This window comes from Lytechinus variegatus, chromosome 11, assembly GCF_018143015.1.
Source record: "Lytechinus variegatus isolate NC3 chromosome 11, Lvar_3.0, whole genome shotgun sequence".
NCBI classification, from domain to species: Eukaryota; Metazoa; Echinodermata; class Echinoidea; order Temnopleuroida; family Toxopneustidae; genus Lytechinus; species Lytechinus variegatus.
Genome location: NC_054750.1, coordinates 14,721,740 through 14,865,918, shown reverse-complemented (window position 1 = coordinate 14,865,918; position 144,179 = coordinate 14,721,740). Strand labels below are relative to the sequence as shown.

Sequence of the window (144,179 nt, the reverse complement as noted above, 5' to 3'; positions counted from 1 at the left end):
CAGAAATCTGCTCGGATTTTTAAAAACTTATTTTCATTTTTTTATTGAAATACCCTAAAGTTTTAGCTTGTGATTCACGCTCGCAACACCTCGCAATAATGCCATTTAAAGAATAATTGACCCCAAAAAACGTTTTACAACTTCACCTTTGAATTTGTTTTACCGAGCCGCTCGCTCATTATACTCTCTCCCGAAAAATAAAGCCTAAATATACGTTTTGCCATAATAAGAAGTCACTTCAAAAAAGGTTTTTCTCTACTTAATCACTATCAAACACACAATGACTTCAAGCAGATGATAATCTTAAGGTGAAAATATCACCAAAGTGTCCATTTTGACGTATAAGTTTCATTTTTTGGCTTTACCCCCAAACAAAAATTCGTTCGGCTGCCCTTGCCTTCCCATCCTCATAACAATTGAACGGCAACAATGTCCCCCGCCCCTCCCCCTTGCCTCTGCCTCTGCTTTCCCGGTTTTCATTTTTCGGATTAACGAACCCCTATTTTGTTTTCGGATTAACGAACCTTATTTCGTTTTCGGATTAACGAACCTTCGGAAAAACGAACCTTATTTCGTTTTCGGATTAACGAACCTTCGGAACAACGAACCTTGTTTCGTTTTCGGATTAACGAACCTTCGGAACAACGAACCTTATTTCGTTTTCGGATTAACGAACCTTCGGAACAACGAACCTTATTTCGTTTTCGGATTATCGAACCTTCGGAACAACGAACCTTATTTCGTTTTCGGATTATCGAACCTTCGGAATAACGAACCGTCGGAATAACGCCACAAATGCTCGGATTAACGAACCCTTTTTCGTTTTCGGATTAACGAACATCGAGGTATAGGCAATTTACGTGTTTCGGAATTACGAACCTTCGGAATAAAGAACCTTCGGAATTACGAAGCTTCGGAATTACGAAGTGTAACCTGTTAAGACTACCCTTTCAAAGAAACAAACAAAAATCAACTTTGAGCTGCCGATCGGGGAAAATATGGGGAAGGTTTTTCCCCATTATTATTCGGGTTTTTATTTTATTATTAAGGTTGTTTTAATTTTTTTTATTAAGGTTGTTTTTTGTTTTATTATTAAGGTTTTTTCGCCCCGGGCCCCTAGCTATTTGCGAAAGCTGGATCCGCCCTGGTAAAGAATCAAATGAAATTGAAAGTACTATCGAAAGGTTTATTCCACAAATGCGAGATGGAATTAATTTTTGTAATAATAATACCTGTTCTTGAGCATTAGTCAAAATTAGCTATTTACCATGTTACAAATACATCAGTCCCATGTGTACTTACCTTTGCAATAAATAAGAAATGTATATGACTAGAACATTATTTCCCCAACGGCAATAATTTGAATACAGTTTACGAGTCCACAATACGATTAATCTAATTATCATCAAACCCACAAGCACCCCACACACACCCATCCTCACACACACTTCCACACAAATATATATATTGGCCCGAAATTAGTTGAACAAATATTTTTACGTCCCGCAGCCCTTTCCTTGATCTATTATTATATTATCAATATGGAAGTTGCATATTTTCTTTTAGCAGTATAATGTTGTTTAAATATTCGATTTAATTTAAACATTAAATTCAGGAGGAAATTTCACGGCTTTCGACTAGCTAGTTGAATATTGAACCCCCCCCCGAAAAATCAACTAACTTAAACCTGAATGATGATGACGACATACCCTGTAAGATTTTATGATTTTTCTGATATCAGATTGAAGGATGTTCTCAGGAGCAGCAAAGCTCGTCTTCGTGATCATTTTTGGTTTCGTGATCATCGATTTCACATTGACCTCGTCCGAACTTCAGTCAGTCTGTGGAGAAACAAATGTTACGTGAGTATATATATTATTACCATGAAAAATTGAGGGAAAATATAGAAAAGGAAGAGATGAGACAGAAGAGCCTAAAATCGTGGTATAGGTCGTGTAACGTTATATCACCCATGTAATTCAATTGAAAAGATACAGGTGGTCTTTCCTCCCATTACAAGTACCCCGGTGCCTTTGCTCGGTTGGTAGAGCGTCCGTTTCTCAACCGGGAGGTTGGGAGTTCAAACCCCGGCCGCGTCAGACCAAAAGACGTTAAAAGATGGGAGTTGCTGCTATCCTCTTAGGCGTTCAACGATTAAAGGGTTAGAGCCTCGTCGATCTGGGTGCCTGGTCCATGATCAAATGGGCACAGCAAATGCTCGGAGTATTTCATTTCATGTCTATTTCAAACAATAATGGCACGGAGGGAAGGTGCCCTTTATTTTACTCAAATTTGTGTAAGAGAATTGCCCTGTGGTACGTAGTGCTCGGCACCTCTAGATTTGGAGAAGTAGGAAGGAAACACTTTTTTTTGGGGGGGGGTATTTTTTCTGGGTGAGGGGGGATTACGGAGATAATAATTCCTTTGGATTTGTCTTTGACTTGTCTATAAAAAAATAAATTGCTTAATTGTCAAACGAAAAATCTGCTCCTCACCATTCCAAAATCATGGACCCGCCCTACATGTACAGCCAAAAGCAAAGAAAATATGTTTTCTTTATTCATAATGGCCCGTATTCTGAAGTCGGGTTCAACTTAAAGGAAAATGAAACCATTGGAACAAGATAGCTTGTGTGAAAACAGAAAAATCAAAGAAACAGATCAACAAAAGTTTCAGAAAAGTCGGACAAATAATGAGAAAGTTATGAGCATTTGAATATTGCGATCACTATTGCTATGGAGATAGCAAATTGGCAATGCGACAAAGATGTGTGATGTCACTTGTGAACAACTCTCCCCATTACTTTAGTATATATTTCACTTGAATTGCCTCTTTTATCACATCTATCCCTAGATCATGTGTTCTTTCTACATGAGGGCATGTAATACATATTTTTTAAGAATACATCATGGATAAAGAATTTGTATCATCATAAGAAAAAGCAAAAAGAGACATTTTGAGGGTATTTTATAGTCCACCAAAGGGAAAGTTGTTCATCAGTGACATCACACATCCTTGTCGCATTGCCAATGGGAGAATCTCCATAGCATTAGTGATTGCAATATTCAAATGCTCATAACTTTCTCATTATTTGTCCGATTTTTCTCAAACTTTCTTTATTCTTATTCTTTGATTTTTCTGTTTCTACACAAGCCTATTTGTTCCAAAGGTTTCATTCCCCTTTAAACTCATGTGGATAGTCAGTTGTTACATAAATCACTAACGGTAGCGATATCATATTGCAGCTCACTTGGCTCTCGAATCATTGATAATTGTCTAGGAAGTATAAACAGATGATTGTCTTCACCATTGATGAATCAGGAAAGAGCACAGTAAACGTAAGAAACATACAAATTAATAACAATTTTGACACTTTTGGCTTCCCATGATTTTAGCACAGAGTTAGACCATGGTCTAAGTTAAACCTGACTTCAAAATACGGGCCTTTGTGTTTGTATATTATTTTGCAGAACCTGGTATACAGGGGCCGCGGAAGCGGGGGGGGGGGGGGGGGGGCTTCAGCCCCCCACTTTTTTTTCCTAAACAGTGTACAGAAACGTAATTATTTTTCGCATGGTCAGCCCCCCCTCCACTTTAAAAACCGTTCCGCCGCCCATGGTATAATGTGTTTAGGACCATCAGAGTGATATATTGAAGAGAAAGATGGTATGACGGGGTAATGCATTGACGTATTGCAAGAATTCTCGTAATACTATGCCCGCTGCCCTTGGTAACCACCTATTTTTCTTGTTCTGCGGGCATGGTCAAATACATGAATCCATTTTTGACCAATCAGATCATAGATGTCAGATGATCATGTTAGATATGAGCTAAACTCGTGACCATATAGTAACCAACTGGTAAATAAAACAAGTGGAATGCTTCTGGCGGTCTCACCTACATCATGCGATTGAATATAGTAGCAGTGCTGACTTTGAAATCTACTATAACATAATTATTCACAAAAAAGAACACCATTCATAAAATGATACTACATTCATTGACATTTGACCTTGATCATGTGACCTAAAACTTGTCAGTGATATTTGATTACCCCTATATCCACATTTTACACATTTTATACACTATGTCTATAAACTCTGAAAGCTATGACAGCAATCTAATGATTACCTCTAAAATGGCCAAAGTTCAATGACTTTAAGTTGACATTGGTCATGTGACCTGAAACTTTGACGGGATTTTCAAAGATACTTGATTACTCTTAAGTTTAAGTTTCATGAATCAGATCCATAAACTTTCAAAGTTATTATGTTAATTCAACCCCCCCCCCCCACATTGCCAAAGTTCATTGACCTTTGACGTTGGTCATGTGACCTGAAATGCGTACACGATGTTCAGTGATACTTGATTACTCTTATGTCCAAGTTTTATGAACTAGACCATTTTCAAAGTTATGATGGTAATTCAATAGATACCCCCAAGGTTTTGATGCTGAATCCCCCAACATGGTCTAAGTTTATTAACCCTAAATAACATTTGACCTTGGTCATGTGACCTGAAACTCAGGCAACATGTTTAGTAATATTTGATTAACCTTATGGCCAAGTTTCATGAACTAGGTCCATATACTTTCTAAGTTATATGATGACGAAGCCGCCGTCGCCACCGCCGTCGGAAAAGCGGCGCCTATATTCTCGCTCTGCTATGCAGGTGAGACAAAAATGGTTGCCCTTATTTTTTTTTAAACCGAGAACAGAGGTTTACGGCGGGTTTGGGTTGTGACCTAGGTGTAATAAAGACACATGAACTTTTCACTCTGCATTAATATGCTGAATCAATTTAATTGTCCTATTTTGGGCGGGTTACTATAGGCTTAGGGCGAGAAACGAGACACATTTCTTCTTCGAGAACAGGACAGAACTCCAAGATGTCTGCTGCCCTGGTTTCATAAAACATGGAAATGCATGTTTGAGTAAGTTTGAAAGTGAAATATTTCTATTGATTTTTATACATATTTTGCACGGTATTGTTTATAACATGTTATCACTATTCTCTAACAGTTCAGTTCAGATAACGTTCAGGATAAAACCGCTACTGTACACTTTGTTGTTTATTTTTTTTAATATATGTAGCCCAATTAAGAGATCGGTTTTGAAGAGCAACTTAGTATTAAAAATACCCTAACAGAGAACACTTAATAAAAACATAAATGAATGCATGAATGAATGAAGAAATGAATAAATAGATAAATAAGTCACCCTTTATGTATATTTTTCAACTAAGCGACAGCTGAAGAAGTGACCATTTTCACCGAGGGGAAAAATCCTCTCAGATAAACAACACAGAATTAAATAGCTTTCATGGCTTTTTCAAAATAAATTTAAAAAAAGCATGGTTAACAACTTAATTCTTTATAGAAAGACATGACCTGACGATATATACCCGGCAAATTAACGATTCCACCAGCGGTAAAAGTGTACCGCTTTCTATTTTGATCTTCTTTCGTTTAAAAAACCGGTATACAGCAATATAGCGATTATTATTATTCAGTGAAACATGTTCCGATGATCCTTCTGTCAGGGACCGGAAGATTTTGAAAGTTGAAATGATGTTCTTAGCATCATTCTAAATTGTTATCATTTTATTATGTTCTATGTAAGATGATTTTTCTCATTTAAGCACTTCTTGTTTTATTGTTACACCCAGGAATGGGCAAAAATCCCAGGGGGACAGGGGGGGGGGGGGACGCATCCCCCTACCCAAAAGTAGGGGGACACAATATAAAATGTCCACTTCTATTTTTGGTCTTTTACGATGGGAAGAAATACATCATTCGATATCCAAATATTACATGTATTTTGGAGAAGATGACTTTGATTTTGGGTGATAACCTTTTTTTATTATTTCTTTTTTTGCTTGCTAAATTTTCTAGCTGTGGTCTCCCTACCATTGGGGAGAGATTTCCGCCCTTGTTCCCAGGCTAATCATATCAATAATTAAATTTCTGAACTGTAACTCCTTTATGTTTAGTTGTGAATTGTTCCATCCCCGATGTCTTCCCGTCACGTCTGAGTGCAGTGGACACCCAATGTTCTTCTGGGGCTATTGTAGAATATAATACATCATGCACCTATGAGTGTGAAAAGGGATACATGACAACGGGTCCTTCCTCATTATCATGTTCAGAAAGTGGGGAGCTGACGATGGACCTTCCTAACTGCACAGGTGATTAATTACTCTATGGTTGCTTTTTTATTCGAACTTTCAAAGTAATTTGATAGAAGATTGATCGTGGAATCAATTACCGATAAAGTACCCTTAAACTATGTAGATATACACACACTAAATAAAAAACCTCAGATCATTCGACTAGATTCAAGAAGTTGTTTAGGTCTAGCTCTAGAAATACTTTTGAAGGTATAAACCAGTTGAGCAAGGAGGGTGACATACTGTCCATTTATTTCGTTTACTAATGAATTGAATGTCTAATTCATATACAATATATTTGTTTCCTTTTTCCCCTTTATGATTGATAGCTGTGACATGCTCTATACCCGATGACTTCCCGCCACATGTCATTGCAATAGTGGATGACTGTACATCTGGATCTATCATAGAATATAGTACATCGTGTGCTTATAAATGTGAGACTGGATACCAAACTACAGATCTAACAAAGTTGAAATGTCTAGAAAGTGGCATGCTGTCGATGGGTCTTCCTAACTGTACAGGTACTTCTTCAATCAAAGTTACTACCCAATGAGCGAAGAGAAAGCGCAAAGTTGAAGTGTGATGGCTGGCCTTCAGTTCTTCGGCGGGTCTCAGAATTATTCGTACGATCTTAAAATCATTCAAGAAAACTAAATTACAGTTGGTCAAAAATGAAATGTAACATAATGTAGGGGCGAGGATGAAATGCTGTTGAAGCATGGTAAACAATTGGATTATAAATGATTTAACTATCTTATGGGAAGTTTTAATGCACCACCACCCTCGATTTCGCAATTCTTTCTTTGAAAGTAGTAAAATGGTTGGTATCCAATGTCTTGAGTGACTCAAGGTACAAGAATCTTACTGTCAAACTAGATTTTGAATACTTGCTTTTGGCAGCAATGAAAATTGCTTACTCTTTTAATTTGTTAATATTAGATGATTTCCCTCATGTCGTGTTATTGCTACATCCGGCATGTCCGGGCTCAGGCAAATCATGATGTATCCATAACCAGATTCTTGACACTTCAAAGTTGTTAACTGTTCCATCGCCGGAGATTTCCTAATTTCAGTTGACTTCTCCCCAGTGTATGCGTGTTGTGAGCGTCACTTTGAGCAAGGAGAGTGACATACTGTCCATTTATTTCGTTTACTAATGAATTGAATGTCTAATTCATATACAATATATTTGTTTCCTTCTTCCCCTTTATGATTGATAGCTGTGACCTGCTCTATACCCGATGACTTCCCGCCACATGTCATTGCAATAGTGGATGACTGTACATCTGGATCTATCATAGAATATAGTTCATCGTGTGCTTATAAATGTGAGACTGGATACCAAACTACAGATCTTACAAAGTTGAAATGTCTAGAAAGTGGAACACTGTCGATGGGTCTTCCTACCTGCACAGGTATTTCTTTTTAATCAAAGTTACTAGCCAATGACCGGAAAGAAAGCGCCAAGTTGACGTGCAGTGGCTGGCCTTAAGTACTTTGACGGGTCTCCGAAATATTTGTACATTCTTCAAATTATTCAAGAAAAGTATAGTGATTGTGAATGAAGCATCGATTGAAGCATTGTCATTCATCCAATTGTTCCCAGGCGAAATAAGCTGACCATTACCAACGGAAGGACATTACTTTCTATTTTTCTCTTTTTTTCTTGATGTAACAAAATAGCGTATTTTGTCGACATATGATCTTAGTATATGTAGAGGACGACTGCCCAGAATGATTTTGAAAATGGACATGTTATTCTTAAAAGCAAAAAAGAAAAGGTGGCAATTTCAAAACGTCTTTTTTATTGTTGTTTTATTGCCACACGCGGGACAATTAATATCTCGATAACTAAATTCTGACCGTATTAAATCCCTTTTCGTCTAGTTGTGAATTGTTCCATCCCCGATGTCTTCCCGTCACGTCTGAGTGCAGTGGACACCCAATGTTCTTCTGGGGCTATTGTAGAATATAATACATCATGCACCTATGAGTGTGAAAAGGGATACATGACAACGGGTCCTTCCTCATTATCATGTTCAGAAAGTGGGGAGCTGACGATGGACCTTCCTAACTGCACAGGTGATTAATTACTCTATGGTTGCTTTTTTATTCGAACTTTCAAAGTAATTTGATAGAAGATTGATCGTGGAATCAATTACCGATAAAGTACCCTTAAACTATGTAGATATACACACACTAAATAAAAAACCTCAGATCATTCGACTAGATTCAAGAAGTTGTTTAGGTCTAGCTCTAGAAATACTTTTGAAGGTATAAACCAGTTAAGCAAGGAGGGTGACATACTGTCCATTTATTTCGTTTACTAATGAATTGAATGTCTAATTCATATACAATATATTTGTTTCCTTTTTCCCCTTTATGATTGATAGCTGTGACATGCTCTATACCCGATGACTTCCCGCCACATGTCATTGCAATAGTGGATGACTGTACATCTGGATCTATCATAGAATATAGTACATCGTGTGCTTATAAATGTGAGACTGGATACCAAACTACAGATCTTACAAAGTTGAAATGTCTAGAAAGTGGCATGCTGTCGATGGGTCTTCCTAACTGTACAGGTACTTCTTCAATCAAAGTTACTACCCAATGAGCGAAGAGAAAGCGCAAAGTTGAAGTGTGATGGCTGGCCTTCAGTTCTTCGGCGGGTCTCAGAATTATTCGTACGATCTTAAAATCATTCAAGAAAACTAAATTACAGTTGGTCAAAAATGAAATGTAACATAATGTAGGGGCGAGGATGAAATGCTGTTGAAGCATGGTAAACAATTGGATGATAAATAATTTAACTATCTTATGGGAAGTTTTAATGCACCACCACCCTCGATTTCGCAATTCTTTCTTTGAAAGTAGTAAAATGGTTGGTATCCAATGTCTTGAGTGACTCAAGGTACAAGAATCTTACTGTCAAACTAGATTTTGAATACTTGCTTTTGGCAGCAATGAAAATTGCTTACTCTTTTAATTTGTTAATATTAGATGATTTCCCTCATGTCGTGTTATTGCTACATCCGGCATGTCCGGGCTCAGGCAAATCATGATGTATCCATAACCAGATTCTTGACACTTCAAAGTTGTTAACTGTTCCATCGCCGGAGATTTCCTAATTTCAGTTGACTTCTCCCCAGTGTATGCTTGTTGTGAGCGTCACTTTGAGCAAGGAGAGTGACATACTGTCCATTTATTTCGTTTATTAATGAATTGAATGTCTAATTCATATACAATATATTTGTTTCCTTCTTCCCCTTTATGATTGATAGCTGTGACCTGCTCTATACCCGATGACTTCCCGCCACATGTCATTGCAATAGTGGATGACTGTACATCTGGATCTATCATAGAATATAGTTCATCGTGTGCTTATAAATGTGAGACTGGATACCAAACTACAGATCTTACAAAGTTGAAATGTCTAGAAAGTGGAACACTGTCGATGGGTCTTCCTACCTGCACAGGTATTTCTTTTTAATCAAAGTTACTAGCCAATGACCGGAAAGAAAGCGCCAAGTTGACGTGCAGTGGCTGGCCTTAAGTACTTTGACGGGTCTCCGAAATATTTGTACATTCTTCAAATTATTCAAGAAAAGTATAGTGATTGTGAATGAAGCATCGATTGAAGCATTGTCATTCATCCAATTGTTCCCAGGCGACATAAGCTGACCATTACCAACGGAAGGACATTACTTTCTATTTTTCTCTTTTTTTCTTGATGTAACAAAATAGCGTATTTTGTCGACATATGATCTTAGTATATGTAGAGGACGACTGCCCAGAATGATTTTGAAAATGGACATGTTATTCTTAAAAGCGAAAAAGAAAAGGTGGCAATTTCAAAACGTCTTTTTTATTGTTGTTTTATTGCCACACGCGGGACAATTAATATCTCGATAACTAAATTCTGACCGTATTAAATCCCTTTTCGTCTAGTTGTGAATTGTTCCATCCCCGATGTCTTCCCGTCACGTCTGAGTGCAGTGGACACCCAATGTTCTTCTGGGGCTATTGTAGAATATAATACATCATGCACCTATGAGTGTGAAAAGGGATACATGACAACGGGTCCTTCCTCATTATCATGTTCAGAAAGTGGGGAGCTGACGATGGACCTTCCTAACTGCACAGGTGATTAATTACTCTATGGTTGCTTTTTTATTCGAACTTTCAAAGTAATTTGATAGAAGATTGATCGTGGAATCAATTACCGATAAAGTACCCTTAAACTATGTAGATATACACACACTAAATAAAAAACCTCAGATCATTCGACTAGATTCAAGAAGTTGTTTAGGTCTAGCTCTAGAAATACTTTTGAAGGTATAAACCAGTTGAGCAAGGAGGGTGACATACTGTCCATTTATTTCGTTTACTAATGAATTGAATGTCTAATTCATATACAATATATTTGTTTCCTTTTTCCCCTTTATGATTGATAGCTGTGACATGCTCTATACCCGATGACTTCCCGCCACATGTCATTGCAATAGTGGATGACTGTACATCTGGATCTATCATAGAATATAGTACATCGTGTGCTTATAAATGTGAGACTGGATACCAAACTACAGATCTTACAAAGTTGAAATGTCTAGAAAGTGGCATGCTGTCGATGGGTCTTCCTAACTGTACAGGTACTTCTTCAATCAAAGTTACTACCCAATGAGCGAAGAGAAAGCGCAAAGTTGAAGTGTGATGGCTGGCCTTCAGTTCTTCGGCGGGTCTCAGAATTATTCGTACGATCTTAAAATCATTCAAGAAAACTAAATTACAGTTGGTCAAAAATGAAATGTAACATAATGTAGGGGCGAGGATGAAATGCTGTTGAAGCATGGTAAACAATTGGATTATAAATGATTTAACTATCTTATGGGAAGTTTTAATGCACCACCACCCTCGATTTCGCAATTCTTTCTTTGAAAGTAGTAAAATGGTTGGTATCCAATGTCTTGAGTGACTCAAGGTACAAGAATCTTACTGTCAAACTAGATTTTGAATACTTGCTTTTGGCAGCAATGAAAATTGCTTACTCTTTTAATTTGTTAATATTAGATGATTTCCCTCATGTCGTGTTATTGCTACATCCGGCATGTCCGGGCTCAGGCAAATCATGATGTATCCATAACCAGATTCTTGACACTTCAAAGTTGTTAACTGTTCCATCGCCGGAGATTTCCTAATTTCAGTTGACTTCTCCCCAGTGTATGCGTGTTGTGAGCGTCACTTTGAGCAAGGAGAGTGACATACTGTCCATTTATTTCGTTTACTAATGAATTGAATGTCTAATTCATATACAATATATTTGTTTCCTTCTTCCCCTTTATGATTGATAGCTGTGACCTGCTCTATACCCGATGACTTCCCGCCACATGTCATTGCAATAGGGGATGACTGTACATCTGGATCTATCATAGAATATAGTTCATCGTGTGCTTATAAATGTGAGACTGGATACCAAACTACAGATCTTACAAAGTTGAAATGTCTAGAAAGTGGAACACTGTCGATGGGTCTTCCTACCTGCACAGGTATTTCTTTTTAATCAAAGTTACTAGCCAATGACCGGAAAGAAAGCGCCAAGTTGACGTGCAGTGGCTGGCCTTAAGTACTTTGACGGGTCTCCGAAATATTTGTACATTCTTCAAATTATTCAAGAAAAGTATAGTGATTGTGAATGAAGCATCGATTGAAGCATTGTCATTCATCCAATTGTTCCCAGGCGAAATAAGCTGACCATTACCAACGGAAGGACATTACTTTCTATTTTTCTCTTTTTTTCTTGATGTAACAAAATAGCGTATTTTGTCGACATATGATCTTAGTATATGTAGAGGACGACTGCCCAGAATGATTTTGAAAATGGACATGTTATTCTTAAAAGCGAAAAAGAAAAGGTGGCAATTTCAAAACGTCTTTTTTATTGTTGTTTTATTGCCACACGCGGGACAATTAATATCTCGATAACTAAATTCTGACCGTATTAAATCCCTTTTCGTCTAGTTGTGAATTGTTCCATCCCCGATGTCTTCCCGTCACGTCTGAGTGCAGTGGACACCCAATGTTCTTCTGGGGCTATTGTAGAATATAATACATCATGCACCTATGAGTGTGAAAAGGGATACATGACAACGGGTCCTTCCTCATTATCATGTTCAGAAAGTGGGGAGCTGACGATGGACCTTCCTAACTGCACAGGTGATTAATTACTCTATGGTTGCTTTTTTATTCGAACTTTCAAAGTAATTTGATAGAAGATTGATCGTGGAATCAATTACCGATAAAGTACCCTTAAACTATGTAGATATACACACACTAAATAAAAAACCTCAGATCATTCGACTAGATTCAAGAAGTTGTTTAGGTCTAGCTCTAGAAATACTTTTGAAGGTATAAACCAGTTGAGCAAGGAGGGTGACATACTGTCCATTTATTTCGTTTACTAATGAATTGAATGTCTAATTCATATACAATATATTTGTTTCCTTTTTCCCCTTTATGATTGATAGCTGTGACATGCTCTATACCCGATGACTTCCCGCCACATGTCATTGCAATAGTGGATGACTGTACATCTGGATCTATCATAGAATATAGTACATCGTGTGCTTATAAATGTGAGACTGGATACCAAACTACAGATCTAACAAAGTTGAAATGTCTAGAAAGTGGCATGCTGTCGATGGGTCTTCCTAACTGTACAGGTACTTCTTCAATCAAAGTTACTACCCAATGAGCGAAGAGAAAGCGCAAAGTTGAAGTGTGATGGCTGGCCTTCAGTTCTTCGGCGGGTCTCAGAATTATTCGTACGATCTTAAAATCATTCAAGAAAACTAAATTACAGTTGGTCAAAAATGAAATGTAACATAATGTAGGGGCGAGGATGAAATGCTGTTGAAGCATGGTAAACAATTGGATTATAAATGATTTAACTATCTTATGGGAAGTTTTAATGCACCACCACCCTCGATTTCGCAATTCTTTCTTTGAAAGTAGTAAAATGGTTGGTATCCAATGTCTTGAGTGACTCAAGGTACAAGAATCTTACTGTCAAACTAGATTTTGAATACTTGCTTTTGGCAGCAATGAAAATTGCTTACTCTTTTAATTTGTTAATATTAGATGATTTCCCTCATGTCGTGTTATTGCTACATCCGGCATGTCCGGGCTCAGGCAAATCATGATGTATCCATAACCAGATTCTTGACACTTCAAAGTTGTTAACTGTTCCATCGCCGGAGATTTCCTAATTTCAGTTGACTTCTCCCCAGTGTATGCGTGTTGTGAGCGTCACTTTGAGCAAGGAGAGTGACATACTGTCCATTTATTTCGTTTACTAATGAATTGAATGTCTAATTCATATACAATATATTTGTTTCCTTCTTCCCCTTTATGATTGATAGCTGTGACCTGCTCTATACCCGATGACTTCCCGCCACATGTCATTGCAATAGTGGATGACTGTACATCTGGATCTATCATAGAATATAGTTCATCGTGTGCTTATAAATGTGAGACTGGATACCAAACTACAGATCTTACAAAGTTGAAATGTCTAGAAAGTGGAACACTGTCGATGGGTCTTCCTACCTGCACAGGTATTTCTTTTTAATCAAAGTTACTAGCCAATGACCGGAAAGAAAGCGCCAAGTTGACGTGCAGTGGCTGGCCTTAAGTACTTTGACGGGTCTCCGAAATATTTGTACATTCTTCAAATTATTCAAGAAAAGTATAGTGATTGTGAATGAAGCATCGATTGAAGCATTGTCATTCATCCAATTGTTCCCAGGCGAAATAAGCTGACCATTACCAACGGAAGGACATTACTTTCTATTTTTCTCTTTTTTTCTTGATGTAACAAAATAGCGTATTTTGTCGACATATGATCTTAGTATATGTAGAGGACGACTGCCCAGAATGATTTTGAAAATGGACATGTTATTCTTAAAAGCAAAAAAGAAAAGGTGGCAATTTCAAAACGTCTTTTTTATTGTTGTTTTATTGCCACACGCGGGACAATTAATATCTCGATAACTAAATTCTGACCGTATTAAATCCCTTTTCGTCTAGTTGTGAATTGTTCCATCCCCGATGTCTTCCCGTCACGTCTGAGTGCAGTGGACACCCAATGTTCTTCTGGGGCTATTGTAGAATATAATACATCATGCACCTATGAGTGTGATAAGGGATACATGACAACGGGTCCTTCCTCATTATCATGTTCAGAAAGTGGGGAGCTGACGATGGACCTTCCTAACTGCACAGGTGATTAATTACTCTATGGTTGCTTTTTTATTCGAACTTTCAAAGTAATTTGATAGAAGATTGATCGTGGAATCAATTACCGATAAAGTACCCTTAAACTATGTAGATATACACACACTAAATAAAAAACCTCAGATCATTCGACTAGATTCAAGAAGTTGTTTAGGTCTAGCTCTAGAAATACTTTTGAAGGTATAAACCAGTTGAGCAAGGAGGGTGACATACTGTCCATTTATTTCGTTTACTAATGAATTGAATGTCTAATTCATATACAATATATTTGTTTCCTTTTTCCCCTTTATGATTGATAGCTGCGACATGCTCTATACCCGATGACTTCCCGCCACATGTCATTGCAATAGTGGATGACTGTACATCTGGATCTATCATAGAATATAGTACATCGTGTGCTTATAAATGTGAGACTGGATACCAAACTACAGATCTTACAAAGTTGAAATGTCTAGAAAGTGGCATGCTGTCGATGGGTCTTCCTAACTGTACAGGTACTTCTTCAATCAAAGTTACTACCCAATGAGCGAAGAGAAAGCGCAAAGTTGAAGTGTGATGGCTGGCCTTCAGTTCTTCGGCGGGTCTCAGAATTATTCGTACGATCTTAAAATCATTCAAGAAAACTAAATTACAGTTGGTCAAAAATGAAATGTAACATAATGTAGGGGCGAGGATGAAATGCTGTTGAAGCATGGAAAACAATTGGATTATAAATGATTTAACTATCTTATGGGAAGTTTTAATGCACCACCACCCTCGATTTCGCAATTCTTTCTTTGAAAGTAGTAAAATGGTTGGTATCCAATGTCTTGAGTGACTCAAGGTACAAGAATCTTACTGTCAAACTAGATTTTGAATACTTGCTTTTGGCAGCAATGAAAATTGCTTACTCTTTTAATTTGTTAATATTAGATGATTTCCCTCATGTCGTGTTATTGCTACATCCGGCATGTCCGGGCTCAGGCAAATCATGATGTATCCATAACCAGATTCTTGACACTTCAAAGTTGTTAACTGTTCCATCGCCGGAGATTTCCTAATTTCAGTTGACTTCTCCCCAGTGTATGCGTGTTGTGAGCGTCACTTTGAGCAAGGAGAGTGACATACTGTCCATTTATTTCGTTTACTAATGAATTGAATGTCTAATTCATATACAATATATTTGTTTCCTTCTTCCCCTTTATGATTGATAGCTGTGACCTGCTCTATACCCGATGACTTCCCGCCACATGTCATTGCAATAGGGGATGACTGTACATCTGGATCTATCATAGAATATAGTTCATCGTGTGCTTATAAATGTGAGACTGGATACCAAACTACAGATCTTACAAAGTTGAAATGTCTAGAAAGTGGAACACTGTCGATGGGTCTTCCTACCTGCACAGGTATTTCTTTTTAATCAAAGTTACTAGCCAATGACCGGAAAGAAAGCGCCAAGTTGACGTGCAGTGGCTGGCCTTAAGTACTTTGACGGGTCTCCGAAATATTTGTACATTCTTCAAATTATTCAAGAAAAGTATAGTGATTGTGAATGAAGCATCGATTGAAGCATTGTCATTCATCCAATTGTTCCCAGGCGAAATAAGCTGACCATTACCAACGGAAGGACATTACTTTCTATTTTTCTCTTTTTTTCTTGATGTAACAAAATAGCGTATTTTGTCGACATATGATCTTAGTATATGTAGAGGACGACTGCCCAGAATGATTTTGAAAATGGACATGTTATTCTTAAAAGCGAAAAAGAAAAGGTGGCAATTTCAAAACGTCTTTTTTATTGTTGTTTTATTGCCACACGCGGGACAATTAATATCTCGATAACTAAATTCTGACCGTATTAAATCCCTTTTCGTCTAGTTGTGAATTGTTCCATCCCCGATGTCTTCCCGTCACGTCTGAGTGCAGTGGACACCCAATGTTCTTCTGGGGCTATTGTAGAATATAATACATCATGCACCTATGAGTGTGAAAAGGGATACATGACAACGGGTCCTTCCTCATTATCATGTTCAGAAAGTGGGGAGCTGACAATGGACCTTCCTAACTGCACAGGTGATTAATTACTCAATGGTTGCTTTTTTATTCGAACTTTCAAAGTAATTTGAAAGAAGATTGATCGTGGGATCAATTACCGATAAGGAACTATGTAGATATACACACACTAAATAAAAAACCTCAGATCATTCGACTAGATTCAAGAAGTTGTTTAGGTCTAGCTCTAGAAATACTTTTGAAGGTACAAACCAGTTCCTTGATATTTTGCGCTTCTCACCGTCTAACCAAATGGTTAAAGCGTGGGCTAGAAAAGCCAGAAATCGCAAATCTACGGAAGTTAAGCATGCTAGAGCTGACAATCACAAGACGTGTAAGAATATCCTAGTGCAGAAAGCTGGCTAGCAGAACATTGCAGTCATTGTAATAAAGACGAGAAAGATTGGAAAGCCAAAGCAAGATATCCTTATTTCAAATTTACTTTCCTCCTCGGTGTACGTTCATTCAGCATGCAAGAGAAGTAGCACGCCAATCGGATTTCATCACCAAGGAAAATATTGCCGTCAGTTTGATAATTCAGTGAAAAGAAAGATTGGAAAAGCCATGCCAGACCACATTTTTTTTAATTTCTATTTTGCTTTCATCCTGAGCGTAGGCATGTCGTGATTAACACTTTTGTTCAACAAGAAACGTAACGTGTCAATATCAAATTGAACGTCTTCATTCAGAATATTTCTGTTTCCTTCTTCCCCTTCATGATTTATAGTTGTGACATGTTCTATACCTGATGAGTTGCCGCCACATGTCATTGCAGTAGTGGGTGACTGTACATCTGGATCTATCCTTGGAATTGATGCATCTTGTGCTTATACATGTGAGACTGGATACCAAACTACAGATCTTACAAAGTTGAAATGTCTAGAAAGTGGCATGCTGTCGATGGGTCTTCCTAACTGTACAGGTACTTCTTCAATCAAAGTTACTACCCAATGAGCGAAGAGAAAGCGCAAAGTTGATGTGTGATGGCTGGCCTTCAGTGCTTCGGCGGGTCTGAGAATTATTCGTACGATCTTAAAATCATTCAAGAAAACTAAATTACAGTTGGTCAAAAATGAAATGTAACATAATGTAGGGGCGAGGATGAAATGCTGTTGAAGCATGGTAAACAACTGGATTATAAATGATTTAACTATTTTATGGGAAGTGGAAATGCACCACCACCCTCGATTTCGCAATTCTTTCTTTGAAAGTAGTAAAATGGTTGGTATCCAATGTCTTGAATGACTCAAGGTCCAAGAATCTTACTGTCAAACTAGATTTTGAATACTTGCTTTTGGCAGCAATGAAAATTGCTTACTCTTTAGATTTGTTAATATTAGATGATTTCCCTCATGTCGTGTTATTGCTACATCCGGCATGTCCGGGCTCAGGCAAATCATGATGTATCCATAACCAGATTCTTGACACTTCATTGACATGATATTGTATTTCGACAAGTTGTTAACTGTTCCATCGCCGGAGATTTCCTAATTTCAGTTGACTTCTCCCCAGTGTATGCGTGTTGTGAGCGTCACTTTGAGCAAGGAGAGTGACATACTGTCCATTTATTTCGTTTACTAATGAATTGAATGTCTAATTCATATACAATATATTTGTTTCCTTCTTCCCCTTTATGATTGATAGCTGTGACCTGCTCTATACCCGATGACTTCCCGCCACATGTCATTGCAATAGGGGATGACTGTACATCTGGATCTATCATAGAATATAGTTCATCGTGTGCTTATAAATGCGAGACTGGATACCAAACTACGGATCTTACAAAGTTGAAATGTCTAGAAAGTGGAACACTGTCGATGGGTCTTCCTACCTGCACAGGTATTTCTTTTTAATCAAAGTTACTAGCCAATGACCGGAAAGAAAGCGCCAAGTTGACGTGCAGTGGCTGGCCTTTAGTACTTTGACGGGTCTCCGAAATATTTGTACATTCTTCAAATTATTCAAGAAAAGTATAGTGATTGTGAATGAAGCATCGATTGAAGCATTGTCATTCATCCAATTGTTCCCAGGCGACATAAGCTGACCATTACCAACGGAAGGACATTACTTTCTATTTTTCTCTTTTTTTCTTGATGTAACAAAATAGCGTATTTTGTCGACATATGATCTTAGAATATGTAGAGGACGACTGCCCAGAATGATTTTGAAAATGGACATGTTATTCTTAAAAGCGAAAAAGAAAAGGTGGCAATTTCAAAACGTCTTTTTTATTGTTGTTTTATTGCCACACGCGGGACAATTAATATCTCGATAACTAAATTCTGACCGTATTAAATCCCTTTTCGTCTAGTTGTGAATTGTTCCATCCCCGATGTCTTCCCGTCACGTCTGAGTGCAGTGGACACCCAATGTTCTTCTGGGGCTATTGTAGAATATAATACATCATGCACCTATGAGTGTGAAAAGGGATACATGACAACGGGTCCTTCCACAATATCATGTTCAGAAAGTGGGGAGCTGACAATGGACCTTCCTAACTGCACAGGTGATTAATTAATCAATGGTTGCTACTTTATTCGAAATTTCAAAGTAATTTGAAAGATTAATCATGGAATCAATTACCGATAAGGAACCCTTAAACTGTAGATACACACACACTAAATAAAAAAACCTCAGATCATTCGACTAGATTCAAGAAGTTGCTTAGGTCTAGTTCTAGAAATAATTTTGAAAGTATAGACCAGTTCCTTGATCTTTTGCGCTTCTCACCATCTAACCAAATGGTTAAAGCATGGGCTAGAAAAGCCAGAAATCGCAAATCTACGGAAGTTAAGCATGCTAGAGCTGTTATTCACGAGACGTGTAAGATTATCCTAGTGCAGAAAGCTGGCTAGCAGAACATTGCAGTCATTGTAATAAAGACGAGACAGATTGGAAAGCCAAAGCAAGATATCCTTATTTCAAATTTACTTTCCTCCTTGGTGTACGTTTATTCAGCATGCAAGAAAAGTTAACACTCATAAATTTTTGTCTCAAAAGTTGCGCGAGACCTGAAAGTAAAAATTCAGCAAGCGACGACTTAAATAAAAAAAATGCGCTGCTTGCGGATTTATCCCGAAATATACATATATATATTTACATGTGTGAAGTTATACAAGTACAACAGCTTTTACAACTCTTTTATTTAAATATTTTGTGAAAGAAATGAACGAAGAGAACAATGCTAGGCGTAGCTTAAATCATGGTTCCTCAGAGCTATCTACCCTTTGGAAAAATTGGTGATGCAGAAAAATTGTCTCTGCTGGGAATCGAACCCGGGCCTCCAGCTTTGAACGCAGGTGTCTTAACCACTAGACCACAGAAACGGGTTGGTAGCTAGGGTGACCCTGATCCAGTTGACCGTCAGATACACAGATTTTCGACACTACCAATTATAATTTTCTTTGTCGGGTGTAGGTGGGTTTTGAACAATAAAAAGCCGCCATGCCTCAGCTGGATCAACGCTATATTGCTTTGATACAGTACATGTATAGGAGAAAGTATACAAATGTGTGAAATTATACACGAACAACAGCTTTGGCAACTCTTATTTTAATATTTCGTGAAAGAAATGGATGAAGAGAACAATGGTTTGATATTTTTAATATGATTATTTTAATATTTCGTGAAAGAAATGGATGAAGAGAACAATGGTTTGATACCTTGATTCCTGAATATTACGTCAAAGTCTATTACAAAATTTGATATTTATAATAAAATATCAATATTTTTCCTCGCTCGCTTCGCTCCCTCGCAATAAAAAAAACTAAGTGATACAGCATATGTAGCCCCCTCGAATTTTTTGGCTCATTACGCCACTGCTTTTCACCTCGTGATATGATTGGGAAATTTTTGGCTCTTGCCGTCCCCCCCTGTCCACCGGCCCCTGCATTTGATACTCTATTTTATATTTTCTTTACGCATTAGTTGTGACTTGTTCGATTCCTGACGCCTTCCCGCCATATGTTAGTGCAACAGAAAGTCAATGTTCGTCAGGAGTCGTGATAGAATATAATACATCCTGTACCTATGAATGCGATACTGGATACAGGATAACTGGTGCTGAAACATTGTCATGTACAGAAGGTGGGCAGCTATCTGGAAACCTCCCAAACTGCACAGGTGATTATATGATATTTCAAAATCAAGTCGCCTGATCTCCATGGCAGGTTAATCGTCAAAACCTTTCTTTTTGTTACACTTTGTGTTATTTATTTACCAAACATTATGATGTATAGTGCTTTGTAAAATATATGTATGATTTGAGAAGTAATGCAGAAATTTAAGCAGTTTTATAGCCATTTGAATGTAAATGACAAAACTCCAAAGTGATAAGTGTAGTAATATGCTTTATTTCAGACGTTACGTGTATCATTCCCGATGACTTTCCATCACATCTTAGTTCAGTCAATGGCAACTGTTCACCAAGATCTTCCATCGGCTACAACACCACTTGTACTTTTGCATGTGATACTGGGTATAATCTGGTAGGATCCAATTTGGTGTCCTGCACTGGAAGTGGAGCTTTATCGGCCGAATTGCCAAGATGTGCAGGTAAGTTTTATTAATGATAATATTTTTGAATTTGCTTCTCACACTGCCCTTTGTAAATATTTCCATTGTACTTTTTATACAATGCTGTCTTTTTATTTTGTGTATTCATTTTTAATTTCTAGTATCATTTTAGAGTGATTATCCTATACCAGTAATTGCCATTGCGCCTTTTGAAACAATGGCCGAGGGGATTCGAATTCACCATCTCACGATCACAAGTACTATGTTGTAACCATTATTTAACCCTAAAAAGACTGGGGGGCTGATTCAGGCCCCCCCTCGACATTTTTCGCGATAAATCCGCCGCGCGAATTTTTTTGACCGCGTCACTCGCTGACTTTTTACTTTCAAGTCTCGCGCAACTTTTGAGACCAAAATTGTGACCCCGGGTACGCGGTTCCAAAATCACGCAACATTTCGTAAGTGCATGCAGACCCCAAATTACTCAAAAATGTGAATTTGTGTACAAATCCAATGCAAATAGTGTTCTTAGCCAAAATTCATAAATGTAACATTATTTTTCCCTTTACTGCTTAAAATCAATTAATTTTATCTTTTTTATGGTAGAAATAAAGTCCCCGACAATTTCCATTGAAAAAACAATTAAAAAAAGTCGAAAAACAAAGAAATACATAATAAATTTAGAAAACAATAGAATACATAAGAAAATAAATGTGATTTTGATTTTTTTTTCTTCGATCAGATGCCTATCTAGAGTATATGAAACAAAAATTAGCATTTCAGGGACATTATTTTATTAATTAGAGCAAACTTATGATTTTACGCATAAATTAGCATAATGAATGAGACATGAGATTTTTTGCAGAATTTGATGTTATAGTTTTGTAGATAATGCCATGGGTAACGCACGTGCCAACTTTCGTCGCGATCGCGCGAACGACGGCCGAGATCATAAGGGGGGGGGGGGGCGTCTTCTTAGGCGTCGTAATAGCCCAGTCTATTTAGAGTTAATGTCTGGCTTCACCTTTGTCTAATATAAATAAGATATAATCGAGGCTATCAAATATGATAGGGTAATAATGAAATTCAGTAGGGGAAGGCGGGGTAAGTTGTGACACTTTTTGCATTTTGCATGTTAGAATTGATATGACTAGTACTATTGTAGAAATAAGTACCTTGCCTTTAAATTTGATTCTCGTGAAATGCTTTTCACCTACATATAACTTTCTACCCCCACACTGAAAGTCATCGTGACCTTTGAAAAAAACCGATGTCAAATGGCTCAACTTGCCCCATATATGGGGTAAGTTGTGCCACCATCTGGGGTAAGTTGAGCCACAAAAACTACGTACAAATGTATGGGGGAGAACCAGCGTGTCAATTTTTTGTTTAAAGTCTTTTCACTTGCTAATTCTCTATAAATACTAACATCATTTAAAAGGAAAAGAGCAGTCATGTAAATTTGCTCCTTTCAACCTGCATTTCAATCTATTTTTATGGTTTGTTTTTTAAGATACATTACCATGAGAATTACCATGACTCAACTTGCCCCATGCTGTTTGGCTCAACTTACCCCAGTCCGAACTTAGTGCGATAATTTTGTATCCACACATTTATTATGCATCTATCATATAAAAGACTATGACAAGAATGAAGATCCATACCTGGACTTACAATGCTGTTATCATGTCTTTACTATATTTAAAGACGTGTGTGTGAATAAAGTACTTATCTATTTCACACTCTTTTTTACTTTTTTGGCTGAAATTCATACTTTTCCCTCTAAAAAACTACTTTTTGTTTCAAAGTGGAAAACAATGTTGTGGGGTTAGGGGTTATGCTATGGGTCATCAATACATGACACCACCACAATGTCTGACTCGTTCATCATTGGCCTAGGGCTGGTGGCTCAACTTGCCCCTATGCTCAACTTACCCCGCCTTCCCCTATATGCCACTGCATAGTAAGACAGCAACATCCCTACCTTGTAAGATATATTTCAGATAATATATAAAATGCGTAAAAAGTGGTAGATGTCCTAAAACAAAAATATATAAACTCCTCCAAAAAAGTTTGTAAATCTGACTTTGATCGATAATCCTTCTGCGATTTTAGTAAATGTCAATGTGCAATTAATATTAATGAATAGAACATTTAATTTTCTTTAAAAATTGGGGCAAGGTCAGAATTCAAAAGCTGCAAAATGACACAATATTGAAAGTCACTGTTCTTTTTTCCGTGGTGATGAAATTCTCAGCGGTTTCTTTTTTATTTGATCGATGATTTCACCTCAGTTGTAAATATCAATGTTTAATTAATATCAATGAACAGATCATTTAATTTTCTTTAAAATGATACCCTACATGATGTGATTATGATTCAAATGGAGGTGCAGTGCCTTGAAATGCGGGGCAAGGTCAAAATTTAAAAGTTGCAAAATTACACAATATTGAATGTCATTGTTCTTTTTTCATTTCGTAATGAGTGAGTTTCTCAGCGGTTTCTTTTAATTATTCTCATGCACCTTAACATCAACATTAACATGGAATCAAACACACCTCTGCACAAGCAAACACATAACAAACAAACAAACATACAGGGGTATTTCAAACCACGACTCAAACCATGTTATCTCACAGAACCATCACTACAGAAGCAGGGGCTTGGTTTGAATGGATTTTCATCCGTATTGACACAGACAAAAGAATCATGTTCTGTATTGACCGTTAATGCCAATTTCTGCTCGTTTTGCAGCTTTTCAGTTCTGACCTCATCATACACTTTCGAATCTTGCTCTTTTCGTGATGGCATGATCTTAACAAGCATGGTATCATTTTAAAGAGAATTAAATGATCTTTTGAATGTTATAAATTATGCATTGTGTAAAATTGGGAGTTGGGAGAAATTAATGGCCAAAGTCAGATTTCCAAACTGTTTTTACTCGTTTTGCAGCTTTTCAATTCAGACCTCATCCAACACTTTTGAATCCTACTCTTTTTGTGATGGCATGATCATAACAAGAATGGTATCAATTTAAAGAAAATTAAATGATCTTTTGAATGATGTCAAATATGCATTGTTCGGAGAAATTAATGGCCTAAGTCAGATTTCCAATCTTTTTTAGGGGTTTATATATAAAGAGTAATGTGGCAATGTTAACAACTTATCTGTGGTATTATAATAATAAAACCCCACTTTCATTCATTTTGTAGGTGTCTTGTGTAACGTGCCATCGACCTTTGACTCGGTAACGTCAACATGCGATGTAGGGTCAACGGTGACATATAGTACTTCCTGTGAATTTTCATGTACTTCCGGTGTCATTGAGAGTGGAAACGCAGAACGGTTCTGTCGCGCAGATGGCACATTTTCTGGCAAGGACCTCACTTGCGCAGGTATTACAGTTGTTTGTTTTCTACTACTACTACTACTACTAACACTACCCCTACTACTACTACTACTACCACCACCATCATCATCATCATCATCACCACCGCCACCACTACTGCTATTTCTTCTTCTGCTACTCTTACTGATAGTACTTCTTCTTTTTTTTTTATTTATTTCACATCTTTATCCAGAGTAGCCTGTTCAGCTTTATACAAACAAATATGCAAAATTACACAATATATACAATTTAAATAGTCATTAACAAATCGCTGGTCTTCCACAGGGCTCTGCATAAATACCAAAAAACATATAATTCATAACATAAAGAAAACATAAGTAAAGAAAATATATATACATGTATATATCTGATATTGCTCCTGCTATTATTACTACTACTAGTTGTAGTAGTAGTATACTTAGTAGTAGTAGTAGTAGTAGTAGTAATAGTAGTATACTTAGTAGAAGTTGTAGTATAAGTTTAAAAAAAACATGAAAATTATCATCAATAACGATCATGTGAATATATATTTATAACATTTAATTGGATTACACGTATTTTAACATCCTTCCTATTGCATTTTCTTGTTTAAAATCTATTAGTACTATTAATCTATCAATATGTCAAATCTAATTTTTATAGTTCAAATGTCTACATTTTGCTATGTTCCACGACAGAGGTTATGTGCAACATTCCAGTCTATTCTACTCCGCTTTCGTCTTCTCAGTGCCATTCCGGAGGCCGTGTAGCTGTCGGGACACTTTGCCAATTTAATTGTGAAAGTGGTGACGTCACTCAACCCGCGAACATCATCTGTTCTAATACAGGTCAACTGCAGAATGACGTTCCACAATGTCTAGGTGAGAAAATTGTCAATATTGGCGTCCCCATCTCAACTTCGATGTGGTGTGTTGAGGTGTATTCCCCGACCATAGTGAGAATGATGCAGAACTATAGTGGTGCATGTATTTCGTAATCGTTTATACTCGTCCGACCCGGTGTCAACAATGCTCCCGTCAAATTTCTTAAAGTCCCAGTTGGATCCCTGGAATGGAGGGCAGTGGGCGGGTAGCTATAGAGTAGAACTCATACCGTGCTATCAGCATTAGATATGAAAACATTGGCACGCACATTCAGCCCTTTTGACCTGCTCAGTGTTTGCGATGGTCGGATCACCACCTTTGTGAATTCACGTGCAATTGGAAACTCTGATTACAGTATAGTTACATTAGGGGGGCGATCGCCCCACCAATGAAAATATTAGAGGGGCAAACATATCATTTTGCCCCCCCAATAATTCCGCATGTGCAAAAAATAAAATAAGATTGTAATGTTACACAGTAATCAGCAAGCGAGATTGAGATACACAACTCGTTTTTATCTAAAATCGTGTTCAAAATCTCCGCTTTTCAGATTGGAATACAAAATATTTTCAGCTCGCGCTCGCATCATTTCTTTAGCAAAAACCCATATTTCTCCTGATTAAATAGGTGAATAGAATGTCTCGGTTTCGGTTCTAATTTTCTAAACCTCAAAAGAACTCCCACTTTGATTTGCAATAATCTTATGTAGGATATATATCTTTTTTTTTTATTAAAAATGTCCATTAAACTCAATTTTTTTTCAGATCGTAATATCAAAATTTTCAGCTCGTGCTTCGTGTTCGCATTAATTTGTTGATAAGATATGTTTATATACAATGTATATAGGCATATGTGTGTGTATTTGTGTGTATGTGTGAGTTTGTTTGTTTTGTGTGATCGAGCGCCTTTGGAAAGTTGATTCATGATTTATGATTTTGCCCCCCCCCCATCTGAAAAATTGATCGACGCCCCTGGCCGGTACTAATGTGTGCACATGTTGAAGAAAATGAGTAAAAACTCTACAAAACAATCGGTTTATGACCCGACATAGCCACACTAGTTTCATTCAGTTATGTTATGTTGTATTTATTTTTTTTCTAGAGACGTGTGGTTCGGCAGTGTGTAGCGAAGGCCAGTACTGTGGATCCAATGACACATGCCGCTGTGTAAGGGGTTCTTTGACAGCACAAGCGGTGTGTTCAGGTATGTTGTGTAGTAGACTAGTAATATTGACTGATAATATTGAATCATTTTAATGCACCAATTCTAATTTGGAAGATATGATTGCTTGAGGAGAATTTTATAGATTTTGCTATTCGTGCTTTTTTATTTGAGTTAAAAGGATTCATAGAGTATTTAAAATATGACGATAAAAAAGAATATTCATCTAAATTTGAACGAAAATGTGCATAATACAGGCCGTATGCATGGTATGGAAAGAAATATTCAGAAGTTTCTATCAGAAGCGCTATTCATATATAGGAATACTGATTACTATCTAAAAAGGATACACGATTAAGGCGTATGATATCTTACATATTTTGCGAGGTATTATTTACTTTAATCTTGATACACATAGAATCATAGAAAGTAAAGAAACATAAAATACGGAATGGCATCACACTCCGATTCGAAGACGGGAGTTTATACATTGTGACATCAAAATAATGTTTTGGAAGGGGGGTGAGAGGGTCACGTCGACGTCGTAATAGAATATCATTAATTGTAATTTTCTATTGGCAAGTGTCAACTCATAAAACACATTTTTTTTTAACGAAATATTCGGAAATAATACAATACTCTGGACAGCTTAATGTCTATCTTATTTTCTTTTGAATTTGTATAATATGCAAGGAATACCTATATGTTGTCCTAGATTCATGCAGAGGTGCCTGTTCCATCAATGAAATATGTACTACTAACAGTGTGACCGAGGTATCTGCTTGTGACTGCGCCCCAGGAAAAGTTCGAGAAATGGACAACAATCAGTGTCTTGGTAGGTATATGAGGGCGCCATAACACAAATGCATTAACATTTAACATTAAATGCTAAATGAAATGACCTATCAAGATCATCGTTGCATGCGCATTTTGCTTAGTAGACTGAATACGAATCAATCAGAATTGTTCTTTCAAATTAGCGATCGATCGCCAACCTTCAGGGTACGTGACCGTGGTGAAAGACTATGTATCCCTGAGGAAATATCCATTGTATTGAAAGAAGAAGCTATCCAATTGCATCGTGAGGACATCGTAGATTGTATGGGTATCCTACGATCAGTGCAAGGGCATCTTATGATGTCTTTACAATCTCCGTACGACATGTGTTGGGTTATGCCTTTTGCCGTCTACGATGCCCAACTCATGCCATTCATGCAATAGTATGATAATGATACTGGTAATCCTAAACAGGATTGTCAGATGTCAATTTCATCTCGGGAACAGACATGCCTTTGGTTGAATCAGTTTGTGCTTAATCATTTCCATTTGATTGTCATTTCTTGATAAGATGCCATTAATCTGGAGGGAACCATTACGGTGCTGGAGATCAACGGCTCGGAAGCCATATTCTCTGAAGAACTGGGAAACAAAAGTAGCTCAGAGTTCCAGCAAATTGAGTCGACATTTTCACAACAGGTAATGCTACGTTGAGATCCAGTTTTCAAAACGCGCGTAACTACTGAAAGCAGCAATGCATTTATTATTGATTCGAGTACATTGGATCGATATGAGCCAAGTAATTTGACGTCGTATATCCTCGTTGGAAAGCTATGTTTAATGATGTCAAAATTAATTTATACCTAAGCTTTGCCAATGTGAGTATTGCATATATATTCCCGCAACACAAATTGATGAGATCAATTAAGAATATGAAATAACACATCCGACTTGTAACAGGTCAGGCTTTTAAAGTCAAACTAGAGCATAAAAAAATGTTGATTAGCTTTGAATGTTTCTATTAATCATTATTTTAATGACATGGAGCCATGGAAATAAAAAGCACAGTGTTCAATACGTATGCATTCGGGAACGGGGAAGGAGGAGAGTATTAATAAGATCAAAGAGTTCTTATCTTATTCCTATTGTTACCATTCCCAGATGATGTCGAACATTGGGTCAGTCAATAACAGCATCGATGACGTCACTATTATCAGTATCACGAGCGGCAGTTTGGTAATCACCTACAGACTCAGCTTAGCGACGGCACCCGAATCTAACCCGGAAGTACTTGCTGACGAGCTGAGTATGACACTATGGCAGCACCTAGACAGTAATAACGGAATGCTTGACTCTACTACAAGTACTCTCTTCCGGGTGGTTCGTGATGTTCCTTCACTACAAGGCATGCTATATATATTCCTACAATTGATGTTACGCATACGAATCAAGGTCAACCCCAGGGTATTGTTGAATGGGGTTTCAAATCCTGTTTATCAATGGAAACAGAGGTAATACAGAGTTCTACCCGGAAACCGCCTTCTATCTTTAATAGATTCACATCTTACCCAGATCAACACTTATTACCGTATTTTTTTAAATTTGGTCCCCCTACTTTTTATCCAATCATTGTGGCAATTACTATTTTTATGATTCATTCATTGATTGATAATTATTACCTTCGTTACTATGACTACCAACAGTACTACTACTTTTGTTTTGTGAAGATTACAACCATCAAAAATTTGTATGCAGTGAAAGGCATTATCATCATGGTCAGCATAATCACCCTCATTACAATCCTAACGATTTATTTCAAGAATTTAGTTACATAAAATTACAAAGTGTATGGTACAGTATTAATTTAGTTGTTTAAGATAAGGTGTGAAGGTACAAGTACTGATACTTACACTGTTGGTTGATCAGATAAGTCAATGAGATCGGTATCATTTTTTGGTTACTATTTACATGCTAATCGAGTTGGGGTTTTGCCTTTTTGATGAAAAAAAATTGTTTGATTTCTACCAGATACTTTTTAAATCTTATATAATTAAATTCTTCAAACTTTCTTGATATGCAAAGTGTATAAATACTAATGATTTCTCATTATGTCACAGTTTTGACAATGGACGAATGTTCAGATCCCATTTCAAATGATTGTTCTTCAAACGCAATTTGCATCAACCACGACATGGCCGGTGGGTTTACATGCAAATGTTTACCCGGATACCGTGACTTCTACCCTGAAGTACTTCCTGGTCGTTTCTGTTTTCAGAGTAAGTAAAAAAAAAGTCATCACAATCTTTTGTTGGGAATAAAAAAAACTCTTTGATACAAAACTGGGCCTCAGATTATTATTATTTTATTTAGTCTATTGTCATTATATTTTATGCAAATGGGTTCAAACACTGGCAACTGCCAAAACTTACCCCCAAAAGGCAGAGAATCTAATTAGTTATGGGGCTAATAGCAACATATAATGCTTCAATGCATTCAGTATCCAAGTAATTATGATCAAACTCTCTAGAATGGTACGGGTAAAGGGATGGTCCAGGCTGGAGATATTAATATCTCAATGAATATAGTAAAATATACAAAGCAATATAATGAAAAATTAATCTAAATCGGATAATAAATAACGAAGTTATTAAATTTTAAAGATGTGCATTATAACGGTGAAACAGTTCTAGGCATGCATTCATGAATATTCATTAGTTGGTCTGATGATGTCCTATCCCCACTTGTACTTTTGTATTTTATTATGTGAAATTAGGTTTATTCAAAACATTTCTACCAAGAACTTAAACAATTGGATTGTTAATAAGTGCATTAGTTACTTTTTGCTGCAACTTATTTCATCATAATGGCAACACATCATTTTGCACATGTATGAACAAATTAAATATTTATGATTTCATGTAATAACAAGAAAAAAGGGAAATAAAAAATGTGACATCATCAGCCCACCTAATGAATATTCATGACGATGTATATATATAAAATTGTTTCACAAAATATTAATAAACTTAAAAAATCAATAATTTCGTTATTTGTTCTAAATTTTGGTGAAATTCTAAGCATTTTGCTCTGTGAATTTTACTCTATTTAGATATAAATATATTCAGCCCGGACCATCCCTTTAATTAAGTATTCTAAAGAAGATTAAAAAAATTCAGGAAGTAAACTCGTTAATCGGTTTCACGTTCTAGTTGCGCAGTGAAAATGCTGTATTGATCAGATCAACTCAGACGTACGTACCGCTGATGAACTGGCCAGTGATTGTGACGTATGATATATGTAAGTACGTGGTATATTCATATGCGCAGTCAGGATACACACAACGACTGTCAAACGTGCTTGGAAAATGAGGTCTCTTTTACAGAAATGTACTTTAATTCAAATAAATCAAAAGTTCTTACTAAACAAACAGTTTCTATTGTTTTTCTTATTTCCCTAGATCATTCTGAGAATTCTGATCCTGGTAAGTAACTATTTTGACAATCTATTTTTATCAAATTTACAAAATCGGGGTTTGCTTTGTAGTTTTAGCTTTTCATTCTCAATAATGGTTGTTTTGAGGGTTTATTAGTTCTAATACATGCACATGTACACATGTTTCATCTTGGTTTGAGAATTTTTTAAATCGGCTGCTCACAAAGTTAAACAATCCCTTTAAGTCATCTTACAATGACAGTAATGAAAATTAAAAGAAGGTTTGGATATTTTGTTTTCACCAAAGTGCAAAATATGCATGCAGGAATATCCATCTCTAAGATGACCCGTTTGAAAAAAGAGGAAAAATCAACTGTAAATCGATCCGTGTTGGCAAGGGATGGTTTGTTCTTAAAGTACACAAGACGTAACGTACAACTGGTGAAGCTTCCTTGGATCATTGCTATCAGATAATCAGTCATTTTAATTTCCAATCAACGACGGTTTAAATCAAGTATATGAATACGTGTTTATCATTTGTCAGATCTTGATTCTGAATTTCGAAAATTCAGCCATAGATGTTCACACCAGACATGCCAGAGAGAATATGGTTTCTGGAAATAGTATCTCCTAAGGAAAAGAATCAGTTTTGCATTAGATGGGTAAAGTTGTTTGTAACATACTAGACTTCATTCTCAGGGAAAATCGGCACAAAAAATGCGAGAACGTTTTACTTTATACCAAGGCTAAATATTTTGATCATGATGCCTCTCGGAATACCTGCCCTGCAAGAATGAAACATTTGATCATCACCCTCTACAGAGACTCCAACTCTCCTGCTTTCAGCGGGAGATCTCCGAAAGCCCATTTTCGAAAAATCTTCCGCTCGAGATTTAATATCTCCCGCCCAGGCCCTGTGTCTCCCGCTTAAGTTGTGTTATCTCCTGCTTGAAATTATTCTTCTCCCGCCCAAACACCTTTTTAAACTAACTGGAATCAAATTTACATATCCAAGCCGATATTCAAGTTAACCCTATTTAGGCCGGGGTATTTTGGGAGTTCATATGGCCGGGGGGGGGGGGCTCCCAGCCCCCCCCTTCAGATCTCGGCCGTCGACCGCGCGATCGTGCCGAAAATTGGCACGCGGGTTGCCTTGGACATAATTTACAAGATTGTATAGTAATTTATTTCATGCGAAGAGCTATTAAGTGATTATGCTAATTTATGCGTAATTAGTATGCAAAATCATACTTTTTCCTCTAACTCCCTAAATAAAGTTCCAAATGTACTATTTTTTGGTATAGAAACTCTTTATGGTGTTCTTAGCAAGTGTACACAAAAAAATTGCGATATCAAATCATTTTCTTATGTATTATATTGTTATTTGCAATTTTTGTCTCACCTGCGAAGCAGAGTGAGACTATAGGCGCCGCTTTTCCGACGGCGGCGGCATCAACATCAAATCTTAACCTGAGGTTAAGTTTTTGAAATGACATCATAACTTAGGAAGTATATGGACCTAGTTCATGAAACTTAGCCATAAGGTTAATCAAGTATTACTAAAGATCCTATTATAGTTTCATGTCACATGACCAAGGTCAAATGTCGTTTAGGGTCAATGAACTTAGACCATGTTGGAGGAATCAACATCGAAATCTTAACCTGAGGTTAAGTTTTTGAAATGTCATCATAACTTAGAAAATATATGGACCTAGTTCATGAAACTTAGACATTAGCTTAATCAATTATCACTGAACATCCTGCGTTAGTTTTATGTCACATGACCAAGGTCAAAGGTCATTTAGGGTCAATGAACTTTGGCCGAATCGGGGGTATCTGTTGAATTCCCATCATAACTTTGAAAGTTTATGGATCTGATTCATGAAACATGGACATAATAGTAATCAAGCAACACTGAACATTTTGTGCAAGTTTCAGGTCTCATGATTAAGGTCAAAGGTCATTTAGGGTCAATGAACTTTGGCCGATTAGGGGGTATCTGTTGAATTACCATCATAACTTTGAAAATTTATTGGTCTAGTTCGTTAAACTTGGACATTAGAGTAATCAAGTATCACTGAACACCCTGTGCGCATTTCACGTCACATGACCAAGGTCAAAGGTCAATGAATTTTTGGCCGAATTGGGTGTAATTGTTGAATTACCATCATAACTTTGAAAGTTTGTGGATCTGATTCATGAAACTTGTACATAAGAGTAATCAAGTATCATTGAACATCCTGTGCGAGTTTCAGGTCACATGATCAAGGTCAAAGGTCATGTAAGGTCAACGAACTTTGGCCATGTTAGGGGTTTTTGTTTTATAACCATCATATCTCTGTAAGTGTATTGGTCTAGTTCATAAAAAAGTGGACATACGAGTAACCATGTATCACTGAACATCTTGTGCGAGTTAGTAGTATTCAAAGTCAGCACTGCTGCTATATTGAACCGCGTGATGCAGGTGAGACGGCCAGAGGCATTCCACTTGTTTATGTATTTCTTTGTTTTTTACCTTTTGTTTTTTCAACGAAATTAGTTGGGGACTCTTCTGTGATCATAAAAAGCATAAAATAAATACATTTAGACCAGCAAAACTAAAAAAATTCATACATTTATGAATTTTGGTTGAAAACAAAATTTGCATTGACTTTGTACACAAAATCACGTTCTTGAGCAATTTTCGGTCTGACATGCACTTACATAATGTTGCGTAATTTCGGAACCACGTACCCGGGTGACGCAAAATTGGTCTCAAAAGTTGCGCAAGACTTGAAAGTAAAAAGTCAGCGAGCGGTGCGGTCAAAAAAATTCGCGCGGCGAAAATATCGCCCGATTCGTTGAGGGGGGGGGGGGCCTCCGAGGCTCCCCCCGGCCTAGATAGGGTTAAGACTTACATGTGAATAGAGCGTCAACACTCCGCGCGATCTCGTACTCGTAAATTTAGCGGGCGCGAGCTAGCTAGCATCATCCCTCTTTTATAGGCCCTCCTATGGCCTAGGTGTGTGATCTTATTCATTGAATTGTTAAGTTCTATTGTTAAAGGTCAAGTCCACCTCAGAAAAATGTTGATTTAAATCAACAGAAAAAAAAATCAGACAAGCACAATGCTGAAAATTTCATCAAAATCGGATGTAAAATAAAAAAGTTATGACATTTCAAAGTTTCGCTTATTTTTAACAAAATAGTTATATGAACGAGCCAGTTACATCCAAATGAGAGAGTCGATGACGTCACTCACTCACTATTTCTTTTGTTTTTTTATTGTTTGAATTATACAATATTTCAATTTTTACGAATTTGATGATTAGGACCTCATTGCATGAAGCACAAAATGTTAAAATAATGAAATTCCACGTGTTCAGGGAGGAAAGAAACTTCATTTCACATGACAATGACGAGAAAATAAAAATATTTCATGTAATAAAATACAAAAGAAATAGTGAGTGAGTGATGTCATCAACTCTCTCATTTGGATGTAACTGGCTCGTTCATATAACTATTTTGTTGAAAATAAGCGAAACTTTAAAATGCCATAACTTTTTTATTTTACATCCGATTTTGATGAAATTTTCAGTGTTATGCTTGTTGATTTTTTTCTCTTTTTATTCAAATCAAGGTTTGGTGGACTTGTCCTTTAAGTACTATCCTAAGGCGTACAACCCCCCCAAAAATAATAAGAAGAAAAAAAACAACTAAGTACAAAAGAGCAAGGAAAGAGAGAAGGGTAAAATATATGATTTCTTTATAGTATGATGTCAAAATCTATCACAAAGTTTGATTTTTATTAAAAGGAAAAGTATCCAATTTTTTGCTTGCTTGCTCGCAACTTTTCATTAATTTTACGCGATATGCCATATCGAGCCCCCTAATTTTTTTTGGCTCATTACGCCACTGTGTATTGAAAATTAGCCTGAGATAAAATGAGAGAGCATCTAGAATCCTAGAGCTTCCTGGGCCCTTTTAACGAGACCTGGACCCCGGCCGCAAGGGACTTCGCGCTCGTGATGTGCGCTTCGGGCATCAAATTGGAGTCTCCAGTTTGCTAGGGGATCCAGGCGGAAGAATCTCCAGATCAGCAGGTTTTTGGGGTTGGACTGCAACTACTTCCAATTTAAATACTATAAGCCCTTATTTCCATGGCAAGATCAAGCCCCAATAAAAAAAATGTATTTGATATTTATATAGATAATCCGGTAAATGGACAAACAATGTACCTGGCTATCGGGATAGTCTCTGGTGTTTTCATCGTGACCGTAGTCATTGTCCTTCTCGGCAGTCGGGCCTACGTGAACTCAAGGTGGAGAAAGTATTACGAGGAAAGCGTGTATAATCCCACGACATCCGAGACTTACAGTGTTAGTTTTACCTTTTACAGTTAAAAGTGACAATTAGATTATTAGATTCTTATATAATCAAGTTTTCTATATGAGTTAGCTGCATTTAGAAGTCGTACAGTATTCCTTTCTCATGAAGAATGATGTTTTTGTGTCAAAACACGAGAAGAATGGCCTATTGTTTACATACTTGCCAGATTATGTTTTAAATAGCACCCAGAGTGCTCTTACAGACAGTCTGATCAAATAAGGCCCATTTATTTTGTTTGACTATTCTTATTGCTCAACTGGTCTCGTTTGAAATATTGTCACCAAGGGCAAGAAGAGGGCGCCATACCAAATACTCTATAGATTGGATTGATAATGGTATAGCTCTCGATTTTATTTCCTCTGGATGTAACATGTTAATGTTACATCGCTACGAGGTATATGGCATGACTATTCTGAATAACTGTACAAAGAACAATGTTAAACTTTGTTTTAAAAAAGTATTCGTACGAGCTATACATTTTTAGAAGGTAATATCTCAATCATTTTCTTCAAAATATTATCCTTGTAGAGGAGATATCCATACCTTGATAGCTACCAAATCGAACGCAATGAAGGCTTGTTTGACAAAGCAGAGAGCACACAGCTGCGAGATCACCCATTGTATGTTAACTACACACGAACAAACGCTGGAGCTGGTGAAAGGACACCCTCTGACGATCCGACTCATTCTTCAGCTGGAACGAACCCCAATCTTGATTATTCAAAAGCAATATCAACCAATGGTTATCATGGGTGTGGCGGACAACATTTACATTACCCTTACGGTAATGGGATAGTGATCAAGGACCATTTGCCGCAGACGAAAAGACTAAAGACGAACGGAGGAGTAGGGAGGTATTCATCAACAAAACCCAGAGGCAACATTGGACAAGGAGACCATCTACCTTTAGATGCACCACATAGAGCTACGTAAGTTTCTTAATATTCACAATGCAATGTATGTGACGTGGTAAGGCAATACCTGAATTGCATGGATACTAGGATAGCATACCACAAATAATTTTGAATAGATAATAACTGTTTTCTCGTGAAGATTCGGACTGTGCCATGACTATTGATGAATTGACCAGAAAATACAATTTGCATGATTTTTCACGAATTGAAGAAAAGGAAAAAAATACATAAATTATTATCTGATTGATTTTCTAAAAAACATATCATTTATTCTCGCTGTGCTATCTGTATGTTATTTATCTTGCATGGTCATTTTTGAAGTCTTTGGGGGTGTTTTTTTTGTAGACTCTGAAGGCATATTATTTTTCAATGCATTCACCAAATCTTCTTTTGCAGATACGTCACACGATTTTGATGCAGCAACTGGACATCATGGCTCGACGACTGACGCCAAGTCAGGTTTTCATCATTGATCATTATGGTCATCGATGGTCAGAGTCATTCTTGTCAAGGAACAAAAAAAACGCCAAATGCAATGGAGGGACTTGGAACACAGTGACGCAATGGCAAACATGAACGAAAACAACTCTTGTATTGTACTCTACACCGGTCACCTGCAGTTGACTTCTTGTAAATTTAATCAAGTCCTTCGGAACGAGATTATTACGTGGTTGTTGTTTTCTTTTCCTCGGAATGGGACCAGAATGCAAAAGCAGACGGGTAGACATTAATGATGATGACCAATACTTATGCTCTAACTTCCACTGAGCGGGATCGTGCAAAAAGCGTCTGACTTTGATATTACAATGATAATGCTTAATATGAATTCATTAGCTTTCATTACTTTTTCTGATTTATTCTGATTAAAGCATCAGGAGAATTCAATTCAATCTTTATTGCAACCGTATACAAGGTTGGATTATGTACAAATAAAAATGGTTGACAATTATAAATTTCATATCTTACAAAGATTGATTTTTTATATATTAAAATTGAATTAACATCATATTAAAGAGTATCTTGAAATATCTAAAGTAAAAAAATAATTATTATACATTTAAAATGAGAAACACGTACACAGACATACATAAAATCAAGAAATACTGTATTAAATTGCACGCCCATAATAATGTCATTAACTCAGTCCAGACAAAAACAAGAATCTGAAACAAAACATAAATGATCATTGCAAATCATATATGAACCAGGGAATAAAACTATTTTTTAAATACCTGTTGGCAGTAGCGGACCGTGACCCGGAGGAGACAAAGTATTAGGGGGGAGGGGCACTGCATTGTTTGTGAACAATGCCGTGCCCCCCCCCCATGCTTCGTCTCCTCGGGGTCACGGTCCGCCACTGCCTATTGGTTTTACACTTTAAAGTCAAGATCATTGTTTTTTCTCAGGGAAGAGACAGTTATATTTTTACCATTATTTTTTTTTAGTGTAATACTCTTTTCGCCGAACTTCAATTATTCTAACGCCAAGACGGTCAAAATTCCACTTCGTCTACTTATTGTTTTTTTTCACTTTGTCAAATTAAAATTTTGATTATGAACAGTTCAATCTAATCATACATGTATAGACTATAAATGATGTCAGATCAAGGCGTATTAGACGACACGGTTTTAGCCTACCTGGAAATTAGACAGAATGGTAAATGGGCTATTAAAGTGGTAATAAGATCAAAAGGTTAACAAAAATAGTTGTAGGCAAACTAGAATCAAACGGGAAATAGACATGACTCTGGGAAGCGAGCAATTTGACCTCCATTTTGTAGCAAAAACCTTTCTCTTTTTTTTTCTTTTCATTTTACATCATCACAACCAGTAAAATTAAAATCGTTCCCAGGCATTGGCGGCGGAAGCCAAAAAAAAAATAGGGGGGGGGTGTCTACCTGAAATTTTGTGATGGACTGTATGTAACAGAATTTGACTAGCAAAAAAAAAGTCATCAACCTAAATTTTAGGGGGGGGACAAGAAACATTTTAAGGGGGGTTCACCAGAATTTAGGGGGGGGGGACGCAGGAAACAAAATTGACAAGCAGAAAAAAAGGTTATCAACTAAAATTTTAGAGGGGGACCATCCCCCACCTCAAATTTAGGGGATCTGTCCCCCATCCCCCCGCTTCCGCCGCCTATGGGAAAAATCTTTCTCTTTTTTTTTCATTTTACATCATCACAACCAGTGAAAATAAAATCGTTGCCAGGGACATGGAAGTAGACAAAAATTGCGTGTAGACCAAAGAGATCTCTAAGATGTAAATCGAGAACCATTATGCCGAATGCTTGTCTTAATAATTCTCAGCATTTGCGGATTTTCTAACAATACTATTTGGCACATGATTTTTATTTCTTCATTAGAACATATTGTAGATCTTATTTTCCACCTCATTTTGAGATCGTTATCACAGATTGAATATATTTTTATTTTCAAGCACATTTCAGTTTATTCAAGTACTCGACACAAAACTCATTTCATCATTATTAAAAGTGGTTGATGAAATGGGATTAGGCGAGATGAGAGCAAATAATTATGTTTGAAACAAAATGGGGTTTGATAAATGAAATATTATTAAGATACGAAAAGTATGGAAAATGATAATATGGAAATAGTCACTCCTTGGGGGTATTTCATCAACATTATTGTCCGATAAGTTTTCGGATCTGACAACTTTCCTTCCTTTTCTTTGGCTGAGAAGCACTGTTACTATGGTAACTGCTGGATAAACACACTTGTTGGACAAGTCATTCGACAAGTCCTCCAATGAAACGCTCCCATGATGACCATTTCAAAGTCATTATGCATCTTTGTCGTGTTCGGTATGATTTTGTAAAAGTATATGACGTATGATAGTAATACAAATAAGATTGAAATATATACATTCTACCTATTACTTCTACATCAACTATTACTACTTCTTCTTCTTCTACTACTACTACTATTAATTACTACTACTACTACTAATACTACTACTACTACTACTAATTACTACTACTACTACTACTACTACTACTACTACAACCAACACCACCTCAGCGACCTCTTTTGATAGAGATTTAGTCCCTGCAAACGTGATAACTAGTTCAACTTCATTTAGGCTCATTTGGTGTGTATGACACTAGCATGGATCTCAGGAATTGAATTTGAGTTCAAAGGTCAAGGTCACGGTAACATGTTTTCATCTTACCCTTCTGAAGTCCTTGTAAACGCGACAACTTCAGTGTAATTAACCAAGGTCCATATAATGTGGTATATATGATATTAGCATAGATCTCAGCAAGCCTTTCGATTTTGAAGTCAAGGTGACATGTTTTTATATTACCTTTCTGAAGTCCTTGCTGTAAACGCGATAACTTTAGCTTAACTTAACCGAGGCTCATATAATTTGGTTTGTATGATACTATCATGGATCCCAGGAAGCCTATTGATTTTGGGGTCAAAAGATTAAAGGTCAAGTTCACAGTGACATGCTTTCATCTTAACCTTCTGAAGTCCTTGCAAACGCAATAAGTTAAGTTTAACTTAAGCTAGGCTCATATAATTTGGGTTGTATGATACTAGCAAGGATCCCACAAAGCTAATTGATTTTGAGGGGTCAAAAGGTCAAAGTTCAAGTTGCCACCATCCACTTTTCTTGCTTTACCAATAATTTTCCGCGTTACAGGCAGGCGTATTATGTGTTCGCCCCAGCGACACTCTTGTTCATACATTAATTTGTAAGTGATATGTCTCCTGGTCTGTCTGACATGTCTGACTTTTCTTCATCTGTTCAAATGTTTTATTTTTAGCCTCGAGTACTCCTTTAAGCACTCGATAACAGTGGAATATGATTATTGTTATTACTGTTAATAATTGTATAAATAAGTAATAGAAATTAATGCGAGACTTAGTTGGATATCATAATTCAACGTGAAAATTATTAATAGGCAATACTTGCAATAGTGCAGTATTCAAGTATTACATGATTATAATTTGAAACTTAATGAATCATATTGTTTGAATTTTATAATCGTAAACTAGCATTTATTTTATACCACTGCCTTATATTTCATGCGTTATAGTCCATTGTAAACTCATCATACTATATCTATACTCAGCGGGAAACCTCTGAATCCAAGTTTTGTTGTTACTTTGAATAAAGTATGGACGTATACAGTCCAATGATTGTCTCCATTCACTGTGATTTTATTTACTTTTTGACATTTCGTGTCCACAACCTGCGGGTCCATATTTTAATCTCAAAATGAAGGTTGTAAGAAACTTGATAGCTTTTTTTTTATCAAACGTCACTTACCAATAACTAAAAGGAGATAATTTTTTTTTTAAATCTAGGATCTCATATCGAAAATTTTCGTATTTTTTCCGATTTCACTGTCTTCATGTGTATATTTACATCCGTACCCAACAGAAAAACCCACGATGTAGAATCTATAAAGCCCCCATCACACTTATTCGGAATCAGCAGGAATCAAGCAGAAGCTCGAACGAAAAAAATATTTAAAAAATCTAGAAATTTTTGGGAGGAACTTATGACTTCACCAAACTGGAGTAAATTCAGTAAATTGACCAGGTGAATCATCACACACTAGTCAAAATGAACCGCAATGGAGTCAGATTGATAATTCGTGCTACATTCTTGGACATTCTAGGCGCATTCTAAATATTCTGACTGCATTCTGAGTGCATATTTCTGTCATTTCTTTTGGCCGTCCCGAAGGTTTTGGTCATGTTCTAAACATTCGAGGGGTATTTACGAACGGTGTTCGAAGTAGATTGAAATGACCAACTGGTGGTCGAACAATAGTAATTTCATTCTGGCCAATTCTGCTTGATTTGGAATAAGTGTGAAGGGGCCTTTAACGAGATTTAAAAGAGTTTAATTATGATTCTACGAAGTAAAGCCTAATCTGAGGAATCATGTCCCACCCAACTTGTACCTTCCGAATGTAATAGCTCTTATTCCCTCCCGTAAGCTCGCGATTTGGACGAGCTTTAGTTTTTTGGTCACTTTGAAAACTGGTGAATGAGCCTTGATGTATGTATGTGTGTGTGTGTAAGTGAGGGGGGTGTGTGTGTACATGTATATAAATATTCTCTTGCAATGAGAAAAAAAATATGGAAATTCAGAACAATAGGGAGAAACATATTTTTCTGTCGATGATACCCTGGGGCCGATTGCACGAAAGGGTCTTTGCAAGAATCGTCTTTCGTGTCGCCCATTTATTATGATGCGCCATGTGAAACGCATTTTAAATAAATTACCTGCAGACGTATTTTATTCATCCGTTGAAGTAAACAAAATCTTTGTTTAGAAAATGATGTGATATATCATTAAATTGTATATATTGATTTAAATGGTCGCTAACGAATTTCATTTGTTTATCATACATTTCAGAAATATCCCGCATACAGCTTTCCATAAAAGACGGGCCTTGGAAAGACCCTTTCGTGCAATCGGCCCCTTGTCTTTTGAAAGGAGTTTTAAAACATGGAGAACGATCCAACTCTTTCTCTTTATAATCACTTTGATGCCGCAATTATAAAAAATTGTTACACCTGTGTTTCATTGCCTATTTCTTGCAGATCCTAGACAAAAGATTCCTGTCTAACTACAGACTTACAGGCGAATTACAAAAGGAACCTGTTTTTGTAATGATAATTACTTTACGCTGCTTCTGGTTGGATCATATGAGCAGACACATTGCTCAGTTTTGCATGGGACAGCAAACGATAGATGTTGCAATATTTCTTGAAATAGGATTTGAAATTACTCGACTGGCCGCATTTGTCCGCAGTTCTGACACATAGCATCACAACTTGATACACTCCAACAGGGGCGTCGATCCATTTTTCAGATTGGGGGGGGCAAAATCATTAACGTTCCAAAGGTGCTGGATCATACAAGACACCCACCCATACACACCCACACACACGCACACACACATATATATATATATATAATATATGACTCATGAGACACAGACACGTATCTCACCAACAAATTCATGCGAGCGCGAAGCGCGAGCTGATTTTTTTTAAGTATAGGCCTACTGACAGGAAAAGCGTGCGTGTTTAGAACTGTTTGTAGTAACTCATGAGGAGGATACATATCTCACTACACAGATAGTACGAGTGCCGAGAGTGAGCTAAAATTTCTTTATATTCTGACCTGAAAGCTTGATATTCTAAGCATTTTTGTTACCAATGATTAAGATTGGTATCGAAAAGAAGAATAGATGCGAGCGCGAAGCGCGAGCTGAAAATTTTGATTTTCTTTTTTTATCTGAAAAAAATGACAGTTTAATGGACGTTTTTGATAAAGAAAAAGATATATATCCAAGAAAAGATGACTGCAAATTGAAGCAGGAGTTCTTTTGAGGCTTTAAATTGAAAACGGGACATTTGCATTCACCTATTTAATCATGAAAAGTATGTGTTTTTGTTACAGAAATGATGCGAGCGCGAAGCGCGAGCTGAAATTTTTTATATTCCAGTCAGAAAAGCAGGCATTTTGAGCACGATTTTAAATAAAGAACGAGTTGTGTATCTCATTCTCGCTTGCTGACCATTACATTCTTGGTTTTTTGGCCATATCCGGAATTATTGGGGGGGCAAAATGATATGTTTGCCCCCCAATATTTTCATTGGTGGGGCGATCGCCCCCCCTGCCCCCCCAGGATCGACGCCTCTGCTGACTCCAACAAACTAGGCCTACTCATGTAATTTTTATAGTGTGGGACTTTGTAAAATGATGATTTCAAAAACGTCAAATTATTCGGTTTTAGCACATTTTGAAACTGTTATCATTCAATATTTCGCCCAAATATCAGGACACAATACGCCTTTGATATATATTTCGTCATGTGTCCAATATCTCTGTGTTAAAATTGGAAACATCCAAGACATCTTTTTTCGCCACAAATCATTTTTCAGTTTTTTCATGAAACTGGCGGCATCACAGGTCGCCACCAAAGGCTACATTGCACCTGTTTATTCCTTTTGTACTTCTTTAGAGATTGGAAGCTATTTGCATATCGTCATGATCGTTGTCACTCCATTCTTTTTACCTCCATGGTTGAATGTGTATGTGGAAGAGCCGTGATGTAGTAGTTCTGACTCTCGCCTTGTAAACAGAGGGACGTGTGTTCGAATCCCACCACGGCCTAGTGTCCTTTGGCAATGCGTTAATCCACACTTTACCACTCTCGACCCAGGTGCTAAGTGGGTACCCGGCAGGATGCGAAAGATATTGTATGTTTGATTTTGCCAGCGCCATAATGTGGCTCCAAGGAATGCTCCCCAGGGAGTGAAAATTTTGCACTTTTCGTGCTTGACTGAAATGAGCCTACTCATTGGGCAATTCTGGGAATTTTATAAAAAGTTGGCTATTATTATTATTATTATTATGCACATTTATTTTTCCAAGTAGGATAAACGTGTTGATAATGTAATAACCAGTTACCTTTTAGATGCACTCCAACAAATTCAATCCAATTACAGTTAATTTTCTTTACGTTGGCAATGCAGCACATGCAATGAGAGAATGATAAATTCGGTTAGAATTTACCCGGTAAGATCCATTTCCCGATTTCCCTTTTAAGGAGATCCTTAACAAACCCATGCTTCATTCTCGCTGACCTTGGCCTAGACCTCAATGTGTCTGTCTACATGCAATTTGTTTTGAAAATGCAATTCAATAGCATATCAACAATTATTGAAGGCCTAATTATTGTAGCGAAAAGCTGAAAGAGAAACAGTGTCATTTCATGACATTGATGACGTCGATACAGAATGAGGTGTATATATATTTTTTTAATTTTCATTTGATTGCTTCAATGATTGTGGGTTCCAGAAGAGCGACCATAACCTTGAAAGCGACAATAGTTCAAAACTCTCAAATTCTTTTCTCGACAACAGGCTTTCCATCCATTATCTCATGATCACCTCCACTTGACATCATTTCTTTGATCCAACCGCTAGCTAGTGTTACCTAACTTCCACACAGTATTTCATATTTGTTTTGGGCATTTATGCAATGAATTGAAAAGCTTAGCAATTAACACCATTGAAAGATATTGATTTATCCAAAGCCTTCACAAAAGAAAAAAAAAGGTGTGGAAATAAGGTCCCCTATTAGCAATGTCTGAACATTGTCAGCAATTTTGAACTCGAGTGTGGTTTTATTGATATTAGATCTCACTCTCTTAATCCATGTAGCTAATTTGCACTCTTTATTATGCCTTTTTTTTTTTATTTTTATTTGTTGGTTTTGTGCATTATGATAGTCCCCAGGGATCGTAGTCCACCAACTTACAACACTGATTATGTTTAGGTAAATCTGGGGTGAAAATGCATATTTTGTAATATTGCTCATAATGTATTATGATTATTTCATTACATTCTTTGAAGGAAAAAACAAACACACTATTGTGTACAATTTCGGGTTAAACTGTAACGGCACCAATCATGAACCAAATTAGGGTCCACCAACTTACAACACTGATATGTTTAGATAAATCTGGGGTGAAAATGCATATTTTGTAAAATTGCTCATAATGTATTATGATTATTTCATTACATTCTTTGAAGGAAAAAACAAACACACTATTGTGTACAATTTCGGGTTAAACTGTAACGGCACCAATCATGAACCAAATTAGGGTCCACCAACTTACAACACTGATATGTTTAGATAAATATGGGGTGAAAATGCATATTTTGTAAAATTGCTCATAATGTATTATGATTATTTCATTACATTCTTTGAAGGAAAAAACAAACACACTATTGTGTACAATTTCGGGTTAAACTGTAACGGCACCAATCATGAACCAGATCAGGGGATGGGGGTGTTCATGAAAGACTTACAACCGCTGTAACTTAACATTATTGCAACTCAGCAGCCAATCACAAACGACCATGCGTTCGAGTTGGGCCCATTTCCGTTACGACTCAAAATTGCCTCCAAAATCACACTGTTTCATATAATTGTATTTTTTTCATATGTTTGATATCCTATACAGTTAAAAGATAATGATTATATATACATATATATATATATATATATATATATTTGAAAGGAAATTGTCTGAGCAATTCAAAAATGCAATCAGAAAAGGCATAGGATAACGTCATAAAAAGTTAAAGGTCAAAATATGTGGAAAACTGTGAAAAATATACTTCTTAATAAATCTTAGAATCAGAAAAACTTTACACCCATCAAAATAACATGCATATTTCAACTCTTTAGATTGAGACCTTTCCAATAGTATATAACTTGTTAGGGATAACTCTTACCAGAATAACTTTGCGCGATCATCATTTTTTTTGGGTAAATATGTAACAATGCTTGATTTACCCCCAAATATTATGTAGTCTTGCTTTTAGTTTCATAAATACACTTTGTATATTATGATATATTATGATATATTAACTGTGGTTATTATGAATGAAAAAATGAGTTCATTTGACTCAAATCGTTGGGTTTGTCATCTCTTGGCTCGAAGACCGGTGGACCAAAGGTTTACAACCAAGAGTCAGGTTCTACATAATATAGGAAAAATATGAATGCACAATGAAAACTTCTCATAACTGCTTTAGCTTAAACTTCGTGTGAACATAAACAACTAAAATGCTATAAATAAATCCTCTTATATTACACCTGGCAAAAATACTTTGTTATTTCAAAGTGTTATATTTTAATAGTGTATATCCTCTTGCTCGACATTCTGCAGCGCATGGTCTCTTGGTACTGGGTTGAATGTCAATGCCAATACAAAACAATTCTATGGGTACAATTGCCTCTGTTTAGTGTAATCTTTGTACCAATGTCGTTCTTATGTAGTTTTTGATAATTGGGAAAAATATTCTCTGAACACTTTTGTGCCAGCCAAATATGTGTCATCTACTGATTCATAGATGCAGTGTGATATAACATTAAGAAAAAAGGGGCATCAGATGCCGGGCTTTATAGCTATAAACAGGTTTTCAGGAATCAAAATTGCATAAAAGGTGTGCTGGCTATCTGTTATTTTACCAAAATAATCTGAAGATTCAGACACATTCGATTCATCACTGTCAGTCTACTACAGTGTCGAAATTGAAACCATGAGGTCATAATTAACAATAGAATGATTTCGCTTTGAAGTCTTTAGTTAGTTTGTGCTTTTCCTTTTGGAATTTTTGCAGCTTCTAGATTTTATTGAATATGTATCCCCAGAACTATATTTTAGCTTTCCTCATTTCCTTTACACCACTCAGCCGCAATGTCAATCGCGTTAATGATTTACAATCATTTTTTACTAAATGGCTTAATTAGGTATCCTTTAAACCTAAAAGTTCAAATTTGACCCACTTATGATTAAAGAATAAGCCAGTGAGCCCCAAACCTATTACATATTTAGGTACTGTGATGTTACACTTTTAGTTTCTTAATGAACTAAAAATTTATGTCCTCGTCATGCTCCCCTCGTCTACCACAAAACCGCAAAAATAGCCAATTGATGTTACATGATTACTAATTACTGGTAAATGAAGTAATCTCAGGTATTTTTTTTCTTTAAAGTAATTGGTATAAAGATTCCCTTTAATATTATACCAAAATATACCCATGTAGCACATTTTCAAGTTTTATACCATTAATCATGTTTATGCTTGTCACGCAAATGTAACGATACCACCTATTTGTGGGCCCAATATAAAACGCATGGCCAAACAAGGTTTCCATGGTAATTACCATAATTGTATTAATGAAGTTACCATAGTTGTTACTTTTTATGAAATGGGCTCCTGACAACCTTATAGTAGAATGTAGAATAATCATTTTGTCACTTTTTATGACAGGAATTTCCTGCAGTTTAACAGAAAGGGTCTATTATTAAAAAAACAAGTTGGAAATGGTTTTTCTCACAGGAAATTTGTAAGGTTTTATGCACCGAATACCAACTTCATGTAATTTTACATAATGCATGTAAGATTTCATGGTACAGCAAGATTACAGGTGCTCTCGGGATTCTGCTGGCAGGCAGTGCTGCAGGAATCCTTTTTTTTCTTTTTTTTTACTTTAAGTAGGTTGTTTCTTCTTCTTTTTTTTACATGTGTAGAACCCTATTTGTTCAGATTCTCAAGCGCATGTCGAATACTACAATTATCTTTCTTTTTAGAGCAACTTCATCACCTCCCTTAAAACAAACATGAATCACTCTGGAACGTGAGCACTATTTTAAACAGCATGTCTTGTCCGAGCATTTTCTTCAATGAAAATAAACAAAGTTATAACAATTGCATGTATTCCCGGTAGATAATACAAAAATTGAATAATAGTATGCCATTTATGATGGCCTTTAATTTTTAATTAATATTTACAAAACGTGCACATCTGTTAGTGAAAATTGATAACTTTGGTATAACTCTTCCAAAAGATGTTTACTCAGATATACTCCGTTTTTATGCGTGTCGAATAATAAACTTATCTCGGTGGAACCGCACTTTGTCTACACGCCATCATTCAGTAAAGGAGTATAAAAACTTGAAAGATCAATAACAAATATCAATGATCAATATAGAATAGCATTGATCCATGCTGGTGAAATATCAATCTACTAAAGTAAACTTGAAATTCGTGTTAATCAGTTTCTTAAAGCATTTCCCAAAACCTCACACACAGTCACACACCCACGTATCACCAACCCCCGCCATTATTAAACATTGCCGGAATAGAATTTACAGAAGAATAGCCGAAATTTGAAACCTCTATTCATTTCGAGACACCGTCTGAGCCTCACCTAAAAGTTAACCATCAATATTTAATTGCTTAATCCATCATTCTCCCCCTTCAGATCATCACTTTTTCTGGTAAATAAATTATGATCAGATTATTACTAAGTTAAAATTACCAATCAACTAAACATGAAAAATAGACAGCATAAACTGTAGTTAAAGGAGACTGATACTCTTGGTAGAGGTATTGTGGCTCAGTGGATAATCCTTCGGACATTGAACCACAAGGTACGAGGTTCGAATCCAACCGCAGCACTCGCGTTCTTTGCCAAAGCGTTTATCTACATTTGCCACTCTCCACCCAGGTGTAGTAATTGGGAATTTACTACAAGGAAGAAATTCCTTGAATGTTCGATGCGCCCGATCAGAGTACCGTGCTAAAGCCGGGTAATAGTATTAAAAGCTTAGAAACATTGTATTAAGCGCTATATAAATGTTGCATATTATTATTATTAATTGGGAAAAGTTATCTTGTGTGAAATAAAGGAAAATGAAAGGAACACTCGACGAAAGTATGAAAAACATTGAATATATAGTACAAAAGTAATGAACATTTTAATGTTGAGATCGCTTATGATGTGGACATGCTATTCCTATATTGACAGTGAAACCAACACATGTATAACTTCCCAGTTTTTTTTTTAATTTTCACTTTTATCAGTGATTTCCTTAAATCAAGTTGTTCTGATAGGAAGACGTATAAAAGGGGCTTCAAACTATATCATGGAAAAGAAATTTCAGTACTATCAGAGGGAGGACAATCAGTGTGCTATTTGGGAAAGTTGCATTTGTTTGGCATGAATAGTTAGTGATCTCGAAATTAAAATATTCATAACTTTGTGATTGTTTGTTCAATTGTTCTCAATGTTTCATTGATTTTATTTTTATTTTTCTGTTTCATGCGAGCTAACTTTTTCCAAGGGTTTCATTGTCCTCGAGAGGTCAAGTCCACTCGGAGAAAATGGGTCAGTGATTTGGGTATAACAATTCAATTTATTTATTCAACCATCATCACTTACAAACAATTACATAAATACATACAAATATAGATAATCATACAAATACTAAATATAACAATACAATGATGGTTTGGTGACCTCGGAGAAGGCAGAGCTTATAAAAAGGGGCCACCGAGTTAAAATGTACACTGAAAATATACAAAATGATAAAATCAAATTAATTTGCCACTGAAAATGAATCGATATAGTAAGAAAGCAACCACAACATTATTAAAATTCAGTATGATTTGATGGAGATTGGCAATGTCATAGAAAGTGGGGGAGAGGATAAGAGCGGATTATTCTAAGATTTTTTTTATTTGAAATAATGGGGGAGGGTGAGTGCCCTTGTGCCCCCCCCTGGTGCTGCCATTGATCATGGGACCAATATGAAAATTTAAATCTTTTATATTAATCATGAGAATGAGAAAGAAATGAAAGCACTGAATTTATGACCAGGGTGGACATTTGTTATTTGAAAACGACCAAACTTAAAAAGAACGATAAACATATCCCCTTATTTTAGATCGGGTGATTTCAATAAACTTTATCAGTGCCATACTTGTCTGATTTTTCTCCAATTGTTCTAATCATTTTGTTGGAGGAGGAATCGGCCTTTAACAAAAAATGTTTAAGAAATGTCATCCCATACCCATTCCCCTACATCTCAGTAAAGCATGGCGACATATGTAATATGATGACAACCACAAGTCTGCATTAAAAAGATCAATCCGGAACCACCAATCCATAATATTCATTATCACTATTCTTTTTTTTTGCAAACAGCGGAAATAAAGATGAGAAAGAAAGATAATAGAATCTCGTTACATTTTCACAATAGAAACTAGGTTAGCTTTAGAAACATTACAAAACATTTTGAATCTTGTTTAATCTATGGGAACATTTTTCTCAACATTTTGGCTACACTGCCTGGTATTATTAAAAGACGATTAAATTGTGAATTCATTGCCTCCGGGTTAATCATAACGACAAAGGAGATGATGTTTCTCAATGGGGATGTCCCAGTTCGAATTCAAATTTGTATTTACTCATTCCCAACAAAAGAGTAAATAATTACATACAGTTACATTCAACAGCATAACCGACACAAAACGCAAAGATGAATAAAGTGTGCGAACATAGATTATTTTATTTAACGGACAATTTATAATATGCATTTTAAACTGTAAATATCTATATAATGGAAAACGGAGTCGCAGGAGTATGAAATGGAAACTTTGTTCACAAGCAGGCGCGCGGGAAGAGTTGTGGATGAGGTGGGGGCTGTGGGCCAAATTTTATGCATCATTTAGGAGCGTACTTAGAATTTTTCAGTGTTTGGGGACACACATATATGTATATATATTTCATTTTATCCCGACTGCAGTTTTTACATCTTTACGAAACTGAAGTATTCGGTGCACAATTTTAATGAATTTCAAAATTTTCGGCCAAAAATGTTGGTTAATTTTTTTCTCCGGATTTTTAAAATTTATATCATTTTTTTTATTTTTCATTGTATTGAATTCAGGTTATTTTTTATTGATTAATTAATTAATCAATTAATTGATTTACATATTCATTGAACTTCATTTTATCTATTTTTTTTTGGGGGGGGGGGTGGAGTGGTATGGTGAATTATGGAAAGAATTTCGAAACGTTGAGAATCAGAGCCAATGTCGACATTCGATCCTTACAACAGTCGTGTTGGATGTGGTCTCACTGTGAGAAACTATTCATAACCTTTAGCTTTGTAACACAGTCAAATGTATTTCACTCAATATTTTTTTCCGCTAATTCCTATTTTTGACCATTTATTTTGCTACCCATACGATAATCCCATACAAATATTTCATCTTGGCATGAATTTTGTATTATGCTCACTATATCCCTTCACGCTTTTTGTATTGGACCAATTACTTTTTCATCTCTTTCCACATAATGGTTGAAATATTTCGACTTCGAAAAGGTAAGGTTATCGGTCAACTCGAAATGCTTTGAAATTTGAATTGATTGTGACCAACAGATACTCATCTGTAATAACAAACAATTTGAAAGCCAGTATCAAGGACAGACACCTGTGTACATAATAATGAAAGAGATCGATAGACAGCCTAGATATACAGTCATTCAGACAGATGAACAGATATATATATTGTAAAAAAACAAAAATAAAAACAAAATTAAACAAACTTGTAAGAACTTCTTTCTTCTTTTAATCTCTTAAGAAGTTTTTTGATAAACGTTTATTTTTTATTCATGGTTTCATTTGAAATGTTACAAAATTAGTAGAAATGTGCATAAATTAAAGTAAAAAGTGTACAATTCTTTTCAGATTTAAAAACAATTTAAACAATACCGGCATAATCAGTTCACATCGTTGAACAGGTATTACTCTGAAAGCAGAAAGGGGGTATTTTTCTCGGAGAAACCATGATATATAATGACGGTTATGATATTTTAACGGTAGGCCAAATTTTTCCGTGTGATCTTAAACTATGACTCATTTCTATTTCACTGAAAGTCTAGGTGAATTCCATAGGTGCAGTGGTGTAGCTACGGGGGGGGGGCAGAGATTTGGTGTGCCCCACCCCCCAGGAACCCCCTTGAAAAAATTGGCGGAGCAAAAAAAGGGGGAGAAAGAAAAAAAAGGGGGAGATAGAAGGAAAAAGAAGAGCAAAATAAGAGGAGGTAGACTAGTGAATAAAATAAGGTGAGGGGAAGACTTTCAATGAAAAAAAAAAATTTCATGTCACTATATAAAATTTTTGCTCGCGCTTTGCGCTCGCATTGCCTGTTCGATATATAAAATATATTTCAGCTCAGATATCGAGCTTTCATTATTTTTTTTAATTTACAAATTGATTTTTGCGTAAGTATAAAATGTTCGTTTTCTGGCCTAAATAGTTATGTTCACATTGCGCGGTAGAATTATTTGGTTTGCCAAGTTCCTATTGTCTTCGTGTATTCCATAAAGTCATCAAGATATCCCTTTTCAGATGTGATTGTCAAAATGTAGGCCTATTAGTTAGCGCTGTGCGCTCGCATTTTTATCTTTTGAGTTATGTATACTTCTAAATCAATTCTATAACAAGCTACTTAAAATCTCATTTTCATTACAGTATAAAATAATTCTGCTCACGATTTGCGCTCGCGTTAATTTTAGAAATATAGGCCTATTAACCTATGCTTCCTATTCATAGCTACAAAATGCTTAAATGTCCAGTTTTCAAGCCTTAATGATCAATACATTCCACGCTCTCATTAAGCATATTAGATTGATAAATAAGAAAATAGAATTTTCATGAATTCCTAATAACTAAATTGGCCCCTTTTCAGAATCGAATATCGACAAGTTTCATCTCGCGCTTAGGAATAGTAGGAAGATAGTCTTAGTTTCATATAAAATGACAAAATGTCCTCAGAATGTCCCGGTACTAGGTCAAAATGATAATAAAAATATATCATCTAGCGCTTCGCGCTCGCATCATTTATTAAGTGTGATCCACATCCACCTTACAATTTTCCTTCACCGTGCTTGAAATAGTGCTAACATTTTCCTTTTTTCAGATCGGAATATATTTTTTTCAGCTCGCGCTTCGAGTTGGCATTATTGATCTTCATGAGTAAAAAAATGAATGTTCATGCCTAGATCTATCCACTCGCGTTGAGGATTGAACAGAGCCTCAACTCGCGTGAGGATAGATCGCCTAATGAATTCATGTGCATTTCCCGTTTTTTAAGTCTAACATCTGAATTTTCTTCCGCTCGCATCAATCGTTAACATACTTATCCCTTTCATGATTATGAAAAGTGCATAGAATGACTTTTCTTTTAGGTCGGAATGTCAAAGAAATTTCAGCTCGCGCTTCGCGCTCGTATTATTTAATTAAAAAAAAAACATGTATCATCTTCATGGGTAAATGCAAAAAGCCCTCATCAACAGGTCCTTTTTCGATCAGGCCAAAACGTGTATTAAAATTTCTGCTCGCGCTTGGCGGTCGCACTTTTTATATAGGGCTTATAAGATTATTTCATTTTGTTGTTGTTTTATAAGAATAAAGCTAAGAAGTGACTGTGAGGACTACCCCTTCAAACAAAGAAAAATCAACTTTGAGCGGCCGATCGGTCCCACCCCCTATTGGCGAAAGCTGGATCCGCCCCTGTGACACATACACACATAGAAATAAATTGTTGCCTCACCCCCCCCCCCTTTAAAGAGCAAGGACCCCCAGTGCCCCCGGAAAAATCCCAGCTACGCCACTGTATATGTGTATAAAGCCTCACTGATCAGTGACTTTTTAATATGGGACAACGCGACATGAAGCGGCCCCCTACTTTACGGAATCAATTATCCAAATGAGAAATAGGTCAATAGGATATTAAGAAATAGGGTTGGGTCCATTGATCTCATCTCGTCAACGAGGTATGCCATAAACGGGTAATATGGGTAATTCAAACGTCAAACTTTGAATGCAAAATATTCAAAAGAGAGAAAGAGAGAGAGAGAAAGGGAGATAAAAATCAAAACATTGGAGGCGGAGAATTTCAAAGGATTAACAAGACAATATTTCTACCCCAATAACAGTTGTCAATATGGATGAAATTCTGTGATTGCGGTTTGTGGGTCACACATGAAAAGTAATATTATTTAAAGGTGATTTGACACGTCTATCAAAACAGAAAAATTACGCAGGCATTAGCATTATTACTCAGTCAGATGCATTACACTCTATCTGACTTTACCTTGAGTGAATGCTACCTATTATAACCTCTGTAGATCAAAAATTACGGAAGGTTTGGTTTTATTTACTATCAAATAAGGTTTTACTTACTACTAAAAATCTCCTTAGAATACAAACGAAATATACATCACGTCATGATCAAATGATTAATTACAATAATTAGAATTAACAATGAATGTAGTGCAAAATTATATCGGGGATAAACCCGTTTCAGGTTGGCTATAAATAGCCAACCTGTTCTTCCCCGAGGTACTTTAGCTTCAATCTTGCTGTATCCGAGAGCAGTTTTCTTTATTTGTGAACACTTAAATTGAAGGAAAAATTCACATAAGCGTCGTTTCTTGAAAATAATAGCTAAAACTCTTTTTGTTGAATTTACCACATTTACGTCGCCACACAGGGCCCTGGGAAGGGAAAAATTTAACAAGGAAAAATGGTTAAAAAATAAAGATAAATATCACACCTACCACATTTCCAGGGGGTTTCTGCCTGTGGAGTATAACCCACGCAGCACCAATCCCCCCTTCCCAGGACTATGATGCCACACTCTGGTTAAAACGTTCAGGGGGTTGTTGTATTAAAGTTTTGCTTTTGCTTTAAAGTTTTGTTTTTGCTTTAATTTTGTTTAGCGTGAATACCATACTTGTTCAATGATCAGATCATCTGAGACTGCATGATACGAATTGGAACAACTTAAGTGTTTCAAGTTCGCCATGAAAACACAAAACTACAAATAAATCATGTCATGGACCTATGATCATGCCAAGTAAAATAAAGAAAATATTTTTTTTTGTTAATATTAGGTCAAATTATTTTCTATGGCGTGAATGGATATACATGGTTCATTATCTATTAGCTGTAAGTTGAAAAGAGTTGTTGACTCAACACCAACGTACAATGAAATGTGAAATTAATCTGAATGACATATACGAAAAATAAAGTAAAAACCGTGAAAATGAAAAAGAAATCAATTAATCATTCCTACGGCTCCATTGAAATTGAAGATGTAATAAAAAATATTTTCTCGCTCTTCCTTGTGAAATGGCTTCGGATACGGGTCTTTACTCAAAATAATCGACCATGAACATGCATTTATATAACTGGTGATAAATCGAAAAATACATTAGTTTATACGCCGCAACATAACTTTTAATCTGTCACGTCTGTAATTTACAAAGATTTTAATTCATTGCAACACTCCATTTGACCTGTCAAGGTTCAAAATAATTGGAAACATATTTCCCCCTTTCCAGAAGATCAAATATTTTTGAAAATAAATTCGTTATCGGAAGAAGGTTGAATATTTACATAGTCACAAAGACAAATGATCTCTCGAAATTGTTCGAACAGTATCTACTATACCTTTTAAAGTGGTATCATTTTCCCTTCATATTTTCATATCATTATAGTCATAGGAAATACACATAATGCACACAACATGACCAAATTCTAAGATACCATATCTTTATTGAAAAAGGAAACATATTTAACAGCAATAATGACAATAGTGCAATTCTGTTCAATTTTTTATTTAACTGTGCATTTTAACTAGGTAACTTTTTGCGATAACGGTCTTGTCTATGAATTTATGAATCTAAGTGCGTATTTTTCTTGCCTTATTTCTAATTTTATTTAACACTGAATTGATAATCATTTCCAAACCTGTTTGATTATGACTCACATAATTATATGCATTCTTAGACGATCCAGAAAGAAGTTGGGTCACGATTTGTGCCTTGAGGTACACCACATGATTTGTTCTCTTGGACGATATTGTGAATTGTCTGTATAAAAATTGCCTAAGAATTCATAACAAAATATATTTCCATTTTCATTTGAAATAGAATGGTAAAGATAGATTTTCATTACCAGACTATTACAGTCTATACATTTATATGAAATATTTAAAAGGGAATAAGACCGTAGACCCATAACATTCCAGTGAATATCTTTACCTAAATTCATAATAGAAACTAAATCAAAAAGCTATGTCAAGGATCACATTTTGGAACAACATTTGTCGCTTTGTCTTCACATGCATCATTGTATATTTTTGTGTTGTTTCTTTGGTATTTCTCTTTGACGATTCTGATTAAATATAATTTATTACCCAGGCATTGCTATGAACAAGGGTATCAGCGGATTCCCGCATTCTAAACAGACAATTTAGACATGCCGACATCAACAACTTGGTTGTTTTCATTGTTGCCTAGGTCCCAGACGGTCAATGGCATCTCATCACAATACACATGTAATCCTTTGGCATGCCAGACTGTTTCATGTATTATCTATCTCGGCACACTTCCACAATGTTTCATAATTGAGCATAAACATTCGTTCTACCTTCTCGCTGTTTGAAAGAACACAATGTCCCACAATGTTTCTCACAGTGGGGAAAACAATGTAAATTCATTTTTATATGCACACTGTTAAATGTGAACATTTTAGGCCTATTAATGCGAATCCCATCTTCGTATATAGACCACTAAGTGAACACTGAGTGTCCAGCTGTGTGATATACTGATATTTTGGTCACACTTAAATTTGAGCTTTTAAACAGTATGAATCACATCATCACATAGTCCACAATGTGTACACATTTTGAATACTCACACTTTAATGGTGTTCACAGTATGAATGACATCACACAGTCCACTATGTGAACACGCTTTTAACACACACACTGTATTGGTATCCACAGTATGAATCACATCATCACACAGTCCAATATGTGAACACACTTTTAACACGCACACTGTATTGGTGTCCACAGTATGAATCACATCATCATACAGTCCATTATGTGAACACACTTTTTAACTACTCACACTATAATGGTGCCCACAGTATGAATCACATCATCACATAATCCACCATGTGAACACACTTTGAAAACCCACACTGTTATTGTGTCCACAGTATGAATCACATCATCACACAGTCCAATATGTGAACACACTTTTAACACGCACACTGTATTGGTGTCCACAGTATGAATCACACCATCACACAGTCCACTATTTGAACACACTTTTTAACACTTACGCTAAAATGGTGCCCACAGTATGAATCACATCATCACATAATCCACCATGTGAACACACTTTTTAACACTCACGCTAAAATGGTGCCCACAGAATGAATCACATCATCACATAGTCCACTATGTGAACACACTTTGAACACTTACACTGTAATGGTGTACACAGAATGAATCACATCATCACACAGTCCACTATGTGAACACACTTTTTAACACTCACACTGTTATGGTGTCCACAGTATGAATCACGTCACAACATAGTTCACTATATGAACACACTTTTAACACTCACACTGTAGTGGTTTCCACAGTATGAATCACAACATCACATAGTCCACAATGTGTACACACTTTGAACACTCACACTGTTATGGTGTACACAGTATGAATCACATCATCATATAGTCCACTATATGAACATACTTTGAACACTCACACTGTGGATGTGCTAACAGTGTAAAATTTTATCCTAAGCTTTATATAGATGCTATTTGAAGGTTTCCATGGTGGCATGTACAATTGCTGATGTGGTTTACGGTACACCATGTGGAGTATTATAGAAGCAGTGGATAGAAGAAGAGAGGAAGTGGATAGGCGAGAAAGTGGAGATTTGAGAATAGAGTATTCTTTCTTGAGAATAGTCCTGAAAAGGACTGTAAACCAGAAGGAATGTTGAGTGAGAACAGCTTGAGTAGTAGAGCTGATGAGGAGATGCTGGCTTGCGTCGGCGAGTAGAGATGATGAGTAGTAGAGAGACTCGACGTTTCGGACAGGTTGACTGTCCGTCTTCAGGAGTGAGTGTTCGCTCGGCGTGCGGCGGTACTTATGGCGTGCGTGCGGACGTGGGGGAAAGCTCTAGGCCGGCGGTCACGGCGGGTGACGTCGTAGGTGGCGCTCTGTGTGTGTCGGCGGTTTGGCGGGAAACGAGTGGGCGTCGTATGCGGACGTGGTGAGTAGACGGCGGCGTGAGTTACGGCGGCGTGTGTGTGTGTACATCAATGGTGGCGTTCTGTGCGTGTTGGTCGGCGGACTCGTCGGGTGAGCTTCGGCGGGAGTGAGTGGGTGGCCTGGTGTACGGATGAGGTGTTGGGTCGTCGGCGGAGGTTGTAGCGAGGTGTCGGTGGCGGTGGTGTGTGTGTCGGCGGAGTCCCTGGTTGAGTTGGTGATGCAATCAGACTGCTGTGTTGGGTAGGAGGGCTCGGTGGAGTGACGGTGGACGGCTGGTTGTTTGTGGATTGGTTAGAAGTTTGATGGTGACGTAGGATTGGGTGCCAGATGCTGTTGATGTGGAGGCCAGGGTCTTGAGGCACAGTGTTGTGTTGATGTATCTCAATGGCTTCCCTGACCCTTCTGGTATTCCAGTGCCGGATGTTGGTGATTAGGTGGCTCCTTTCCCATTCTATGCGGTGATTCTCTTGTTGTGCGTGCTTGACGATGGCGGATCGGTCCCAGTCGCTGCGTCGGTGGTGGGTCTTGTGTTCCTTGAGTCTGGTGTCGAAGTCTCGGCCGGTTTCCCCAATGTAGACTTTACCGCAGTCGCAGGGGATCTTGTAGACGCCTGGTTGTTTGTTGGATGGGTGCTTGTCCTTATGAGAGTGAAGGATGGAGTGTAGTTTTCGAGAGGATTGGTGTCTGACGAGGATGTTGGCAGAGTGAAGGATGCGTTGTAGTCGGTGTGAAGTCTTGCCGATGTAGGGTAGTACTATGGTGGCGACGGGCTTGGTTTCGGATGGGTTTTCGGTGCTGTCGGTGCTGGGTTGATGGTTGGGTGGTTGAGTCTTGATCCTTCTTCTGGGGTAGTGGTTGATGGTGGTGAGTGCATTGGTCACGTGCTTGAGTTCTTGATGTAAGTGTGCCTTGTCGCTGAGTTGGTGGGCTCGTCTGATGAGTGTGTTGGCGACTGATTGGTGGATGGACGGGTGGTGGTGTGAGCGGAAGTTGAGGTAGCGGTCTGTGTGGGTAGGTTTCCGGTACACCTGGTGAGAAGGGAATCCAGACGGTGTCTTGGTGATGAGAACGTCTAGAAATGGAATTGAGTTGTCGCGTTGGGTCTCCATGGTGAACTTGATGCTGGGGTGCTGGTTGTTGAGGTGGTTGAGAAACTGGTGAAGGTCGGGTGTGCTGTGCGGCCAGATCACAACACTGTGCCTCAAGACCCTGGCCTCCACATCAACAGCATCTGGCACCCAATCCTACGTCACCATCAAACTTCTAACCAATCCACAAACAACCAGCCGTCCACCGTCACTCCACCGAGCCCTCCTACCCAACACAGCAGTCTGATTGCATCACCAACTCAACAAGGGACTCTGCCGACACACACACCACCGCCACCGACACCTCGCTACAACCTCCGCCGACGACCCAACACCTCATCCGTACACCAGGCCACCCACTCACTCCCGCCGAAGCTCACCCGACGAGTCCGCCGACCAACACGCACAGAACGCCACCATTGATGTACACACACACACGCCGACACACACACACGCCGCCGTAACTCACGCCGCCGTCTACTCACCACGTCCGCATACGACGCCCACTCGTTTCCCGCCAAACCGCCGACACACACAGAGCGCCTACGACGTCACCCGCCGTGACCGCCGGCCTAGAGCTTTCCCCCACGTCCGCACGCACGCCATAAGTACCGCCGCACGCCGAGCGAACACTCACTCCTGAAGACGGACAGTCAACCTGTCCGAAACGTCGAGTCTCTCTACTACTCATCATCTCTACTCGCCGACGCAAGCCAGCATCTCCTCATCAGCTCTACTACTCAAGCTGTTCTCACTCAACATTCCTTCTGGTTTACAGTCCTTTTCAGGACTATTCTCAAGAAAGAATACTCTATTCTCAAATCTCCACTTTCTCGCCTATCCACTTCCTCTCTTCTTCTATCCACTGCTTCTATAATACTCCACATGGTGTACCGTAAACCACATCAGCCTAAGCTTTATATAGTTCACTATGTGAACAAACTCATAACACTAACACTGTAGAGGTATCCACAGTGTGATATTACCGTCAAATTTAAACCCTCAGCATTCTAATAGCACAATTTGAATCCCCATCTTCACAAAGTCCACTATGATGTACGTACATATAAAATGTTGTAAATCGTGTTAACGTACGTTGTTCACAGAAAAAAATAGTTGGTGCTATCCGAATGATGAACACTCAAGATAACACCATGTCAACACTAACACGGTATAGGTATCCACAGTGTAGTATCATCGTCACACATAACCCTCAGCCTTCATACAGCACAGTGTGAATATGAATCTCATCTTTGGTATGTGATCACAGAGCGTGACACTGTTCTTTGCAGAAAATCTTTTCTAGGCCTTTAAAAAGACCTGATAAACAACTAATCGAAATATATGTCTAAAATAAGAGATAAATTGATAAAATCAGACACCTTGAAGGGGGGAGAATTTTGAGAGATTCGTCTTCATGAAAATTTCATTCATATCTGACATCACCTTTTGGTGTAATGTCATTTCATCGGGCCTAATTATATGCTCTTAATTCAATAATAAAAAATAAAACCTTTACGTTACACGTTACACACAGTGAATGACTGACTATCAACAAACCAAATTCCCACCATGATTCACATGCATGCACTTCTCAGTTCCTACATTTCAAATGTTCATAACTTCCTCTTAATAGGTCTCTTTTCATTTTTATATCCCCTCAGCCAGTTTTTCCAATTGTTCTGTTTATATACGACTGCTTGCAGACAACTTACATTAACGAGGTATTGTTGCGTTTTTATCGCAACCATGATAACATCATTGGATATAGATTTCATTTACTAGCAATTTGTCATTTTTACATTGATGACACGGTGTTGAACATTAAACAAATGTCTGAGTTTCTTTTGAACCGACATCCCGGGAGGTCTCACCAGCTCATTCTCTAACATTTACCTTTTACACCCTATTTCACCTCCTCATCCATAACAGTGGCTAATTTTCTATTTAAAAAAAATGAAAAAAAAATCATCACAATAATTATGAATCAATTCAAGACTTTGAGTAAAAAAAGCAAGCACGACTGTTCACATGATTATAATAATCTATTACTCTCCAGTCAGCGAGCACAGAATGTTCTCTATGTATGATTTAAAAATAACGCACAATCCCTCACACACACGCTCACAGGTCAAGACCCTCACCCACCTACAACATTCCACACTCACACACTATTCTTCTCCCACATCCACCCCCGGATCCATCCACGAGGGCATGCACACATACACAACCCCTTTGATAATATGTGACTCTCCGCCGATGTTTTAAGTGTCACAATACAAGCTCACACAACATCAAATAGGTATTAAATGTAAACATCATTTCAATGAAGGTAATACAGATATTGATTTTTGTATTGAGTAGGTGAAAAAGCTTTTGAATAGCAATGTGCTAAAATCCCATGAATACCGGGATTGGAGGGTATTACCATATCCGACAGTCTCCCGCGGTGTCGGGGCACTGATACATATCCCAAACACTCTCCAAACACACCATCCACCTCGAAAGCTGCTGGAACAAATCTTTTTCCGCCTCTAACAAAAGCACCACTTAGCTCGAGCGAATAACATTTCAGGAACAGTGTTTGTTTTTGCATTAAGGTGGTTCTTAAACTTGACTTGAACTGTGGATCCCTTCTTTAGCGACAGTCTGTCAGTATATTCGCATAATTATGTCTAAATGAAAATGGTTAAGGTTGTTAATTATTCAATAATAATCAGGATCAGTCTGATGAACCCTCTCAGAACAAACAGAAGTGCTTTTCTTTTATCCCCTCCAAACCGAAATGTGAAATAATAAAGAAATTATCAAAGGAAAACCAAGTGTAAATATTGACTTTCATCATTCTCTAGATACATTTTCGTAATACCTGGTAGGCATTTCGGTAATGGTTGCAGTGACGATCTTTACAATTCTGAGCAGGTGACAATACTCCTCTTAGCAATAACAACTTTAATCACCTTCCCGCTCCCTCCTTTAAAATGTGCCGAAATCCATGAAAAGGAGACTGATGCAAAAAGTAACTCCACAATTATAATGAAAGATAGACACAATATGCAGTTGCCCACCAGAAGTTGAACCAGAACAAGAAATTGCAGAAAGAAATAAAAACCCATTTACGATTAAACTGATGCGTGCGATTGTACTAATTAAATAGGCAGAGAAATAATTAAGCAAATACATTCCGATTTCAGATTGTTAATTAAATTTTGTCTTCTCAAAATATCCATGATAACTGCAATATACACGTAGGCCTGTATGTATAAAGAAAGTGTTGTTACAATATTGACAAGCCAAGAGTTTATAATAAAAAAAAAACGCTATTTGAATTTGAATTTGATTCAGCCCGTCACTATAACAACTATTGCTTAAGCTTTTAAACAAGTTGTTAAAAAATAAACCATTGTTTTAAAGTTTATAAAAGAAGTTGTTATAGCAACTTGCCTAAAGAACGTGCTTATTAAATTAAACAGCTTTTTTTTAGTGAGTATTATATTTTCAAGTAAATATGCACATGAAAACAAGGGGCTTTAATAAAAAAAAAACATGTAGTGAATAAGTCATTCTTCAGTTAAAACATAAGCTAGAAGAGAAATCGTCATCTCTCATAATCATAGATATGATTTTATAATCATATAAGCGTATTTAACAATAATTTCAATCGTGTTCAAAGTAAAAAGCTGGACAACCACTCATGAAAAACCAAGAGCGAAAAGTGTGCATAATGGAATACGTCAAAATACCAGTATGTTTTGAAATGTTTTATTTTCTTCACTCAAGAACTGTATTCCTCAAAAAGAGATTAACTCATCTGTAACATGGTATTTGGTGATTTCCTTTGTTGTAAGTACAAATCATGCTGTAATTACTCGAATGCACCCACCGAATCAGACTATCAAAACGTTTCGCACTAAATTAAAGTGGCAGACTGTAATACATTCCCATGAAACAAATATATGAATTTAATATGAACTTTTAAATAACAAGCATTTCTAAAGCACCATCTATTCAGAAGCACATTGTTTATGTTGTTATAATTATATATATATATATATATATATATAATTGTGATGAGCAAGGACCTAAACATTGCGTGGGTGCTTCAGTGAGTAATATATTGGCGAAGAAGCTCAAAAAGCATTGAAGCGAGAGACGTAGCCTGGATTTCTTCAACTTTAATTAATACAAGCTTTCGGCCATTTAGTTCGGCCTTCTTCAGGTATCTCCAAGTTTTACTGTAAGTGCTTGACCAGGTGGGTGATATGTGGGTGTGTGTGTGTATCTCCAAGTTTTACTGTAAGTGCTTGACCAGGTGGGTCATGAGGGAGAAAAATTAAAGTTATATCCCTGGTCAAGCACTTACAGTAAAACTTGGAGATACCTGAAGAAGGCCGAACTAAATGGCCGAAAGCTTGTATTAATAAAAGTTGAAGAAATCCAGGCTACGTCTCTCGCTTCAATGCTTTTTGAGCTTCTTCGCCAATATATATATATATATATATATCGGCGCCTGGTAAATGCTTTACTATTATTACTATTAATGGAAGTCCCTTTCTTTACGCTGAAGATGTCAGAAAGAGAAATTAAGATTATATTTATCAATGTAATTTATCTACACACCGGTGAAAGCGAGTCTATACCAACGGAGTCAAAAGGCATTAAAGAACAGACGCTGTGTATATTGTGCTTGGTGAATTTTGCCGCTCTTCACACAGGTTTCTGAATATCTCCCTGCCCCCCCCCCAATAAAAAAAAAAGATTTTCAAAAAATTGATTGAGTGTCCTTATCAACTTGGTCAAGGTCAAAACTTCTTTATTCCTATTCCTTGATCTCAAAGATATGTCCCGGTTTAAGTAGGCAAGTGGGTTGAAATAAGCAGACATCCATATCTACTTAGTACCATTAACGCCATTTTGACAATTACTCGCGTAGGCATCTTTTCTTAAGCTTATAATGCATATAGAAAGAGGAATCCGTGAATAAGTTTTCGACCAAAATTTGAATGCATGGAGTATATATAGGGTTGTGTCAAATTGTACTTAATTTTGATTTATTGCGTTAAAACACACCTTGACGTGAAATGGTAAAATGTGTACGAGGGGTGTTGAGGAGTTAATGCTTCCATGAATGGGAAAGGTCAAAATAAAGTATTTCTATTCTTTTCATTCAATTCGAAACATCAACTGATGACCCAATACCGTGGATAGTTTGTGTTCGATGATTGTACTCCTTTATTGTGATTTCAAATATAAATGCAAATCACTAGGTCTCACCTTTAAATTCCCGCGGCATCGATCTGTACCTTCAGGCAATGCCAGGGTAGGCATGCGGAAAAGAATAAAAAGGTATTATCATACCCGTAACAATTCATTGTCACGGAGTTTAAAGCCTGTCAAAAGATGGTTATGGGAAAAGATGTCGGAGAAGGAGAGACATAGTGAAAGAGAGGGAGAGAGAAAGAGCGGGAGAGAGAGGGGGAAGGAGAAAACAAGAGGGCAAAAGCACTACACTGAACCTTGTTTATAGCATACATGAGCACATGCGTAGCGTGTCCCACACATGCATTGCAGCCTGTATTTACACGCCAACCAGAGAACATTCTTTGCTCACCGCATCCATCAGGCGGCGGAAGCGTACAAACTGGTGTTGCAGAAACTCCTATTTCACGCAACTCTTCTAGTTCTGAAGGCCATCGCGATGCTCAGGCAGCATAAACTACCCGGTTAACATAGCCACTCAATGAAGAATCGTGCATCGTTATCTGTGATTGCAGTTAGAGTAAAAGTCTATAGACGGTGAAGGATATACGTGTTTGACATTTCGAATTAGCGGGATGATGTACACCTCTATTGTTCTTTTAAAGTTAGGGAGCTTAATAACAGAAGAGATTCCTTGTATCAGTACACATTTCATCTTTTGTGATCCTTTGTCGTATGATCGGCTGCGCTAGCAAGGTAAGACTTTGAAAGACCGGAAAGACTTACGTTTTTCAGGTATGTTATAGTAAAGAAGTACTACTGCTAATATTTTTACCACTAATGTTTCCCCGTCATTATTGTCATTTTACTATACTTTGGCCTTTTTTTATTAGGCTGGTCCTTCAAAAACCAATGAATGCAAAAATTAGGAAAAGTACATTTATGATATTTTATACTTTATTCCAATTATTTGATTAATACACCCATATGTGAAAGCAATCAAACTCAGTTTTCTTTATCCTTGTAAACTGGATATTCAACAACTAATTTCAACGATGCCCTTTTTTCACATTTTACTATTGCACCGTTACTAAGAGCAAACATTAACTAATCATGGCAATTAGATATGCGATGAGTAAATTGAAATATACCTGAATAATTTTTCTGTACATGAATAATGATTAGATTTTCATATTGCAGACAAAAGTATCAGTTTTCGTCATACTTTATAACTTCATTTTTTTTAAATGCAAAAATCTGTTACATCTCTGTTGAGATTTTACATTGTATACAAATCCGCTATTCTGATTTGGTGCCCTATTTTTATCTACCAAGCCAATTTTATTTCTATGTTTTTCATGTTTACACAATATAAAATATAACATTGATTCGACTTTCAAAACTATGAGTTGCAAGGTCCCTCTTATCAACTGTGTCTGAGATGCTTTAGAGATAGAGCCTCGAAAAGAATCGTGTCCGAAAATCATTATTCAGTGCTTCAAAAAGAGTGAAATATAAGGTGACCGGAAACACCGTCTTAATTTCATCACATATACTGATGATTACATTATTCTCCACAGATTAAAACATTCAGTAAATGGCAATTTTCAATTAATTTTCGTCGTTATGATCAATATCAAATACAAATTGCAGTATTTTTTTAATATGACATAAGTAGTGTTGGCACTTGGAACATGCATGCAACATAGCACGTGTGAGGTACAGGTTATTTAACTCACCATGCTCACAGGATACAGAAGAAAACATAATAAAGTGAAAATCAGAACCATAGTATATAGCCGTACAATTAAATGCAATAAAAGTAAATTGCCTATTCCTCAATTTAGACATCCGTTAAAACCTCGGCTAATTAATAGTTTTCCATTTTGAAAAGTGACTTTTAGGAATGTTGAACACAACGCATTGATGACCTTATGAAAAGAGAGTATTTTTCCTGAGAAGACTAGCTGATGTTCCCAGCATGGGCTATATACCAATATTTTGAAAACTGTTTTATTGTCATATTTGACAACTACACAGTATAACAAGCATTTAGTAAAATATATTAATTGGAGGATCAGACATATTATTTGTCCCCATCGACCCTTAATCGTCGTGACTTTTTTTATTCTTAGAGTTTAAAGTCATATTTCATCGCTGTATTATTTTGGTAAATCAAAAAAGTCGCAAAAAATTTGCAATAAACCTTGACCGGTAGGCACTCGTGTTTGTGAGAAGCAGGGACCTAAACATTGCGAGGGTGCTTTGGAGTATATATATGAGAGAATGCTATATATAGCGAGAATAAGCATTGAGACACAATTGGGCCTTCTTCAGGTATCTGAAATACAAGAGAAACAAGAGGTCATAATGTACAAATTTGCAGAATATGTATACACAGAAAAGGGTTACAAATTAAAGTGATTGGTTAACATTGGTTTGACTTTTAAAAAATCTGAGCTAGAAGATCACACTTGTCACCTGTGTCTGTGATATGTTTCAAAAATGAAGCCCAGAAAAAATTGCGTTCGAAAATGATTATATAGTGCTTCAAAAATTGAAATATAAAGTGACCGGAAACAGTCTTAATTTCATCCCATACACTTATGTGTACTATTTAGGTGTCTATAAGACGCCTATTTACAAAATCGGGGTCTGCCTTGTAGTTTTAGCTTTTTATTCTCAATAATGTTTGTTTTCAGGGTTTATTAGTTCTAATACATGCACTTGTACACTTCTTTCATCTTGGTTTGAGAATTTTTTAAATCGGCTGCTGAAAAAAGTTAAACAATACTTTTAAGTAAGGCTAATTCAAGTCGTTGAGGTCAATCATGATTTGATTTGGATGAACTACGTCTACTACTTATTACTTATTCTGACTATATTTATAGCATCTTCTATATATATATATATATATATATATATATATATATATATATATATATATATATATATATATATATATATATATATAATATATATATATATGGGTGGGTGGGTGTGTGAATTTGAAAGGAAGCAGTGGCGTTATTACGTTGGGGGCAAGAGGGACACGTGCCCCCTATCGGCTGATGAAAAAAACGAGGAAAAGGAGAAAAAAGGGGAGAGAGGAAGAGAAACGTAATGGGAAAGAAGAAATTATTGTTCATTATGATGTTATATTATAATTATGTTATGTTACATATATATTACATAAGAAACATTTTATTTATCATAGTTTATGAAACAAAATTTGCTCAGGGCCTCTGTCTTCATTGTTCCTGGCGCTCGCATTTTCTTTATAACGAGATATATAATTCTGTTTTATAAAAACCTTCCGTTTTCAAGTCAATATACACCAAATATATTTCCTCGCACTTCAAGTTATTATTGTTTTATGTAAAATAGTATGCTTCTTTTTCATACTAGTTAAAGTGATTGCCCCATTTTAAGGTCTTGATATAAAAAAAATGCTTACGTTCGCATTAGTGGATTGGTGAGATATGTCTGCTCTCCATGAATCCCTAGAATCAGTCCTTGAAATGTCCCTTTTTCTGATATCTGAATATCAAAAATTTCAGCTCGCGCTTCGCGCTCGCATCATATGGTAATTGAAATATGTATGGTCTTCGTGAATTCCTACAAAAAAAGCCTTGAAATGTCCCTCTTCAAGTCTGAATTTTCAGCTCGCACTTTGCGCTCGCAATATTTAATGAGTGAGTTGCATATGTTAATAATGATTACAATGACTACAAATGCTTCATGTGTTTAGATGTCATTCTTGGCAGTGCTTGGCACTCGTATTAGATTACTATGGTGAGATATGTATACTCTTAATGGATTCCTAAAATAAAGTCCTTATAATCTCCCTGTTTGGACTCAATATCTTCAAAAAATTTCAGGTCGCGCTTCCCGCCCGCATTGTTTAAAAAGTGATTATAATGTCCCTTTTAAGTCTGAAGATCAGAAATTTTAAGCTCGCACTTCGCGCTCGCATTATTTGATCAGTGAGATACATATCCGTTTAATGACTTTGTCCTTATAACGTCTCTATCAGGTCAATATACATGGCAAGTGGGACGTAGCAATATTTTGTCTAACTCCTTTATTAGGCCAAGCTTTCGACCAGCGTAAACGGTCTTCCTTGAGGGACACAAAAAACGAAAATGAGGATGTCATGCAACAGAAACACAATCTAAGCAAGCATGCAACGGAAACAAAACAACTGTCTAATCTAATGAAAAACGTAAATAAAACTTAATAAATGATAATTAAAGGAAATGGTCTTTTTAGCTAAAAAAATATAAGTGATTCAAGTTACATTGAAAGGAGGATGGGAAGGGTTTGGTAGGTGTTGTGTGTAAAGTGTATTATTATATTTTGTTATTCGTTATTATTTAGTTATTAATTTAACAATATCAATTAATTATTATTAAGTTATATTTACCTTTCCATTATGTTACACAATTGTTTTCTATTGTTTTGTTTCCGATGCATTCTTGCTTGAATTGTGTTTTTGTTGTATAAAATCCTTATTTTCGTTTATATTCTTATGTGTCCCTCAAGCCTTTAGGAAGACTATCGCTGGTCGAAAGTTTGGCTTAATAAAGGAGTTGGACGAAGTATCGCTACGTCCCGCAGTCTCTTCTTTCCAAAGTCACACACATATGATAAAATGATGCTGCACCTCCATCATAAGAGGCCAAGACTTATTCTCGCTATGCATATATTTACACACACACACACACATGCTCACACACCCTCACACGCACCCACCCACACACACACATATATATATATATATATATATATATATATATACGAAAGAGGCGTGAATATATGTACCTATCGCTTTCATCATTGTTTACAATATTTGTGTGAAGAGTAGAGTGGATGAAGCAAAGTATATTCTATGATTTGCTTTATTTGTTTTTTTAGCAAATAAAAACTGAAGAAGGTAAGGGCCGAAAGCTGTACAACATAGTGTGTACTTTGCTTCATCCTTGATTCTACTCTACACTTCACACACACACCCACACACACCACACGTATATATAAATATATATAAATATATGTATAAATGAATAAATATATATATATATATATATATATATATACAGTTGATGCCAGAAGTTTACACCCAGGAAATTCAAAGTAAAGTTGACTCTTGCCAAACATCTTAAAACTTACTATGTCTAATAAAATATTTGTGCTTTCATGAAGAATTTGATATCAAAGAAATGAGTATATCAAAGAAATGAGTATATCAAAGAAATGAGTATATCATGCCCCTTCATCACATTGCTTTGCCATCAGGAGTTGAAAATTATTTAGGTGTCGTATTTTCTCCAAAAATCTTCATAGTTTAGACAAATTAAAAATAAAAACTTGACAAAAAACATTTCATGTATTTTGTGCTAGTTACATCTCAACACAAACATTTCAGATTACACTTTTTTGTTCAGTGGTGACATATCATTATAAAAAATGTAATATAAATAATAGATTTGACATTTATATATTTCTATGAAACGATGTTTGAAAATACAAAAACAAACAATAGATCACATTTGGAACGAATATTAATTTTTTTCTTCAAAGAAAATTCCACCTAAAGTATACTTTATTCCCAGCGGCATTCAAATTATGTGAAAGAACTTAATACTCTATTTCATTTGATACCTAATTCGTCATGGCAGTATTTGTATTTCTGAAGATATAGTAAATTCTACGATGTTTGGCAAGCGAACAAATTTCACTGAATTCCATGGGTGTATGTACTTTTGGCCTCAACTGTATATACAGTATAATACATGTAAAATGAAACGTTTAATGCACAAAAATAGTATGTCTCATGGGAGTTTTAAAAAATTGTACTGTCTGTGTTACAAGCGTTAGTCTATTTATTTTCTTGAACAGGTAAAAAAAATGGTAATCAACTCTTTGGAAAATAGACTATCACCCCATTTTATCAATAAACTTTGTCTTTTTAATTTAGAAAGTAAGCATGCATATTTGTTATGTATAGCCTTGTAATGTTTTAAAGTAATAATATATTGAATTACTCGAGTTGAAATTATTTCAAAATAGCAGTATCATAAATCACCAGTATATTGTACAGTAATGATTAAAAAAATCATTTAGGCAAAATAGAAGTGGGATGGGGCAGCAATTACTTATAAGAATTATTGTTCAAAAATAAGAATAATCCGTTTTTTTTACATTTGTCTTATCTGTTCTCTAATGTATCTTTATCGACCCTCTCAAAATCTCAGAAATTTTGTTTTATTTACCTTTTAATTTCATTATGTACCTTGAGTATTTTACGGAGTAGATTTGGCACTTTATGAGTCACCTTAATCAATATGTAAAACTATATATCCCTTTGTATTTGTCGGCTGGAAATGAATAACAAGTAATTGAATATGAAATTTAAAAAACAAACTCTTGTTATTATCGCTTACAACAAATAAATTTTTAAAGTTATTCACCTCACCCAAATAACTCGATAATAGAAAATTCATGGTCTGATTGTCTGAATAGTAATTGTTGAAATCCGTAATTCTTTCTTTTGCTGCCATCATGATACATTCAATCTAGTGGAATCAGTAACAAAGCTTTTTGAGATAATGAGCCTGAAGTGATATGAGACCTTTAATATTGCAGACTATATTCTTACAATTATTACTTTATTATCAATATTCATTTCATTCTAATTTTGGTTAGGTCTTTTGAGGTCGAAAGGAAGCAACCTGGCTAAATATAGGCAAACGAAAACAAGGTATTCCGCCCAATCTATCACAGACAATGAATACTATTAACTGACTTTATCTCATTCTAATCACTGACATTCATCGTATCTGAATGTTTTTAATGGACTGTTGAACTGTAAGACTAAGAAGGAAAATATGTCTTGCCGTAATTTAGACTTAAGATCCGCCCACGGTATAGTGTATTCATGGTGATAGATGAAATAAGAAATACGTCAAAATTTACATCTGAGATACACTGATGTAATATCAGAGACAATTGCAGAATACAAGCAGATTTATTGTGTCTGAATACCTTTAAAGGTTGTCATAAAATGATTCATGGTATTGGTGTAAGATCGAAAATATGTTAGCCATGTAGATTTACGAACCCGCCCTTAGCATATTTTATTCACAATCCCAGCTAAAAAGGGGGCAAAATGTTACCCTGACGTAATATTAAAGACAATGGAAGAGTACAATAACATTTAACCAAATAGTATACTTTGTATCGGAATACATTTAAAGTTGTCATCTGGCTTTAAATAATTCACTGTAGGTGTAAGATGGAAAATGTTTTTTGGCAATACTATTTTTTTGTAATAAAAACCACCAATAACATTTACGGTGATGTATAAGAAATATGCCAAAATCTAAAGAATACACCCTTTTATTTGGCAACTAAGAAGTGTATCTTTTAACTTGAGAAAAAAGGGTAAAAAACGAAAAGAAAAGTAAGAAGGGGACATCATACCCATGTTTAATTTACGGCCTCGTATCGGCAGTATATACCGATCCTCATAGGCCTACTCGCAGTGGCACCACAATCTGTAAGTTCACATGTACGCAAGCCACTCGACCGCAACTGCGCGCCCGTCAATGAAAGACATTCTCCTGCCTATTGGTTTGCTTCACTCCAACGGCAGAGTAGCTCCGCATACGAGTGTTCCCTTGTGCGCTAAAGAAGGCTGTAAGACAATGTAACAAATGCTTAAAATGTCAATTTTTCAAGCCTAAAATATCAACAAATTTCGCGCTCTCATTAATATTAGTTTGATAAATAAGATAACACTTTCACGAATTCCTAATAATGAAATTGTCCCTTTTTTCAGTATGGAATATCGACATGTTTCATCTCGCGCTTAGGAAGAGAAATAGAAAGATATTCATTATTTGTTTATATGTTGACAAATTTTCCTTACAATGCCCCGGTGTTAGGTCTTTTATAATAATAAAAAAAAATTGGCTAGCGCTTCGCGCTCGCATCATTTGTTAAGTGCGATCCATATCCACTTCCTAATTTTCACAGTGCTTATACAGTGTTTACACAGTGATTCAAATAAAGCTTAAATTGACCCTTTTAAGATCGTTCTATAATTTTTCAACTCGCGCTCGCGCATTATTGATTTTCATGGTAAAGAAATGTATTTAGAATGCCCAGATTCGAGGCCTATATCTAAAAAAAAAAACACGCGCACACATCTTCATTGAGATACGCAGCTTGTTATTCCAAACGTGCTTAATTATCAATTTTCATATCAGAATATAAAAACAATTCTTCGCACGCTTCGCGCTTGCATTATTAAGGAAGGAAGACACCCACCAAATTACTTGTACCTTGTACCTTGTAGTTTCGTTCTCTGAAGACCTCCACCAGGAAGGGTAACTCAGGGCTGACGAGAGTGGGAGTATTATTACTCTGTTCTGCTTTGTTGCTGGTTTTGCATGTTTAGTTTTGCTTGTCCTTTACATAATTTAAAAAACATGAATAGAGTGTCCCGTTTTTAGGTCTCAATTTAATTTTTTTTCCGCTCGCGCTCGCATTTATCATTTAGTTTTAGGTTACAGCCCGATAGACCGCGGGTCCGATAGACCGCAGGTCCGTTAGACCGCGGGCGGCGCGTTTCCGTTTTACACCCTGGCGAAGGCATTTTCCGGAAAAGTAGCCAAAAAGCGACTAGTGAAGAGTCTACACACGTCGCTGGTTGCATGCAGCTTGCGACCACTGACACAGGCGAGCCTATTACCGCATGCAATTTGCACAGTTACTGATCAGAGCACAGAGTTCCTCGGCACTTCATGTACAGAGAGAGCGGCATTCAGGAGTGAAATCCGAACATGCTTTTGCAGTCGCGTTGTTTATATTTTTTTTTTCTAAAAATAAATTATTAACTAAATGAATAGAATGACAGACAAAATCAAAATAAACAGATAGTTATAATGGAAAGACAAATTGAAGTTTGATGGATTGATACACTTAGAAGCTGCCGAAAGATAGATATAGAAGACTGATAAATAGATATAGACAGATATAGATAGAAATAGAGAGAGGGAGAGAGAGAGGTGGATAGATAGATAGAAAGAGAGAGAAAGAGGGAGAGATGGATGGATAGATAGATAAATAGAGAGAGGGTGAGAGACAGAGAGGTCGATATATAGAAGGAGAGGGGGAGAGAGAGAAAGAAAGAGAGAAGGATAAAGGGAGAGAGAGAGATGTTATAGATAGAAATATGGACGGACAAAGAGAAGAGAAAAAAGACAGACAGGTGCTAGAGAAGGAGAGAGATAGAGAATTTGAGAGACAGATGTTAGATAGATAGAAAGATAAAGAATGAGAGAGACAGAGAAAATAGACAAATTAACAGATAGATAGATACATAGATAGATATATAGATAGAGAGAAATAGAGAAAGACAGACAGATGGATAGATAGAGATAGATGTTAGATAGATAAAGATGGAGAGAGACAAAGAATATTAACAAATTAACAGATAGATAAGTTAAAAAAATAGATAGATAAATAGAGAGAGAGAATAAGAGAAAGACAGACAGATGGATAGATAGAGGGAGAGATTAAATAGATAATTAATGAATGAGAGAGACAGAGAAGATTATTAACAAATTGACAGATAGATAGATACTCTAGTTAAAAAATAGAGAGAAATAGAGAAAGACAGACAGATGGATAGAGAGATGGATAGAGAGATAGATAATTTGAGAGATAGATAGATGTCACTATAGATCAAGAATGAGAGAGAAGAGCGACAAATTAACAGATAGATTCTGTAGTTACATAGGTAGGTAGAGAGAGAGAAATAGAGAAAGACAGACAGATGGATGGATAGATAGAGAGAGATAGAGAATTTGAGATAGATATTATGTTACATAAAGAATGAGAGAGACAGAGAAGATTATTAGAAATATAGATACTGCAGTTACATAGATAGATAGAGATAGAATTTGAGAGATAGATATGTAGACAGATAGAGAGAAAGACAGACATCAGCAAATCGGCAAGGCAAATGATCAAGGCAAACATTCGTATTGAACCTGGAAAGTATAAGCTCAGCTGCCGAGTACGGCATGTTCTGCGGATAACTTCGACTTTGGATCGCGCGCCCAGCTGATAATGTAAACAGACGTAGACGTAGACTCTTCACTAGTCGCTTTTTGGCTACTTTTCCGGAAAATGCCTTCGCCAGGGTGTAAAACGGAAACGCGCCCGCGGGTCCGATAGACCGCGGGTCCGATAGACCGCGGGCCCGATAGACCGCGGGCCCGATAGTCCGCGGGTCCGATAGACCGCGGGTCCGATATAGACCGCGGGCCTGATAGACCGCGGTGTGTGTAAAATTATGATCAGGACAATATAGTGAAATCCATGTCATCAAGAGGTCAAAAGGTCAATGATACGAGTCCATGGGGTTCTGTAACGATGACCCACAGGACAATCGCCCCCTGACATCTACTTCAAGGAAAATATTATCCCCATATTTTTATCGGCGGGGACTGTTACCCTCCCCCCCGGAAATTTACCCTCTAGACGCCATACGGAGCCTCTAAAATGCCATCGACTTGACGACATGGCGAGATACTTTGTCTTGCTATGTCGACTAAATAAGCTTATTATGTCCGGATGGCGAGATCCATACGTTATCCTGCCAAGTCAGTCCACTTATAAAAAGTTAAATGTCAACATGGCGAGATATTTTATCTTGCCAAGTCGACTTAAATAATTATGTTACATGTCGACATGGCGATATATCGGGATAGGATTCTTACCGGGAATTGTATTTATATCTCGCCATGTGGACATATTGACTTGACAAGATAGAACATATGATGTCGAAATAATAACCTTATTAATTACTTAGGCGGCGGAAGCAGGGGTGACCTTTCCCCCCTAAATTTGAGGTGGGGGGACGGTCCTCCCCTAAATTTTTAGTTGAGAACCTTTTTTTTGCTTGTCAATTTGTTTTCTACGTCCCCTCGTAAATTGAGGTAGACCTCTCTAAAATATTTTTGTCCCCCCCTAATTTTGGTTGATAACCTTTTTTTTTTCTTTGTCAAAAAATTTTGGTGGTCCCTCCTAAAATTTTGGTTGATTTGCTCGTCACATTTTTACCTGTGTCCATCCCAAAATTTCAGGTGGATCCCCCTAAATGTTTTGCCTTCCGCCGCCAATGATTAATTAAGACATGGTAAGATAAAATACCACGCCATGTCGTCATGTTGATGGCATTTTCACAGCTCCGTACTAGGGGTAATTATCTGGGGTAATTGTCTGGAGAGTGAATTTCCGGGGGGAGGGGGGTAACAGTCCCTGGCGGTAAATAATATGGGGATAATATTTTCCTTGAAGTAGTTGTCAGGGGGTGATTGCCCTAATTGGGTTGTTATAGAACCCAGGCGCGGATCCAGGATTTCGTGGGGAGGGAGGGGGGGGGGGGGGTCAAATTTGACCTGATGTTTAGCGCTTATGTGTACTTTTCGAAAAATTGCACCCACTCCCTCCCGGCCAGGCTAACTTAAATTATCTTATAATCACATTAAAAAAAAAATAAAGACCACTTTTTAATGTGTTCTTGAAAAAATCCATGAATACATAAATACCAAAAGGCACAGGGGCGGTTCCAGCTTTCGCCAATGGGGGAGGGGGGTGGGCGGAAATTTGTTTCAGCCATATTTTCCCCGATCGGCAGCTCGAAGATAATTTTTGTTTGTTTCTTTGACGGGGTAGTCCTCATTAGTCACTTTTTGGCTTTATTCTTATAAATTAATGTATAATATCATAATCCTCATTTATATGATGCGAGCGCGAAGCGCGAGCTGAACATTTTTGAACTTTTTAAAAGAAAGAATGGAAAATTTCAATCAGTTTTTGTAATCGTGAACAGGATAGCCGTGTAATTTAACGATTGAAAAAAAAATCGAAATTTAGACCTAAAAGTGGGCCACTCTGTTCATGTTTTGTAAATCATCAAAAGGATGGGGTCTTCCCACATTAATAATGCGAGCACAAAGCGCGAGCAGAAAATGTTTGATATTGTGAACTGAAACTGGATAATGATTTAAATTAGAGAACAAGTCGGGTATCTGAATAAACATGCGCGAGCGTGTTTCATATTTAGACCTAGAATCTAGGCATTCTAAATACAACTTTAATCGTAATAATTATGAAACTTTGATCGTCCGATCTGAAAAAAGAGTCAATTTCAGCTTTATATTTCGAGCACTTTGTAGAAAAATTGTAAGCTGGATATGGATCGCACTTAAAAAAGAGCTGATATTATTATTACTTTGAGTTTTGACATAGGACCGGGACATCCTTATGAGATGCCATCATATGAAAATTATGACTATCTTCCTATTCCTCTTGCTAAGCGCGATATGATACAAAAGGCACAATTTAATCATTAAATTGATATCATGGCATAAAAACTGGACATTTCACTTTTGTGATTATGAATAGGATGCATCAGGTAATATATTTTAGCCATTAATGCGAGCCCAAATCGCGAGCTATAATTTTTGATAAACTGTCTTGAAAGGGGGATTTTAAGTAGTTTGTTGTATAAACAATATTGAAACATTTATATAACTCGCCAATCAAAATGCGAGCGTGCAGCGCGCTAGCTGATGCGTCTTAACAATCAGACCAGAAAGGGATATTTTGAAAACTTTATGGAATACACGAAAATAGGTACCTGATAAATCAAAATTTGCGAGCGCGAAGCGCAAGCAGCAAATGTTAACATTCAAACCATAAAACTGACATTTTTACAGAGCACTTTTTAAAAACCAATTTGTAAATTACACAAAATAATGAAAGTTCGATTTCCGAGGTGAAATATGTGTTGTATATTGACTTCCAAACTTGATATTCGAACTCCATATTGAATAAAATATGTAAATCACCTAACAGACAATGCGAGCACGAAGCGCGAGCGAAAGTTTTATATAGTGGCACGAAAGTTTTATATAGTGGCACGAAAGATTCCTTTTATTTTCCAAATCTTCCCCTCATCTTATTTTATGCACTCGTCGTCCTTCTTTCTTTTCTCCTCTCTTTTTCCTCCTTTTTTCTTCTTTCTTTCCTTTTTTTTTCTTTTTTTTGCTCCGCCAAGAAGGGGGGGGGGGAGCTTGGCCCCCTGGATCCGCCTATGGGGACAAGGGGCGGGAAAATATGACAAGCAAAAAAAAACAAGGTTATCATCGCCAAAGTAAGGTCATCTCGTCCCAAAGTACATGTTTTATTTTGATTAAGAATGATGTATTTCTATGATCATAAAAGCGGAAATAGTAGGGGGACATTTGATATTGTGTCCCCCTACTATTTTGAGTAGGTGGGACACGTCCCCCCTGTCCCCCTGGGATTTCCGCCCATGATGTAATATCAATGGGAGCGCGAAGCACGAGCGATTTGGGAGGTTTCAATTTGGTTTAACTTCTCACCAGAGTAGGCCCTAGTAGAATATTGTGAACGGGAGCTGTAGTCATGGTAGTGTTGTTATAGTATACCCTTCAATATTATTAATGATAACCTCTTGGGAATATGCAATCTCGACTAATTATCCTCATCATTGGCGTATTCATTCAGCATGGGTGCAGGGGAGGGGGGCGAGGGCACCAAGATAAAAAGAATAAATGAAATGGGGGGGTAGACGTTAAAGAAAATCTGAGATTTTATTCTTGAAAAACACATTGAGGTATCTTACAAGGCCTAAGTAAATAATGAGAACGCGAAGCGCGATCTGATTTTTTTTATAGAATTTTCCTGTATTTTATTCTGAAAGCCCAAGTAAGGGCGGACCCAGCTTCCGCCAATAGGGGGAGGGGCCATTTTTTCACCCATATTTTCCCCGATTGGCCGCTCAAAGTTGATTTGTCCAAGTGCCGTAATGAGAAAACAATTTCGAGGGGGCTCGGTACGGCGTATCGCATAAGATTAATAAGAAGTTGGCAGTGAGCGAAGCGAGCAAGCAAATATGTTGACACTTTTATTACAAAAATAAAAGGTTGTGATAGATTTTGACATAATGTTTGGAAAATAATTTAGTATATTTCATCCTAATCCCATTCCTTTTCTCTCTATTTTTTCTTAGTCTTGATTTTCTCTTTTTTTTTTTTGGGGGGGGGGACAAACGCCCATGTCCTAACAGTCATTTCCTAGACTTACTTTATAAGCAACATAAATGTGTTTTAATCTCATAAGCCCTATGCAAGCTAAAAATGAAATTTCTTGTATATTGTCCTGAAAATTTAACATTCTGGGCAATGTTTGTGAACCTGAACAGGACGCGTATGTAACTAGATAATTCCCACGAGCGCGAAGCGCGAGCAGAAATGTTAAATATTCGTTATGGCCTGGTCGAAAAGGGACCTGTTAAGGATATTTTGCAGTTAGCCATAAAGACGATACATATTTCAACGATTAAACCGAACATTTTTTTATATTCCAACCTAAAAAGATGAGATTTCAAACCCCCCAATGGGACATTCGATTCATGTTTGTCAATCATGAAAAAGGATGGGTAATTTTTGGTATCTTTCTACAATAATAATGCGAGCGCAAAGCGCGAGAAGAAAATCTTTGATATTCTGATATGAAACTGGATAATTTTAGCCCCTTTTTCTTCTTTTTTTCCCATCTTCCTTTTATTTTCAATATTATTCTCTTCCTATTTTTTCTTCTTCTTTTCCCATTTTTCTTTCTTTTCCTCTTTTTTTCTCTTTCCCCCTTTACTTCTCCCTTTTTCTTTTTCTTTCCTTTCCCCTTTTTTCTCTTTTAATCTTTTTTTTTCTTCTCTCCCCCTTCCACTCTCTCTCTTTTTTCTTATCTTTCTTCCCATCTTCCTCTCTACTTAAACATTCTTCTCTTCCTTCCTCTTTTTTTCTTCTTCTTTTTCCTCCTTTTCCTTTCTCCTTTCTTTTCTTCTCTTCCTTTTCCCTCCTCTCTTTTTTCTCTTCTTTCCCCCTTTTCTTTGTCTTTTCTTTCCCCCTCTTACTCTCTTTTCTATTATCTTCTTTTCCCATCTTCCTCTCTCTTTCTATTCTCTCCTTTTCCCTTCTCCCCCCTCTTTTTTTGAGCTGGGGGTTGGGGTGGGGCAGTTCCCCCTCGGCCCCCATGGATCCGCACCTGATAGAATCCCATGGTCTCAGATGACATTTGATATATCTGGTCATAATTTTACACGCACTGCGGACTATCGGACCCGCGGTCTATCGGACCCGCGGTCTATCGGGATGTCCCCTAGTTATATACCTATCCTGTTCACGATTACAAAAAGTGCTCAGAATGTTAAGGTCAGAATGTCAAAAATTTTCAGCTCGCACTTTTCAACTAGGGCTTATATGACATCATCCATTTACATTTTGTAAGAATAAGGCTAAGAAGTGACTGTTAGGACTATATACCCCTCTGAAGAAACAAACAAAATACAACTTTGAGAGGCCGAACGGGGAAAATATGGGGAAGGTTTTTTTTTCGCCCCCCCCCCCCACCTATTGGCGAAAGCTGGATCCGCCCTGGTAAATAAGATTCAAAGTACTATCGAAAGGTTTATTCCACAAATGCAAGATGGAATGAATTTTTGTAATCACATACCTGCTCTTACGCCCTAGTCAAAATTAGTTATTTGCCGTGTTTACAAATACATCAGCCCCATGTGAAAATGAAGAGTTTTGCATGGCGAAACTTTTCATATATACTTACCTTTGCAATAAATGAGAAATGTTTATGACTAGAACATTATTTCCCAAACGGCAATAATTTGAATACAGTTTACGAGTCCACAATACGATTAATTTCATTATCATCAAACCCACAAGCACCCCACACACACCCATCCTCACACACACTTCCACACAAATATATATATTGGCCCGAAATTAGTTTAACAAATATTTTTACGTCCCGCAGCCTTTTCCTTGATTTATTATTATATTATCAATATGGAAGTTGCATATTTTCTTTGAGCAGTATAATGTTGTTTAGATTTTCGATATGTAAACTTTAAAATTCAGGAGGAAAATACACGGTAGCTCGTTGAATGTTGAACACCCCCTCCCGAATAATCAACTAACTTTAAACCTGAATGATGACGACATACACTGTAAAATTTTTATGATTTTTCTGATATCAGATTGAAGGATGTTCTCAGAAGCAGCAAAGCTCGTCTTCGTGATCATTTTCGGTCTCGTGATCATCGATTTCACATTGACATCGTCCGAACTTCAGTCAGTCTGTGGAGAAATAAATGTTACGTGAGTATATACCATGAAAAATTGAGGGAAAAGGAAGAGAGGAGACAGAAGAGCCTAAAATCGTGGGATCGGTCCCTGTAATTCAGTTGAAAAGAAATATGGTCTTTCCTCCCTTTTAAAGTACCCGGTGCGTTTGCTCAGTTGGTAGAGCATCCGTTTCTCAACCGGGAGGTTGGGAGTTTTATAAACCCCGGCCGCGTCAGACCAAAGACGTTAAAAGATGGAAGTTGCTGCTGTCCTCTTAGTCGTTCAACGATTAAAGATAAATTCCAGTTTTGGTACGATCTCAAAATGACTTTTTACAGAATCTAATATAATGACCACCCAAGTGTCTGTTTGTATGAATAAAAAAATATGCGCCAAAGGATTCTGGAAGAAATTGTGTAATTAAATGAGAAATAAGCAAAATAAGCGCAGATTCGGTCACTTCCGTCGGGTCTTTATTCCAGCAATAATTAAACACTGTCCCATGTGTGCCTATCTGTGTTGGTGATCTTCAGTGTGAACGTTTTTCAGCGTAGATTTCAAGATTTCACAAAGTTCAGTTTATGTAACTGTACCAGATCTAGATCCTCGATGATATTCTGACAATAAGCCTGGTTTTACAGACTTTCTCATGAAATCAGTGTTTACTGCAACTACTGGTATTTCTCTTTAAAGGGATAGAGCCTCGTCGATCTGGCTGCCGGGCGCACTGGTCGAAGTATTTCATTTCATGTCTATTTCGAACAATAATGGCACCTAGGGAAGGCGCCATTTTTTTTTTACTCATCATCATCATCATCATCACGGTTACACAGCAACAGAACGAAAGTTTCATGACGCTGTGGTCGGGTGCAGATTTAGAGCAGCCTTAAATTTGTCAAGGGATTGCATTGATGTAATGGCTGTAATGCCCTGTGGTACGGAGTGCTCGGCACCTCTGGATTTGGAGAAGTGGAGATGAAACACTTTTTTTTTGGGGGGGGGTATTTTTTCTGGGTGAGGGGGATTACAGAGAGAATAATCCCTTTGCATTTGTCTCTGACTTGTCTATGAAAAATAAATTGCTTAATTGTCCAACGAAAAATCTGCTCCTCCCCATCCCAAAATCACGGACCCGCCCCTGCACAGCCAATAGCAAAGAGATTATGTTTTCTTTATTAAGATTGTGTTTGTATATTATTTTACAGAACCTGGTATAATGTGTCTAGGACCGTCAGAGTGACATATGTCGAAGAGAGGGACGGTATGACGAGGTAATACATGTATAAAATTGACGTATGATAAGAAATCATGTCAACTATGCCCACTGCCCTTGGTAACCACCTTTGTTTGTTGTTTTGCGGGCATGGTCAAATACATGAATCTCACTTTTGACCATTCACAGGAACGGATTATTCGACATTATTAAAGAGAGGTTTATAATACTCTCTATGTCATTAGATGTCAGATGATCATGTTAGATATGAGCTAAAATGTATTTACGGTGGGTTGTGAACTAGGCATAATAAAGACACATAACCTTTTCACACTACATTATTATGCTGAATTAATTTTGTCTTATTTTTGGTCGGTTACTACACTGTAAAATCTGTGGTGTTCAAATTGACACCAGTTGGTGTTAATATAGGACCACATCATGAGGTGTTAAAATTACACCCCAGAGATGGAATCTAACACCAAAGAGTGTAAATGTAACAACCAAAGGTGTTGTAATAACACCTATATGTGTTAGACTTACACTGTCAATTAAACACCGATGTAGAATAACTGGTATGGTCCTCAATGTACACCTGTTAACATTATAGTTTTTTGCTGTGTATATAGGATGAGGGCGAGAAACGAGATACATTTCTTTTTAGAAAACAGGACTGAACTCCAAGATGTCTGCTGCCCTGGTTTCATAAAACATGGAAATGCATGTTTGAGTAAGTTAGAAATTGCAATCATATTTTGCGTGGTATTCGTTATCGTTGGTTCTATATCCCTAACTGTTCAGTTCAGACAACGTTCAGTTTATACTGAACACTTTGTTTGTAGTTTGCTATCCTGTTTGACTGGTTTGAATAAATTTAATTCAATTCCTTAAGGCAAAGAGGTTCGTTTATGCTCTTACAAATTAACGAATGCACTTTTTTAACATAAATTTTGGACAATGAAAATCAGGAATTGTGTATTCAAGTTAATCAACAATGACCGATGGGATTGCTTGAGCAACCAATTTAATATTTGAAAGTTCAAATTAATTATGTGTAATTCGTTTGTTTTGCATGGTATCTGTATCTACTATGTAAATGTTTTAACATATTTATGTTGTTTTAAATATGCTGGTGGCTTGGTTTGGAATAGCCTCCCATCTGATATTCAAAATGCAAATTCTCTTGAAGTTTTTAAACGTATGTATAAATGCCAATATTTTAAAGCTGTCGTTTAATGAAATGATATGTATTGTTTTCTAATTGACCGACCTTCTTTAATTTCCTTCTCCCACCTCCCCCCCCCCCGCCTCTTTCTCTTACCTTCCTCTCTCGTCTCTCTTTCTTTTATCCTGTTCTTCGTCTAGGTCATACCACTTATAAATCTTTTTATATTGTGAGCCATTGTAGTTTACTACTTTTTAGAAATAATTTTTATGCATTGCATATATTCTGTGTGTGTTGTCAGGACCATGATGTAAAACAGCCTCGGCTGATCATGTTTTATCTTTATCCTGATTAAATATGTTACAATAAATAAAATGAATTAATAAAAATTAATAAAATTTATAATGAAATTAGAATTTTTATGCATGGTGGCTAAATCAAATTTGATCTAACCTTATCTGAATTTCCACAATTTTTATCATAAAAACATTTTTGCATCTTTCGCAACTGAGGGTTTTACGGTTTGTTTTTAGGCCCCCTCACACCTAACCAAATTGCCTGAAATATGCCTTACGATGGCTGGAGAAAGACATTTCTTAAAATCGTTTTCAATGGTAACTGATAGTAAATCATATTTACCCTTCTTGTTAGGGTTCGTACACCTTCTGAACTAACAGCTGCGATTATTTAGATTCGCGCGGAAATTTTGAACATGTTTAAAATTTCCCGACGAATTGAAAAATCGTTGGTTATCTGTTTGAATTCGCATCTCTTATTTAGTCTGCGGTAATCGTTAGTTTATCGCTCGTGTGTTACTTTCGCGCATATCCCTTTTCGCGCTTTTGCCAAGTGGACCGATCTCGAAAGAACCCTTAACCAAGCAACACGATGACAGAATATAAGTTGCGCATGGAAACGAAGGTACTATGACAAACGGATTTTCGCTTGCCATCTTCTATGCGAAGGGAAAGCAATACTAACTTTTACTAATTTTTTCATAACGATACATACACGAAGACAAGGCTAACATATACTAAGACAAACTATGGATTGCGAATGCGAGCGAATGACCAGACGAATAATTTGGCATGTTGTGTGGGTGATTTCTCCGGCCGTACTGAAATGCGGTCGCTTTTTTACATCCCGAGGATTGCACACAAACGTACAAGAACGCCCGATCTATTCCCTCGTCTTCGTTTCTAATCGCACGCCATATCAAACCATTGCTCACTGTTCGTTCGTCTTTTGGGGTTAGATCAACCCTTCGCTCGCCTTCGGCTGCAATTTACTCAAAAAGCTGAACCGAAAAATCGACATCCTTCGCATGTCATATTTATCCTTCGCTTACCGTCCGTTGACAATTTTTTACAATAGTTACTGATCGCATGATTTAAAGGAAATTTTATTTGAATTCGCGTGCTTTTCGTGCATTTTCATCATTCGTCACCCTTCGTCCGCCTACAGGGGGCTTTTACAACGGTTTTAAAGATAATTCTATATTATTCCTTTTCACTCGACAATACTGAGTGTGTGGGCATTTTCACTAATGTTTATATTTTGTTTTCAACTTTATTACAAGTCCCAAGAGCGGATCCATGATTTTCCAGGGGGGGGGGGGCATTTTGTACAGGAAAATTTCGACACACTGAACATAAAGTGATCTTCACTACAAAATCGAGGTCATTTGTTTTAAAGGAAAATTTTGACAAGAAAAAAAAATCCCCAATTTCCTACGCATGACAAATTCCAGTAAAAAAAGTGTGCCTCTCAAAAGTAGATCTGCAACCGACATGCCCCTTTTTATACATATTTTCAACTTTGTTCAATTACATTGGTAAGCATGGTGGATTTGGAGGGGCTGGCTCTATTCCATCAACCGGTGCCTTTATTCTAGAAAAAATAACATTAATATTTCGGTACATTTTACAACTTTATTTCAAATATTACAAACATGAAAAGTAGACCTATACTTAAAATAGAATCGCCGAATATTTAAATACTTTTAATTGAGTTGATGTTTAATATCTTAAATCAAATTATGCACTAAGAAAGAAAAGCTTGCCTATACGAGAATTCGTTTAACTAAACAGCTGCCACGCCTTGCAACATCTGATTCTGAATGCCCATTTGTTAATTTTTACGGACCTAATTAAAATATAAATAACACATTTCAAAATGATGTTGCAAATATGAATTCACATGTGTAAACATACTTGATTGCCCATTCATTAGATTGCATGCTCTTTATAAAAAAAATCATTTGATTCACTTGAATATTGTAATGCAGAGATAATGAACCCACAAGCAGAAAACTGGTTGTGCTTGCGAATCGCTAACATCTGGATGACATAACCTAACGATATACCCGGCGATTTACCGATTCCTCCAGCACTAGAAGTGTACCGCTTTCTATTTTGCACTTCTTTCGTTTAAAATACCCGGTAGCAATAGAGCAATTATTGTCTTCAGAGACACATGTTCCTAGGATCCGTCTGTCACGGACCGGAAGATTTTGAATGTTGCTCTTAGCAGCGATCTAGATTGTTATCATTTTATTATTTTTGTATAAAGACGATTCTTCTCATAACCAATTGTTTTATCGTCACACCCAAGCTAATTATATCGATAACCAAATTCTGACATGTAATTCCTTTTCTTCTAGTTGTGAATTGTTCCATCCCCGATGTCTTCCCGTCAAATCTGAGCGCACTGAACAACGAATGTTCTCCTGGAGCTACTATAGCATACAATACATCTTGTTCCTATGAGTGTGATAATGGATACAATGCAACGGGTCCTACCTCATTATCATGTACAGAAAGTGGAGAGTTGTCAGGAGATCTTCCGAATTGCACAGGTGATGTCATCACATTGACATCGTCTGAGTTGCAGTCAGTCTGTGGAGAAATAAATGTTACGTGAGTGTTTACCATGACTGGATGAGCGGCAGCACAGGGGGGGGGGGGGTTCAGGAGGGGGACCGCCTCCCTTTGATTTTCTCAAGTAGTCAACAGAGTAGAGAGAAGACAGACTCCAAAACGGGCGGCGTTGGGCGTGTAAAACCCGAATCCCTGTAATTCAATTTAAAAAAAGGTCGTCTTACCCCCAACTAATATACCCTAAATGATTGATAGTACCTTAAGGAAAATCCTCTTGAGCACCGTAACAATTTGAATAAGATTCAACAGTTAACACACTAAAGTCACAATTTGGCGACATGCATGATACATAATAAATGTAATAGTGCAAAATTCTGACGCATTTACATTTTAAAACTTGTAGGCCAATCATTCTTCTGAAAGTGAATGCTTTGTTATTGAATGACAAGAATGCCAGTATAGTACATGTAGTATCGTTTTCATAAAAGAACAAACGAAGGATCACAAGATTAACTTACCTTCTTATCTATTCAATAGTCTTATCCAACTGAATGCTAAATTAAAAGAAAGAACCCGACAGTGAATAACCATATCCATGCAAGCATATAAAGCTTATGATAAAACTCCAAACACTACGCTTGGATGTCTTGAATACAATTAATGCCTATTGTTGTTTTCTTTCAACAAAAAACAATCATTTTATTTATCTATTCAATTTTTTTGGGGGGGTGGGGGGCGAGAAGGGATTTTGGAGAGAATAATTCCTTTGCATTTGTCTCTGACTTGTCTATAAAAAATAAATTGCTTAATTGTCCAACGAAAAATCTACTCCTCTCCATTCCAAAATCACGGATCCGACCCTGCCCAGCCAAAAGCAAAGAAAATGTGTTTTCTTTCTTCATATTGTGTTTGTCTATTATTTTACAGAACCTGGTATAATGTGTCTAGGACCGTCAGAGTGACATATGTCGAAGAGAGGGACGGTATGACGAGGTAATACATGTATATTATTGACGTATGGTAAGAAATCTTGTCAACTATGCCCGTTGCCTTTGGTAACCACCATGGGTTTGTTGTTTTGCGGGCATGGTCAATACATGACCCCACTTTTAACCAATCACTGGAACGGATTATTCGACATTATTAAAGAGAGGTTTATAATGCTCTCTATGTCATTAGATGTCAGATGATCATTAGCTAAATCGTGACTATGTAAACCAGCTGGTAAATTTAAAAAGAAAATGGTTGTCTCTATTTTTTTTAAAACCGATAACGGAGGTTTACCGCGATTTGTGTTCTAGGCATAATAAAGACACATAACCTTTTCACTCTGCATTAAATTGATATGCTTAATTAATTTCATTGTCATATTTTTGGGCGGTTACTAGGATGAGGGCGAGAAACGAGATACATTACTTCTTAGAAAACAGGACAGAACTCCAAGATGTCTGCTGCCCTGGTTTCGTAAAACATGGAAATGCATGTTTGAGTAAGTTTGAAATTGCAATATGCATTTCTAATCAAATTTTGCACGGTATTCGTTATCACTAGTTCTATATCCCTAACGGTTCAGTTCAGAAAACGTTCAGTTTATACTGTACACTTCGCTGTTAATCTTATGTAGCCCAAGAGAACGGATTGGAAGAGCAATAGATATCCAAATGACTACCAGAAATAAAGAATACCCTTAACAAAGAACCCTGAATAAATAAAGAAATGAATGAATTAATGAATGAATAAAGAAGTAAATGAATAAATAAATAAATAAATAAACTACTCTTTATGTATATTTTCCAACCAAACGACAGCTGAAAAAGTGACTATTTTCACCGAGAAATTAATCCTCTCAGATAAACAACAGAGAGTTATACAGCTTTCAGCTTTCAGTTTCATGGCTTTTTCAAAACAAATTTTAAAAAGCATGGCTAACATTTGGAGGACGACATAACCTAACGATATACCCGGCGATTTACCGATTCAACCAGCAGTGTACCGCTTTCTATTTTGCACTTCTTTCGTTTAAAATACCCAGTAACAATAGAGCGATTGTTGTCTTCAGTGACACATGTTCCTAGGATCCGTCTGTCACGGACGTGAAGATTTTGAATGTTGAAATGTTGCTCTTAGCAGCGATCTAGATTGTTATTATTTTATTTTTTTATCTAATGATTTTTTTCATAACCAATTGTTGTTTTATCGTCACACCCAACCTAATTATATCGATAATTATATTTCTGACATTTAATCCCTTTTCGTCTAGTTGTGAATTGTTCCATCCCCGATGTCTTCCCGTCGCATCTGAGTGCAGTGGACAAGGAATGTTCTTCTGGGGCTACTGTAGAATATAATACATCATGCACCTATGAGTGTGAAAAGGGATACATGACAACGGGTCTTTCCACAATATCATGTGCAGAAAATGGGGAGCTGACAATGGACCTTCCTAACTGCACAGGTGATTAGTCAACGGTTGGTTTTTATTCAAACTTTCAGAGTAATTTGAAAAAAAAGATTAATCGTGGTATCAATTACCGATAAGGAACCCTCAAACTATGTAGACACAAACAAACACACACACACTAAAAAAAGCTCAGACCATTCGAATAGATTCAAGAAGTTGTTTAGGTCTAGCTCTATAAAGACTTGGGAAGGTATAAACCAGTTTCTTGATCTTTTGTGCTTCTCACCATGTAGCTAAATAGTGTCACCGTGTGTTAGAAAAGCCAGAAATCGCGAATATACGAAAGTTAAGCGTGCTAGACCTGATAATCAGGAGACGTGTAAGAATATCCTGGTGCAGAAAGATGGCTAGCAGAACATTGACACTCATCATGCTCATTGTAATGAGGACGAGAAAGATCGAAAAGCAAAAGCATGTAGTGATTATTTACTTTGGTTCAGCAAGAAAAATAAAATGTCAATATAATTAAATTGAACATCGTCATTCATAATATTTCTGTTTCCTTCTGGTTAATGACTGATAGTTGTGACCTGCCCTATACCTGATGACTTGCCGCCACATGTCATTGCAATAGTTGATGACTGTACATCTGGATCTATCATAGAATATGGTATATCGTGTGCTTATGAATGTGATACTGGATACCAAACTGCAGATCTTACAAATTCAATTTGTTTAGAAAATGGAACGCTGTCGATCGATCATCCTGCCTGCACAGGTATTTTCTTAGAGTTACAGCCAAACGACCGGAAAGAAAGCGCGAAATTGACCTCGCGATGGCTGGCCTTCAGTGCTTTGACGAGTCTCAGAAATATTCCAACGATCTTCAAATCATTCAAGAAAGTATAGTGAATGTGAATAAAGCAACATCAATTGATGCATCGTCATTCATTCAATTGTTCCTAGGCGACATAAGCCGACAATTTACCGTGTTTACCCATTCTATAACCAACGGAAGTGCATCACTTTCTTTATTGCTCCTTTTTTCTTGATGTAACAAAATAGCGTATTTTGTCGACATATATGATCTTAGAACATGTAGAAGACGACTACCCAGAAATATTTTGAAAAATTGACTTATTATTCTTAAAAACGAAAAAGATAAGGTGGAAATTTTCAAACGTCTTTTTCATTGTTGTTTTATTGTCACATGCGGGACAATAATGATATCTCGATAACTAAATTCTGACCGTATTAAATCCCTTTTCGTCTAGTTGTGAATTGTTCCATCCCCGATGTCTTCCCGTCACGTCTGAGTGCAGTGGACACCCAATGTTCTTCTGGGGCTATTGTAGAATATAATACATCATGCACCTATGAGTGTGATAAGGGATATATGACAACGGGTCCTTCCACAATATCATGTGCAGAAAGTGGGGAGCTGACAATGGACCTTCCTAACTGCACAGGTGATTAGTCAACGGTTGGTTTTTTATTCGAAATTTCAAAGTAATTTGAAAAAAATGTTAATCGTGGTATCAATTACCGATAAGGAACCCTCAAACTATGTAGATACGCACACGCGCTAAATGAAAAAAAATAAAAGCTCAGACCATTCGACTAGATTTAAGAAGTTGTTTAGGTCTAGCTCTAAACTGATTTTAAGGTACAGACCAGTTCCTTGATCTTTAGCGCTTCTTCACCCTTAAGCCCAATTGTCTAAGTGTGTGCAAGAAATGCCAAAAATCACGAATTTACGTGCTAGACCTGATAATCACGAGACGTGTAAGAATATCCTAGTGCAGAAAGCTGGCTAGCAGAACATTGACACTCATCATGCTCATCGTAATAAGGACGAGAAAAATTGGAAAGCAAAAGCAAGATATCCATATTTCAAATTCACTTTTCACTTCGTTGTCCATTTATCATGATTGTCAAGTTCATTCAGCAAGAAAAGTAACACGCCAAGATAATTTCTTTACCTAGGAAAATATTGCCGTCAGGCTGATTATTTAAGGAAAAGAAAGATTGGAATAGCCATGCGAGGCCACATCTGATATTATTTATTTTTACCTCCATCCTCATGTACGCATGTCGTGATTAACACTTTGGTTCACCAAGAAAAGTAATATGTCAATATAATTAAAATGAACATCTTCATAATATTTCTGTTTCCTTCTTTTGGTTTATGATTGAAAGTTGTAACCTGCTCTATACCTGATGACTTGCCGCCACATGTCATTGCAATAGTTGATGACTGTACATCTGGATCTATCATAGAATATGGTACATCGTGTGCTTATGAATGTGATACTGGATACCAAACTACAGATCTTACAAAGTCAACTTGTCTAGAAAATGGAACGCTGTCGATCGATCTTCCTGCCTGCACAGGTATTTTCTTAGAGTTACAGCCAAACGACCGAAAAAGAAAGCGCGAAATTGACGCGCGATGGCTGGCCTTCAGTGCTTTGACAAGTCTCAGAAATATTCGTACGATCTTCAAATCATTCAAGAAAGTATAGTGAATGTGAATAAAACAACATCAATTGATGCAATGTCATTCATTCAATTGTTCCTAGGCGCCATAAGCTGACAATTTACCATGTTTACCCATTCTATAACCAACGGAAGTGCACCAATTTCTTTATTGCTCCTTTTTTCTTGATGTAACAAAATAGAAAGATTAAATGAGAACAATGTTTGAAATTTAATATTTATATTATGAGTAATTTGGAGGGAGAGATTACAGGAGATCCCGCCCGCGCATGCGCAGTCATCATTCAAAGCATCAAATATGACTCCTGATAAAACAGCAAGAAAGATTAAACTAAGATGAGAACAAGTTAGAGCTAATTTTGCCCTCGAGTAATGGGAGGGAGTGGGGGGCCTGTAATCTCTCCCTCCAAATTACTCATAAAATAAATATTAAATTTCAAACTTTGTTCTCATTTAATCTTTCTATTTTATTTCGTAATTCTCCTGGAGAAATTACAGGAGATTTCAAACCTCAGGAGGCATATTTGATACCAAAATTACACCAAGTCACAACCCTGGTGTGAACACAACATAACCTCTACAACCGAGTATGAGGCACTGCCTAACAAGGAGGCTGAGAAGTCACTTTTCTGATCCAAAGCGTATGATAGAGTTGTTAAAAGTTTTCTCATTAGTCTATCCAGCCTGTCTGAGATAATAGCAGCGATGGGAACTTCTGACCTCTCAGCTTCTGACACCGACGCAGCCCTCGTGGATTGCGCCTTATAGAAATCAGTGTCTACCCCAGCTGCAGCTAGATTTACTCGTTTCCAAAGGGAAATGGTTTGATATAAATTAACTTATCCTCACATGAGGCTTCTGACAGCTGATAAAAAGGAACTTTTTATGATCCACTCAGACGTTCTGTTCTTCGAATATAATGTTTTAGATAATCAAGAACACACATTCGCTTATCTAGAGGGTATAAGCTTCCAATGTCATATCATATGCCCTGGTCTGTCTTGTTCAGTAGTTGACCAAAGCAAAACGTAGCTCCACTACTAGTATCCTTAAAGTAGAAATATATTGAAAATCGTAAAAATGGAGAATCATATATCACAATAAAGGAGAAAATAAGGAGAACACGATGGTGTACATCATTTATCATGTAGACCGATGAAACTCAGTTAATTGATAGTTTAAGGTTCTCTCTCTGAATGCTTCAAACACGCAGAATTACGTCCGCGAAATTGGGTTTTTTTATGACGTCACTGTCTGTACGAGAGGCGTGATTGGCTCTCCCACGTGAAGCTCCACTTGCATGCAAAACCTGTTGCAAGGGTACATTTTCTCCACATTGTCACTGAATACTTCGATCCCGAAATGAAAGAAAACCCAGAATTTTATCTAGATTTGGATTTTCAAATTGATGATTTTGAGAGGAAGAGAATGATGATGAAGTGAACAACACAGTGACGTAGTTGGAGGTAAATTGGGGGAACTATGCCGATGATGATGATGATGAAAATTCAACTTGCCTGACGATCACAAGTCATGTACATGGCGATTCGCTACCAACTCATGCACTGCAGCTGCTGCTACAAGTGCTAGCTACACCGCGCGGGCCAAATTAATCCATGAAAATGAATAACCACATCAAGACAGAGTCTATCATAAGAAAGAAAATAATGATATAACTGTACTTACAAACAAGTGAATAATCCGAACCTGAAGGCAAATCAACTCAACGAATAGCAGCAGACGATATGCACCGACGATAAACTTCATGTGGCTGGGATAGATTGTCACTCGTTCTGTTAGATGTAACTTTTATCTCATTAATTTGACAAAATTACGAAACTCGGGGAATTATTTATCTATATAAAAATATAGTAACATCTCTTATCATTTTTTGAATTACGATAAAACCTGTTTTGAAGGAAAACGTTGAGGTAAATTTAAATTAGATGTAAAAGATCATCACCATCATGCGTAGCATTATGTGATCGTAAACAAACCATCACAACAACAACACATGCCGTATTGTTTGCTCGCCTTGGCTGAGACTGAGAGAATAGATCTATGCACGTGTTGCACAGCTCTCAATCAGCAAGGCGAGCAAGGAAGGAATACGTGCATGTTTGAGATGGTTTGTTTGCAATGACATACAAGCTACGCATGTTGGGGGATCTATCTTTTACATGTAATTTTAGTTTACCTCAACGTTTTCCTTCAAAACAGGTTTTATCGTAATACAAAAAATAATAAGAGATGTTACTATATTTTTTTATATATATAAATAATTCCCCGAGTTTCGTAATTTTGTCAAATTAATGAGTTACGAATTACATCTAACAGAACGAGTGACAATCTATCCCAGCCACATGAAGTTTATCGTCGGTGCATATCGTCTGCTGCTATTCGTTGAGTTGATTTGCCTTCAGGTTCGGATTATTCACTTGTTTGTAAGTACAGTTATATCATTATTTTCCTTCTTATGATAGACTGTCTGGATGTGGTTATTCATTTTCATGGATTTAATTTGGCCCGCGCGGTGTAGCTAGCACTTGTAGCAGCAGCTGCATGAGTTGGTAGCGAATCGGCATGTACATGACTTGTGATCGTCAGGCAAGTTGAATTTTCATCATCATCATCATCATCGGCATAGTTCCCCCAATTTACCTCCAACTACGTCACTGTGTTGTTCACTTCATCATCATTCTCTTCATCTTTAAAATCATCAATTTGAAAATCCAAATCTAGATAAAATTCTGGGTTTTCTTTCATTTCGTGATAGAAGTATTCAGTGACAGTGGAGAAAACGTACCCACGCAACAGGTTTTGCATGCAAGTGGAGCTTCACGTGGGAGAGCCAATCACGCCTCTCGTACAGACAGTGACGTCATCAAATTCCAGTCAATTCAGAGACCCGATGCGAGGCATATTTCGGAGGGGCATTTTAGCGCTTTTTAATCGGCGATTTTCACCTTTTTGTATTATTTTCGGTATTTTTGAATGACCCACTGATGATCCCCACATCATTACCTTTCCATTGATATATAATAAGACCACATTCATAATCAATATATTTCTCCTTTAAGAGTCATATGCTCAATGTTTAACTGATGAAGCGACTGCACCCGCTGCGCTGAGGTTAGTGCCAAGAGGGTGACAATTTTCAGGCTCAAGAGCTTGAGGCTAAGGGTTCTCTCGGGTGCTGGCTTCCTTAAATGGTTCAACACTAATTTAACATCCCAGATATGTTAGTGTACCTGGGTTTGGGTGGTCGAAGTTGAAAGGTTCCTTTCATAAAGTGGTGCACTAATGAATGAGTTCCCACTGTTAAAGGACCATCTAAAACTAAAAATTTAGACAAGGTGCTTCTGTAGTGTTCAAGGTACTATAACCAACTCGGTGTTCATATAAACTTGTAAAGAACTCCAATTAATGTCTTGATGATTGAACATAACTCCAACCTTTGTCTAAATAAAGTTTTTCCATTTTCTTATGTAGATACAGCGCATAGGGACATGCTATGCTATATGCGCTTTACAAGAATTGAGCATTATTATTATTATTGATTTTTAGTAGAGTCTCTCCGTGAAGACCTTATGATCTCTGTGGTCTTTTTATTCAGTCTCTTGAAATGTTTCCGGAGATCCTGCAACATAATAGATCAATGTGATCTCAAAAGGGGTGAAATTTGAGAAGGGTAAAGTTAGTAACCCTTTCCTCCTCTTGAATTCTACAGGTTTCCCTATAATTTGGAGCAAGGAAAACCGAAATTGTGAGGGCCAATATGGGACAACTAGTAAGCCCGTATATCCTTGTCATTCAGAAATTTCTGCAAGCAACTTGGCATGAGACAAAATACGTGGGAAGACATAAAAATTCAACTTGGCCCAGTTTAGAAAAAAAAATGTATCAACCAAGAATGCACTAGGATCGGGTTGCCAAGAGACATACCTAGGCAATTGATTATTTATTCGAGATGCAGATAAGTCAATATCTGGTGAGCCAAAGTAAGGAGCATATTGGTTAAAAGCTTGTTTATCCAGTGTCCACTCTGTCCTATCATTGAATTTACGAGACAGCTTGTCAGCTACTACATTTAGCTTGCCTGGAATATAAGAAATAGACAGCCAAATATTTCTCTCTAAACACCATTTACAGATTGCATTTGCAATTTCATTACAACTACATGATCTATGCGTAGTAGGATATGGTATTTTTCATAGATGTACAAAAGGACTTTAGTCCGAAAAAGGCTGCCAGTAATTCAAGATAATCAATCTCACTATTCTGAGCTTTGACAAGCTCCTCGGCATTCCATCGCCCACCTTTAATTTACTAGAATTTAGCTCTATACATGTAGTTTCCCATTCCGAACAGCTTGCATCGGAGTACACCTCCAGGTCCGGTTCTTTACTCTCAAAGACGAGTATACAATGTGCAGGTTTGCTATCCACCATTCAAGATCGTACCGAGCTGCCTGCGAGAGTTGAATGGGTCTATCAAAATGACCTTTGTTAATTTTCAGTGCTACAATTTTGTCAAATTCCAAAGCCCGATAGAAAAGAGGGCCATATTGGACAGCAGGGAATGATGGTACAATTTTCCCAATTGTTCTGGAGACTGCTCTAATACTAGGCAAGTTAGTTTGGAGGAGGCCTATAGGCAACACTTTTTAACTTCATTTACCTTGTCAGAAGGGAGTGTAATGGACATATTCACTGAATTAAGGGCCAATCCAAGGAAAGTAATTTCCTGTAATGGTTTGAGTACCAACTTATCAGGGTGAATAATAAACCTAAGCTCTGATAAAAGGCCAACCGTGGCATCAATTGCCTTCTGTAATGGTGTTGTCATGATAACCCACTAAGATGTGGTTTGCTTGGTGCAGTGTGGCAAACACTGGTTTCAAAATTTTGGTAAAGAGCCGTGGTGCAGTACTCAAACCATTTGGTAAACATGTAAATTGAAAAGGCGTGTCTTGCCAAATAAATCTTAAGTACTTTCTATCTGAAGGGTGAACTGGGACCGAAAAGTAAGCATCCCGGAGGTCCACTGAGGCAAGAAAACAATTTTTCTGACATTGTGTTGCTGTATGTATGCTATCCATCTTAAAATGCTGACAGCCATACTTTTTCAGGTCAGAAAGATCCAGAATAACTCTTAATTGGCCCAGTATTTTTCTTGGGCCGAATAAAAATGTTGGACACGAACTCTCCATTCTCATGGAGCATTGTTCAATCACCTTTTCCTCAAGTAAGTGTATAATTTCTTGATTTGAATTACTTCAACTGTTCTGATATGAAAACAGTGTGGGGTAGTGAACGGTATGGTTTAATAGATAAATTTTCAAACTCTAATTTACCCTTCAACAGCTGATAAGATGACGTGATCAGAAGTAATATTTTCCAATTGTTTACAAAATGCCTCATTCGGCCACCAATAGGAAACTTTGAATAATCATTGAGTTAACTCGTCTCTTCAGTAGAAGTAGTTACTTTGTTTTCTTCCAAGATGCACCCTGCTTTGGGGGGAAGGGGCTGTTGAGAGGCATTCTGCTCTGCGAGCCTGGGTTCTGCCACTGGTCATGACCCTTGTTCTTGTGTCGTTTCCACTGGGGATGCCCTAAAAAAGGACCCTCTGGTTGCCTGACCACAAATCATGTTGGGCTGATTGAGCCCATCCAGATTCACGAGTACTGGTTTTATTCCTAGCATATGGGTGATATGTGTGAGACTTGAATTGCTTGTCCTTCAATTGGCCTCTCATCATCCCTGCAGCTGCCCACTCAGGTCTTTCACTTGCTTAGCAAGATCATCTCCAAATAAGAACTTGCCCACTTGGGAAGATTTGCACAATGGTGTAAATTTCATATTCATATCAGGTCTGATAAGACGTTTCCTTGTGCAATTTAGCTCAAAATTGGTATTGCTGAGCAAAGCGAGGCAATCTTGTTGAGCTTCAGAAATATTCTCTGGGTCTAAAGATTGCATGAATGCTGTCAAACCTCTGGTTAGTGCCTTTTTTGTAGTTGCAGGTTTCTTTGTCTAGTTAGGCCTACTTGTTTTAGTTTGTCCCAAATGGGAGCATTAACTCTTGGCATATCGACCAAGGTTATCAATTGCCGTGCCCCTTCTCTTGGGGCTGGGCAAACTTAGCGGCTAATGCCGGTATGCCTGGGCCTTAATTGGCCCACATCACATTCACCTTCCCCACTCTCGAAATCTGGAGCTTGTGAATTGTCATCATTGACATTGGTCACATGGACCTGACCTGCGTGGAACTGTATTTAAGAATTCTGATCATCATAACCATTATTATCATCGTAAAAAGACAGCCTCAGAATACTATCTTGATAATGGCTGACCTATGCCTGGGGAGTAACTGGCTCCCTGACTGGTTCTGAAAAGCCTGGTTCTCCAGTGCTTCAGTCAAAAGCGATTCTAATTTAGTCTCTCCTCAAACTCAGAGTTTGAAGTTGAGGGGGAAGGTTTATTCTTTTTGGGCTTGGCTTTGTTGGTGTCATATCGGTTCCTATGCCCGAAGAGCCCGACGGAGATTTAATATCTCCTTTATCTTTATGTTTTTGACAATTTTATTGGGCTTGGCTTTCAATAGTGCCATATCGGTACCTATGCCCGAAAAGCCCGACGGAGATTCAATCATATCTCCTTTATCATGAAGTTATCTATAACTGTATTCGACGAAGTCGAATACGAAGACTGTTGATGCGACGCTGGTTGCTGGCTCGTGGAACGGGTCCCTGCGCCCGGCTTCGCCGGCGTCTGGCCCGGTGGAGAAACCGCACTCCGCTGCGACTGAGTCGCCGGCGGGCTGGTACCCACATTCAAGAAATCACGATTCATAATCGTATTTTCGTCATGAAGTACTCCAACTCGAACCCAATGTCGATATCAGAAGGAGGTTGTAATAGAAAAGAGCTCTAGCGCATAATTTCCAGCAACCAACTCGAAGAAGGGGAAGAAAAAGCAATTTTTATCTTACCCCAAATGGCGGAATATGACTGCCAAATCAATGCTGCGAACGTAATGACTGCGCATGCGCGGGCGGGATCTCCTGTAATTTCTCCAGGAGAATTACGAAATAAAATAGCGTATTTTGTCGACATATATGATCTTAAAACATGTAGAAGACAACTTATACCAAGAATGATTTTGAACATGGACTAATTATTCTTAAAAACGAAAAAGATAAGGAGGTAATTTTTAAACGTTTTTTTTTCATTGTTGTTTTATTGTCACACGCGGGACAATAATGATATCTCGATAACTAAATTCTGACCTGTACTTTCTTTTCGTCTAGTTGTGAATTGTTCCATCCCCGATGTCTTCCCGTCAAATCTAAGTGCAGTGAACAAGGAGTGTTCTTCTGGAGCTACTGTAGAATATAATACATCATGCACCTATGAGTGTGATAAGGGATACATGACAACGGGTCCCTCCTCATTATCATGTGCAGAAAGTGGGGAGCTGACAATGGATCTTCCTAACTGCACAGGTGATTAGTCAACGGTTGGTTTTTATTCAAACTTTCAGAGTAATTTGAAAAAAAAAGATTAATCGTGGTATCAATTACCGATAAGGAACCCTCAAACTATGTAGACACAAACAAACACACACACACTAAAAAAAAGCTCAGACCATTCGAATAGATTCAAGAAGTTGTTTAGGTCTAGCTCTATAAAGACTTGGGAAGGTATAAACCAGTTTCTTGATCTTTTGTGCTTCTCACCATGTAGCTAAATAGTTTCACCGTGTGTTAGAAAAGCCAGAAATCGCGAATATACGAAAGTTAAGCGTGCTAGACCTGATAATCAGGAGACGTGTAAGAATATCCTGGTGCAGAAAGATGGCTAGCAGAACATTGACACTCATCATGCTCATTGTAATGAGGACGAGAAAGATCGAAAAGCAAAAGCATGTAGTGATTATTTACTTTGGTTCAGCAAGAAAAATAAAATGTCAATATAATTAAATTGAACATCGTCATTCATAATATTTCTGTTTCCTTCTGGTTAATGACTGATAGTTGTGACCTGCCCTATACCTGATGACTTGCCGCCACATGTCATTGCAATAGTTGATGACTGTACATCTGGATCTATCATAGAATATGGTACATCGTGTGCTTATGAATGTGATACTGGATACCAAACTACAGATCTTACAAATTCAACTTGTCTAGAAAATGGAACGCTGTCGATCGATCATCCTGCCTGCACAGGTATTTTCTTAGAGTTACAGCCAAACGACCGGAAAGAAAGCGCGAAATTGACCTCGCGATGGCTGGCCTTCAGTGCTTTGACGAGTCTCAGAAATATTCCAACGATCTTCAAATCATTCAAGAAAGTATAGTGAATGTGAATAAAGCAACATCAATTGATGCATCATCATTCATTCAATTGTTCCTAGGCGACATAAGCCGACAATTTACCGTGTTTACCCATTCTATAACCAACGGAAGTGCATCACTTTCTTTATTGCTCCTTTTTTCTTGATGTAACAAAATAGCGTATTTTGTCGACATATATGATCCTAGAAAATGTAGAAGACAACTACCCAAAAATATTTTGAAAAATGGACTTATTATTCTTAAAAACGAAAAAGATAAGGTGGAAATTTTCAAACGTCTTTTTCATTGTTGTTTTATTGTCACATGCGGGACAATAATGATATCTCGATAACTAAATTCTGACCTGTAATTCCTTTTCGTCTAGTTGTGAATTGTTCCATCCCCGATGTCTTCCCGTCACGTCTGAGTGCAGTGGACACCCAATGTTCTTCTGGGGCTATTGTAGAATATAATACATCATGCACCTATGAGTGTGATAAGGGATATATGACAACGGGTCCTTCCACAATATCATGTGCAGAAAGTGGGGAGCTGACAATGGACCTTCCTAACTGCACAGGTGATTAGTCAACGGTTGGTTTTTTATTCGAAATTTCAAAGTAATTTGAAAAAAATGTTAATCGTGGTATCAATTACCGATAAGGAACCCTCAAACTATGTAGATACGCACACGCGCTAAATGAAAAAAAATAAAAGCTCAGACCATTCGACTAGATTTAAGAAGTTGTTTAGGTCTAGCTCTAAACTGATTTTAAGGTACAGACCAGTTCCTTGATCTTTAGCGCTTCTTCACCCTTAAGCCCAATTGTCTAAGTGTGTGCAAGAAATGCCAAAAATCACGAATTTACGTGCTAGACCTGATAATCACGAGACGTGTAAGAATATCCTAGTGCAGAACATTGACACTCATCATGCTCATCGTAATAAGGACGAGAAAAATTGGAAAGCAAAAGCAAGATATCCATATTTCAAATTCACTTTTCACTTCGTTGTCCATTTATCATGATTGTCAAGTTCATTCAGCAAGAAAAGTAACACGCCAAGATAATTTCTTTACCTAGGAAAATATTGCCGTCAGGCTGATTATTTAAGGAAAAGAAAGATTGGAATAGCCATGCGAGGCCACATCTGATATTATTTATTTTTACCTTCATCCTCATGTACGCATGTCGTGATTAACACTTTGGTTCACCAAGAAAAGTAATATGTCAATATAATTAAAATGAACATCTTCATAATATTTCTGTTTCCTTCTTTTGGTTTATGATTGAAAGTTGTAACCTGCTCTATACCTGATGACTTGCCGCCACATGTCATTGCAATAGTTGATGACTGTACATCTGGATCTATCATAGAATATGGTACATCGTGTGCTTATGAATGTGATACTGGATACCAAACTACAGATCTTACAAAGTCAACTTGTCTAGAAAATGGAACGCTGTCGATCGATCTTCCTGCCTGCACAGGTATTTTCTTAGAGTTACAGCCAAACGACCGAAAAAGAAAGCGCGAAATTGACGCGCGATGGCTGGCCTTCAGTGCTTTGACAAGTCTCAGAAATATTCGTACGATCTTCAAATCATTCAAGAAAGTATAGTGAATGTGAATAAAACAACATCAATTGATGCAATGTCATTCATTCAATTGTTCCTAGGCGCCATAAGCTGACAATTTACCATGTTTACCCATTCTATAACCAACGGAAGTGCACCAATTTCTTTATTGCTCCTTTTTTCTTGATGTAACAAAATAGAAAGATTAAATGAGAACAATGTTTGAAATTTAATAGTTATATTATGAGTAATTTGGAGGGAGAGATTACAGGAGATCCCGCCCGCGCATGCGCAGTCATCATTCAAAGCATCAAATATGACTCCTGATAAAACAGCAAGAAAGATTAAACTAAGATGAGAACAAGTTAGAGCTAATTTTGCCCTTGAGTAATGGGAGGGAGTGGGGGGCCTGTAATCTCTCCCTCCAAATTACTCATAAAATAAATATTAAATTTCAAACTTTGTTCTCATTTAATCTTTCTATTTTATTTCGTAATTCTCCTGGAGAAATTACAGGAGATTTCAAAGCTCAGGAGGCATATTTGATACCAAAATTACACCAAGTCACAACCCTGGTGTGAACACAACATAACCTCTACAACCGAGTATGAGGCACTGCCTAACAAGGAGGCTGAGAAGTCACTTTTCTGATCCAAAGCGTATGATAGAGTTGTTAAAAGTTTTCTCATTAGTCTATCCAGCCTGTCTGAGATAATAGCAGCGATGGGAACTTCTGACCTCTCAGCTTCTGACACCGACGCAGCCCTCGTGGATTGCGCCTTATAGAAATCAGTGTCTACCCCAGCTGCAGCTAGATTTACTCGTTTCCAAAGGGAAATGGTTTGATATAAATTAACTTATCCTCACATGAGGCTTCTGACAGCTGATAAAAAGGAACTTTTTATGATCCACTCAGACGTTCTGTTCTTCGAATATAATGTTTTAGATAATCAAGAACACACATTCGCTTATCTAGAGGGTATAAGCTTCCAATGTCATATCTTCATATGCCCTGGTCTGTCTTGTTCAGTAGTTGACCAAAGCAAAACGTAGCTCCACTACTAGTATCCTTAAGAGTCATATGCTCAATGTTTAACTGATGAAGCGACTGCACCCGCTGCGCTGAGGTTAGTGCCAAGAGGGTGACAATTTTCAGGCTCAAGAGCTTGAGGCTAAGGGTTCTCTCGGGTGCTGGCTTCCTTAAATGGTTCAACACTAATTTAACATCCCAGATATGTTAGTGTACCTGGGTTTGGGTGGTCGAAGTTGAAAGGTTCCTTTCATAAAGTGGTGCACTAATGAATGAGTTCCCACTGTTAAAGGACCATCTAAAACTAAAAATTTAGACAAGGTGCTTCTGTAGTGTTCAAGGTACTATAACCAACTCGGTGTTCATATAAACTTGTAAAGAACTCCAATTAATGTCTTGATGATTGAACATAACTCCAACCTTTGTCTAAATAAAGTTTTTCCATTTTCTTATGTAGATACAGCGCATAGGGACATGCTATGCTATATGCGCTTTACAAGAATTGAGCATTATTATTATTATTGATTTTTAGTAGAGTCTCTCCGTGAAGACCTTATGATCTCTGTGGTCTTTTTATTCAGTCTCTTGAAATGTTTCCGGAGATCCTGCAACATAATAGATCAATGTGATCTCAAAAGGGGTGAAATTTGAGAAGGGTAAAGTTAGTAACCCTTTCCTCCTCTTGAATTCTACAGGTTTCCCTATAATTTGGAGCAAGGAAAACCGAAATTGTGAGGGCCAATATGGGACAACTAGTAAGCCCGTATATCCTTGTCATTCAGAAATTTCTGCAAGCAACTTGGCATGAGACAAAATACGTGGGAAGACATAAAAATTCAACTTGGCCCAGTTTAGAAAAAAAAAATGTATCAACCAAGAATGCACTAGGATCGGGTTGCCAAGAGACATACCTAGGCAATTGATTATTTATTCGAGATGCAGATAAGTCAATATCTGGTGAGCCAAAGTAAGGAGCATATTGGTTAAAAGCTTGTTTATCCAGTGTCCACTCTGTCCTATCATTGAATTTACGAGACAGCTTGTCAGCTACTACATTTAGCTTGCCTGGAATATAAGAAATAGACAGCCAAATATTTCTCTCTAAACACCATTTACAGATTGCATTTGCAATTTCATTACAACTACATGATCTATGCGTAGTAGGATATGGTATTTTTCATAGATGTACAAAAGGACTTTAGTCCGAAAAAGGCTGCCAGTAATTCAAGATAATCAATCTCACTATTCTGAGCTTTGACAAGCTCCTCGGCATTCCATCGCCCACCTTTAATTTACTAGAATTTAGCTCTATACATGTAGTTTCCCATTCCGAACAGCTTGCATCGGAGTACACCTCCAGGTCCGGTTCTTTACTCTCAAAGACGAGTATACAATGTGCAGGTTTGCTATCCACCATTCAAGATCGTACCGAGCTGCCTGCGAGAGTTGAATGGGTCTATCAAAATGACCTTTGTTAATTTTCAGTGCTACAATTTTGTCAAATTCCAAAGCCCGATAGAAAAGAGGGCCATATTGGACAGCAGGGAATGATGGTACAATTTTCCCAATTGTTCTGGAGACTGCTCTAATACTAGGCAAGTTAGTTTGGAGGAGGCCTATAGGCAACACTTTTTAACTTCATTTACCTTGTCAGAAGGGAGTGTAATGGACATATTCACTGAATTAAGGGCCAATCCAAGGAAAGTAATTTCCTGTAATGGTTTGAGTACCAACTTATCAGGGTGAATAATAAACCTAAGCTCTGATAAAAGGCCAACCGTGGCATCAATTGCCTTCTGTAATGGTGTTGTCATGATAACCCACTAAGATGTGGTTTGCTTGGTGCAGTGTGGCAAACACTGGTTTCAAAATTTTGGTAAAGAGCCGTGGTGCAGTACTCAAACCATTTGGTAAACATGTAAATTGAAAAAGCGTGTCTTGCCAAATAAATCTTAAGTACTTTCTATCTGAAGGGTGAACTGGGACCGAAAAGTAAGCATCCCGGAGGTCCACTGAGGCAAGAAAACAATTTTTCTGACATTGTGTTGCTGTATGTATGCTATCCATCTTAAAATGCTGACAGCCATACTTTTTCAGGTCAGAAAGATCCAGAATAACTCTTAATTGGCCCAGTATTTTTCTTGGGCCGAATAAAAATGTTGGACACGAACTCTCCATTCTCATGGGAGCATTGTTCAATCACCTTTTCCTCAAGTAAGTGTATAATTTCTTGATTTGAATTACTTCAACTGTTCTGATATGAAAACAGTGTGGGGTAGTGAACGGTATGGTTTAATAGATAAATTTTCAAACTCTAATTTACCCTTCAACAGCTGATAAGATGACGTGATCAGAAGTAATATTTTCCAATTGTTTACAAAATGCCTCATTCGGCCACCAATAGGAAACTTTGAATAATCATTGAGTTAACTCGTCTCTTCAGTAGAAGTAGTTACTTTGTTTTCTTCCAAGATGCACCCTGCTTTGGGGGGAAAGGGGCTGTTGAGAGGCATTCTGCTCTGCGAGCCTGGGTTCTGCCACTGGTCATGACCCTTGTTCTTGTGTCGTTTCCACTGGGGATGCCCTAAAAAAGGACCCTCTGGTTGCCTGACCACAAATCATGTTGGGCTGATTGAGCCCATCCAGATTCACGAGTACTGGTTTTATTCCTAGCATATGGGTGATATGTGTGAGACTTGAATTGCTTGTCCTTCAATTGGCCTCTCATCATCCCTGCAGCTGCCCACTCAGGTCTTTCACTTGCTTAGCAAGATCATCTCCAAATAAGAACTTGCCCACTTGGGAAGATTTGCACAATGGTGTAAATTTCATATTCATATCAGGTCTGATAAGACGTTTCCTTGTGCAATTTAGCTCAAAATTGGTATTGCTGAGCAAAGCGAGGCAATCTTGTTGAGCTTCAGAAATATTCTCTGGGTCTAAAGATTGCATGAATGCTGTCAAACCTCTGGTTAGTGCCTTTTTTGTAGTTGCAGGTTTCTTTGTCTAGTTAGGCCTACTTGTTTTAGTTTGTCCCAAATGGGAGCATTAACTCTTGGCATATCGACCAAGGTTATCAATTGCCGTGCCCCTTCTCTTGGGGCTGGGCAAACTTAGCGGCTAATGCCGGTATGCCTGGGCCTTAATTGGCCCACATCACATTCACCTTCCCCACTCTCGAAATCTGGAGCTTGTGAATTGTCATCATTGACATTGGTCACATGGACCTGACCTGCGTGGAACTGTATTTAAGAATTCTGATCATCATAACCATTATTATCATCGTAAAAAGACAGCCTCAGAATACTATCTTGATAATGGCTGACCTATGCCTGGGGAGTAACTGGCTCCCTGACTGGTTCTGAAAAGCCTGGTTCTCCAGTGCTTCAGTCAAAAGCGATTCTAATTTAGTCTCTCCTCAAACTCAGAGTTTGAAGTTGAGGGGGAAGGTTTATTCTTTTTGGGCTTGGCTTTGTTGGTGTCATATCGGTTCCTATGCCCGAAGAGCCCGACGGAGATTTAATATCTCCTTTATCTTTATGTTTTTGACAATTTTATTGGGCTTGGCTTTCAATAGTGCCATATCGGTACCTATGCCCGAAAAGCCCGACGGAGATTCAATCATATCTCCTTTATCATGAAGTTATCTATAACTGTATTCGACGAAGTCGAATACGAAGACTGTTGATGCGACGCTGGTTGCTGGCTCGTGGAACGGGTCCCTGCGCCCGGCTTCGCCGGCGTCTGGCCCGGTGGAGAAACCGCACTCCGCTGCGACTGAGTCGCCGGCGGGCTGGTACCCACATTCAAGAAATCACGATTCATAATCGTATTTTCGTCATGAAGTACTCCAACTCGAACCCAATGTCGATATCAGAAGGAGGTTGTAATAGAAAAGAGCTCTAGCGCATAATTTCCAGCAACCAACTCGAAGAAGGGGAAGAAAAAGCAATTTTTATCTTACCCCAAATGGCGGAATATGACTGCCAAATCAATGCTGCGAACGTAATGACTGCGCATGCGCGGGCGGGATCTCCTGTAATTTCTCCAGGAGAATTACGAAATAAAATAGCGTATTTTGTCGACATATATGATCTTAAAACATGTAGAAGACAACTTATACCAAGAATGATTTTGAACATGGACTAATTATTCTTAAAAACGAAAAAGATAAGGAGGTAATTTTTAAACGTTTTTTTTTCATTGTTGTTTTATTGTCACACGCGGGACAATAATGATATCTCGATAACTAAATTCTGACCTGTACTTTCTTTTCGTCTAGTTGTGAATTGTTCCATCCCCGATGTCTTCCCGTCAAATCTAAGTGCAGTGAACAAGGAGTGTTCTTCTGGAGCTACTGTAGAATATAATACATCATGCACCTATGAGTGTGATAAGGGATACATGACAACGGGTCCCTCCTCATTATCATGTGCAGAAAGTGGGGAGCTGACAATGGATCTTCCTAACTGCACAGGTGATTAGTCAACGGTTGGTTTTTATTCAAACTTTCAGAGTAATTTGAAAAAAAAAGATTAATCGTGGTATCAATTACCGATAAGGAACCCTCAAACTATGTAGACACAAACAAACACACACACACACTAAAAAAAGCTCAGACCATTCGAATAGATTCAAGAAGTTGTTTAGGTCTAGCTCTATAAAGACTTGGGAAGGTATAAACCAGTTTCTTGATCTTTTGTGCTTCTCACCATGTAGCTAAATAGTTTCACCGTGTGTTAGAAAAGCCAGAAATCGCGAATATACGAAAGTTAAGCGTGCTAGACCTGATAATCAGGAGACGTGTAAGAATATCCTGGTGCAGAAAGATGGCTAGCAGAACATTGACACTCATCATGCTCATTGTAATGAGGACGAGAAAGATCGAAAAGCAAAAGCATGTAGTGATTATTTACTTTGGTTCAGCAAGAAAAATAAAATGTCAATATAATTAAATTGAACATCGTCATTCATAATATTTCTGTTTCCTTCTGGTTAATGACTGATAGTTGTGACCTGCCCTATACCTGATGACTTGCCGCCACATGTCATTGCAATAGTTGATGACTGTACATCTGGATCTATCATAGAATATGGTACATCGTGTGCTTATGAATGTGATACTGGATACCAAACTACAGATCTTACAAATTCAACTTGTCTAGAAAATGGAACGCTGTCGATCGATCATCCTGCCTGCACAGGTATTTTCTTAGAGTTACAGCCAAACGACCGGAAAGAAAGCGCGAAATTGACCTCGCGATGGCTGGCCTTCAGTGCTTTGACGAGTCTCAGAAATATTCCAACGATCTTCAAATCATTCAAGAAAGTATAGTGAATGTGAATAAAGCAACATCAATTGATGCATCGTCATTCATTCAATTGTTCCTAGGCGACATAAGCCGACAATTTACCGTATTTACCCATTCTATAACCAACGGAAGTGCATCACTTTTTTTATTGCTCCTTTTTTCTTGATGTAACAAAATAGCGTATTTTGTCGACATATATGATCTTAGAACATGTAGAAGACGACTACCCAGAAATATTTTGAAAAATTGACTTATTATTCTTAAAAACGAAAAAGATAAGGTGGAAATTTTCAAACGTCTTTTTCATTGTTGTTTTATTGTCACATGCGGGACAATAATGATATCTCGATAACTAAATTCTGACCTGTAATTCCTTTTCGTCTAGTTGTGAATTGTTCCATCCCCGATGTCTTCCCGTCACGTCTGAGTGCAGTGGACACCCAATGTTCTTCTGGGGCTATTGTAGAATATAATACATCATGCACCTATGAGTGTGATAAGGGATATATGACAACGGGTCCTTCCACAATATCATGTGCAGAAAGTGGGGAGCTGACAATGGACCTTCCTAACTGCACAGGTGATTAGTCAACGGTTGGTTTTTTATTCGAAATTTCAAAGTAATTTGAAAAAAATGTTAATCGTGGTATCAATTACCGATAAGGAACCCTCAAACTATGTAGATACGCACACGCGCTAAATGAAAAAAAATAAAAGCTCAGACCATTCGACTAGATTTAAGAAGTTGTTTAGGTCTAGCTCTAAACTGATTTTAAGGTACAGACCAGTTCCTTGATCTTTAGCGCTTCTTCGCCCTTAAGCCCAATTGTCTAAGTGTGTGCAAGAAATGCCAAAAATCACGAATTTACGTGCTAGACCTGATAATCACGAGACGTGTAAGAATATCCTAGTGCAGAACATTGACACTCATCATGCTCATCGTAATAAGGACGAGAAAAATTGGAAAGCAAAAGCAAGATATCCATATTTCAAATTCACTTTTCACTTCGTTGTCCATTTATCATGATTGTCAAGTTCATTCAGCAAGAAAAGTAACACGCCAAGATAATTTCTTTACCTAGGAAAATATTGCCGTCAGGCTGATTATTTAAGGAAAAGAAAGATTGGAATAGCCATGCGAGGCCACATCTGATATTATTTATTTTTACCTTCATCCTCATGTACGCATGTCGTGATTAACACTTTGGTTCACCAAGAAAAGTAATATGTCAATATAATTAAAATGAACATCTTCAAAATATTTCTGTTTCCTTCTTTTGGTTTATGATTGAAAGTTGTAACCTGCTCTATACCTGATGACTTGCCGCCATATGTCATTGCAATAGTTGATGACTGTACATCTGGATCTATCATAGAATATGGTACATCGTGTGCTTATGAATGTGATACTGGATACCAAACTACAGATCTTACAAAGTCAACTTGTCTAGAAAATGGAACGCTGTCGATCGATCTTCCTGCCTGCACAGGTATTTTCTTAGAGTTACAGCCAAACGACCGAAAAAGAAAGCGCGAAATTGACGCGCGATGGCTGGCCTTCAGTGCTTTGACAAGTCTCAGAAATATTCGTACGATCTTCAAATCATTCAAGAAAGTATAGTGAATGTGAATAAAACAACATCAATTGATGCAATGTCATTCATTCAATTGTTCCTAGGCGCCATAAGCTGACAATTTACCATGTTTACCCATTCTATAACCAACGGAAGTGCACCAATTTCTTTATTGCTCCTTTTTTCTTGATGTAACAAAATAGCGTATTTTGTCGACATATATGATCTTAAAACATGTAGAAGACAACTTATACCAAGAATGATTTTGAACATGGACTAATTATTCTTAAAAACGAAAAAGATAAGGAGGTAATTTTTAAACGTTTTTTTTTCATTGTTGTTTTATTGTCACACGCGGGACAATAATGATATCTCGATAACTAAATTCTGACCTGTACTTTCTTTTCGCCTAGTTGTGAATTGTTCCATCCCCGATGTCTTCCCGTCAAATCTAAGTGCAGTGAACAAGGAGTGTTCTTCTGGAGCTACTGTAGAATATAATACATCATGCACCTATGAGTGTGATAAGGGATACATGACAACGGGTCCCTCCTCATTATCATGTTCAGAAAGTGGGGAGCTGACAATGGATCTTCCTAACTGCACAGGTGATTAGTCAACGGTTGGTTTTTATTCGAACTTTCAAAGTTATTTGAAAGAAGATAACTTTCAAAGTAATTTGAAAGAAGATTGATCGTGGTATTACTGATAAGGAACCCTTAAACTATGTAGATACACACACACTAAATAAAAAAAAAGCTCAGACCATTCGACTAGATTCAAGAAGTTGTTTAGGTCTAGCTCTATAAAGAATTTGGAAGGTATAGACCAGTTTCTTGATCTTGTGTGCTTCTCACCATGTAGCCAAATGGTTTAACCGTGTGCTAGAAAAGCCAGAAATCGCGAATATAAGGAAGTAAAGCATGTTAGACCTGTTAATCACGAGACGTGCAAGAATATCCTGGTGGAGAACTTTGACACTCGTTGTAATAAGGACGAGAAAGATTGGAAACCAAAAGCAAGATATCCTTATTGCAAATTTTCTTTTCTCCTCGTTTTCCATTGATAATGATTGCCACATTCATTCAACTAGAAAAGTAACAAGCCAATAAAATTCCTTAACCTAATAAAATATTGCTGTCAGGCGGATAATTCAAGGAAAAGAAAGATTAGAATAGCCATGCGAGGCCACAATTGGTGATATTTAGTTTTACCTTCATCCTCATGTACGCATGTCGTGATTAACACTTTTGTTCACCAAGAAAAGTAACATGTCATAATTAAAATGAACATCTTCATTCATAATATTTCTGTTTCCTTCTTCCGGTTTATGATTGATAGTTGTGACCTGCCCTATACCTGATGACTTGCCGCCACATGTCATTGCAATAGCTGATGACTGTACATCTGGATCTATCATAGAATATGGTACATCGTGTGCTTATGAATGTGATACTGGATACCAAACTACAGATCTTACAAAGTCAACTTGTCTAGAAAATGGAACGCTGTCGATCGATCTTCCTGCCTGCACAGGTATTTTCTTAGAGTTACAGCCAAACGACCGGAAAGAAAGCGCGAAATTGACGCGCGATGGCTGGCCTTCAGTGCTTTGACGAGTCTCAGAAATATTCCTACGATCTTCAAATCATTCAAGAAAGTATAGTGAATGTGAATAAAGCAACATCAATTGATGCATCGTCATTCATTCAATTGTTCCTAGGCGACATAAGCCGACAATTTACCGTGTTTACCCATTCTATAACCAACGGAAGTGCATCACTTTCTTTATTGCTCCTTTTTTCTTGATGTAACGAAATAGCGTATTTTGTCGACATATATGATCTTAGAACATGTAGAAGACGACTACCCAGAAATATTTTGAAAAATTGACTTATTATTCTTAAAAACGAAAAAGATAAGGTGGAAATTTTCAAACGTCTTTTTCATTGTTGTTTTATTGTCACATGCGGGACAATAATGATATCTCGATAACTAAATTCTGACCTGTAATTCCTTTTCGTCTAGTTGTGAATTGTTCCATCCCCGATGTCTTCCCGTCACGTCTGAGTGCAGTGGACACCCAATGTTCTTCTGGGGCTATTGTAGAATATAATACATCATGCACCTATGAGTGTGATAAGGGATATATGACAACGGGTCCTTCCACAATATCATGTGCAGAAAGTGGGGAGCTGACAATGGACCTTCCTAACTGCACAGGTGATTAGTCAACGGTTGGTTTTTTATTCGAAATTTCAAAGTAATTTGAAAAAAATGTTAATCGTGGTATCAATTACCGATAAGGAACCCTCAAACTATGTAGATACGCACACGCGCTAAATGAAAAAAATAAAAGCTCAGACCATTCGACTAGATTTAAGAAGTTGTTTAGGTCTAGCTCTAAACTGATTTTAAGGTACAGACCAGTTCCTTGATCTTTAGCGCTTCTTCACCCTTAAGCCCAATTGTCTAAGTGTGTGCAAGAAATGCCAAAAATCACGAATTTACGTGCTAGACCTGATAATCACGAGACGTGTAAGAATATCCTAGTGCAGAAAGCTGGCTAGCAGAACATTGACACTCATCATGCTCATCGTAATAAGGACGAGAAAAATTGGAAAGCAAAAGCAAGATATCCATATTTCAAATTCACTTTTCACTTCGTTGTCCATTTATCATGATTGTCAAGTTCATTCAGCAAGAAAAGTAACACGCCAAGATAATTTCTTTACCTAGGAAAATATTGCCGTCAGGCTGATTATTTAAGGAAAAGAAAGATTGGAATAGCCATGCGAGGCCACATTTGATAATATTTATTTTTACCTTCATCCTCATGTACGCATGTCGTGATTAACACTTTGGTTCACCAAGAAAAGTAATATGTCAATATAATTAAAATGAACATCTTCATAATATTTCTGTTTCCTTCTTTTGGTTTATGATTGAAAGTTGTAACCTGCTCTATACCTGATGACTTGCCGCCACATGTCATTGCAATAGTTGATGACTGTACATCTGGATCTATCATAGAATATGGTACATCGTGTGCTTATGAATGTGATACTGGATACCAAACTACAGATCTTACAAAGTCAACTTGTCTAGAAAATGGAACGCTGTCGATCGATCTTCCTGCCTGCACAGGTATTTTCTTAGAGTTACAGCCAAACGACCGAAAAAGAAAGCGCGAAATTGACGCGCGATGGCTGGCCTTCAGTGCTTTGACAAGTCTCAGAAATATTCGTACGATCTTCAAATCATTCAAGAAAGTATAGTGAATGTGAATAAAACAACATCAATTGATGCAATGTCATTCATTCAATTGTTCCTAGGCGCCATAAGCTGACAATTTACCATGTTTACCCATTCTATAACCAACGGAAGTGCACCAATTTCTTTATTGCTCCTTTTTTCTTGATGTAACAAAATAGCGTATTTTGTCGACATATATGATCTTAAAACATGTAGAAGACAACTTATACCAAGAATGATTTTGAACATGGACTAATTATTCTTAAAAACGAAAAAGATAAGGAGGTAATTTTTAAACGTTTTTTTTTCATTGTTGTTTTATTGTCACACGCGGGACAATAATGATATCTCGATAACTAAATTCTGACCTGTACTTTCTTTTCGCCTAGTTGTGAATTGTTCCATCCCCGATGTCTTCCCGTCAAATCTAAGTGCAGTGAACAAGGAGTGTTCTTCTGGAGCTACTGTAGAATATAATACATCATGCACCTATGAGTGTGATAAGGGATACATGACAACGGGTCCCTCCTCATTATCATGTTCAGAAAGTGGGGAGCTGACAATGGATCTTCCTAACTGCACAGGTGATTAGTCAACGGTTGGTTTTTATTCGAACTTTCAAAGTTATTTGAAAGAAGATAACTTTCAAAGTAATTTGAAAGAAGATTGATCGTGGTATTACTGATAAGGAACCCTTAAACTATGTAGATACACACACACTAAATAAAAAAAAGCTCAGACCATTGGACTAGATTCAAGAAGTTGTTTAGGTCTAGCTCTATAAAGAATTTGGAAGGTATAGACCAGTTTCTTGATCTTGTGTGCTTCTCACCATGTAGCCAAATGGTTTAACCGTGTGCTAGAAAAGCCAGAAATCGCGAATATAAGGAAGTAAAGCATGTTAGACCTGTTAATCACGAGACGTGCAAGAATATCCTGGTGGAGAACTTTGACACTCGTTGTAATAAGGACGAGAAAGATTGGAAACCAAAAGCAAGATATCCTTATTGCAAATTTTCTTTTCTCCTCGTTTTCCATTGATAATGATTGCCACATTCATTCAACTAGAAAAGTAACAAGCCAATAAAATTCCTTAACCTAATAAAATATTGCTGTCAGGCGGATAATTCAAGGAAAAGAAAGATTAGAATAGCCATGCGAGGCCACAATTGGTGATATTTAGTTTTACCTTCATCCTCATGTACGCATGTCGTGATTAACACTTTTGTTCACCAAGAAAAGTAACATGTCATAATTAAAATGAACATCTTCATTCATAATATTTCTGTTTCCTTCTTCCGGTTTATGATTGATAGTTGTGACCTGCTCTGTACCTGATGACTTGCCACCACATGCCATTACAATAGGGGATGACTGTACATCTGGTTCTATCATAGAATATGGTACATCGTGTGCTTATGAATGTGAGACTGGATACCAAACTACAGATATTACAAATTCAACTTGTCTAGAAAATGGAACACTGTCGATCGATCTTCCTGCCTGCACAGGTATTTCCTTAGAGTTACAGCCAAACGACCGAAAAAGAAAGCGCAAAATTGACGCTCGATGGCTAGTTTTCAGTGCTTTGACGAGTCTCAGATATATTCGTATGATCTTCAAATCATTCAAGAAAGTATAGTGAATGTGAATAGAGCAACATCAATTGATGCATTATCATTCATTCAATTCTTCCTAGGCGACATGAGCTGACAATTTACCATGTTTACCAATTCTATAGCCAATGGAAATGCATCACTTTCTTTATTGCTCCTTTTGTCTTGATGTAACAAAATAGCGTATTTTGTCGATACATGATCTTAGAAGATGTAGAAGACATATACCATAACAGATTCTGAAAGTTGACATGTTATACCTAACAACGAAAAAGATAAGGAGGTAATTTTTAAACGTCTTTTTCATTGTTGTTTTATTGTCACACGCGGGACAATAATGATATCTCGATAACTAAATTCTGACCTGTAATTCCTTTTCGTCTAGTTGTGAATTGTTCCATCCCCGATGTCTTCCCGTCACGTCTGAGTGCAGTGGACACCCAATGTTCTTCTGGGGCTACTGTAGAATATAATACATCATGCACCTATGAGTGTGATAAGGGATACATGACAACGGGCCATTCCTCATTATCATGTGCAGAAAATGGGGAGCTGACAATGGACCTTCCTAACTGCACAGGTGATTAGTCAACGGTTGGTTTTTTATTCGAACTTTCAAAGTAATTTAAAAAAAGATTAATCGTGGTATCAATCACCGATAAGGAACCCTCAAACTATGTAGACACACACAAAGACACACACACACTATAAAAAAAACAAGTTCAGACCATTCGACTAGATTCAAGACGTTGTTTAGGTCTAGCTATATAAAGACTTTTGAAGGTATAAACCAGTTTCTTGATCTTTTGTGCTTTTCACAATCTAGCCAAATGGTTTCACCATGTGCTTGAAAAGCCAGAAATTGCGAATATACGAAAGTTAAGCATGCTAGACTTGATAATCAGGAGACGTGTAAGAATATCTTGGGTGCAGTAAGATGGCTAGTAGAACATTGACACTCATCATGCTATGAGGACGAGAAAGATTGGAAAGCAAAAGCAAGATATCCTTATATTTAAAATTCAATTTCCACCTTGTTGTCCATTTATCATGATTGTCACGTTCATTCAACCAGAAAAGTAACAATTCAATAAAAATTCTTACCTTAGGAAAATATTTCCGTCAGGCTGATTATTCAAGGAAAAGCCATGCGAGGCCACACATTTGATAATATCTATTTTTACCTTTATCCTCATGTACGCATGTTGTGATTATTTACTTTGGTTCACCGAGAAAAGTAAGATGTCAATATAATTAAATTGAACATCTTCATTCATAATATTTCTGTTTCCTTCTTCCGGTTTATGATTGATAGTTGTGACCTGCTCTATACCTGATGATTTGCCGCCACATGTCATTGCAATAGTGGATGACTGTATATCTGGTTCTATCATAGAATATGGTACATCGTGTGCTTATGAATGTGATACTGGATACCAAACTACAGATCTTACAAATTTAAGTTGTCTAGAAAGTGGAACACTATCGATCGATCTTCCTACCTGCACAGGTATTTCTTTAGTCAAAGATACAACCCAATAAGAAAACGCAAATTTGATGTGTGATGGTTGGCTTTCAGTACTTTGACGGGTCTTAGAAATATTCGCACGATCTTCAAATCCTTTCAATAAAACTGTAGTGTGAATAAAGCTACATCGATTGAAGCATTGTCATTCATTCAGTTCTTAGGCGAAATAAGCTGACGATTTACCATGTTTACCCATTCTATAACAAGTAGAAGTGCATCATTTTCTATTTTGCTCCTTTTTTCTTGAAAGTAACAAAATAGCGTATATTGTCGATACATTATCTTAGAACATGTAGAAGACGATTACCAAGACAGATTTTGAATGTTGACATATTATTCTTAAAAGCCAAAAAGATAAGGTTGCAATTTCAAAACGTCTTTTTTATTGTTGTTTTATTGCCACACGCGGGACAATTAATATCTCGATAACTAAATTCTGACCGTATTAAATCCCTTTTCGTCTAGTTGTGAATTGTTCCATCCCCGATGTCTTCCCGTCACGTCTGAGTGCAGTGGACACCCAATGTTCTTCTGGGGCTATTGTAGAATATAATACATCATGCACCTATGAGTGTGAAAAGGGATACATGACAACGGGTCCTTCCTCATTATCATGTTGGAATAATACTATACGGTTCACCATGAGAATTAACATGTCAATATAATTGAATTGAACGTCTTCATTCAGAATATTTCTGTTTCCTTTTTCCCCTTTATTATTTATAGTTGTGACCTGTTCTATACCTGATGACTTGCCGCCACACGTCATTGCAATAGGGGATGACTGTACATCTGGATCTATCCTAGATATTGGTATATCGTGTGCTTATAAATGTGATACTGGATACCGAACTACAGATCTTACACAGTTAACTTGTCTAGGAAGTGGAACACTATCGATCGATCTTCCTACCTGCAGAGGTATTTCTTTAATGAATGTTACAACCTAATGATCGGAAAGAAAGCACAAAGTTGATGTGTGATGGGTGGCATTCAGTACTTTGACGGGTCTCAGAACGATTCATATGATCTTAAAATCATTCAAGAACACTAAATTACAGTTGGTCAAAAATGAAATGTAACATAATGTAGGGGCGAGGGTGGAATGCTGTTGAAGCATGATAAACAATTAGATTGTTCTTGATTTAATCATTTTATAGAAAGTGGAAATGCACCACCACCTTCGATTTTGCAATACTTTCTTTAAAAGTAGTAAAATGGCGTCCAATGTCTTCAATGACTCAAGGTCCAAGAATATTAATGTCAAACTAGATTTTGAATGCATCCAGACATGTTGCTTTTTCAGACATGAAAATTGTTTACTCTTTAAATTTGTTAATATTATATGTTTTCCCTCATGTCATTTTATTATACATCCGGCATGTCCGGGCTCGGGCAAATTATGATGTATTTATAACCAAGTTCTGACATGTGATTGACATGTGAATGTATTTCGACTAGTTTTTAACTCAGGAGTGGATCGAACTTTCGCCAATAGGGGGGGGGGGAGAAAAAAAAATTCCCATATTTTCCCTGATCGGCCGCTCAAAGTTGATTTTTATTTGTTTCTTTTTAAGGGGTATAATTCCTACCAGTCATTTCTTAGTTTTATTCTTACAAAACAAATGAATAATGTCAGGCCTAATTGAATAGTACGAGCGCGAGCTATTTTTTAAAAAGGAAATTGCATGTATTTTTGTCCTGAAAATTGAACATTCTGAGCAATGATTGTGATCGTGAACAAGATGTGTTTGTAACTAAAAAATTACTGCGAGTGCGAAAATGTTTAATATACGTTCAGGCCTGATGGAAAACAGACCATAAGGACTGTTTGTAGTTACCCATGAAAATTGTTCATTTACACTTTAGATTTGTTAATATTAGATGATTTTTGTCATGTAGTTTGATTGCTATATCCGGCACGCCCGGGCTCGGGCAAATCATATCTAACCAAATTCTGACATGTCACTGACATGAGATTGTTTCAACTAGTTGTTAACTGTTCCATCCCCGAAGATGCCCTAATTTCAGTTGACTTCTCCCCAGTGTATGCATGCTGTGAGCGTCACTTTGAGCAAGGCGAGTGACATACTGTCCATTTATTTCGTTTACTAATGAATTGAATGTCTAATTCATATACAATATATTTGTTTCCTTCTTCCCCTTTATGATTGATAGCTGTGACCTGTTCTATACCCGATGACTTCCCGCCAAATGTCATTGCAATAGGGGATGACTGTACATCTGGATCTATCATAGAATATAGTACATCGTGTGCTTATATATGTGATACTGGATACCAAACTACAGATCTTACAACGTTAACTTGTCTAGAAAGTGGAACACTGTCGATCGATCTTCCTACCTGCTCAGGTATTTCCTTAGTCAGAGTTACAGCCAAACGACCAAAAAGAATGCGCGAAGTTGATGTGTGATAGCTGGTCTTCAATAGTATAATGAATGTGAATAAAGCAACATCGATTAAGGCATTTTCATTCATTCCATTGTTCCTAAGCGACATAAGCTGACGATTAACCCATTCTATGACCAACGGAAATGCATCACTTTTTTTTGCTCCTTTTTTCTTGATGTAACAAAATAGCGTATTTTGTCAACATATGATCTTAGAATATGTAGAAGACGACTGCCCAGAATGATTTTGAAAATGGACATGTTATTCTTAAAAGCGAAAAAGAAAAGGTGGCAATTTCAAAACGTCTTTTTTATTGTTGTTTTATTGCCACACGCGGGACAATTAATATCTCGATAACTAAATTCTGACCGTATTAAATCCCTTTTCGTCTAGTTGTGAATTGTTCCATCCCCGATGTCTTCCCGTCACGTCTGAGTGCAGTGGACACCCAATGTTCTTCTGGGGCTATTGTAGAATATAATACATCATGCACCTATGAGTGTGAAAAGGGATACATGACAACGGGTCCTTCCTCATTATCATGTTCAGAAAGTGGAGAGCTGACAATGGACCTTCCTAACTGCACAGGTATTTTATGTATTCATAAATATTATTATTATATCATAGATAATAACACGCGATAAATGCTCAGGTACCTTAAATTTTATATTTTTTTTCTGTTTGGCATCCACTTCGGCATAAATCAATTTGGTAGATGTGAATTTAACACTTGGATGTGGATCCTGATGTCGTACCAGATAACTTAGTTTGTAATCTACAGAGAAATGAGTGCGCCAAGATCTAACCATCATGATATCTTTTCTACTCTGCGTAAATATCAAAGCTTCCTCAATTGATTATTGGCGTAACAGGCGGGGCCGATGTCCGTCTGCCCCCCCCCCCTCCCGGGCGAAGCTCATCGGGGAAAATGGGAAAAGGGAGAAAGAAAAAGGGAAGGAAAAGAGGAAAGAAGAAAAGGGAAAGAAAGAACAAATTCAATCGTCCTGCAATACTAAGAAGAAGTGAGCAATTAAAAAAAGGCAAAATGGAATGGGAATTTATGGCTGGAAAGGGAAAGAAGAGAGGCCAAAAGATATGGGAAATTAGTTCGAATGGAATGAGCTTACATAAAATCTTAATTGAAAGGGGGGGGTGAAGAACACGATCGGGCTGCCGAGGACAAAACGAAGAACGGGAAGAACACGAAGAAAGAATCGGGTTGCGTATATGTATGAAGTCTCATAGTAGCTTGCTAAATTTCATGCAATAACGGTCGCAATCAGGACAAAAAATATAATGAACTTTGAGAGGTTCCGGGGGTACAGCCCAAGCATTGCCGGTGTCCATATAGCCAAGGTATAGATATGCCCTTTCAATTAGAATTTCGTTTTCATAAGGCAAACAAATTTTCTCGCTTCGCTCGGGACGTTTTAGGAAATGTTCTATGCTGTATCCCCTCAAAATGTTTGGTTTAAATCATGCCATTACGTTGAAGTAATGTGTTTTGTACGACAAATCCGTGGTTTGATTGAAATTGGCCATCTTCCAGGTTTAAAATGGCAGAATCTCGTAAGATTTCGGTGGCTCCACCGCTAGACCTCACCACATGGCAGTTCATTTGGGTCAATGAACTCTGGCCATATTGGGGGCATTTGTGAAATTATCACTGTGCAATTTATCCCTGAAATCCTGTGCAAGTTTCAGGTCACATGGCCAAGGTCAAAGGTCATTTAGGGTCCAGGAACTTTGGTAATGTTGGGGTATTTGTGGAATTGTCATCACAACTTTAAAAGTTCATGGATCTAGTTCATGAAACTTGGACATAAGAGCAACTATGTATTCCTGAATATCCTGTGCGCGTTTCAGGTCACATGACCAACGTCAAAGGTCATGTAAGGTCAATAATCTTTGGCCGTGTTAGGGGTATTTGTTGAATTAGAATCATGGCTTTGAAAGCTTATGGATCTAGTTCATGAAACAGACATAAAGCTAATCAAGTATTAATTATTGTTTGTACACGTCTTAGGTCACATGATCATGGTCAAAGACCATTTTTTATCATATGACAAGCAAAGTCAGCACTGCTGCTATATCAAATCGCGTAGGCCTATTCAGGCGAGACTGCAAGAGGCGTTCCACACTTGTTTTCTTTTTGCTTCTTTATTTTGCAACGAAAATTGTTGGGAAATTTATTATGACCGTAAACAAGATGAAATCAATTGATTATAAAGATTAAAAGGAAGAATTATGATAATTTATGAATTGTTGGTTAAACCACTATTTGCGTTGGATTTGTAAAAAGCGAATTCACGTTTTTGAGCGATTTGGGGTCTCCATGCACTTACAACACGTTGCATGATTTCGGAAACGCGTACCGGGGATCGCATTTTTGTCTCAAAAATTGCACGAGACCTGAAAGTAAAAAGTCAGCAAGCGACGCCGGCGGTAAAAAAAATGCGCCACGGATTTATCATGTCGAAGGGGTGGGGTTTAGTCTTATCAGGGATATGAACTTTTGCCATGCGCACCACTGCAGTGCCTCCTATTTTCTTTTAATATTTTTTTTACCCATCACACTTCTCTTCATAGAGCTTCGCACAAACTCTCACGAAAAATCCTGTTCACCAGTGCCAAACAGATGGAGGGGGGCTTTATGCCCCCCCCCCAAAAAAAAAAAGAATTAAACAAATAAAAGATAACGACCAAGCAAAAAAGGAGAGGAAAGAAAAGGCAAGATTGGGGTGAAAAATACCATTTCAAAATTTTTGTTTGCTCGCTCGCAATTTTTTTTTAAGCAAATACAGCATATCTAACCATCCTCGATTTTTTTTGCTCACTACGCCAGGGCTTTTCACATCATGATATGACCGGGAAAATGTTTGGCTCTTGCCCCCTCCCCCTTCCACTGACCCCTGTTACGCCCCGGCATTTTCTTTACACATTTGTAATTTATAGTTGTGACCTGTTCGATTCCTGACGCCTTTCCGCCATATGTTAGTGCAACAGAAAGTCAATGTTCATCAGGATCTACGATAGAATATAATACATCCTGTACCTATGAATGTGATACTGGATACAGGACAACTGGTGCTGAAACATTATTATGTACAGAAGGTGGGCAGCTGTCTGGAAACATTCCAAACTGTACAGGTGATTATATAATATTTAAAGATCAAGTCGTCTGCAGGTTAATCGTCATGACCTTTCATTTTGTTACCCATTTGCCAAACATGAATTTGATGATTATTATTATGTGTTTGGTGTCACCTGTGCCTGGGAGGCGAAAAGCGAACTGAATCACTATGACCTGCAGGTCTCTTCTCCCGATATAACTGATTGGGGGGGAGTGCAGGTGGACCACTACACCGGGGTTTCCCCCTACTCTTATACGAATTCTGCATTGGGTTCTTAACATGCAAAGGTGGTGACTCTCCTATACACGGGGCCTCCATTTAACGTCCTATCCGAGGGACAGAGGGTTTTCCATTGTAACATAGCCTGCATGATCTATGAAACATGGGAGAGACGTTTACACACAACTCACTGGTTTCAGTCATCCGCCCGGGTTGGACTCGAACCCACGATCTTTGGTTCGACGGGCAGACGCGTTACGCAAAGGAGCCAACAACGCCCTCAATTCACAAATCATGATGTATAATGCTTTTTAAAAGATATATATGATTTGTGAATTAATACATAAATTTTAGCAGTTGTATAGCTATTGATATATACGACAAAACTCCAAAGTGAGTGTAGTAATATGCTTTATTTCAGACGTTACGTGTATCATTCCCGATGACTTTCCATCACATCTTAGTTCAGTCGATGGCAACTGTTCACCAAGATCCTCCATCGGCTACAACACCACTTGTACTTTTGCATGTGATACTGGGTATAATCTGGTAGGATCCAATTTGGTGACCTGCACTGGAAGTGGAGCTTTATCGGCCGAATTGCCAAGTTGTGCAAGTAAGTTTTATTAATGATATTCCAAATCTCTTTTTGTTTGGGTAACTCCCTATGAACTTCTAAGTTAATCTAATTAGTCATAGTGGCTGACCTTATACAAGACAGCAATTGCCATTGCGCCTTTTGAGACAATAGCGGAGGGGAGGTGGCGGATTCACAATCGCACAACCATAGGTCCTATGTTCTAACCATTAGAATAAGTCTCAATGTCTGGCCTCACCTTTGTCTAATATAAATAAGATATAATCGATGCAATTAGATATGATAGGGTAGTAATGAAATTTAATATATGCCACTGCATGAGAAAGCAACATCCATACTTTGTAAGATATAGTTCAGATAAAATTATGAGTATAGAGTGGTAGATGTCCTAGAAAAATATTAATGTGGCAATGTTAACAACTTATCTAAGGTATTATAATACTAAAACCCCACTTTCATTCATATTGTAGATGTCTTGTGTGATGTGCCATCGACTTTTGACTCTGTAACGTCAACATGCGATGTTGGGTCATCGGTGATATACAGTACTTCCTGTGAATTTTCATGTACTTCCGGTGTCATTGAGAGTGGAAACGCAGAACGGTTCTGTCGCGCAGATGGCACATTTTCTGGCAACGACCTCACTTGCGCAGGTATTACAGTTGTTTGTTTTCTACTACTACCACTACCCCTACTACTACTAGTACTACTCAGTGGCGGTCCGTGACCCGGAGGAGACAAAGCATTGGAGGGGCACAGCATTATTCACAAACAATACAGTGCCCTCCAATGTTATTGTCTCCTCCGGGTCACGGTCCGCCACTGCTACTACTACTACCCCTACTACTACTACTACTACTACTACCACCACAACCATCACCGCCACCACCACCACTACTATTCCTTCTTCTGCTACTCTTACTAATAGTAATTCTACTAATATTGCTACTGCTACTATTACTACTATAGTAGTAGTTGTAGTAGAAGTAGTAGTAGTAGTAGTTAGTATTTAGTAGTAGTAATAATAATACTGGTAGTAGTAGAAGTTTAAAAACTTGGAGAATTAACATTCAATAACGTTCATATGAACATATATTTATAACATTTAATTGGACTATTCATTTATATGAATCAAATGTTAACATCCCCCTATTGCATTTACACTGATAAGTTTTTCTTGTTTAAAATCTATTAGTACTATTAATCTATCAATATGTCAAATCGAATTTTTATAGTTCAAATTTCTACATTTTGCTATGTTCCACGACAGAGGTTATGTGCAACATTCCAGTCTATTCTACTCCGCTTTCGTCTTCCCAGTGCCATTCCGGAGGCCGTGTAGCTGTCGGGACACTTTGCCAATTTAATTGTGAAAGTGGTAACGTCACTCAACCCGCTAACATCATCTGTACCAATACAGGTCAACTGCAGAATGACATTCCACAATGTCTAGGTGAGAAAATTGTCAATATTGGCGTCTCCATCTCAACTTCGATGTGGTGTATTGAGGTGTATTCCCCGACCATAGTGAGAATGATGCAAAACTATAGTGATGCATGTATTTCGTAATCTTTTGTGCTCGATTGTTTCGACCTGGTGTTGGCAATGTTCCTGTCAAATTTCTTAATGTCCCAATTGGATCCCCGGAATGGAGGGTAGTGGGCGGTAGCTATATAGAGTAGAACTCATATCATGCTATCAGCATTAGATATTAAAACATTGGCATTCACATTCAGCCCTTTTGACCTGCTCAGTGTTTTGCGATGGTCGGATTTTCATTCCATCATATGATCATTGGTCACCCTATATGTCCACGTGCGATTGGAAACTCTCTGATAACAGTATAGTACATTGGCCGAGTGGTATCGGCGCCTGAATACATACATAAAATCCGGGGCTCGATTTCCGCAACGGCATCTATGTCATTTATCAACGCATTTTATCGTTTGACTCTTTATTAAACAAATGAAAATGTCATATGCATTGTTGGTACTAATGTATGCAAATGTTGAAGAAAATGAGTAAAAATTTTACAAAACAATTGGCTTATGACCCGGCATAGCCGCACTAGTTTCATTCAGTTATGTTGTATTTTATTTTATTTTCTAGAGTCGTGTGGTTCGGCAGTGTGTAGCGAAGGCCAGTACTGTGGATCCAATGACACATGCCGCTGTGTAAGGGGTTCTTTGACAGCACAAGCGGTGTGTTCAGGTATGTTGTGTAGTAGACTAGTTATATTGACTGAAAATTTTGAATCATTTTAACCCTCCAATTCTAATTTGGAAGATGTCATTGCTGATGGAGATCCCATAGAATTGTATAGATTTTGCTATTCGTGCTTTTTATTTCAGTAAAAAAAATTCAAAGAGTATTTAAAATATGACAATAATAAAAGGGTGGTGCGAAGCATCATCGCAAGGTTCTATGAGACAACATCCAAAGTATCACGAATATTCATCCAAATTTGAACGAAAACATACATAATACAGACCGTATGCATGGTATGGAAAGAATTATTCAGTCATTTATGTCAGAAGCGCTATTCATATACAGGAATTACTTATTACTATCTGAAAAGGAAACGCGGTTAAGCCATGTCATATCTTACATTTTTTTGCGAGGTATTTACTTTTATCTTGATATACATAGAATTATAGAAAGTAAAGAACCATAAAATACGGAAAAGCATCACACTCTGATTCGAAGACGGGGTTTAAATAGACCGTGACATCAAAAGAATGTTTTTGAAGGGGGGAGGGTTCGTGTAGAAATAGCATTTCATTAATTGTAATTTCCATTAACTAGTGTATACTAATAAAACACAATTTACTTTTATCTTAAGAAATATTCGGTAATCTACTTATAATTCCTATGGACAGCTTAATGTGCTTATTTTCTTGTGAATTCGTATAATATGCAAGGATTACCTATATGTTATTCTAGATTCATGCAGAGGCGCCTGTTCCATCGATGAAATATGTACTACTAACAGTGTGAACGGGGAATCCGCTTGTGACTGTGCCCCAGGAAAAGTTCGAGAAATGGACAACAATCAGTGTCGTGGTACGTATATGAGGGCGCCGTAACACAAAGGTTAACGATTGAATGCTAAATGAAACGACCAATCAAGATCATCGTTGCATACCCATTTTGCCAAGTAGACTGACTATGAACCAATCAGAATTGTTCTTTGAACTTATAGCAATCGATCGTTCACCTTTGTGTTACGGAACCCTGGGGCCCGTTGCATAAAACTTTTTACCTGAGAAAACTCTGGTTGCTTTTACCAGAGTTTTTGCCCTGTGTTAAAGTCAATGGCAGAAATCAGACTAACCTTAGTTTTCAGTTTTTACCAGAGTTTTCTCAGGTAAAAAGTTTTATGCAACGGGCCCCTGGTGAAGGACTATGTATCTCTGGGAAAATATTCATTGTAATGAAAGGAGAAGCTGTCCAATCGCATTGTGAGAACAACGTAGAATGTATAAGTATCCTACGATCAGTGCAAGGGCATCTTATGATGTCTTTACAATCTCCTTACGACATCTGTTGGGTTATGCCTTTGGCCGTCTACGATGCCTAACTCATGGAATAGTATGATAATGATGCTGGTAATCCTAAAAAGGATTGTCAGATGTCAATGTCATCTCGGGAACAGATATGCCTTTGGTTGAATCAGTTTGTGCTTAATCATTTCCATTCGATTGTCAATTCTTGATAAGATGCCGTTAATCTGGAAGGAACCATTACGGTGCTGGAGATCAACGGCTCGGAAGCCATATTCTCTGAAGAACTGGGAAACACAAGTAGCTCAGATTTCCAGCAAATTGAGTCGACATTTTCACAACAGGTAATGCTACATTGAAATCCAGTTTCAAAACGCGCGTAGCTACTGAAAGGGGCAATATCTTTATCATGTTTATTATTGATTCGAATGCAGTGGATCGATATGAGCCAAGTAATATGACGTCGTATATCCTGCATGGCAAGCTATGTTTAATGATGTCAAACTTAATATATTCCTATATAAGCTTCGCCAACATGAGTATCGCATATAGATTCCCGTATTGAGATCAATAGAGTTCTTATCTTATTCTTATATTATTGTTACCATTCCAAGATCATGTCGACCATTGGGTCAGTCAATAACAGCATCGATGACGTCACTATTATCAGTATCACGAGCGGCAGTTTGATAATCACCTACAGACTCGTCTTTGGGACAGCACCCGAATTTAACCCGGAAGTACTTGCTGACGAGCTGAGTATGACCCTAAAGCAGCACCTAGACAGTAATAACGGAATACTTGATTCTACCACAAGTACCATCTTCCAGGTGGATCGTGATGTTCCTTCACTACAAGGTATGTTATAGATTTCCTCAATTGATTTTACGCATACGAATCAAGGTCAACCCTAGGGTATTGTTGGATGGGGTTTCAAATCCTTTTTATCAATGTAAACAGAGTTAATACAGAGTTCTACCCGGAAACCGCCTTCTATTTTTAATATATTCACATGTCATGTTGATCAACATATGTCAAGGTATTTTTCTTTATTTGATCCCCCTACTTTTTCTCCAATCATTGTGGTAATTGATTCTTTTATGATTCATTCATTGATTGGTATTTTCATTACCATGACTGGAAACTATACTGCTACTTTTGTTTTATAAAGATCACGACAATCAAAATTTTGTACTCAGTGATAGGCATTATACTGATCAGCATCATCACCGTCATTACAATCCTAACGATTTATTTCAAGAATTTAGTTACATAAAATTACAAAGTATATGGTACAGTATTAATTCAATTGTTTAAAAGAAGGTGTAAAAGTATATACTGATTACAACGTTGGTTGATCAGATTAGTCAATGAGATCGATATCATTTTTTTCGGTAACTATACACATGCTAATTGAGTTGAGGTTTTGCCTATTTGAAGAAAAAAAGCTTTGTTTGATATCTACCAGATACTTTTGTAATCTTATATAATTGAATTCTTAAAACTTACTTGATGTGCAAAATGTAGAAATACTAATGATTTCTCATTATGTCACAGTTTTGACAATGGACGAATGTTCAGATCCCATTTCAAATGATTGTTCTTCAAACGCAATTTGCATCAACCACGACATGGCCGGTGGGTTCACATGCAAATGTTTACCCGGATATCGTGACCTCTACCCTGAAGTACTTCCTGGTCGTTTCTGTTTTCAAAGTAAGTAAAAAGTCATCACAAAATTTTGTTGGGAATAAAAAAAAACTCTTAGATAGAAAAGTGGGCTTCAGATTATAATTAATATTTTGTTTAGCCTTTTGTCACTCTGTTTTGTACAAATGGGTTCGAACACTGGCAACTGCCAAAACTTAGCAAAAAGGCAGTAAATCTAATAAGATATGGGGCTAATAGCAACATAATGTTTCAATGCATTCAGTATCAAAGTAATTATAATCAGACTCTATAGAATGTACAGTTAAAGGGATGGTCCAGGCTGGAGATATTAATATCTCAATAAATAGAGTATGCGCCGAAAAAATTTACAAAGCAAAATACTGAAAAATTTCATAAAAATCGGATAACAAGTAACGAAGTTATTGAATAATAGATATGCATTATTCTGGTGAAACAGTTCTAGGCATGTATTCATAAATAATCATTAGATGGACTGATGATGCCCTGTCCCCACTAGTTATTTTGTATTTTATTATATGAAATTAGGTTTATTTCAAAAATTTCTACCAAGAACTAAAACAATTGAATTGACAACTGATTTAGTGCATTAGTTATTTATTGTCGCAACTTATTTCATCAAAATGGCGACACATCATTTATACATGTATGAAAAAATTAAACAATTATGATTTCATGTAATAACATAAGAAAACGAAAAGTGGGGATATGGCATCATCAGCCCACCTAATGAATATTCATGATGATGTATATATAATTTTTTCAATGGTTTTCACAAAATATCGATAAAATTCAAAATTCAATAATTTCATTATTTGTTGTCCGATTTTGATGGAATTTTCAGTATTTTGCTCTATGAATTTTACTATATTTATTTTGATATAAATATATTCAGCCCGGACCATCCCTTTAATTAAGTATTATAAAGAGGATTAAACATTCAGGAAGTAGACTCGTTAATCGGTTTCATGTTCTAAATGCGCAATGAAAATGCTGTATGGAGCCAAGGAGCACATCAAGTCATACGTACGTACCGCTGATGGACTGGCCAGTGATTGTGACGTATGATACATGTATATATGTAAGTATCATAATTATGCGCAGTCAGGATACACACAACAAACGTAACTGTCAAACGTGCTTGGAAAACGAGGTCTCTTTTAAAGAAATGTAGTTTCAAATAAATCAAAAGTTCTTACTAAACGAACAGTTTCTAACTTTCTCCTCATTTCCCTAGATCATTCTGAGAATTCTGATCCTGGTAAGTAACTAACTATTTCGGCAGTCTAATTTTTATCAAATGCAAAGGATATAGCTTTTTAAAAATATTTCCTTTATTTTGGACTTCTTTTATCATACGATTTAGAAATTAAAGAATATTCATATTTCCTTTAGGCATCTTACAATGACTAATAAAAAAATCAAAGTAGGTTTGGATATTTAGCTTTAAATGCATAGTATGCAGAAATATCCATCTAAGAAGGCCTGTTTGAAAAAAAAAATCAACTCTAAATCGATCCGTTTTGGCATGAGATGGTTTGTTTTTAAGTTACACGGGACGTAACATAAAATGATGAAGCTTCTTTGGATTTCTAACTGATCAGATAATCAGTCATTTTAATTTCCAATCAACGACGGTTGAAATCCAATTAGTATATGAATGCATGTTTATTATTTGTCAGAATTTGATTCTGGATTTCGAAAATTCAGTATTAGATGTTCACACCAGACATGCCAGAGACAATATGATTTCTGGACATAGTATATCTCCTAAGAAAAAGAATCAGTCTTGCATCAGATGGGTAAAGTTGTTCGGAGCATACTAGACTTCTTCTTAAAGGGAAATAGACACAAATGCTTTAAGCGATAACGTTTTACTTTATACCAAGGCTAAATATTTTTATCACAATGCCTCTCGGAATACCTGCCCTGCAAGAATGAAACATTTGATCATTACCCTCTACAGAGACTCCAACTCTCCTGATTTCGGCGGGAGATCTCCGAAAGCCCATTTTCGAAAAATCTCCCGATGCTCCTCGGGATACTGGTCCTGCAAGAACAAAACATATGATCATCACGTTCTAGCGCCAATTTAAATACTAAGCACTTAGTTCCAAGGCACGATTAACCTCCATTTAAAAATGTATTTGATATGGGACTAAAGCTTGGTTTCGAACCCATTATATCCATGACAAGTAGGACATGCATTGACTCAACAGTAGTAGTCACTGGGGTACTGCGAGGTAGACATCAAGTCACACAATACCATACTGTGCCATATATTTTCTATGCCTACCTAGATGATCCAGTAACTGGAAAAGGAATTTACCTGGCTATTGGGATAGCCTCTGGTGTTTTCATCGTGACCGTAGTCATTGTCCTTCTCGGCAGTCGGGCCTACGTGAACTCAAGGTGGAGAAAGTATTACGAGGAAAGCGTGTATAACCCCACGACATCCGAGTCTTACAGTGTTAGTTTTCACTTTTTACAATTACACTTTACAATTAGATTACTAAATTCTTATCTAATCCTCGAACTAGCTGCATTTAGCAGCCGTGCAGTATCTCTCTCTCATGAAGAAAGATGTTTTTGTGTCAAAACACGAGGAGAATGGCCTATTACTTACAATGTGCCAAGTTGTGTCATTATGCTTTAGCATCCCGACTGCTTTTATAGACAGTCCTTATCAAAATAAGGCCCATTTATTTTGTCAATGAACTATTTGTATTGCTCAACTGGTCTCTTGAAATGCTGTGGCTGTTGAATGGTGACCATGTGTAGGCCTTAGTGCTAGTGGAGCAAATTATAAAGCACTCTGTAAGGGAAGAAGAGGGCGCCCTACCAAATACTCTATAGATTGGATTTGATAATGGTATAGCTCTCCATTTCATTTCATATGGATGTAACATGTTAAAGTTACATAGCCACGAGATGTATGACATGATCATTCTAAATAACTTTACAAAAAACAATGTTAAACTGTCTTTTGATAAAGTATTCGTACAAGCTATACATTTTTTAGATAGGAATATCTCAACTATTTTCCCCAATATATTATTGTAGAGAAAATATCCATACCTTGATAGCTACCAAATCGAACGCAATGGAGGCTTGTTTGATGAAGTAAAGAGCACACAGATGCAAGATCACCCACTGTATGTAAACTACACACGAACAAAGGCTGGAAATGGTGAAAGGACGTCAAGAAGTAAAGGTTTGACTTCCGACTCTGAGGCTCCGAAGTTTTCCTCTGACGGTCCGACCCATTCTTCAGCTGGAACGAACACCAATCTTGATTATTCAAAAGCAATATCAACCAATGGTTATCATGGGTATGGCGGACAACATCTACATTACCCTTACCATAATGGGATAGTGATAAAAGACCACTTGCCGCAGACGAAAAGACTAAAGACGAACGGAGGAGCAGAGAGGTATTCATCAACAAACCCCAGGGGACAAGGAGACCATCTACCTTTAGATACGCTACATAGAGCTACGTAAGTTTCTTAATAATGTTCACAATGTAATGTATGTGACGTGGTAAGGCAATACCTTGGGGGCGTTTCATGAAAGGACTTGTCGGACGTTTTATCCGACAAGTCCCATTTTATCCGACAGTTACCCTAGGAACAGTGCCTCACAGCCAATCAAAATCATGGAAAGATGTCAGATCTGACAACTTGTCAGATGAAAATATTGATGAAACGCTCCCCAGACACCAGTGGCGTAACGTGGGTCACGGCATGGGGGCACCAGCAAAAATTTTGAGTCACTTAATGAGAGCGCGCTCAGTTGCCAGGTATACTGACCTAATAGAGACATTTTACGGACAGTGACATTAAAGGATAGGTATCTCACTGATCCAAGCGCGAAGCTCGAGCTGAAATTGTAATTTATATTCAGACCTAAAAAGGGACATTATAAGCAAATTTTTAAAATTATGACACGTACCTGTCTCGCTAAACAAACAATGCGAGCACAAAGCGTGAGCCGAAATTTGTGTATATATTGACCCCAAACATGAGCATTTTAAGGACTATATTTTAGGAATCCATTAAGAGTATACATATCTCACCAGCTAATGCGAGTACCAATAGCTTGCAGATTTTGTTAGAATTACATCTAAATACAAGGACTAGTCATTGTAATCATGATTAACATACGCATCTCACTGAAATATTGCGATCGCGAAGCGCAAGCTGAAAATTTAGGAAATTAAGACATGAAGAGGTGCATTCTAAGGCTTGTTTGTAGGAATTCACGAAGACCATACGTATTTCACTAACCAAATGATGCGAGCACGGAGCGCAAGATGACTTTTTTTTTAATTCAAATCAGGAAAAGGGACATTTTAAGGACTAGAAATTCATGAAGAGAAGACATATTTCACCAATCCACTAATGCGAACGTAAGCACGGATAGGAAATGTTTTATATCAGGACCTTATATGGGGCATTCCATTTACAGGGATGGTCTTGGCTAAAAATATTTAAATCTAAATAAATAAGGTAAAATTCACAAAGCAAAATGCTGAAAATTTCATCAAAATTGGATAACAAATATTTTGTGAAAACAGTTATATGTACATTGTCATGAATATTCGTTAGGTGGGCTGATGATGTACCATCCTCACTTTCCTTTTTCTTATGTTATTACATGAAATCATAAATGTTTCATTTTTTAATATATTTGTAAATGTTGTGTCTCCATTATGATGAAATAAGTTGCAGCTATAAATAAATAATGCACTTAATCAGTTGTCAATCGAATTGTTTTCGTTCTTGATAAAAACATTTTGAATAAACCTAATTTCATGTAATAAAAATACAAAAGAACAAGTGGGGATATGACATCATCAGCCTAACAATAATAATAGTAATAGGCATTTATATAGCGCCATCTATCTAGAAATATTCTATTCCGAGGCGCGTTGTTTTTATTATTACTACCCCGGCTTTAGCTCGAGCAACCTTTCAGCGCTCATGCATTCAAGGAATTAATCCTGCCGGGTACTCATTCGCCTCACCTGGATGAGTGCAGCACAATGTGGATAAATTTCTTGCTGAAGAAAATTACGCCATGGCTGGGATTCGACCCTCTGTTTCAAAGTCAGAAGACTTATCCACTGGGCCACAACGCTCCACCTAATGAAGATTCATAAAGACATGCTTAGAAGTGTTTCCCTGGAATAATGCAAATCTTTAAAATTCAATAACTTCGTTACTTGTTTTCCGATTTTGATCCAATTTTCAGCATTTTGATTTGTGAATTTTACTTTATTTATTGAGATATAAATATCTTGAGCCTGGACCATCCCTTTAAGTAGACATGAAAAAGAAACATATGTCACTACATAAAACGATAATAATTCGAAGTGCGAGAAAATATATTTGGTGTATATTGACTTGAAAACGGGAGGTTTTACTACAACATGATTATATATCTCGTCAAACGGACAATGCGAGCCCCACGAACAATAAATACATAGGCCCTGAGCAAATTACGTTTCATAAAGTTAGAAAAAATGAATTTTTTAATGTAATATAACATAACATAATTATAATAATAACACTATAATGAACAATGATTTCTTCTTTCCCATTACATTTCTTTCCCTTTCTCCCTCTTTTTCTCCTTTCCCCCTTTTTTGTCAGCCGATGGGGGGGGGGGCACGTGCCCCTGTAGCCCACTTCCTGAACTGTATGGATACTAGGATAGCATACCACAAAATCGAATAGATATCAACTGTTTACTCGTGGAGATTCGGACTGTGCCATAACCATTGATGACTTGACCAGAAAATACAATTTGCCTGATTTTGCACGATTTGAAGAAAAGGGAAAAAATGTAAACTATTATCTGATTGATTTTCTAAAACTTATCATTTATTCTCGCTGTGCTATCTTTATTTACCTATTTTTTTAAATGCATTCACGAAATCTTCTTTTGCAGATACGTCACACGATTTTGATGCAGCAAGTGGACATCATGGTTTGACGACTGACGCCGAGTCAGGTTTTCATCGTTGATCATTATGGTCATCGATGGTCAGAGTCATTCTTGTCAAGGAACAAAGCACGCCAAGCGCAATGGAGGGACTTGGAACACAGTGACGGAATGGTAAACATGAACGAAAACAACCCTTGTCTTGCACTCTACACCGGTCACCTGCAGTGACTTCTTGTTAATTAATTTTCAATCAAGTCCTTTGGAACGTGGTTATTACGTGATTTTTTTTTCGAAATGGGGCCAGAATGCAATACGTGCCTCAAACAGTAGGGTAGACGTTTATGATGATGACAAATACTTATGTTCTAACTTCCACTGAGCGGGATCGTGCAAAAAGCTACTGACTTTGATATTACAATGATAATGCATAAGAATTCATTAGCTTTCATTACTTTTTCTGATTTATTCTGATTAAAGCATTTTGATTGCACAACAGTAAAGAAAGCACCACAACGTAGGAATACATGTAATAAAATATCATCGTCTTTGTGGTCATAATGAACGTGTGTCGTCTAAAAAAGCATTTCATAATATTTGAGTCTACACGTGAAAATTAGTATAGAAACTTTTTAGTTAAAGTTACACTTGAAAAAAGAATCGTATAACAATTTTTATTTATTAAGTTTGGGCAACAAGCTTTAGCAAAATGGTGTAATCTACGCCGAAAAGTCGGGAGACTGAAGACCGCCAACAAATGTATTTTGGCTTTCACTTGGTTCAGCCATCACTACTTTTCGGCTAACTTCAATCATTCTAACTGTTATTGCATAAAATTTATAATAGACTTCATACACGTTTTTATATGCCGTCCAGCATCCTTCTTTCTGTTCTTTATTTTCAATCCTCGGCAGCCTGGTCATGTTCTTTCCTTTTTTTCTTGTACCTTTTTTTCATTTTCCAATTTAGCTTTTGGCTTGTTCCATTCTTCATTTCCAGCTTTTGTTTGCCATTTTGTTATCTTTTAATATGTTATGCTAATGTATTAGACCCCTCCCCCTCTCCTTTTACGCCACTGAATTCGTGCTAAATTTTGTTTTAACTAAATGGCATCGTGTGACTTGTTATTTCCCCAGAAACTGAGAAAAATAGTCATTAACGCGTTCCAACTTGAATGTCAGACGGTGAGGTCAAAATATATGCATTAATGAAACGTGAGTTGATAATTGAATTAACCTTACCGCGGGTTTTTTTGTAATCATGTAAATGTTGTTTTGGAATAACCTTCTTGTCGGCAAATTTGCCACTGCAGTTTATTATAAAGAGATTTTTCAAAGAGGGAGAAAGAAAAAAAGAAATTATTCAATTCAATTTAACATTTATTTATGGTTTCTTCCGATTGACATTACACAAGTTACATCCGATTTCATACAAAATAAACAAATCAATAATATAGTAATAAAACAAGGAAAGAAAATACAAAATTAGAAAGAGGAAAACAAAGAAAAAAGTAGAAGATAAGCTAAGAAGAGAAAGAGATTGAATTCTTTCATCAATTTCCCATTCCGCTGCTTCCCTATCTTCCTTTCCATTTTACCTCTTCTCTCATTTTCAACAGGCGCGGTTTTAGGTGGGGGGGGAGCTTTGAGGACTGAAGCCCCCCCCACACAAATTTTCTACCACAAAGAAAACAATATATAGGTCCTAAATGCGAAGGCCTATACAGTACGTATAAAAAAACGGGACAGTTTTGAAAAGTCTATCACTTTTTTTTACATTATGATGTCTACATTTTGATGTTGAAAGATGCTCTAATGTCATATCTTTCAAATGCCATTTTAAAAGTTGAGTTTCGTTCATGCTTGAGCTGCATGTTTGTATACGCATGCAGGCCTACGTATTATTGTTCTATTAAAAGGAAGCGTATGAAACATATCTCATTTCATCAGATATAATGGCTAGGCAGTGGTTGATCCGAATGGGGGGGGGGGCACATCAGATCCGTGTCCCCCCCCCTTGAGAGTCACAGCAAATATTTCTTAATGGGAATATGTCGTTCACACACAAGTGAGGACCTTTTTATATTTGCTTGTCAAATTTTAAATGGCACAAATTTGCATTGATTTTTGTAAAATTCTTTGTTTCATTTTTTTTTTTGCTTGTCAAACTTTTCTAAGGGAAATATGCCCCTTTTTGCATAATTCTGGATCCACCCGTGTGGACAGGGGCCTTATAGCATCAGGCCTAAAACTATCCACAACTATCGATTGATTTTTCCTGTGTTATGAATATAAACGCATTGAACTATTATATCGAGTTCGTTGGTCCAAGAATATCAAGATACGAGGGAGCGAGACAAGCGAGGAAAGAACAACCTACAGGAAATTGCATGATTCCCAATAACGATTGAAAATGTACTCGAAGGGATGCATGTGAGGTTTATTCTCTAGATATTATTTACAATCTAGTGATGGAATGGGGTGCATTTATTGAAAGATTAGGGGCATTGAATGCAGACGATACAGCAACATCGCTTCTGTGCTTTCAATGGGATGTGCATAAATGAAAATGATAAAGTGGGAAAGAAGGGAATGTACTTATAGAAGGAGATGATAAGTATTTCAAAATGAATTATGACTAATGGGGTGTTGCAAGAAACTTGCGATCAATTGCAAGTCAATTTTTGGTCAATAAATCAATCATAAGTCTTGCAGTTAATTGAAAATTAGTGATTGATTGCTAATCTACTCCTTGAAACAAGAAGTTTAATCTGATTTGCTATAACTAACTTTGATCTATCAGTTATAAAATTGCAACAGAATATTTGCAATTGATCGAAAATATTTTCTTGCAACACCTCCTAAGAAAGCCAGAGGACACTACTTTGATTTACATGTTTAAACATTCTAACTAAATCATGGAAAAAATAACATATTTATTAAATTTTATTAAATATGTATCATTCTATATGACTTAATCCTTTTTTTTAGCTCATTAGGATTACCAGCAACTGTTTGTCTCTAATATACATGTAACTAAATTTTGCTTAGTTAACGTATTACATTTGCATTATTTGAAAAATTGCTAAACCACAATTTGCTTACATAAAGGTTGCATACATACTTAGTTACCATATAATCAATAAATGAAAAGCGAAACTCGTGGATTCATGGAATTTAAATTAAAGCAATAATTAAAAAATACAAATTACCCTTTACAATGCATTTTGAAACAAATATCGGTGTTATTTACTGTAATTATATCTTATATAACTTTAACTTATTCATTCTATCAGATGTTTTCCAACGCTTGTTGACTTTATATGCATGTACTACTTCTCCCTCTCTCTCTCTCTCTCTCTTCGTGCAATATCTCACAAAAATAAGCCTACTCACTGGTTTTACGAATTTTAAGTGCAATTAGGGTCCATATAGTTTGATATTCTTTTTTATATAAATGCTAGTTTTTCGTATTTTCTTAATGGTAAAGTATTTTATTAATAGTAAAAGTAAAGTCCTAATGGTTTCCTGTGTGTACGATTTTGATAGATTTAACTTTACTCATGAAATATTTATTAATCGTATTAGTTTAATTTACAAGTAAAAACTTAGTATCATTTTTTTCATGTTAAGTATTTACATGGTCATTTTCGTGGTGAACTTTGGACGATTGTATTCAAAGTTAATATTCTAAAGGTACCCCTTTTGGGGTGCCTGGATACATTACCTAGTTTTCTCTTTGTATTTCTCCTTATTGAAATTAAGTGCACTGCGAGAGTGACCCTTTAATCTAATCTAATGTTGATAGTGTATATTGTTTATTGTCTTGTAATTCTTTTTATTTGTAATTCATGTTCATTTCAGTTTGTACTGCGAGACATGTTTTTATAAAATTCATTTATTTATCTTATCTATCTTTTAAAATGAAAGAAGTCCGAAATTAAACTCTCTTAATCATGACTTCATTGCCTACTTGTATTCCAATTACGAATGGTACAAATACGAAAACAAGCACTCGTGTCACATATACTTTAGGTAAATACTTATATATACCTGCTTACACAAATCTAAGAATATACATTCACATTTCCTATACATTCATTAAATTATAATCACTATTAGACAAATCTGAATATGCACACTTATAACTTCATAATTTTTTTACTTATATTCTTACTATTAGTCACACAATCACAAAAGTACACAACAAAAACTGTGGTGTTAACCGGTGTACATGGAGGACCACACCAGTTATTTTATACCGGTGTTAAATTGGTGGTGTTCGCTTTACACCTATAGGTGTTATTACAACACTTTTGGTTGTTACATTTACACTCTTTGGTGTTATGTTCAATCTCTAGGGTGTAATTTTAACACCTCAGGGTGTGGTCCTCTATTAACACCTTGGTGTCAGTTTTAACACTACAGTTTTAACACTACAGTTTTTACAGTGTATACAGATACCTGCCTCATACCTTATTCTGCATTACTATACATCAATGAAATAGGCCCTATTTATATTACAGTATAGAGATAAATATGAAAGCATGCATTATAAGTCTTAGATCTCTTGTAAAGGCTGATATTCTTATCACCAATCAGAGCAATTCCAACTCAAATAATACACGACCTGATCCGCCTTTTATTTTATTTTCATATTCATTTTTTTTTAATCTTCAGTATTAAATATACATGTATATATGTGTGTGTGTGTGTGTATATGTAGATATATATATATATATATATATATATACCTGCCTACACAAGTCCAAGAATATACATTCACATTTCCTTCATTAAATTCTAATCACTAATAGACAAATCTGAAAATAGACACTTAGACCTTCATAAATACTTATATTCCTACTATTAGTCACTCAATCACAAAAATATACACATACCTGACTCATACCTTATTCTGCATTACTACATCAATGAAATAGGCCCTATTTATATTACAGTATAGAGATAAATATGAAAGCATGCACTCATAAGTCTTTGATCTCTCGTAAAGGCTGATATTCTTATCACCAATCAGAGCAATTCCAACACAAAGAATAATACACGACCTGATCCACCTTTTATTTTATTTTCATATTCCCTTTTTTCAAAATCTGTGGTATTAAATATACATACAGTGCGTCCCAGAAAAAAAAAACGAAACCGAGATTAAGCGATGATTTATCATAACTTAATCACAAATACAATAGACAAATGACCTACCAATGTAAAGCTTAGAATCTCCTCTTTCATCTGTTATTACCTAGGTTATTCTCGCTCAATCACGCATGAGTGAGCAAAAAAAATTTGAAGAAATGATACCAAAAACTCATTTGGCGGGGGGGGGGAGGGGGTACACGTATCTGAATTTTAAAAAGACAGTCACATGCCAAAAAAATCAATATCTGCTCTTTAATTTGATACGGTCACAAAAAAAAATTGTCAAGAAGTAAAAAAGTTATGTTCCCTCGAAACAATGCTTGTATTTCCATAATTTCATTAAATATACGTGTTTTCACCTGTTTCCCACAGAAGCTATCGCATGATTAACAAAAGACTTAATGCATGGCTGATCGTCAACAAGACGGAGTGTCGAGTGAGTTTGAACGCTAAATATAGCCTGTAAAACCTCTTCATTTTATGAAATTATTGAAATTCAAGCCTTATTTCAAATAACCAGAACTTTGTTATTTCTTGACCATTTTCTGTAATTGAGGTATCAAATTAAAGAGCAGATATTGAACTTTTTTAAATGTGGTTTTCTTTTTGAAACCCAAATACAGCCCGCCAAATGACTTTTTGGTATCCCCTCTTCAATTTTTTTTTGCTCACTCATGCGTGAATGAGAAATAATCCAAGTAATTTCAGATTTAAGAGGAGATTCTAAGCTTTACAATGGTAGGTCATTTGTCTATTGTATTTTTGATTAAGTTATGATAAATCATCGATTAATCTCGGTTTCGTTTTTTGTGGGACGCACTGTTCGATGCTAAACATACGTCTTCTTCAGGGATCCACACAAGCATGCTCACAATGACAAGAATTGAAATAATAACAATAATAATAATAATACATATATACACACACACACAACAAAAAAGTAAGTCCCCCTAAATCAAATTGCTGTAACTTTTGAACGGAATAATTTTGAAATGTGGTGTGTGTGTGTGTGTGTGTATATATATATATATATATATATATATTATATTCTATTATTTCTTTTGTTTGAATTGACGGCTCTCCCGCCCCTTCGCGAAAAGAAAATTCCCAGTTGTTTTACTTTTAGAAATCATGGTAGTTTGGCAGGGCCCTGAGAACGATTTAAAAAAAAAGGGGGAGGTCCTTCAGAGCCCTCAGCAAACCAGCTTCCCAGTGCCATGTGGTTCGGGCCAATCATTGAGTTCGTAACATAGCTCGCAATTGTCGGGATGGGAATGGAATCTTACTAAAAGACCCGGTTAAGATACATACAAACACTTTTCGGAAATCGGGGTGTTTGAAGGCGAAGATAATTGGATTCATTGCAGAGTTGCTCCAAATAACACAAAATCCAACAACAGCATAAAACGGGTTTGACACGTTAATCAAGATGGGAAAGGGGAGGAAACAAATGACAAATACTATGGTAACCAGTGCCAGTTTCTTCGTGACTTTGACTTCACGAGCCCTGAATCGGTTAACTGGGATTTGACGATGTGGGCGAACTGGTCTCGCAGGTGGTACTTGGTTCTCTGCTCTTCGGATTGGAGGAGACTCGTTTTGATTTGGTAGCTCCTGTGCCTTAATTGGTGGGGACTCATTCTCATTTACTAGCACCCGTGCCTGAACCAATGGGGATTCATTCTCAATTGCTAGCTCCCGTGCCTGATTTGCTGGGGGCTCATTCTGATTTGCCAGCTCCCGTGCCTGAATTGCTGGAGACTCATTCTGATTTGGTAGCTCTCGTGCCTGAATTGCTGGGGACTCATTCCCATATGCTAGCACCCTTGCCTTCATTGGTAGAGACTCATTTTCATTTGCCAGATCCCGTGCCTTAATAGGTAGAGACTCGTCCTGATTTGCTAGTTCCTGTGCCTGCATTTGTGGGGATTCCTTTTGATTTGCTTGCTCTCGTTCCTGAATTGGCGTAGACTCATTCTCACATGCTGGCACCCGTGCCTGAATTTGTGGAAACTCATTCTGATTTGCTACTTCCCGTGCCTGCATTTGTGGTGATTCCTTTTGATTTGCTTGCTCTCTTTCCTGAATTGGCGGAGACTCATTCTCACTTGCAAGAACTCGTGTCTGCATTGATTGGGGCTCGTTCAAATTCGTTGGCTCTCGTGCCTCAGTTGGTAGGGACTCATTCTCAGTTGCCATTTCTCGAGCTGGTGGGGCTACATCTCCAGCAGCAGCAACTGCCATCCTTTTGGTGCTAGCTCTAACATACAGAATTATTTTGATATAGGATATCAAAATAATCAAACTCGAAGAGACGACCAATGTTCCGTCGATTACCTGGTAAGTAATTTCGTTGATGTTCGATGTATTGTACATAAATAGCTTAGCCTTTGGATCATACGCAAAGAAATCAACGGGTCTCTCCAAAAATAGAGCCGTGTTTATTATAACCGGGATAGCCCATGAACTCAAAATGAAGAGCGCTATTTTTGGCCTTGTGAAAAGTTTGTCGAAGGTAGTCCAGGACTGGGTAATCTTCACACATCGTATAAATGCGATCATAGCCAATGTAAGAATTGTAGTGTAAGTTGAAACCACGACGAGTAATTCCATAGACATGATAAATTTCGTTGATAGTGACGGTTCATTGGGTGATAATAGAACAATAATTTGGGCGGGAATATTCAGACAGGTCACCACATCACAGAATGCCAAGTTAACCACGAAGACATTGGTTTTGGTTTGTAGTTTAGTTGACAGGAATACAGAGATGATCGTTAAGCTGTTTCCCACCAGACCAGTAACGAATATTAGGATCAGAAATGACGCAGCGACGATGTACCAAACGGTATGCATTGGTGTCAAATCTCCTGAAGTTATATTTAAATTAAATGGAGCGTTGTGGCCCAGTGTATTATTCTTCGGACTTTGAAACAGAGGGTCGTGGGTTCGAATCCCAGCCATTGCGTAATTTCCTTCAGCAAGAAACTGATCCACAATGTGCTGCACTCAACCCAGGTGAGGTAAATGGTTACCGGTAGGAAGTAATTCCTTAAAAAGCTGTGTGAGCTATGAACGCCTAGCTAAGCCGGGTAATATAGGAGCGCCTTGAACACCTAACAAGGTGGATATGTGCGCAATATAAATTCCCTTTATTATTATCAAATTTGTCATCCATGACTGCTGAAATTAAATGTGCGATCAGTTAAAACAAACAAACTCTATCAGGTATACATGTTACACAACGATTGGGCACCAGCCTACAGCTGAAATATCCTCAAAGAAAGTGTCAGAAAATGTCATATTCTCCCCCATGCACATTAAATGAAGTTATAAATATAAACCCTAATCAAGTCACCGTGCTACACTTTTTACTATAAACTAGCATCGTGCGACATGTTTTCCCCCTGAATGCATTAATGAAACATGATATGATAATTACATTTACCTTAGGTTTTTAATTTTCTTTTGATAGGAATGTTTTGGACAGGCCTTTTTGTCGGCAAATTTGTCATTGCAGTTGATGGCAAAGAGAGGAAAAAGAGGGAGAAATTGTAAAAAGAAATTACGAGACAAAAAAAAGGAGAAAGAGGTGAAAACCAAGGAGCTAAAATGAGAGGAAGTTCTATCATCACTTTCCATTGTCATTTCCGCTGCTTATCTTTCCATTTCATATCTTCTCTCATTTTCGCCGATATGAAGTTAGATTGAAAATGTAAAGGTTTATGAAACTTTTATCACAATCTTTCTTTCAAGGTTGCTCAACACATGCCGTCCATATGTTGACTGTTACGAGTAAAAAAATTTACTTTTTCTTCCAAATAATGTATCAATAAGCTGCATGTTTGTATATTGTGCCCAACGTATTATTATTTTTTATTTAAAGGAAGTTTTATTTTCATGAGATATAATGGCCAGCGGCTGTGTAGCGTTAAGCCTTTAAGTAGCCATCATAGTTAAGGCCTTTTCTTTGGGGGGGGGGGTGTCGATTGATCCTTTCATGTGTTGTGAATATAATGCATTTTCATCGGGTTTGTCTGGCCCGTGAATATTAAGATTCGAGGGAGCGAGACGAGTGAGATGACAACATTTATGAAATTGCATGATACACGATAACGATTAAAAAATAAGACATTAACGAGACCTTTAATTGACATTTTATATACTGATGGAAAAGGAAAAGATCTTATTACCAAGAACAGGGATGCAATCAGTCAATTCGATTCGATTCGCATCCATTTCATTCTCGATTTAAGAAATGTACATTACACAAGATTTAAGAAAATATTTGAGAACAAAAATGAGAATGGACTGGGGAACTGCATAAAGTCATAAGGCATTGTACAAGTGCAGTTCGTAGAAAGTTGCTTACATGGATTCTATGGTAAAAAAATGATAAGATATTTATTAAACAAGGTATATAAAAAAAATGACAAGGAACATTTTCAAGCAACTTCAAAATAGAAGATGGAATAGATATCAGCCTCTGATTATCAGTTATTTTTTCAACATAAATTTGATACGATTTAACGGATAAAGATTTGAATATGATTTGAATTTCGATACGATTTGAGAAACGAAACGCTGCAACTCATCCTAATATTCATTTGCATATCATGTAAGTCATTTTGCTTCAATGATTAGAGTAACAGAGAGAATATCACATCATTGTGGGGGCCCGGGGCTTGGCACCCCACGAGAGCAGCGGACGACTGCCCATTATGATATTTTTCAATTAGTTAAAAAAAAAGAAGGGAAATGAGAAAAAATGCATGATTAAGTGAAGAAAGAAGATAGAAAATCATGAAAGGGAGGGGGTTGAGCTGTGTAACTATATGATACCTATACAATTTCACATTATATCATTGAGACAAATAATGACGTCATTGTTACGTAGATTTGCCCATTTGTCAGAATATGACGCCACCCATGTAAAGTTCAATACATAAATCTTTTGAATCATTAATCATTTTAAAGGGATCAGGCAATATTTGTTTAATCCTGGTTATGTTCAAACCAGTATTGACAATAAACCATAAGAATACGTTTCTTCATCTACATCTCTCGTAACATTTGTAATGACTTGTGATAAATTCGTGATTGGGCTTATATGTCTTTGATTAAAGATAAAAATAACTATTCATCATCTTTAATAATTCCAACTGAACATCTGTAAACACTATTTTTATGTTTCAATGGATTGGTACTATGTCTACCTTGGTATTCCAATACACTAGTTGCGTACAGATGGGGGGAGGTGGTGGGCTTGTGGGTGCTTCACTATAAAGAAAGAATAATGAAAAGGAAAGAGAGAATGGTAAAATATTATATTTTCTGAATATCATTGCAAAAGCTATCACAAAATTTGAATTTTGTTAAAGAAATGTCGAAAGTTTTGCTCGGTCGCTTCGCTCGATGGCAACTATTTAGAAATTTTGCCCGATACGCCATATCTGGCGCCCTCGAAATTCTTGGCTCGTTGCCCCACTGCAATACATGAATGAATCAAATGGATTTGTGTATAGCATAAATTGATTAAAACAATTAAATGAATCAAAAATATATAAACGATTTTGAGAAATAATGAGAAAAATGTAAATGATGAGAAACAGAAAAAAAATACAGTGTCGAGCTAAATATATGGACAAAAGGGACAAGAGGGAGAAAGAGGGGAAGGCAGTGGCGTCACTAGAGTGTCTGAGGGTGTGAGTGTATGAGGGTGGATGTATGTGTGTGTTGGAGGTGCTACTATTAGTAGCCAAAGGGTCCGATTAGGGTGCATGTACTTGCTCATGCCCGCCTTGATTCTGTTGATGCCGCGATTTCGCTTCGCGTCAGAGGGGTCTGGGATGTTTAATTAATCATTTTCAAATTGGGAAAACTTAACGTTCCGAATATGATCATGTAACATGCATGCATAACACAGCAAACGCAGCGGCTGTGAAGGGATTTTTCGGATAGGGAAAACAGATACAAAAATAATTCCAGAGAATAGAAAAACTGCAGTATTAAGGGCCTTGAAAATGTTACGAATATTCCTTTTATTAATTTGTCTGTGAGAATATTTAAATGTCGTGTCTATTTTTAAGAAAAACAAATCTATTATAGAAATAAGGGTTAATTTTATGTATGATAAAAGCGAAAGAACTGACAAAGAAAGAGTAAGAACATTTTTAAAACTGGTAGCGTAAACTGGTACAGAATGTTATCGCAGAAAACTTAACGATTTAGAGACTAAATGAGAAAAAAAGACAAGATCAAGTATATAATTATAATCTAGGCGATTTGGTGATGATGGGATTACTAAATCCCGTCTGTCGTCAATGCAACTAACTGTGAACTCAAACACACGCCTAAAATTTCAATGACACAAAGAAAAAAGAAATCAAATCTGGGTAGAACATTTTTAGCTTTAGTGTGCTCATAACATTTTCCTAGAACATAATGAGGAAATGACTCATTCTGCATTGTTGTAATGAAGTATCAATCATCTTCCGAGACGGTTACACTTCGAAATTCCGAAGGTTCGTAATTCCGAAGGTTCTTTATTCCGAAGGTTCGTAATTCCGAAACACGCAAATTGCCTATACCTCGATGTTCGCTAATCCGAAAACGTAAAAGGGTTCGTGAATCCGAACATTTGTGGCGTTATTCCGGAGGTTCGTTAATCCGAAAACAAAATAAGGTTCGTTGTTCCGAAGGTTCGTTGTTCCGAAGGTTCGTTAATCCGAAAACGAAATAAGGTTAGTTAATCATTTAGTTTTCGGACTAACGAACCTTCGGAATTACGAACCTCATTTCTTTTTCGGATTAATGAACCTTCGGAATTACGAACCTCATTTTGTTTTCGGACTAACGAACCTTCGGAATTACGAACCTCATTTTGTTTTCGAACTAACGAACCTTCGGAATTACGAACCTTCGGAATAACGAACCTTCGGAATAACGAAGCTTCGGAATTACGAATGTATGCGTTCCGGGACGGGTGCTGAAAACAACCCCATGACTTTCGCTGATTTCTTTCATTTAGGGGGTTCATATCGTATAAATCGAGAATAATTATGATCTGAATACAAAGGAAAATTATACGATAATTTTTTTCAACACAAAGGGAATTTTTATATGCAATTATTATTAACAAGAGTTGGATCCTAATTATCA

General features: G+C 37.0%; 5 protein-coding genes across 5 annotated transcripts; 3 read left to right on the top strand and 2 right to left on the bottom strand.

Annotated features, from left to right (window-relative positions):
• The first annotated feature begins 7,273 nt into the window (after positions 1-7,273).
• LOC121424230 (P-selectin-like) lies at positions 7,274-13,373 on the top strand. Its single transcript, XM_041619837.1, has 10 exons — positions 7,274-7,586; positions 8,059-8,253; positions 8,565-8,759; positions 9,459-9,653; positions 10,126-10,320; positions 10,632-10,826; positions 11,526-11,720; positions 12,193-12,387; positions 12,699-12,893; positions 13,312-13,373. Exons 1-10 carry the CDS (start codon positions 7,565-7,567, stop codon positions 13,371-13,373), a joined length of 1,644 nt encoding a protein of 547 aa, XP_041475771.1. The 5' UTR covers positions 7,274-7,564.
• A 1,409-nt stretch (positions 13,374-14,782) lies between these two features.
• LOC121424521 (P-selectin-like) lies at positions 14,783-36,687 on the top strand. Its single transcript, XM_041620235.1, has 17 exons — positions 14,783-14,960; positions 15,660-15,854; positions 16,327-16,521; positions 17,228-17,422; positions 20,428-20,622; positions 20,860-21,054; positions 24,228-24,410; positions 25,081-25,263; positions 26,368-26,469; positions 27,143-27,262; positions 27,776-27,903; positions 28,366-28,609; positions 29,322-29,480; positions 30,662-30,685; positions 34,825-34,994; positions 35,533-35,933; positions 36,315-36,687. The coding sequence occupies exons 1-17, from the start codon at positions 14,930-14,932 to the stop codon at positions 36,331-36,333; spliced, it is 2,739 nt and encodes a 912-aa protein (XP_041476169.1). The 5' UTR covers positions 14,783-14,929; the 3' UTR covers positions 36,334-36,687.
• Positions 36,688-57,481: 20,794 nt separating this feature from the next.
• On the bottom strand, positions 57,482-58,543 carry LOC121424229. Its single transcript, XM_041619836.1, has one exon. The coding sequence runs from the start codon at positions 58,541-58,543 to the stop codon at positions 57,482-57,484; it is 1,062 nt and encodes a 353-aa protein (XP_041475770.1).
• A 5,440-nt stretch (positions 58,544-63,983) lies between these two features.
• Positions 63,984-134,538, top strand: LOC121423465 (sushi, von Willebrand factor type A, EGF and pentraxin domain-containing protein 1-like). Its single transcript, XM_041618811.1, has 43 exons — positions 63,984-64,477; positions 79,875-79,995; positions 81,168-81,233; positions 81,805-81,905; positions 85,003-85,258; positions 86,147-86,212; positions 86,608-86,708; positions 87,480-87,674; positions 88,204-88,398; positions 88,895-89,089; positions 89,820-90,014; positions 97,434-97,628; positions 98,160-98,354; positions 98,848-99,042; positions 99,758-99,952; positions 105,352-105,546; positions 106,079-106,273; positions 106,767-106,961; positions 107,677-107,871; positions 108,369-108,563; positions 109,297-109,491; positions 109,984-110,178; positions 110,908-111,102; positions 111,600-111,794; positions 112,527-112,721; positions 113,212-113,406; positions 114,142-114,336; positions 115,081-115,275; positions 116,533-116,727; positions 117,161-117,355; positions 119,723-119,917; positions 120,542-120,736; positions 121,189-121,371; positions 121,989-122,171; positions 122,828-122,929; positions 123,662-123,781; positions 124,438-124,565; positions 124,836-125,079; positions 125,779-125,937; positions 127,148-127,171; positions 128,211-128,380; positions 128,974-129,410; positions 131,866-134,538. The coding sequence occupies exons 2-43, from the start codon at positions 79,883-79,885 to the stop codon at positions 131,882-131,884; spliced, it is 7,347 nt and encodes a 2,448-aa protein (XP_041474745.1). The 5' UTR covers positions 63,984-64,477; positions 79,875-79,882; the 3' UTR covers positions 131,885-134,538.
• Positions 134,539-138,251: 3,713 nt separating this feature from the next.
• LOC121424227 (D(2) dopamine receptor B-like) lies at positions 138,252-139,262 on the bottom strand. The gene has a single exon (XM_041619835.1). It carries the CDS (start codon positions 139,260-139,262, stop codon positions 138,252-138,254), a length of 1,011 nt encoding a protein of 336 aa, XP_041475769.1.
• Positions 139,263-144,179: the final 4,917 nt, after the last annotated feature.

What these genes read in the sequence shown, in the direction of transcription:
- LOC121424230 (XM_041619837.1), top strand. Translation starts at nt 7,565, where the DNA reads ATGGGTCTTCCTACCTGCACAG. An exon ending in GGGTCTTCCTACCTGCACAG is followed by an intron (nt 9,654 to 10,125) that starts GTATTTCTTTTT and finishes CTTTTCGTCTAG; the next exon opens with TTGTGAATTGTTCCATCCCC. An exon ending in GGGTCTTCCTAACTGTACAG is followed by an intron (nt 12,894 to 13,311) that starts GTACTTCTTCAA and finishes TGTTAATATTAG; the next exon opens with ATGATTTCCCTCATGTCGTG.
- LOC121424521 (XM_041620235.1), top strand. Translation starts at nt 14,930, where the DNA reads ATGCTGTCGATGGGTCTTCCTAACTGTACAG. An exon ending in CAAGGACCTCACTTGCGCAG is followed by an intron (nt 24,411 to 25,080) that starts GTATTACAGTTG and finishes GTTCCACGACAG; the next exon opens with AGGTTATGTGCAACATTCCA. An exon ending in GGACAACAATCAGTGTCTTG is followed by an intron (nt 27,263 to 27,775) that starts GTAGGTATATGA and finishes TTTCTTGATAAG; the next exon opens with ATGCCATTAATCTGGAGGGA.
- LOC121424229 (XM_041619836.1), bottom strand. Translation starts at nt 58,543, where the DNA reads ATGGAGACCCAACGCGACAACTCAATTCCATTTCTAGACGTTCTCATC.
- LOC121423465 (XM_041618811.1), top strand. Translation starts at nt 79,883, where the DNA reads ATGTTCTCAGAAGCAGCAAAGCTCGTCTTCGTGATCATTTTCGGTCTC. An exon ending in CGATCTTCCTGCCTGCACAG is followed by an intron (nt 109,492 to 109,983) that starts GTATTTTCTTAG and finishes CTTTTCGTCTAG; the next exon opens with TTGTGAATTGTTCCATCCCC. An exon ending in AGCACAAGCGGTGTGTTCAG is followed by an intron (nt 122,930 to 123,661) that starts GTATGTTGTGTA and finishes ATGTTATTCTAG; the next exon opens with ATTCATGCAGAGGCGCCTGT.
- LOC121424227 (XM_041619835.1), bottom strand. Translation starts at nt 139,262, where the DNA reads ATGGCAGTTGCTGCTGCTGGAGATGTAGCCCCACCAGCTCGAGAAATG.